Source organism: Erinaceus europaeus, chromosome 4 (genome assembly GCF_950295315.1).
Source record: "Erinaceus europaeus chromosome 4, mEriEur2.1, whole genome shotgun sequence".
NCBI classification, from domain to species: Eukaryota; Metazoa; Chordata; class Mammalia; order Eulipotyphla; family Erinaceidae; genus Erinaceus; species Erinaceus europaeus.
In genome coordinates this window covers 78967410-79111588 of record NC_080165.1, presented here as the reverse complement: position 1 = coordinate 79111588, position 144179 = coordinate 78967410, and positions in this window count along the sequence as shown.

Sequence of the window (144179 nt, the reverse complement as noted above, 5' to 3'; positions counted from 1 at the left end):
ATGAAAAATTGTTTCTCTATTCGCAAAAAAATAAAGAAAACAAAGACCATTGCTAAGTAATATTACTGAATTTGATGATGGAAGAATGGGTTCCACATTGTTATGGAATGTGGGTGGTTTCTCAAAGGGCACTGATTTCTCTCTTAGACATTCTGAAAGCACACAGTTATAAATCTGTAGTGATTTTCTGTGCCCAAAAACTCAAGAACCTGCAGACATGACAATGTGTATTTGTTTATTGCCTCTACTTTTTATCTATATCTTTGTTGTTAGCTAAAGCTACCAAGTCATTTAACATAGCTTTTTAACCATTATGAACCATTCATTTTTTTTCTGTACCTATTCTTTTTTTTCATATTTATTCCCTTTTGTTGTCCTTGTTGTTTTATTGTTGTAGTTATTGTTGACGTCATTGTTGGATAGGACAGAGAGAAATGGAGAGAGGAGGGGAAGACAGAGGGAGAGAAAGATAGACACCTGCAGACCTGCCTCACCGCCTGTGAAGCAACTCCCTTGTAGATGGGGAGTCGGGGGCTTGAACCTGGACCCTTACAACAGTCCTTGCGTTTTGCGCCACCTGTGCTTAACCCACTGCGCTACCGCCTGACTCCCTCTTTTTTTATTTTTATTTATTTTATTAATATTTATTTTCCATTTTTTTGCCCTTGTTGTTTTTCATTGTTGTAGTTATTATTGTTGTTGATGTCATCTTGTCAGATAGGACAGAGAGAAATGGAGCCAGAAGGGGAAGACAGAGAGGGGAAGAGAAAGACAGACACCTGCAGACCTGCTTCACCTTCTGTGAAATGATTCGTTTGCAGGAGGGGAGCCAGGGGCTGGAACCAGGATCCTTCCACAGGTCCTAGTGCTTTGTGCCACATGTGCTTAAATCGCTGGGCTACAGCTGGACTCTCTCTATTTATTTATTTATGAGAGGGATATGAGACAGAGAAAGAACTAGACATCACTTTGGTATATGTGCTGCCATGGATTGATTTCAGGACCTCATTGTTGAGAGACCAACGTTTTATCCACTGTGCTACCTCCAGGACCACTTCTGTACCTATTCACTTCACAATAAATCCAAATATTATTTTTAACTTTTAATAGTTCTTAGTAAATTTATATTGTATACAAAAATTATAAGATTTTCCAAGATGATAAAAGTTACAAGGTCCTGAGGAGAGCTGACTCTTCTGTTATTGCATATGCAGCTGCCTGTCAGGGTTAGTTAAGAATGGGCAGCCACCACTTGCAAATGGACACCCCTGCAGATGGGGAAGTGAGGGCTTGAGCCAGGATACTTACTCCTGCCAGGCCATTGTGCTTTGTGCCATGTGCACTTAATCCACTGTGTTACAGTCCAACCCACTTCCCTGCCTTCATTTTTAATATGGCACTTCCTGTACCTCTGTACAGCTTCCATCATTGTCTTTCACATACATACATGTATTGTATACATACACATGCTTATTTTACAGATGGTGACAATAAATACACCATTCCAGGTGACCTTTTTTAACAGAAGGTGACCTTTTTTAACAAGGTGACCTTTTTTGACAATCTATAAGATAGGGTGTCATTCTCATTTCATAGAAAGATTTCTGAGGGTTAGTTTTCTTTTGAAGATAAATCACCTTGACATTTGAAAAACTGAAAGTCTAGGAGCTTGCATTTCAAGTTTGTATTTAAATGTCCTGTTTTTAAATGCTACTATTGATCCCTTTGATCTTAAAGATGTTATGTAGTCTCTAGATATTTTGAAACAGACTTCATATTCACATTATTCATCATATCTCAGCTTGCTGTTTCCTTTATTATTCATTTACTTACTTAATGTCCAGATTTCTCACTTATCAAAATTGGAAGCTCCTCTATTCAGTTTACTTTGTAAACAAAAGAATTACAAATATGCATTAAGTGAAAAATTAATAATTCTTGCTAAGGACTACTGTTGTAGCGGTCAGGTGTCAGGCTATAATTCCTCAGCAACAGACTACTACTAAAATAAAACCAAGAGAAAAAAAAGCATATTAATTACTTTTAATAAAATACTTGAGCTAAGTGTTTAATTATGTTATGACCAATGAGTATTTATATTAAAGACTACTCAACAATATTTATACACCTTTCCCATATTTGGGAGCTACTCTCCTTTTTGATCCAGCTTTCTGGTCCTTTTTCCATCCATGACATCATCTCCCCAAACAATAACTTGGATCCACATACATAACCAGGTTTCAGGCTCAGGGGAAAAAAAAAACTCATATAGTCATGGGCCCTTTGGAATATGACTAAAATGGGCCTACTAGCTATCTAAAAAATGGAGGACCCCCCCCCCCCCGCACTACTCCAGCCTTTAGGTTCATGATTAGTCAACAATTTGTTTGGCTTTATATGTTGACCCTTTTTTCAGCCACCAGGTTTAACAAGATGCCAAACAGACTTCCCTGGACAGACAACCCCACCAATGTGTCCTGAAGTCCTGCTTCCCCAGAGCCCTTCCCCACTAGGGAAAGAGAGAGACAGGCTGGGAGTATGGCTTGATCTGTCAATGCCTGTGTTCAGTGGGGAAGCATTTACAGAAGCCACACTTTCCACCTTCTGCATCCTACAACCACCTTGGGTCCATACTCCTAGAGGGTTAAAGAATAGGAAAGCTATCAAGGGAGAGGATGGAATATGGAGTTCTGGTGGTGGGAATTGTGTGGAGTTGTACCCCTCTTATCCTATGGTTTTTTCAGTGTTTCCTTTTTATAAAAAATAAATAAATAAATAAATTAAATTAAAAATTTGAAGTCAGCATCATGATCTTGAAAGGTAATATCAGTGACTCAATTAGTTATGGTAATCAAAACCTCCATACTGTTGTTTACATTTACAAGACTTTATAAAGTAGGTATTCATCAATTGTTTCTGCATTCTATGTGGTAGTTGAAGTTATTCTTGAACATACTTATAGAAGCAATAACATAATTATTATTGTGTTTATATTTTCAAATTTCAGAAAATAAAGTATTATCACAGATGTTTAAAGAAAATAATATCTCTTTTAATCTTTGAGGAACTTTAGGAAATGAAATACATAACATGTCTGAATTTTCCAAATAGTGACACATATTGTTCATTTTGTATTGCTTAGAAGTGTTCGTTGGGTCCTGATGTGGTCTATTTCCCTCTTCTTTAAGTGAATTTTTTAAAAATCATTTTGTTTACTGTATTTTAATAGAGATACAGAGAGAAAGAGGTCCGAATACCGTTCATCTCTGGTTTATGGTGGCACTGCTTATTTAACCTGCAATTTCAGAGCCTCAGGAATAAAAGCCTTTATAAAACCATTATGCTATTTCTCCAGCCTCATAAACTTTTGGTAGTTGCTCTTTCTTTTTTATATTTTTACTAATAACAATAAGTGAGGTTACACTATTAAATTAAAAAAAAATCCTTAGTTTGTCTTTAAGGCTCAGTTTTCTTGAGCCATGGTGGTATTATACCTAGCAGACCACAACGGTTACCATGTAGTAGGGCTTGGTTTCAGGCCATTAGTTCCAAACTGCAAGGGGGAAGCTTCACAATGGTGAAGCTGTACTGAAGTTGTTTATTCTGCTCATTTTTTCCCTTTCCATTTCTCATTCTCTCTCTCTCAAAAAAGTCAAGTAAAAAGTTGATGAGACTATGACCCATACAAACTCTGAGTCCCACCAATAAAAGTCCCAAAAATAAAAGATATATTTAGTTTACAATGTCACTCATGAGTAGTATGTGAATTTTCATGTCTCTCAATAAAGAAAAGTGTACATCACTATCTTAAAATAATAAATAGGAAAATATAAATATATTAAAATAGCCATGATTACCGTTTATGAAAAACACAAGATGTTAAATTACCAAGTACCACTATTTTAATTATAGTAATACATACCAGATAGGTTTTTAAAAGTATCTACTCTGGTTTTAATTTATTTAAACTTTATAATGGGAAAGTTTTGACCCAGTAGAATATGCATATTACCTGTAATGAATATGGGAAACTTTACATATGTTCTATTTTATTCTCTTGAGTTTGCTTTTGAATATACTCTGTAAATTCTACTAGAATTGTTTAATGAATCTCATATGTACTGAATACTATCTGTGGTTTTAACCATTATGACAGACATGAAAATATTTATCGCTATGTTTATAAAAAACATAAGTGTGTTATATATGTGTGTTTGTTATTGAAAGTACAGACTAGATGAATGGTTTGAAAATTTGAAGTTCAAATAACTCCATAAAATGAATTTAATTATTTTAATTTTTTTAAAAAATATGTATTCATTTTTATGCCTTATTTGATAAGAGAGAAATTGAAAGAGAATAGGAAAATGGGGAGAGAGAAAGAGAAACACCTGTAGTATAGATTCATTGTTCATGAAACTTCTCCTCTGAAGGTGGGTTTGTTGGTGAAACAGACTGGAAGTGGTGCCTCAACCAGTAAACTTCAGACTGTTAGCATCTACTCCACAGTAGAAATGGGATTTAGTCCCTGGAATCTCTCCTTAGGCTCCTCTCTGTCCATGAGCCCCACATGTTTGCACTTACCAGTGATTTGGTAGGTTTCCAAAATCACACTAGTCCACTCTTGTTGCGGTCCCAGGCAATCTCTTTTGATATTCCTAACTGACTTGGGAGAGGAGAGGAGAGAAACACCCTCTGTAAGTGGACTTGAACCCAGGTAGTTGCATATGGTATATTTTTATATGGGTAACATAGTTTAAGTAAAAAAATACTGTGTGATATTGTATTTGGTAATATCATATTTAATATTGTAATTTTCTACTAGTGTATTCATAAACTGTCTCAATAATGCTAAAGATGTATTGGCTTTATGAATGAATTTCAATAGACTATGAACACTTTTCCATCTCTCTTTTTCTTTTTTTTTCTTTTAATTTCTTTATTGTAGAATTAATGTTTTACATTTGATAGTAAATACAATAGTTTGTACATGCAAAACATTTCCCAATTTTCCATATGACAATACAACCCGCACTAGGTCCTCTGTCATCTTTTTTTGGACCTGTATTTTTCCACCCACCCACCCAACCCAGTGTCTTTTACTTTGGTGCAATACACCAATTCCAGTTCATGTTATACCTGTGTTTTCTCTTTTGATTTTGTTTTTCAACTACTGCCTGAGAGTGAGATCATCCATATTCATCTTTCTGTTTCTGACTTATTTCACTTAACATGAATTTTTCAAGATCCATCCAAGATCTGCTGAAAATGGTAAAGTCATCATTTTTAATAGCTGAGTATTATTCCACTGTGTATATATACCACAACTTGCTCAGCCACTCATCTGTTATTAGACATCTGGGTTGCTTGAGGTTTTGGCTATTCCAAATTGTGTTGCTAAGAACATATGTGTACACAGATATTTTTGTATATGTAGAGCTATGTGAAAGCATGGTAGAGCTTAGGGAAGCTCTCCCATCCTCAGATGGAGGTCTGGAAAGACACCCCACTTGTTAGCCTCTCTCATCATAGAGATGAGCCAAGAGGGAAAAGTATCCCAGACTCAGTTTCTCCTTTTAAGTCTCTCAAGCTCACAGAAACACTACAGGCCTCTCACACTTAGTTTCTCCCTGCTAGCAGGCCACACGGCTGCCTGCTTTAAGGTTCACTCAAAGTTCATGGTAGTCACACAGAGTTCACACATCCACTTCACCTTTTGATCACAAAGGAGAACACACTCTATCATACACCCCTAACACCAGACAGAGAAAGCCCTAAAATCTTATTTCCTTGTGTTCTTTGATATCTGTGATTCACATCAAGCTTTGTTTCTCTTTTCTCTATCTCACCTTACTGGTTTAACCCCTAGGCTTCTCTCAAATGCCTTTGGATAATTAACTTGCCTGCAACATGAAGACTAATTATCTTGACCTTTATGTATTTGCATCAATTCTTGTCATACCAGCCCCCTATCACAGGGACAAGCTGACCTTTAAGAAACATGTAATGTCTGATGTATTTGAAAAATTTTCTTTGTTTAAATATTTATATAAACCCAAGCCCACCCCCAAATAAAATGAGTGTTTGTACCAAAGTGCTCCCCAAGTCTTCCTTTCTCAATCACTGAGCCCTTGAGCTAGTGAGGGAAGATCAGTGGCTTATGTCCTGGCTAGAGCCACCCCACTTGAGCCCTAGCAAAGATTGGTGTGTTGGATTCCTTAGGATATATCCCCAGAGAGGAATTGCAGGATAATAGGGTAGGTCCATTTCCACGCTTCTGAGAGATCTCCAGACTGTTCTCCACAGATGTTGGACCAATTTACATTCCCACCAGTAGTACAGGAGGGTTCCTTTGACCCTACAACCTCTCCAACATTTGCTGCTGTTAACTTTTCTGATGTATGACATTCTCATAGGAATGAGGAGGTATCTCATTGTTGTCTTTATTTGCATTTCTCTGACAATGACAGAGAATTTTTTCATGTGTTTCTCAGCCTTTTGTATATCTTCAGTGGTGAATATTCTGTCCATGTCCTGCCCCAATTTTTGGATGGGGTTATTTGTTTTCTTCTTGTTGAGTTTGGAAAGCTCTTTATTAATTTTGGTTATTAGCCTCTTGTCTGATGTATGGCATGTAAAGATCTTCTCCCATTCTGTGAGGGGTCTCTTGGTTTGGGTAGTGGTTTCTTTTGCTGTGAAGAAGCTTTTTAAATTGATGTAATCCCATAGGTTTATGCTTGCCTTAGTCTTCTTTGTAATTGGATTCATTTCATTGAAGATGTCTTTAAAATTTATGCAGAGAAGAGTTCCACCAATATTTTCCTCTAAGTATCTGATAATTTCTGGTCTAACATCCAAGTCCTTGATCCACTTGGAATTTACTTTTGTATTTGGTGAAATATAGTGGTTCAGTTTCATTCTTCTGCATGTTTCAACCCATTTTTTTCCAACACCATTTGTTGAAGAGACTCTGCTTTCCCCATTTAATAGTCTGGGCACCTTTGTCAAAGATTAGCTGTCCATAGGTGTAGGGGATTACTTCTGGGCTCTCATTTCTATTTCACTAGTCATTGTTTCTATCCATGTTCCAGTACCAACCAGTTTTGATGATAATGGAGCAATAACACAATTTGAGGTCTGGGATGCCTCCAGTTCTGTTCTTTCTTCTCAAGATTGTTTTAGCAATTCTTGGTCTTTTCTGGTTCCAGATAAAACATTTTTAGCATGTGTTATATTCTCATAAAAATGTGGTTAGGATCTTGATGGGGATAGCATTAAATTTGTATTTGGCTCTGGCTAGTATATTCATTTTGTTGATGTTAATTCTTTCAACCTATGAACATGGAATATCTTTCCCCTTCTTTGTGTCTTTTTTCAATTTCACTGAGTAATGACTCATAATTTTCAGTATACAAGTCATTCACTACTTTGGTTATGTCTGCTCCTAGATATTTTAGTGTTTTTGTTGCAATAGTAAAAGGAATTGATTTCTGAATTTCAACTTCTTCTAACTTAGTGTTTGCATAGAGGAATGCCACTGACTTTTGAATGTTAATTTTGTAGCATGACATCTACCTGTATTTCCAAATGATTTCCAAAAGCTTCTTGCTGGATTCCTTAGGTTTATCTATGTGTAGTTTTATATCTGCAAATAGGGATAGTTTGACTTCTTCTGTTCCAATATGTATCCCTTTCGTTCTTTGCTCCTACCTGATTACTATGGCAAGAAATCCCAACACTATGTTGAATAATAATGGTGATTGTAGGAAGCTCTGTCTAGGACATAATGTGATGGGAAATGTTTCCAGTTTTTCACCATTGAGTATGATGTTTGTTGTAGGTATTCTCAATGTAGACTCCACTATCTTGAGGAATCTTTCATCTATTCCCATTTTTTGTAGTGTTTTGATCATGAAGGGATGTCGTATTTTGTCAAAGGTTTTCTCTGCATCTATTGATAAGACCATGTGGTTTTTGGTTTTACTCTTATTGATGTGGTGGATCACATTGATTGATTTATATATATTAAACCAACCTTGAATAAACCCCACTTGGTCATGATGAACAATATTTTTAATAGACTGCTGTATCCAGTTGGCTAGAATTTTGTTCAATATGTTAGCATCTGAGTTCATCAGAAATATTGGTCTGTAGTTTTCTTTTTTGGTTCTATCCCTGTCTGCTTTTGGTATCAGAGTGATATTGGCTTCATAGAAGCTGGAAGGGAGTATTCAAGTATTCTTCAATCTTCTGGAAGACTTAAAAGTAGAGGTATTAGTTCTTCTTTGAAGGTTTTGTAGAATTCATTTGTAAAACTGTCTGGTCCATGACTTTTATTCTTGGGAAGATTTTTGATAACTGTTTCAATTTCATTAGCTGTGAAGGGCCTGTTAATGTTATCTAGTTCCTCTTTATTTACTTTGGGAGTTCTTATGTATCTAGGAAATTGTCCATTTCATCCAGGTTCTCTATCTTGGTGGCATAGAATTGTTCATAGAAGTCTCCCATGATATGCTGAATTTCTGTTGTGATATCTCCTCTTTCATTTATGATTCGATTTATTTGGGTCTTCTCCCTTTTTTGTTTTGTGAGTCTGGCTAAATGTTTGTCGATTTTGTTAACTCTTTCGAAGAACCAACATTGTTAACTTATGTCTTCATTTTCACTGAACTCTTGAAACATTTTGATTTCTTCCTTTGTTTCCTCTTTGCCTCAGAAGTTGTTAAGTAGTGTACTGTTGAGCTTCCACATTTTGGGACTATTACTAATCTTTTGTTCATTGTTAGTTGTTAGTTTAATTCCACTGTGGTCTGAGAAGATGCTTGGGATGATTTCAATGCTCTTGAATTTGCTGATGCTGTTTTTCTGGCCTAACAAATGGTCTATCCTTGACAATGACCCATGTGGACTTGAGCAAAAGGTTTATTCTAATTTCTCTGGGTTAATGGTAAATGTCCCATAGTTGTAGTTTATCTATCTCCTCAACTAGCTCCCTCATGTCTTTATTGATTTCCTGCCTGGAAGATCTATCAAGTTGAGAGAGTGGGGTGTTGAAGTCCCCTACTATGACTGTGTTGCTGTTAAAATATTGTTGTAGCTCTTTCAGTAGATGTTTTATGTATTTAGATGGCTTCTCATAGGGTACATAGATATTAATAATTATTAAGTCCTCTTGATTGGCTGATCCTCTGAACATTAAGTAGTGTCCATCCATATATTTTTAAATTTTATTTATTTTGAAGTCTGTCATGTCAGATATGAGAATAGCTCCTGCCCCTTTTTAGTGGGCCATTGGCTTCTATGATAGTTTTCCATTCTTTAACTTTCAGTCTCTGTTTGTCTTGGTGAGTTAGGTGTGTTTCTTGTAGACAGCATACTGTTGGGTTGTGTTTTCTGATCCATCTTCCTACTCTGTGTCTTTTAATAGGTGAATTCAGGCTATTGACATTTACTGATATTAAGGACTTAAGATATTTTAATGCCATTCTTGAAGATTTTTAGAGTGAAGCTTGGTGGAACTTTGATGGGTATTGTGTTAAATCTGTATAAGGCTCTGGGAAGAATATTCATTTTGATGATATTAATTCTTCCAATCTATGAGCATGGAATGTCTTTCCATTTCTTGGTATCAGTTTCAATTTCCTTTAATAGTGACTCATAGTTTTCAGTTTATAGATCTTTCACTTGCTTAGTCAGATTTATTCCTAGGTGTTTTATTGATTTTGCTGCAACAGTGAATGGGAGTGATTTCTGGATGTCTTCTTCTTCAGATTTAGTGTTTGCATAGAGAAATACCAATGATTTTTTACATTGATTTTGTAGCCTGACACCTTGCTATATTACCTAATGACTTCCAGTAGTTTTCTGCTGGGTCCTTTAGGTTTTTCTATGTATACTATCATATCATCCTCAAATAGTAAGAGCTTGACTTCTTCCCTTCCAATCTGTATTCCTTTGATTTCTTTCTCTTGCCTGATTGCTATGGCAAGAACTTCCAATACTATGTTGAAGAGTAATGGTGATAGTGGACAACCTTGTTTAGTCCCTGATGTATCTTGGTGTCTTCAGGTCTGGGTTGATTCTGTTTGGGACTCTCAGGGCCTCTTGGATCTTAATGTCCTTTCTGTTGTTCAGGTCTGGGAAGTTTTCTTCTATAATTTCCTCTAGAATGTTTATTTCCCCTTCCTCTCTTTCTTACTCTGGCATGTTAATTATACGAGTGTTACTTCTTTTCATATCATCTCATATGTCTTTGTTGTTGTTTTCAGTGTCCCTCAATCTCTTTTTGTGTTCCTTTACCTCTTCCTTAGTTTTCTCTAGATCATCCTCTGTCTGGCTAATTCTGTTTTCTGCTTTTGTTAATCTGCTTTCCCTTCCCTCAGCTTCTTTCTTCAGTTCAGTTATAGTATTATCTTGTTCTGATAATTGACCTTTTAGTTCAGCTATTTCAGCTTTCAGTTCTCTGATTACTTCAAGGTATCTAGCATTTTCCTTGAGAGTGTCATATATTGTTTTCCTAATTCTGATAGCCCTTTTCTCCATAGTTGTCTTCATTTCTGGGATTATTAAGTTTACTATTGGTTGCATACTCTTCTTATCTATAGTTACTTCTGACTGATTTAGAGTTTCTTCTGGGATCCTGTCTTGATTCATTGTGGTTGCAGTTTTATTTGCTTTTGATTTACCATTTTTTATTGATGTCTTTTTTATTCTTCTGTTCTGTCATTCTTCAGCTGTTGTGTTTTGACTACAAGCCATGCTATGCTAAAAACATTTATGACAATTGCAGTCACCAATCTCAGAAACTACAACAATGGTAACTGATGCAAGAGTTGATGCAGTTTAACCAATACCAGTTAGCCAAAAATCATCTCCAGTCCAAACAAGAATAACACCCAAATCCAAATGAATGAGAAAGAGAAAGGGAAAAAGGGAAGGCAAGAATAGACAATTATGAAATTCCACTGTTCACTGTAAATTCTAGGGATAACAAGAGGAGAAAGGAAAGTAGAGAAGAGAGACAGACACAGAGAGTCCACTCTGAGTCAGATTTCTTCCCCAAAATAATTCACAAGCAAGTATCAGTGAATTCAGAAAGCAGAAGAAGGAATAGGGAATAAAAGAAGACAAGAACAAGAAAAAAAAAAAAGAGGAGTGAAAGGAAAGAGTTTTTTTTTTTTTTAATTAGCTAGGAGGAGGAAAACGGGAGAGTGGATGGAAGAGGTAGAATTAAACAAGTCCTCTCACAATGGATAGGACAGCACCTAGCAATGGCAAAAACAATAATAGTTAATTTTGGTCAACCTGAAGAAGAATGGGAGAAAGGGACACACCCATATATAATAGTAATAATAAAATAGGGTAGACTAATAAGCCCTAACAGTCAGTCTGTAGTTTGGCGGGCTCAGGATTAGCTCAGGCAGCCTAAGCAAAGACAGTCAATTGTTAAAAACAAAAACAAAAAAAACTCCAAGTAGTCTTTCCTAGGCAGGGGTGAGGCTCTGATTAGAAATATATTTTGTCAGTCAACTACAGCTCCTTCAACTTAGAAAAAAAAAGACTGAGAGAAGGAAATCAAATAGGAAAAGAGTTGGAATGACACCCTGTTGAGCCAAGAATCTTGGTAAAGAAGAAAGCTCAGTGGGGAGCCTGCTGGTAGCAGCTCTCCAGCCTTTGGGGTCTTGTTTTGGGGTGGTGGGGAGGGGTGCACTTCAGAAATAATCAGAATATTTCTTTCTTTTTCTTCAGTTTTCTAACCCAAGATTGAGGTATAGTCACTTCCTTTTTTTCACACTTAGGACCCCTTATTCACTGTCCTGCTGACAGTCCAATATCCTACTCTATCTGGCCTCTGTTGTAGGAGCTCAAGCCAGCAGCTGCCTCCAAGTCCTCATCTTGACTCCGCCCTGTTGTTTTTGTTTTTTAACAGAGGACTGCTCAACTTTGGTTTAAAGTAGTGTAGGAGATTAAACCTGGGAACTTGGAGCCTCAGACCTAAAAGTTTGTTTACATATATGTCATGCTACTTCCCCCACTATTTAGTTTATATTTAAAGCTTAACCTCTTCTACTTTCATGTCAGTGAACCACAGAGGTTAGTTGGTAGGCCATATCTTTACAAGTAATTTTCTTTTTTTTATTTTTCTTTTTCTTTTTTTATTTATTTTTATTTTTTTAATATTTATTTAATTTATTTATTCCCTTTTGTTGCCCTTGTTGTTTTTTATTGTTGTAGTTATTATTGTTGTTGTCGTTGTTGGATAGGACAGAGAGAAATGGAGAGAGGAGGGGAAGACAGAGAGGAGGAGAGAAAGATAGACACCTGCAGACCTGCTTCACCGCCTGTGAAGCGACTCCCCTGCAGGTGGGGAGCCGGGGTTCGAACCGGTATCCTTATGCCGGTCCTTGTGCTTTGCGCCACCTGCGCTTAACCCGCTGCGCTACAGCCCGACTCCCTACAAGTAATTTTCTTTAGAAATTTTTATTAGGGGGCCAGGTGGTGGTGCACCTGGCTAAGTGCACACCTTAGAATGCACAAGGACCCAGGTTCAAGTCCCTGGTTCCTACCTGTAGGAGGGAAAGCTTCATGAGTGGTGGAGCAGGGCTGCAGGTATCTCTCTGACTCTCTCCCTCTCTACATCCCCTCCTCTCAATTTTTCTCTGTCTATATCAAATAATAAATAAATAAATAAATAACAAAAATACATTTTATTGTTACATAGATTCACATAATCAATCATATATTGTCTAAGACTATTTTTCACTGCATGTTCTACAAAACTTTTTTTTTTTTCTTTTTCATTTTTAATTACCACCAGGGTGATTACTGGGGCTCTCAGCCAGCACTGAATCCACAACCACTCTGGCTGGTGGATCCTGGTCCTTTAGTCTGTAATACATGTATGTGCCTTATAGGTATCCTAACTGCCTGGCCCAAATTTATGGGGTTTTTTTAGAAAAGGTTAGTATAACCTGTTACAGGAAGTTAGTAAACAAACTACTCATCAAACATAAATAAATTAAAAATATTTAATGTTTATTCTTAATGTTAGATGAATAAAGATAAGTTTTCTGTGACAAATTAATTAAATCCAGGCAATCGGCATTGATATTAACCACATTCTGACTTGCAGTTTATTTGATTTCAAATGGTTTCATTTCACTTTTACTTAAGATTCATGCTTGTTTGAAAAAAATTGACATATTTGTGTTTCTTTTGTTGCTATTGGCATCATTTTAACCTACAAGAAATTTTCAAGTATGAATATTGCTTTATCAGATTTATTATTAGTTAATAGATTTATTTTAAGTAATTTTTAATTACCAATGATTAATTCCCAAGTTATCAATGAAAATGCCTTGGTATCATTCCCCTACCTATTTAGTTAGTGAGCCTTTATGTTGGCTAACTATATATCTATCTATCTATCTATCTATCTATAGATAGATAGATATAGAGATAGATAGTATATAGATACATATATATATATATATATTATTTTTTTTTTGACATTTTTATTGTCACTGGGGCTTCACTGCTCCAGGCTGGCTTTTTCAGGTAGAGAGATGGAGACCCAGACAGAAGGAGATGAAGAGAGAGAAAGAGAACAATGAAACTTCTAGTGCTGTGGGGGTCAAGCTCCTGGATCCTGCATATAGCAAAGGCAGCCACCCTCCTGTGTGCTATCTTCCCAGTCCCAATGTATAAATTTTGACTGACATGAGTTTATTTCCTGTATGGAATTATTTTTACTCTACAGGTTTCTAATCTAGATTATCCAAAGGTTTTTGCCTATGCTGTAATTTCATAATGTGCATATTGGCAAAATTATTTTAGTCCCCCAATCATTAAACTTTGTAACTAAGTATTATCACTTGATATGATTTACCTTCTGATTTAGTGTATCATAAATGAAGGACTTTAATGAAGGTTCCTGATGTCATATATAAACTTAGTAAATCCAAAATACTGTTGGTGTGGAGACCGTCAAAAGTCAAGTTCAAAAAGAACACAAAAGTGACAAAAGAAAACTCTTCGTTGCAATTTTTATTATGTCATGTACAGTCAAGATTCAAACCCTCACCTAGTATACAACCTGGGAGCACTAAGGCACTGAAAGAAATTTCAGTGCTGTGGTTTCCTTACCTCTCTGTCTGTCTTTCTACCTTTTCATCTGAAAAAGTTATCCTAGAGCAGTGAAGCCCCAGAGATGACAAAAAATAATAAAAATAAAAACACTTTTGTTGACATCTCCACAATGCCTGAAATAGAGTTTGTGTAATTTACATCCTCAATGATCAAAACTCTCTCCATTTACACACACATATATAATATTGATACTATTTCATATTTACACTTGGAATTATTTATAAATAATTTCTGCCAACCTCAATTTGGGAGACTTTATTATGATTTCGAAGAAATTCTTATTTACCATTACATTGTTTTCTACCATGTTACCTATAATTTTTTTTCTATAAATTGTAATTTTGATGCTATGCATTTTATGAAGGAAAATGAGTACTGAGATGATTCTTTTGTTATTCAAATGTCCTAGTTATATCAGTTGTTCCCCAAAATTGTTAGAGTAACAAGTTTTTCAAGGAATTTTTATCCAGAAATCTGTAGTAAGCTTTCTTAGTAGAAGTCAAAGAATAGAGAAAAAAAAATTTTGTAACAGTGAACTTGAATTATCCAAAACTTTGCTATGAAGTCTAACTAATGAGTGCTCTTTTTAAAAAATTCTTTTTTTGCTACTTAATGTAAAATTTTTAATTTTCTTTTAGGTACATAAATTCACATTTACATTCATCTGTAATATATTGGTATTTGGTACTTTGGAAACTAATGAGTTTCTCACAGCAGGAAGCTGAGTTTTCCTGGAATGAATGATCTATTCTATAACATAGGCTTTGTAAAAACATCACTTCTTCTACAAGCTCAGTCTACTTAATGAATAAAACATAAAATCCATAAAGCGTGGTATACTGTTTTTTAGTAAGGAACTTGAAAATTGTTGTTTAGAAGACATTGCCTTTTTTATTTTTTCCTAATCTTTTTGAAAGACATAAATTCTGCAAACCTATTTCTAGTCATGTCATCTTAAACATGCCTTTATTAAATTGTATCTGATTGTCATTCACTAAATTACAGATGTAGTTACAGTTTTACTTTTTAAACTGTAGAAGAGGAAAGGATCTTATTTATATATAAAATCTTCATTTACTTTACTTGTTAGAGAAAAGCCTTCTTTCATAGAAGAGCATACCTGAGCATGGTTTTGTAACATAAACAGTAGATATAATACAAAAACTCCTCTTAGGGGGTCGGGACGGTTACACACTGGGTTAAGAACACATTGAACCAAGCACAGGGACCCGCTCAAGATTCCCAGTTGGAGGCCCTGCCTCCCCACCTGCAGGAGGTTTGCTTCACAAGTGGGTCTCCAGTTGTCTATCTTTCTCTTTTTCTCACCTCCCATACCATCCCTATCAGTTTCTCTCTGCCCCATCAAAAAACAAAACAAAACAAAACAAAAAAACTCTTATTAATTACTATTTATAGTTACATTTAAAAAGTCTAAGAATAAAAAATACATTTTCACATACCTTACATAATTTTATTATTCCCTATACTGACTAAATACTGAAAGAAGACAAAAGAACCTTGACTTTAATATGTGCACCTACACAGAATCTTCCTGGGCTCATCAACTCTGACAGTTTTACTAGTCTCCATTAACCATTAGTTAAATTAGCCATAACTTTTTAACATCATTGTCTAATTGCTTTGCGATTTTGAGGTAACTCCAGAGTATACTAAAAGTTCATACCGGTACAATAAGCTTTTACTCTACAGTATGATATCACTTTTAAATTCTGATCAATGACTCTCCTTCCAGATAGCATAGAACTTTTTTTTTTCAAAATCATACAGGAGGAACTTGAAAATTCAGTTTAAAAAGTGTAAATGTCTTTCATTTACATGTGAAAAAATTCTTACATTTATTAATGTCCTTAAAGCATTATTTTGAGGACAGTTTGTGAATACCTGAAATGAAGTATCTGTTGATAGGGGCCTTTTTTTTTTTCTGATACTGCTGTTAAATTTAATTAATTCTTTTGAAATTTGTAATTTTCACTCTATGGGCTAAATAACTGAAGTTAAAAATTTTACCTTTTGAATACAAGAATAGCAATAACAATTATTTTCATTCATCTGCGCATTTATTCATTTGCTCTATAGATAATTATTACTTTCTAACTGAAAAAAGAGTAAAAGTAGCTAAATTGTCTCTAAGAATTTGTGAGAACTATGGTGGATAGCTTTGGGAGGCTGGGGACTTCAGAGGTAGATGCAGTCTGCAGCTATTCCTTGTAATCTAATAATCTTGTATGTTTGGAAGGAAAGAAAGAAACGCAAGGCAAAACTTGGACTGAGTCTGGGATGGGACAGTGAAAAGTTCATTGGGAATCTGATGAACAACAGTGAAGAAGGGCCTAGATTGTGGCTTAGGATGGTATACAGACACTGATTACCAGGAAAAGACAAGATATATCCTGTGTTAACAACGGTACTGAAAACCATATTTTCTCAAAAAAAAAAAAATGCTTTCAGGACCAAGAGGACGCACACCAGTTCAAGCACACTGACCCATACAAGGATTCTGGTTCAAGACCCAGCTCCCCACCTGCGGGAGGGGGTCGCTTCACAAGCAGTGAAGCAGGTCTGCAGGTGTCTCTCAGTCTCTCCTCCACTCCCCTCTCAATTTCTCTCTGTTTTATCAAATTTAAAAAAAAAAGAAAGAGAGAGAAAGAAAGAAAGAAAGAAAGAAAGAAAAAAAGAAAGAAAAGTGCCCTTCAGGAGCCCTGGATTCCTAGTGTTGGCACCTAGTCTCTGTGATAACCCTAGAAGGAAAAAAAAACAAAAAAAAGCTTATTACTTCTATCTGATTTTCTTTTACAAGCATGTGTGTATAACTGTGATTTTACCTATTTGAGAAAATTTCCTGGCATACATCTGTTTGATAAATTAAAATGATGTCTAGTCTTACACCAAAGCAAAGGACTCTGGAGAAGGAATGGGAGAGAAGGGTGAAGGGAGCCTTTGGGTCCTATTGCATGACGATGGAAAAGGACCTAGGCTGTGGGTGAGAGTGTCCTGCAGAGAACTTTGAAGGGGAGATTAGAAACTATACCCATTCATCAATAACTGTACTGTAAACCACTAATATCTCCCATAAAAAACTATTAAAAATTAAATGGAAAAGAAATAACCTAATTACGATTCTAAAATTAAAGTCATCATTTCTTAATAACTTTTCACTCATATGAATTCATTTGTTGTTTCCTTTAGACAGATAACAACATTTATTTATTGTTATCACTTTATTGATATATATATACACATTTCAAAATTATCTTTATTTATTTATTGGATAGAGACAGGCAGAAATTGAGAGGGAAGAGGGAGATAAGAGAGGGAGAGAGACACCTGCAGGCCTGATTTACCAGTTGCAAAGCTTTCCTCCTGCAGGTGGGAATTGGAGGCTCAAACCCAGGCCCTTGGGCATTGAAATATGTGCACTGAACCAGATGTGCCACCACCTGGTCCCGCTTTATTGATATATTACTGATAAACCATTGTGTAAGTTTATGCCATATAAGGTGATGATATCATACATAATAATGTAGGAAAATAATTAACACAATAAGGTTCATACATTAATCTCTTTACTGTGTGTGTATGTGCATCTACTGTTATGGTTAGGAAAGTCCCTCAGCAAATGGAACACATAAATTTTATATGTGATAATGGGTAAGTGACAATGAGATTTAACCCCTAGCACTATGTATAACTGAGTTTTGTTCGGTCCAGTCTTTTCACATGAAATATATAAGTAAATCATTAAATTAAAAGATAGGTCAGTAAAATAGTTCACTTAGATAGCGTGCTACTTTGTCATGTGCACAACTGAAGTTTAAATTCAAGTCCCCTACCATACTAAAGGAAGCTTCCTTTCTTCTCCCTTTTCTTCCATTTTCTCCTCCCTTCCTTCCTCTCTTCTTTCTTTCCTCCCTTCCTTTCTTTCCTCTCTGTCTTCTTTATTTCCTTCTCTCCCTCCTACCCTCTTTTTCTATCTTTCTTTTGTACTTTCTGGGCTCACTTTTCTGGGCCAGCTTTTGAATATAGAGAAAGAAAGGCAAGGAAAAGGGGTGGGGATCATCACTGAAGCCTCCAGTAATGCTATAGTCCTCAACTGGAATCTAGGTCTCACATGGTCAATCTGAGTGCTAGCCAAGTAATCTGTTTTTCTAGCTCTGATGTCTAGTTCTTTCTATCTAAAAATAAATAAATAAATACACAAACAAATAAATAATGTCACCCCAGAAGATAAATTGTCAAAGATGATAAGTAAATAAAAACTATTTTCTTAGTGCCATTCAAATAGACAATTCAGTGGTATATATTTGACTATCACCATATTATTCAATAGATTACCTGAATTTATCCACACTATAACTGGAAGTATGTTCCTGTTATCAACATCTCTCCACTTTCTTGACCCCCAGAACTTGGTAACCACTAATCTACTCTGTTCTTCTGAGGTTCTTTCTTAATTTTGAACATATAGGTAAGATCAAACAGTAGCAACAAGTATTTATGATTGTGTATTACTTTACAGACAAAATTCAAATAAGTGGGAATATGACAGAGAATAAAACATGTTCTTGTTCTGGCAGAGTAATGGGGAAAAAAAACAAATATTCATATGTGATTTCCCATGTAGATATTGACTGATGAAGCTATTGATGTATATTTTAAAAGATTTTTTTTTAATAGCTCATGGGACTACTTAGGGAGATGGTTTGTAAAAGATTGTCAGGGAAAGCCTCACTCTTTTTTTTTATTTTTTTAATTTATTTATTTAAGAAAGGAGACATTAACAAAACTGTAATAGGAGGGGTACAACTCCACACAATTCCCGCCACCCCGTCCCCATATCCCATTCCCTCCCCTGATAGAGGACCCAGGGTCTTTGTGGGTTGCAGAAGGTGGAAGGTCTGGCTTGTGTGTTTGCTTCCCCGCTGAACATGGGCGTTGACTGGTCGATCCATACTCCCAGTCTGCCTTTCTATTTTCCTAGTAGGGTGGGGCTCTGGGGAAGCAGAGCTCCAGGACATATTGGTGGGGTCGTCATTCCAGGGAAGTCTGGTCAGCATCATGCTGGCATCTGGGACCTGGTGGCTGAAAAGAGAGTTAACATACAAAGCCAAACAAATTGTTCAACAATCATGGACCTAAAGGCTGAAATAGTGTGGATGAAGTGTTGGGGGGGGGGGGGTACTCGCTGCAGACTTTTGTATACTTCTGCTTTCAGGTATATATTTTTCCCTGGTTTATGGACACATGTGAACATATGCTATATCTCAGGGGACCTGGTCTATATCTAGGTTTGGGGACTTTATTGGGGAGTGGAACACCTGGAATTGAATTAGAGAATACCATGAAAGGAAAGGTCTCACCTGAGTGATGAAGCTGAAGCGTTCTCATTCCACACCTGAAGTCTCTGAACACAGTGTGAAGTGAAGCATGCTGGGGTGGCAAGCATTTCATTGATTAGATTGTGATAGGGGGATACAATATTATTTGATATGAATTGAGAGAAGCATGGAGGAAAGTGTGCCCCACTCTAAGGTTCCAGGACTGAGGGAATTATAGGCTCTATAGTGGAAATGTGGGGTTCCTGCTGTATAGGGTTCAAGAAGACAATATATAGTTACTGTTATCATCACATTATTTGGTAATTTGGTTAACTTTGTAAAGTCCCTTTGTTAGGGTTTGCTGTATAATACCCAACATATTGTATATAGCGGTGCCACCAATTGCTTCTGTTCTCCCTGGTCTAGGCTTCTGAGAGAGTCAACATATCAAAGACTCAGCCTATGTATTAAAAAGACTCAATCTGTGTTTTAAAAAGTTCGAGACATATGATCAATTTTTCCCCTCTCATATTAATTGAATAGTGGTTTATATGACTACACTTTAATAGGAGTGTACATAAACACCATTGCCACCACCAAAAGATTGTGTCCCATCCCCCACCCCACGCCCACCTCCCAGGAAGTGGAATGTCCAACCTCCCCCTCACCACAGTGTTTTCACTTTGTTGCCCTAATCTAGATTTTATCAGATCCTGTTTTAGTTTCCCTTTCTGTTCTTCTTTCTCAACTTCTGTTGATGAGTGGGATCATCCCATACTCATCTTTGTCTTTTTGACTTAGTTTACTTAACATAATTCCTTGTAGCTCAGTCCAAGATGGGTCAGATAAGGTGGGTTCATTGTTCTTAATATTGTTCTTAATATGTTCTGCATAGTATTCCATTGTGTATATATACCATAGCATTCTCAGCCACTCATCTGTTTTTGGGCACCTGGGTTGCTTCCAGGTTTTAGCTATTATGAATTGTGCTGCTATGAACATAGGTGTACACATATCTTTTTGACTGGGCATTATGGAATCCTTGAGGTATATACCCAGGAGAGGAATTACTGGGTCATATGGAAGGTCTATGTCTAGCCTTGTAAGAGTTCTCCAGACTGCTCTCCACAGAGGCTGGACCAATTTACATTCCCACCAGCAGTGCAGAAGGGTTCCTCTGTCTCCACAGCCTCTCCAACATTTGTTGTTGCTGTCCTTTTTGGCGTATGCCATTCTCACAGGAGTGAGGTGGTATCTCAATGTTGTCTTTATTTGCATCTCTCTGACAATCAGCGACCTGAAGCAATTTTTCATATGTTTGTTAGCCTTTTGGATCTCCTCTGAAGTGAATGTTTTGTTCATATCCTCTGCCCATTTTTGGATGGGGTCATTTCCTTTTTTGGTGAAAGCCTCACTCTTATGGTTGTACTTGACCATATATAAGACTGAAAAAGATGAGAAAAATAGTCATGGAGAGTAAAGAAAAACAAAAACAAACAAAAAAACATCTGACATCTGAAGCTGAAAATAATTTGAAGATTGATCTTTTTAGTGGTTTTTCAAAAATATCATAGTTACTGATTGAGCAGTGTGACAAGTTGAGTAAGAATAATTGGTTAAAAATATGCCAAGAAACACTGGAAAAATACATGTAGAGGGAAAATAAGCAGGTACACTAAAAGACATTTTTTAAATGGAATGCTCAAACTACTATTTTTTAAGGACTTTTGCTGCTGTGTGGCGCATAATGAATTCGGCTGTCGGGTGGCTGGGAGTGGGTTTAAACAAATCAGGTTTTTATTAGGTTGATACAAGGTATGGGGCATATATTTTAGGTGCAGCAAAATAAGCAGTTATCAGCCGGGCTTAAGAATATACTAGGCCCATAAAGTCCATGAAGTTCAGCCCCACGAGATACACAGTTATCAGCAGAGATATCAGTTACTCGTGGGTGTGGAGGAGTCTAGAGTTTACTGGCTAACTGAGTCACATAGGTTCATTTTCTGGGAGTAGCAGCCATGGCCAAGATGCGTATGAGCAGGAGGAGCAGGAGAAGAAGCAGGAGCCAGAGAGATGGGACTTCTGGCTGGCTGTGCTTTTGATTCTGTTTGATCCACCCACAATCCTTTGTGAGTTTATACAGATTGTCTCCACCCACAAACCCTATGCATTTGTGCAGATCACTCTATGATGTCACCAGGATGATGACATCAGTGGAGTGCAGTGTCCAACTTCCTATATACTGGTTGGCCGATATATTGCATAACAATAATTCCTCACATCTTAGTATAAAGATGGGCAAGATGTTACGAGTCTGTATAGGTATTGAAGAATCAGTTAATCTTCAGTGATTCCTAGGGTTTCCTCTGTAAGTCTTGCCTTCGCTCCCAAAACTGTGGGTATAATAACTGGGTATCAGATAAGGCCCTGTTAGCCTGAAGACTTGTGGTCTGGCACCTATATCTAACCCAGAGATGGTCCATCACTCAAGGAAGCTCAGAACAGAGATTTACAGAGGTGTCCCAAATTCAGACGATTCTTGGGTGGTGACCATGGCATATCTAGAGTGTTGAACTGTTACAATCTAGACTTCAGTTTCTCGAGATCTTGTGAGGAGATTGCAAACTTGAATGATTTAACTGCTCAGCATGGGTCCCAATAATACCTATGAATGATAAGCCACAAAAAAAACATACCCTACGCTTTAAATTAGTAATTTTAATGACTTAAATCACAAAAGCTAGACAAATAACAAGGCATCTGCTGGAGAAGGGATAGCAGCTCTATGGAGAAAAGTAACAATTAGCATCTGACTAGAACTATACAATATAAAAATTTTAAATTTACAAAGTTCTCTGTATTCTCCCATTCATGGCTGAGCATTAGCCTTTAGGTAGTAAGGTATGTCAATTACATATTAGAAGAAATAAGCCATAATCTAGAAATATATTCAGGGCCAATGTCAGTCAAATATACTATAAGAAATACCCTTAGCAGCAAAGGCAGAGGTGTGCATAAACATGGGTTGCTTTCTGTGGGACAGGTGGCATATATAAAGCCTATAACAGTATCCCTAGAAATAGGAACAAATTTCAACTTAGTAAACTGAGTGATGTGTGAAACATCCATTTGTCATTTGTCAGAATCAATGCTAAAAAATCTCCTGAATAAAACACTCATAAAAGTGGGGAGGAGTCACAACTCTGGGCATTAAAGAACAATGGCTCTGTGCTTATACCAGAGAAATATCATATCATTCAACTAGTGGTCATCACCTTGTTGAAAGAAGGAATGGGAATTAATTGCTAGTCTTTTTTTTTTATTTAAGAAAGGATTAATTAACAAACCAATAGGGTAGGAGGGATACAACTCCACACAATTCCCACCACCCAATCTCCATATCCCACCACCTCCCCTGATAGCTTTCCCATTCTCCATCCCTCTGGGAGCATGGACCCAGGGTCATTGTAGGTTTCAGAAGGTAGAAGGTCTGGCTTCTGTAATTGCTTCCCCGCTGGACATGGGCGTTGACTGGTCGGTCCATACTCCCAGTCTGCCTCTCTCATTCCCTAGTAGGGTGTGTCTCTGGGGAAGCTGAGCTCCAGGACACATACTCTCATCTTAGGAGGACCATTGATGGTTTCTGCAAATAGAGTATAGAGATTGTACTGTGCAGCTCAGATGCCATGGGGCAACTGACAAATCACTGAGATGATGAACAAAGGAAAAAGAGTCTAAGACTAAGACTCAAAGCAAATCATAAGCTTATTTCCATTTATCATATGTTATTAGCAAACAAAATGTGATATCACCATATTATTAGTAGTAACCAATTTATTTAGCAACCATTTTGTTTTTAGTGTGTGCTCAATAACGGATACTGCACAAGTCAGAAAAATTACCATTTCTCATTGCTCTTGCATTCTAGTGATAAAGGGCACAGAAGAGAGTCAATCAACTATAAATAACATATTAAAAGAATATATCACTCGTTGATAAATTTAATTATTAAAATTTATCAATGAGAAGAAAATTACTGTTACTCATGAAGTCCTGAGAAAATGTTAAGGATGATGTAAAGGAACCAACTGTGAGAATATTTAACTTGCAGTAGACATGAAACTTAACTTGGTTACTAGCAATTATTTTTATGGAAAATTATTTTATGGGTATGATTGTTGGGGAATTTTCTATGAAGTTTTTTTTAAATACTGGGTGTGACTAAATTAATAGCAAGTATAAGTAAGCTATTTTAAATGATTGAAGAGTGGAACATAACAGAAATGTTGCTAACTTCATTGATATGGTACAAATGTATCAAAGAGTATTATAATTCAAGATGTTAAAAAGCATGATTCAAAAGTGAAATGGATATGATTTTCTCTGAAAATTAACAATCAGGAATTCAGCATGATTATTTCCCATTTTTCAGGGAATCAATAATCTGTGAAGAGAAACATACCAGTGGGGGCAAATAGTCCCGATCAAACCATTCTGCTGCCAAGAATAAGCTAATAAAGTCGGATCTGAGTTTCTTAAATATGCTACTCAGGGGAGCTGGGAGGTGACGCAGAGAGTTAAGCGCATGTGTGGCACAAATTGCAAGGACTGGCATCAGAATCCTGGTTCGAGCCCCCAGCTCCCCACCTACAGGGGAGTCACTTCACTGCAGGTGTCTATTTTTCTCTCCCCCTCTGTCTTACCCTCCTCTCTCCATTTTTCTCTGTCCTATCCAACAATGACAACATCAACAATAAACAACAATGGCAACAAAAAGGGAAAATAAATAAATAAATAGATGCTACTCAGATTTAAGCACATTGTAACCCCACCAGCAATGTGTCTCAAAGGTTGGTAGTACACCATTACATGAAATAATTAAGTTCCTTGTATTAATTCTAGTAAAATGGACCTGAATCTTTAGAGATATGCTTTTATTTAATTATTTATTCACTGATGCTCAAATCTGAGGTATATGCTTTCATTTTTTTCATAGCTTGATTTTTGTAAAATCTGAAGAGTTTATGAAGACTATATATACAAACTGGAGATTTTATATTGCTATCTTTATATATTAATAATTTTTTTTAATTTAATAAAGTATTAATTAACAAAACCATAGGGTAGGAGAGGTACAATTCCACACAATTCCCACCACCCATTCTCCATATCCCACCCCCTCCCCTGACAGCTTTCCCATTCTCTATCCCTCTGGGAGCATGGACCCAGGGTCATTGTGGGTTGCAGAAGGTAGAAGTTCAGGCTTCTGTAATTGCTTCCCCGTTGAACATGGGTGTTTACTGGTCGGTCCATACTCCCAGTCTGCCTCTCTCTTTCCCTAGTAGGGTGGGTCTCTGGGTAAGCGGAGCTCCAGAACACACTGGTGGGGTCTTCAGTTCAGGGAAGCCTGGCGGGCATCCTGATGACATCTGGAACCTGGTGACTGAAAAGAGAGTTAACATACGAAGCCAAACAAGTTGTTGAGCAATCATGGACCCAAAGGTTGGAATAGTGGAGAGGAAGTGTTAGGATACTCACTGCAAACTCTAATGTATTTCTGCTTTCAGGTATATATTTTGCAGTAGTTTACAGATACGTGTGAACACATGCTTTCTCTCACAGAAAATGGTGTATATCTAGGTTTTGGGACTTTGTTAGAAAGTGAACCAACTGAGATGGAATTAGAGTATAATATGAAAGGAAAGGTCTCACCCGAGTAATGAAGCTGAAGGGTTGTCATCCACACGTGTAATCTCTGGACACAGTCTAAAGTGAAGCATGGTGAGGTGGCCATCGTTGTGTTGGTTAGGTTGTGATCGGCAGATGCAATATTATTTGATATGGATTGGGAGAGGCATACGGGAAAGTGGGCCCTATCCAATGGTTCCAGGACTGGGGGAAGTAGAGGCTCTGTAGTGGAGATGTGAGGTTCCTGCTGTCTTAGGGTTCAAAAAGACTATCGATAGTTAATGTTATCATCACATTATTTGGTAATTGGGTTAACTTTGAAAAGTCCTTTTGTTAGGGTTTGCTGTATAGTACCAAGTATCTTGTATATAGCTGTGCCATTTGTTGCTACTGATCTACTTGGTCTAGGATTTTGAGAGAGTCTGCTTATCAGTTACACTGCATATTTTGAGAAAAGATTCAGTTTGTGTTTTGAAAAACTTGGAGACATACAATTAATTTTCCCCCTCTCGTATTAATTAACTAGTGATGTATATGACTAAATTTTACTAGGAGTGTACATAAACACCATTCCCACCACCAAAAGACTGTGAACCATCCCTCCCACCCACGCCTATCCCCCACTGACCCAGGAAGCTGCATGTCTACCCCTCAAATCAAAGTTATTACTTTGGTGCCCTACTTACAATTCGGTCAGGTCCTGCTTTTAGTTTCCCTTTCAGATCTTCTTCCTCAACTTCTGTTGATGAGTGGGATCATCCCATACTCATCTTCATCTTTCTGACTTAGCTCACTTAACATAATACCTTCTAGCTACATCCAAGATGGGTCAGAGAAGGTGGGTTCATTGTTCTTGACAGCTGCATAGTATTCCATTGTATATATATATATACCACAGCTTTCTCAGTCACTCATCAGTTGTTGGGCACCTGGGTGGCTTCCAGGTTTTAGCTATTATGAATTGTGCTGCTATGAACATAGGAGTACACACCTCTTTTTGGTTGGATGTTATGGAGTCCTTGAGGTATAACCCCAGGAGAGGAATTACTGGATCATATGGAAGGTCCATGTCTAGCCTTCTGAGAGTTTTCCAGACTGCTCTCCACAGAGGCTGTACCAATTTACATTCCCACCAGCAATGTAAAAGGGTTACTTTTTCCCCACAACCTCTCCAGCATTTGTTGCTGCTGTCCTTTTTGATGTATGCCATTCTTACAGGAGTGAGGTGGTATCTTAGTGTTGTCTTAATTTTCATTTCTCTGACAATCAGTGACCTAGAGCAGTTTTTCATATGTTTGTTAGCCTTTTGGATCTCCTCTGTAGTGAATGTTTTGTTCATATCCTCTGCCCATTTTTGGATGTGGTCATTTGATTTTTTGGTGCTAAGACTGCTGAGCTCTTTGCATATTTTGGTGATTAGTCTCTTGTCTGATGTATGGCATGTTAAGATCTTCTCCCATTCTGTGAGGGGTCTCTTTGTTTGTTTGAGTTTCTTTGGATGTGCAGAAGGTTTCAATGATGTAGTCCCATTGGTCGGTTTCTGCTTTAGTCTTCCTTGCAATTGGGTTTGATTCATCAAAGATGTCCTTGAGGTGTAGGCGGGAAAGTGTTTTACCAATGTTTTCCTCTAAGTATTTGATTGTTTCTGGTCTGACATCTAGATCTTTGATCCATTTGGAGTTGATTTTTGTTTCTGCTGAGATAAAGTGGTTCAATTTCATTCTTCTGCATGTTTCAACCCAGTTTTCCCAGCACCATTTATTGAAGAGAGCCTCCTTTTTCCATTTAATCCTTTGGGCCCCTTTATCAAAGATTAGATGTCCATGGGTGTGGAGATTTATTTCTGGGCTTTCAATTCTGTTCCACTGGTCTGTGTGCCTATTTTTTGTTCCAGTACCATGCTGTTTTGATGATGATGGCTTTATTATATAGTTTAAGGTCTGGGAGTGTGATGCCTCCATTTCTGTTTCTTTTCCTTAAGATGGTTTTGGCAATTCTAGGTGCTTTCATGTTCCAGATAAATGATTGTAGTGTTTGTATTATTCTCTTAAAGAAGCTTGGTGGATCTTCGATGGGTATTGCATTAAATTTGTGTATGGCTCTGGGGAGAATATTCATTTTGATGATATTTATTCTTCCAATCCATGAGCATGGGATATTTTTGCATTTCTTGGTATCAGTTTCTATTTCCTTGAGTAGTGACTCATAGTTTTCAGTATATAAGTCTTTCACTTCTTTGGTCAACTTTATTCCTAGGTAGTTGATTGATTTTGCTGAACCAGTAAATGAGGCTGATTTCTGGATGTCTTCTTCTTCAGATTTAGTGTTTGCATAAAGAAATGCCACTGATTTTTGTACATTTATTTTGTAGCCTGATAACTTGCTATATTGCCTAATAATTTCCAGTAGTTTTCTGCTGGATTCTTTAGGTTTTTCTATGTATACTATCTTATCATCTGCAAATAGTGAGAGCTTGACTTCTTCCCTTCCAATCTGTATCCCTTTGATTTCTTTCTCTTGCCTGATTGCTATGGCAAGAACTTCCAATACTATGTTGAAGAGTAACGGTGACAGTGGACAGCCCTGTCTAGTCCCCAATCTGAGGGGGAATGCTTTCAGCTTCTGTCCATTGAGTATGATGTTGGCTGTAGGTTTGCTATATATAGACTCCACTATGTTCAGGAATTTCCCATCTATTCCCATTTTTTGTAGAGTTTTGAGCATGAATGGGTGTTGGATATTGTCAAAGGCTTTCTCTGCAATTATTGAACTAATCATTGGTTTTTGGCTTTGCTTTTATTGATGTGGTGAATGACATTGATTAACTTATGGATGTTGATCCAGCCTTGCATTCCTGGGATGAATCCCACTTGGTCTTGATGAGCAGTCTTTTTGATATGTTGCTGTATCAGTTGGCCAAGATTTTGTTTAAAATTTTGGCATCTATGTTCATCAGAGATATTAGTCTGTAGTTTTCCTTTTTTATTGTATCCCTATCAGCTTTTGGTATCAGGGTGATGTTGGCTTCATAGAAGGTGGAAGGGAGTATTCCTGTTTATTCAATATTATGGAAAAGCTTCAGAAGTATGGGTACTAACTTTTTCCTGAAAGTTTTGTAGAATTCATTTGTGAAGCCATCTGGTCCAGGACTTTTGTTGTTGGGGAGGTTCTTAATAACGGTTTCAATTTCTTTGTCTGTGATTGGTGCATTTAGATTTTGTAATTTTTCTTGGTTCAATTTTGGAAGGGTATTTGCTTCTAGGAATTGTTCCATTTCTTCCAGATTCTCTAGCTTGGTGGCATATAGATCTTGATAGAAGTTTCGCATGTTTCTCTGGATTTCTATGGTGTCAGTTGTGATATCTCCTCAGTCGTTTACAATTCTATTAATTTGAGTCTTCTCTCTTTTTTGTTTGGTGAGTCTGGATAGGGTTTTGTCAATTTTGTTTAATCTTTCAAAGAACCAACATTTGGCTTCATTGATCTTTTGTATGGTTCTTTTATTTTCGATTTTGTTTATTTCTGTTCTAACTGTAGTGATTTCTGTTCTTCTGGATGCTTTAGGGTTCCTTTGTTCCTCATCCTCTAAGTCCTTGAGGTGTGCAGTAAGGTCGTTCATTTGAGCTTCTTCTTGGTGTTTAATATGTGATTGTATGGCTATAAGTTTCCCTCTCAGTACTGCTTTAGCTGTGTCCCAAATATTTTGACAGGTTGTGTCTTCATTTTCATTTGTTTCCAGGAACATTTGAATTTCCTGCTTGAGTGACTCTCTGACCCAGTGGTTCTTAAGGAGTATGTTGTTTAGTTTCAAAATTCTGTGACTTTTAATAATTGTCTGTTGTTAAATGTTAGTTTTACTCCTCTGTGGTCTGAGAAGATACTAGGGATGATTTCATTGTTCTTGAGTTTATTGATGCTGTCTTTGTGGCCTAACATGTGGTTTATCCTTGAGTATGTGTTATGTGGATTTGAAAAGAAGGTGTATTCCAGTTTTTTGGAGTGAAGGACTCTGAAAATGTCCAAGAGGTCTAGGCTGTCTATCTCTTCATTCAATTCTCTTGTATCTTTGTTGGTTCTCTGCTTTGTTGATCTGTCTTAGTGTGAGAATGGGGTATTGAAGTCTCCCACTATTATTGTATTACTATTGATGTTTTTTTTTAAATTCAGTAAGTGCTTGACATATTTAGATGGTCCCTCATTGGGTACATAGATGTTAATGATTGTTAAGTCTTCTTGGCTGATTGATCCTCTAATCATTATGTAATGTCCTTGCCTATCTTTTATTACTTTAGTTATTTAAAATCTATCGTGTCTGAGATGAGAATGGCTGTTCCTGCCCTTTTTTGTGGTCCGTTAGCCTGTATGATAGTTTTCCATCCTTTCACTTTAAGTCTATGTTTATCTTGTTGTGACAGATGGGATTCTTGCAAGCAGCTTATGGTTGGATTATGTTTTCTGATCCATCCCCCAACTCTGTGCTTTTGATTGATGAGTTTAAGCCATTGACATTTATTGATATTGTGGATTTAATGTATTGTAGTGCCATTGTTCAAGAAAAAAAATTTTGTTGTTGTTTGCTCTGATATATTGCCAGTATTGTAGTGATGTTCTAGTTTATAAGAGGTCTTTTAGAACCTCTTTCAGGACTGGTTTTGTGATGGTTGCCTCCTTTAACTGTTGTTTGTCTAAGAAGGTTTTGATCCCTCCATCTAGTTTGAATGATCTAGCAGGATATATTATCCTGGTTGAAACCCTTTTTCATTCAGGGCTCGATAGATATCTTGCCATTCTCTTATGGCTTTTAGAGTTTGAGTGAAGTCTGCAGATAATCTTATGGGTTTTCCCCTGTATGTGACTTTTTGTTTCTCTCTTGCAGCCTTTAGGATCCTTTCTTTATCCTTACTTCTTCTCATTGTGACTACCATGTGTCTTGGTGTCTTCAGGTCTGGGTTGATTCTTTTTGGTATTCTCTGGGCCTCTTGAATCTTGATGTCCTTTCTGTTATTTAGGTCTGGGATGTTTTCTTCTATTATTTCCTCTAGAATGTTTGCTTCCCCTTCCTCTCTTTCTTCCTCTGGCAGGCCAATACGTGAATGTTACTTCTTTTGAGATCATCCCATATGTCTCTGTTGCTGTTTCCAGTGTCTCTCAATCTCTTTTTAAGCTCTTTCACCTCTTTCTTCGTTTTCTCTAACTCATCCTCTGTCTGACTAATTCTGTTTTCTGCTTCTGTTAGTCTGCTTTTCCTTGCCACAGCTTCTTTCTTCTTTCTTCATTACAGCTATTTCAGCTTTCAGTTCTCTAATTGCCTCAAGATAATCAGTATTTTCCTTGGGGGGTCTCAACTATTGTTTCCCTAATACTGTCATTCCTTTCCTCCAATGTTGTTTTCATTTCTGTGATTAATAAGTTTATTATTGCTTGCATAATTTTCTTATCTATTGTTACTTCTTGATGATTTGTAGTTTCTTCTGGACTCTTGTCTTCATTCATTGGGGTAGCAGTTTTATTTGTTTTTGATATACCCATTTTTTTGATTTATGTGTTTCTTTTTTTTATGCTCTGTTGTTCCTCAGTTCTTGTGTCTTGAGTATAAGCAACAGTGTACTAAATACCTTTATGAAAATTACACTCACCAACCTCAGGAATTATAGTAGCAAGTTAAGCAAGTATTGAAGCAGTTTAATCACTACCAGTTAGCCAAACAATTTCTCCCGTCCGTGAAAGAATAGTAACCAAATCCCAGTGAAGAAGAAAGAGAGAGAGAAAAAAAAAAGAAGGGGTAACAAGAGTATACAGTTATGCAAGTCTACTATCCACTGTATATTCTAGGGGTAACAAAAGGGGAAAGGGAACTAGAGCAAAGATACACACATAGAGAGTCCACTCTGAGTCAGAATTCTTCCCCAAAATAATGTGTATCAGTGAATTCAAAAAAGCACACTGTTTGGTGGTGTGGGGGCTGGCACCTGTGGCTTTGGGAGCTGTAGGATTAATGAAGAACGGATGACAAGAATGAGAAAAAAATAAAAGAAAGAGAGAGAGAGAAAAAAGAAAAAGATAAGAAAAAGAACAGTCATAAAAGTGCGGTGAAAGGAAAGAGTTTTTTTAATTTATTTATTTATTTTTAATTATTTAATTAGCTATGCGGGGTGAGTTGGGTGGGGGTTGGCTACTTAGAAAGAAAAAAGGCCAGAGGTTTCAGAAGGGTATAGACTTAGAATGAATGATACTCCCTGGTGGGACAGAAATTTGGTAAAAACAGAAGCTCAGCAGGTGATTCTGCTAGAAGCTGGTCCCCAGGGACTGGTTAGGGGTGGGGGTGGGGTGGGGGGGTAGGCGCTGTGCTTAATAATTAAAAGGAAAAAAAAATTTTGTTCTATTTTTTTATACTCTAATTCTTAACCCAAATTAAGTTATAATCACCTCCTTGGTGTCACCGCTAGGACCCCTTATTGACTTGCCTACTAAAGGCAGAAAATCCTACCGTTTCCAGAAGATGTGATCAGAGCTCAAGCCACTAGCAGCTTCTTAGTCCGCCATCTTCCGGGAACCCCTCATTAAATTAAGTTTTTGATAAAAATTTTATATTATTTTTATTGCTTTAATAATAATCAATGACCATAAGATAAGAGGGGTGCAATTACACACAATTCTCTACCGGTCTTCCATATCCCATCCCCTCTTCATTGGAAGCTTTTCTGTTCTTTATCCTTATGGGAGCATGGACCCAGAATCATTATGGGGTGCAGTAGGTGGAAGATCTGGCTTATGTATTTGCTTCTCCACTGAAAATTGGCATTGGCCCAGCCTGTTTCTATTTTCCTAATGGAGCAGGGGTCTGGAGAGGTGAGGGTCCAGGGTATATTGGTAAGGTCATCCATCCAGTGAAGTCAGGTTGGCATCATAGTATCTTCTCCAATTTGTTGTCTGAAAAAGCGTTAAGATATAAAGCATAAAAAATGTTTAATAATCAGGAATTTAGAGGTAAGACTATAGCTGATGAGATTTAGGGTCTCTAATTTGGGAAAAAAAAAAAAGCTAGTAGGTCTATTTTAAGTATATTCCAATGTGTCCATAAGTTAATTGCTTTCTGCTTGAGCCTGTCAGCTAACATACAGTTGGGCCCAAGGCACTGTCTGGGGAAATTGTGTCAGAGTTGGAAATAGGACTAGAATGCTGGATCAAGGAAGAGAGTAGCTGCCAATTATGGGAAAAGTACACAATTATTGTTAACTGTAAACCCTGTCAATTTGATGGGTCACATATTCAGCACAGGAGCCTGTGCAACTTCTGCATGACTGCAGGTCTAAGCTTGCATTCTGTGGTCATAGCTAGGAATATTCTAGGTTACACTCATTGCAAACTTCAGAAAATATAACAATAACAACAGAAGCAAAGATTAGTGCAGTTCAACAAAAACCAGTTAACGCCTCCACTCCCCCCCAAAAAAGAATAAAATCAAATACAAACCAAAAAAAAAAAAAAAGACAAAGCAAGAATAGATAATTACAAAAATCAACTATCAAGTATAAATTCTAGAGATAGTGTGAAAGAAAAGAAGAGAAAGGAGAAGAGAGAGAGATTAACTACTCTGTCAGACTTCTCCTACAAGTTAAATCACAAACAAGCACAAATGAATACAGAAAAAAAAAAACAGCAAAAGCAAAAAGATATTTCAAATAAAAGATATGAGGAAAAAAAAAAGCAAGCTCCTCCCACAACAGAGAGTACACCCAATCACCAATAAATGGAAGAACAATAGCTAATTTTGGTCATCCCAGAGAGAAGGGAAAACAGAGAACACCAGAAAAAAAAAAAAAAAGATAAAAAGCCTAACAATTAGTCTGCAGATTAAACTATTCCAAATTGGTTGCGCACAACCCCCCCCCCCTTTCTAAACATAGCAAAATCAATTACAAGAAGCAACTATCAAACAACTCAAGAAAGAAAGACAGGTAAATTGAAGCAAGGGAAACCTAAAGATATTATGCTTACAGCCCCATCAGAGGCAGTGATTGGTCCAGGAAGTCAACCACTCAGATAGACTTCCAGCCCTCTTCAAAAAGAAAAGGAAAAACAAACAAACAAACAAAAAACCTTGATTTGGAAAAAGTTCTTCTGCTGAGCCTGGAATCTTACTAATGAGATTAACTCCACAGGAGGGCCTCCTTGTCTCTCCTGGTTCCCTTACCTGTCTGTCTTGGGGGTTTGTCTTAGGAGGGAGTGTTGAAGAGGGAAAGAGTAAAACTCACAGGTCTATGTCCTTTTTAGCCTCCATTTGCCGGGTGGGTTTTATGTTACTCTGTCTTAGTTCCACCTTAACTTCTCCTGCATACTTCCTCCACCACTGGCCTAGAAATCCTGCCCTCATCTGAAAGTCCCAGGTTTAAAGAGGCCTCTTTGTAGAGCATATGCCAGGTGTTGTCTTGAAGCTGTCATCGTGGCTTTACCCAATTTAAATATATATTTTTTCTTTTTCTTTCTTTCTTTCTTTTTTTTTTTTTTTTTTTTTTGTCTCCAGGGTTATTGCTGGGGCTGTGTGCCTGCACAATGAATCCACTTCTCCTGGAGGCTTTTTTTTTCCTTTTGTTGCCTTTGTTGTTTATTGTTGTTGTGGTTATCATTATTGTTATTGCTATGGTTGTTGCGGGATAGGACATAGAGAAATGGAGAGAAGAGGGGAAGACAGAGAGGGAGGAAGATAAACACCTGCAGACCTACTTCACGGCTTGGAAAGTGACACCTGCAGGTGGGGAGCCAAGGCTCGAACCGGAATCCTTACACTGGTCCTTGCGCTTTGTGCCCACTGTGCCACCACCTGGCTCCTTTTTCAAATATTATTAATATTGTTTGTAGTTGATGATAATTTTCCCAAGTTGAATTTTTTTCTACCTGCATGTATGAATGGATAATAGTCAAATGAATCCTTGAAATGGCCATCTGTTTGATAATATTGAAAATGAAGAGGAGCTTCTTAAATTTGCCTTTGTGAGCTAAGAATTATTTAAAATTCAGCCACACAATAGTCTAGCATAGTGCAATATGGTCTAGTAATGTATATTATAATTTATATTAATGTTTATTATTCAGCAAGTGAAATTCTTGAAGTATGGATCATATGCCTATATCCAATTGCTTCTGGAAAAGAAAAATAACTAAAGTCTGCCACTAAGGCAAGGATATACTTTAAAAAAAAATGTCATAAGGAGTGATAAAAATAGTAGAAAATGTTACATTAAAACACATTGCTAAATTGGAAGTGATTAAGCTAAACATGCTAATTATTAACCTATAGTCATGGCAGACATCATATATGATTTAATTCTATGGCAACTTTGACATATATATATATATATATATATATATATATATATATATATATTCCATTAAAATACAGTTAGCCTTCATTTGAAAGAATAGAATTTCCCAGAGGAAAATTTTGTAGGGAACTCTAGGTCTCATCTTTGTAGCATATAATTTGTTAAGAAGAACATTATTTAAAGCATTTTGATTTATGGACTTATTTTTAATATACAAAGTAGAGTTTATGGAGTTCATTTGTTTATGACTCAAAATAGAATTTATGCAGTATTTTAAATGGAAGTAAAATGCTTCATTAATATTTTAATCCTTCTAACTTAAGAGTTTATAGAAAACTGTATCATCCACTAGAGCAGCCATGTATTTATATTGTACCATGAAAGTACTTTAACTGAAGAATAAAAAACTAAATAGCGTAGTCTTTCACTTTCTTACACTGTGGTCTCTGGTCATGTATTTTTCTGTATGTTTACTATTTAGCCAACTACACTGCAGTTGTCAAGTCTTTTTTCTAAAGTATCACATTTGATTTATTTTAGTACATATATAGTTACTGCATTTACAATATCTTATGTTTATTAAATATTGGAAGATAACTTTAAAATAGGAAAAGCTATGTAATCATTTATATTAAAAGAGTATATTGCAAAGTAAAAAAAAAAATCACCAAAATAAGATGAGAAGTATTTTTATATAATGGAACACTGTAAGAGACTGTAATTGCTAGAAACCAATACTATTTTTATTATCTAACACAAGTATGTTCATAGCTTAAATACTACTCATTAATAATGTTTTAGGTAACTATAACAGGGGGATGATTATTTTCTTTTTAAATTTTTCCCTTTTGTTGCCCTTGTTTATTGTTATTATTGTTGTTGTTATTGCTCTTGATGGATAGGACAGAGAGAAATTGAGTGAGGAGGGTAAGATAGAGAGGGGAGAAAAGATAGACACCTGCAGACCTGCTTCACTGCTTGTGGACCTCCCTGCAGGTGGGGAGCCAGGGGCTCCAGCTGGGATCCTTGAGCTGGTCCTATGCTTTCCACCATGTGAGCTTAAGCCACTGCCCAGATCCCTATTATTTTTAACAGATTAGTTACTTTAGCATCACTTACAAGTTAAGTGTTAATATAAATTCTAGACCCTGCTCCAGACCTACTAAATCTGAAACTGCAGGGTTGAGCATAGCAATTTGAGATACTGTAAAGTTTGACAACTATTACCAGAAGAAAAAAAAAAAAAAAAGGCCTGGGCAGATTCCTAAAGTGATTCCACTGACACAACTACAAGGATTCCTATCAATAAGAATTTTAAACAAACCAAATTCTTGCAGAACTGCTAGGTTTAAGTAGTTATTCCAATGATTTGGTTGTACAGAATCAAATCTGTCTCAGTGTTCCACTTATATATTCTCAACTCTCTAATCTAATTTTAAACTTTATGGATGTATGCACTTCTATTAGTCACTGTCTATGACTTCTGTGATGCTGCTATCTCTCAGAATAGAACTTCTGCCTCACCCTATTTGTGAACTGATGGGCGTTCAGACACCTGATCTTATGTTTGCATAGGTTTAATCAGTAACTGAACTGTGTAAGTGCTACAGCTATTTTGTCTTAGAGATATCCTGAAATAGTCCTGATAGTATTTCCAGATCTCTGCTGTGAGATCCAGTCAAAGTTTTGCATAAAAGTTTTCTTTGGATCCCATGCTCACTTCTTTATATTTCCACTTCTTTTTCCCAGTTGTACCTGTTCTCCTAGGAATTATACCTATTGTCTCCTTAGTACATTGAAATTTATCTAAAAATGTACTTTTGGGGGTTTCAGTCAAAAAACAGATCATACCCCATGCTCATAGGCAAAACGTAACAGATTTTATTAAAGTGACTATAGAAAATCTGGCTTTATTTTGTAATTTGTGTGGCTCTTCTTAGAATTACAATCAAGACCTAAGAATTTCTAATATATTTTAATTAATTTTATTTTATTTATTAGATAAGAGAGAGAGAAATTAAGAGGGTAAGGAAGATATTACGGGGGAGAGAAAGAAAGACACATAGAAATGTTTTAGTGGTATTGAAGCTTCCCCTGCAGATAGGACTGGGGGCTTGAACTTGGGTCCTTGCACATTATAATGCATGAGCTCAACTACTTGCAACACTACCTAGCTCTGGATATATAAAATCATAAGAACTGGATGACACTGGCTCTGATTTTATTGTCAGAGCAGAGCACAAATTAAATCTCTTTTCTATCCTCTATGTTTTCCAAATCTATTGTGAAATTAGATAATATATTTAATCCTTCAAATTCTTTTAGCATTTTCTACTTAGATTTGTTAAAGAGACAATAATGAGAGACATATACCCCAAGTATTGGAACTTGTATAAGAGACATGCAGACTGGCATATAAAAGAAGCCAAGGTTGCCTAAAAACCAGCCCAAACACCTGGGTCTAGAGACCACCTAATCCATGCGCCAGGTCATCCAATTATGGTGAGGAGTCAGGAAAAGGGGGCTTGATTAAATCTTAATAGCATGCCAAAATGGCCTTTCTCCAGGAAACTTCTTTTCAGGGCATATGTACTATTTCCTAAATTAATTTACCCTTCAATATATTTATTTCTTTACATTTCCCCATTTTTCCCCCTCTCATAGAAGTAACAAATCATTCCTTTTTCTTTTCACTGGCCATTCTCATGTTTTCTTAAATTGTTCTTAACATGAGAAAGAATCAGGAAATCATCAAATAGAATCATACATCATCCTGCAATGTTTTTTTTTTTTTGACAAATGTAGTAATGCAGGTGAGTTATTTGATGAAATCTCTAGTGATATATCTGATTATTCTTTTTAATATGTGGATCTCACTAGGAAATAAAAGCTAAAATTGTTTTACAGGGAATAAGGACAATGATTTTATGGAGCTCTATATTTATATTATACATTTATATTTTAAAATGTTGATTGTATTCTACTCTGTCAGTGTTGTTATAATTATCATCTTGAGTTTCTCAGCTTTATTCATACATATGTCCTCATTTAATTTATAGTTATGTTCTTAACTTTTCTCTGAAGTTAACCTTTAGAATATAGATTGTTACTGATATGAGTGCCTAGGTACTGAATTGCATACGTTTTAATTATATCATATAGTAGAATACTAATTAAAAAGTCCAGTTGTTTTTAAAGTTCTAAATTATTTTTTAAATTCTACATGTTCTCATATATTTTGTTTTAATTCTCATGGAAATTCATGTAGTTGACCTCAAATGTATTCAAAATAATGGAATATGTAGATTCAATAATCTACTAATTATCTTTATCCCTTCTGAGGTAGTATGCCTCCATTATTCATTAGCCATGGGACTGATATTTGCATAAAGTATGTACTACTATACAGAAGACAGTATAAGTAAGAAGATATCCATGCCTTAGTCCTTTTCCTGAAATGATCTTCCCAAAAGAGCATTTTATATTACTTGCTGAAAGATGGATTTGAGTATTAATGACTCTTTCAATTTTAAAAGTATTATTTAAAAATATATAAATTATACTCCCATGTTGAATATACATAGTCATTGTAATGAAATTGGACAGATAAGTCTGTTTACCTGACATCTTATAAATAATTTCCATCACTCGTACAAAGGAAAATGCTTAATTATACACTTTGTAAAGCATGGGAACAACTTAGCCTCTCAAATCATTTCAACCATCATTCTCTCATGACTGCTTATCCCTATATTGAGAGGTGGAGCTAGTAATCTCACCATCTGAGTCCTTCTGATGCATTCTCATTCTCTGCTTATCTTTGTGACAAAGAAAGATTGGCAGTAAAACAGTCCACCCTAGTCAACGCTAATGTCTCCTCAAGAATTTAACTCTTGTATACTTTGCTTTAATTATAGGCATATATACCCACAGATATTAGGAAAACAGAGCTGGTCTACTCTTTTTTAGTGATTTCTTCTAGAAGACAATTACAAATAAAAGCTGTTACTAAAATTTATTGTGAGAATGACCTTCCTAGAATGTTGTCTAAAAGAACATGAAACTTAATATTTTGTTAGTTTTATTTTTATTTCATTACATAACTGAATTAACAGAATTTGTTGATACACCTAATTATTTTAATATCCACTGATCCCTATGTTTTAGTAATTTGTTTCTGATATTTGTAGATTTATAAATAATTTTCTGATACACACTTCAATTATATTTTGTAAATAGATATTCCAGTGTAGTAAATCACCAAAATCATTAATGGTTTATAGCATTCAAATATATACAAATTTATTAACAGTTTAATTGCACTTAATAAAGTGCATTGAATAAAATGCTTTGGATATATTTTTTTAAACAGATGTTAAAAATTTTTGAGTGCTAAAAAGCTTTGTATATTTTGCTTAGGTTCAGAGTTCTTGTTACAAAACATCGTACACTTCGAAAAATAAAACCTGGATAGTAAATTAAAAAGTAAACTTCACACAACTTACTTCAAACCAGTTATATTTATGTATTCAAATGTCTAGATTTTAAAGAAAATCAGCACTGATTTATCAAATATTAAAAATAATGCTCAACTTATTGATCAGCTTTAACAAAAGTTTAATATTGTTCAATAAGTTTAACCTCAAGAATGTGTAAATATATATATATATTATATGTGTGTGTATATATGTGATTATGATATACTAATATAATGATATGTATATCTGAGAATTATATGAAATGAAGGGAAACAAAAATAAAAATCCATTTTCAGAATATTATTAAATAAGTTGTTTTATATATGTAGAATAGAAAACAGTTCAAATATTTCATATCATGCAATTGTTTGTATGTTGAAATAAAATAACTATTAGAAGATATAAAACATTACAAAATTTTATGTAGGGGTATACATTATGCAAGTGATTCAATTAGAATAGATTAGCAAGCTTGCAGTGCTTGTCATAAGTAATACAAAATTAATATCTATTAGTTTTATTTTTACAATGTATAATTACTTATCTTATGGTTATCATTTTTAACATTACTCTCTCAGTAACAAGCATCAATCAAATAAAAAGTTTAAAATTCATTTATTTATAAATATCCTCTTTAATTTCTGCTTTCCTTCTAGAGCAATAACATAGAAGTAAGTGGCAATGGTTTAACGGCAATAAATATGCTTTATACATTCATAATAGTACAATGACTGTATCTTTTGTTGGCCCATTGTCTTTATATGTGGGGCTATGTGTAAGCTTGGTAGTGCTTAGGGAAAATTCCCCCCATCCCTGGATGGAGGTCTGGGAAAGACACTCCCGTGTTAGCCTCTCTCACAGAGATGAGCAAAGGGGCAAGCAGTCTCTCAGACTCAGTTTCCCTTATCAGACTCTCAAGCCCACAGAGATCTTACTGTTTCCCCCCACTAAATGCAGGCCACATTGCTGCCTGCTTTAAGGTTCACTCAAAGTTCACATAGTCACCCAGAGTTCACACAATCACCTCACTTTTAGAACACACTCCATCATACACCTCAAACCCCAGACAAGAGAAACTCCAAACCCTATTTCCTTATGGCCTTTGATATCTATCAAGCCTTATTTATCTTCTTTCTGTCTCACCCTACTGGTTTAACCCCTATGTTTCTCTCAAATACCTTCGGATAACTAAATTGCTTGCATCATGGAGATAATTGCCTTAATCTTTATGTATCACATCAATTCCTGCCATACCAGCCCCATACCATAGGGGAAAGCTGACCTTTAAGAAACCTGTAATTTCTGACATATTTGAAAAATGTTCTTTGTTTGGTTCTCTATTTAAACCCATACCTACTGCCAATAAGTGAGAATGTTCCAATTCTCCCCAGTGTCTCTTGTCTATTTCGTTGAGTTCCTTGAACTAGCGAGAGACAACCGGTTAGCTTACCTTCCTTGCTGAGAGTCACCCTGCAGGAGTGCCAGCATTTATCTGCATAGTGATTTTGAAACTCCAACAATTTTCATCTGAATCTTCTTCTAGGCTCTCATCATTATCTTCATCCATCTAAATAAGAAAAGATATGCAATGACTTCTTAAAAATTAGTTCTACCACATTGTATTCACTCTTCTTAAAAGAAAGAAAGGGGGATTCTGGAAGATGGAGGAATGAGAAGCTGCTAGTGGCTTGAGCTCTGACCACATCTACTTGAAACAGTAGGATTTTTTGCCTTTAGTAGGCCAGTCAATAAGGGGCCCTAGCGGTGACACCAAGGAGTTGACTATAACTCAATTTGAGTTATAAAATAGTGTAAAAAGAAAGGGAAAAAATTGATTTTAAATTATTATTTCCAAAGCCCACCCCCCTTCCCCCTCCATAACCAGTCCCTGAGGACCAGAGATCTGCTCCTAGCAGGCTTCCCTGCTGAGATTCTTTCTTTACCAAGATTCCTGTCCCACCAGGGGGTGTCATTCATTCTAATTCTATTCCCTTCTGAAACTGTTGGCCTTTTTTCTTTCTAAGTAGGCTATCAGCTGCCTCTGCTCAGGGGGCCTGAAGCAATCTGGAGCCATCCAAGCTGAAGACAGGACAGATTTATTACTTTGTTCTATTTTATTATCAATATAAGATAAACATGTGCCCCTTTCCCCCTCTCCTTCAGGTTGACCAGAATTAACTCTTAGTGTACTTTCCAATGCTAAGGGACTGGGTGTCTTATTCACTGCCAAAATAACTTGTTTCACTTTTCCTACCACCGCTACCCATTCTCTCCCTACCCCCCACATAGCTAATTAAATAATAATAAATAAATAACTCCTTCCTTTCACTGCTCTTTTATTACTGTTCTTTTTCTTATCTTTTACTTTTTTCTCTCTTTTTTTCTTCTTTTTCTCATTCTTCATGCTTTCTTCCTCCTTCAGCTTTCTGAATTCACTGATAGACATTTGGGAATTATTTTGGGGAAGAAATCCGACTCAGAGTAGACTCTCTCTGTGTGTATCTCTGCTCTACTTCCCTTTCTCCTTTAGGTACCCCTAGAGTATACAGTGGACAGCAGATTTCCATAACTGTCTATTCCTGGTATTCTTGTCTAGTCCTGAGGTTTTTTTTTTCCTTTTTCTTTCTTAACAATCAGATGCCTATGCTCAGGAGGCTTGAGGAAATCTGGGACAAGCTTTTATTTTACCCTGCATTATTTTATGATTAATATTATAGAAAGGTGTATCTCTTTCCCCCCCTTTTTTAGATTGACCAGAATTAAATCTTTTTTTTTCCCTCTAGAGTTATTTCTGGGCTCAGTGCCTGCACCATGAATCCACCACTCCTGGAGGCCATTTTTTTCCACTATTTGTTGCCCTCGTTGTTGTAGCCTCATTGTGGTTATTATTATTGACATTGTTGATGTTGTTAGTTGTTGGATAGGACAGAGAGAAATGGAGAGAAGAGGGGAAGACAGAGAGGGGGAGAGAAAGACAGACACCTGCAGACCTGCTACACTGCCTGTGAAGACACTAACCTGCACGTGGGGAGTGGGGGCTTGAACCGGGATCCTTACAACGGTCCTTGCACTTTGTGCATCATGCGCTTAACCCACTGGGCCACCACCCGACCCCCCAGAATTAACTCTTAGTGTATCTTTCATTGCTAGGGGACTGGGCATCTTATCCATTGCAAGAGGAACTGGTTTTACTACTCCTACCTCTTCTACAGACTCTTCCCTTCTCCCCTCTCCTAGCTAATTAAAAAAATAAAATAAAATAAAAAATAAAATAATCAATTAAAAAACTTTCCTTTCACTGCTCTTTTATTACAGCTCTTTTTCTTATCATTTTAATTTTCTCTCTCTTGTTTCTCTTTTTTATCTTGTCTTCCATTTCTTCCTTCCTTCTTCTTTTTCTTTCTGAATTCACTGATATTCACTTGTGAATTATTTTGGGAAAGAAATCTGACTCAGAGTGGACTCTCTATGTGTGTATCTCTGCTCTACTTCCCTTTCTCCTCTTGATACCCCTAGAATATACAGTGGATAGTAGATTTGCATAATTGTCTATTCTTACTATCCCTTCTTTCCTTTCTCTTTATTCTTAACTTGGAATTGGTTACTATTTTTTCACGGACTGCAGACATTGTTTGACTAACTGGTAGTGATTAAACTGCTTCAAAAATTGCTTCAGTTGCTATTGTAATTTCTGGGGTTGGGGATTGCATTTGTCATAAAGGTATGTACTACAGTGTTGCTTGTACACAAATCACAACAACTGATTAACAACAGAACATAAAAATAAGAAACACATAAATCAAAAAATGGGTAGATCAAAAACAAATAAAACTGCTACTCCAATGAATGAAGACAAGAGCCCAGAAGAAACTACAAATCAGCCAGAAATAACCATAGATAAGAAAAGTATGCAAGCAATAATAAACTTATTAATCACAGAAATGAAAACAACATTGGAGGAAAGTAATGGCAGTATTAGGGAAACTACAGTTGAGACACTCAAGGGAAATACTGATTATCTTGAGGCAATTAGAGAACTGAAAGCTGAAAAACCTTAACTGAAGAAAGCAGCTGAGGGAAGGGACAGAAGGTTAACAGAAGCAGAAAACAGAATTAGCCAGAGGATGAGCTAGAGAAAACTAAGAAAGAGGTGAAAGACCTCAAAAAGAGATTGAGAGACACTGAAAACAACAACAGAGACATATGGGACGATCTCAAAAGAAGTAACATTTGTATAATTGGCCTTCCAGAGGAAGGGGAAGAAAACATTCTAGAGGAAATTATAGAAGAAAACATAAAGGAAATCAAGATTCATGAGGCAAAGAGAGTTCCAAACAGAATCAACCCAGACCTGAAGACACCAAGACACATCATAGTAACAATGAGAAGAAGTAAAGTATAAGAAAGGATCCTAAAGCCTGCAAGAGGGAAACAAAAAGTCACATACAGGGGAAAACCCATAAGACTATCAGCAGACTTATGCACTCAAACTCTAAAAACCAGAAGAGAATGGCAAGATATCTATTGAGCCCTGATGAAAAAGGGTTTCAACCAAGGAAAATATATCCTGCTAGACTTTCAATAAAACTAGATGGAGGGATCAAAACCTTCTTAGAAAAACAACAGTTAAGGGAGGCAACCATAACCAAACCGGCCCTGAAAGAGGTTCTAAAAGACCTCTTATAAACAAGAAAATCACTATACTACTTGCAATATATCAGAGGAAATAAAAATTTTGTTGAAAAATGGCACTACACTACATTAAATCCATAATATCAATAAATGTCAATGGCTTAAACTCATCAATCAAAAGGCACAGAGTGGGGGGATGGATCAGAAAACATAAACCAACCATATACTGCTTGCAAGAATCCCATCTGACACAACAAGATAAACACAGACTTAAAGTGAAAGGATGTAAAACTATCATACAGGCTAACGGACCACACACACACACACACACATACACACACAAAAGGCAGGAACAGCCATTCTCATCTCGGACACAATAGATTTTAAATTAAATAAAGTAATAAAAGATAGGCAAGGACATCACATAATGATTAGAGGGTCAATCAGCCAAGAAGACATAACAGTTATTAATATCTATGCACCCAATGAGGGATCATCTAAATACATCAAGCACATACTGAAAGAGTTTCAAAAATACATCAATAGTAATACAATAATAGTGGGAAACTTTAATACCCCAATCTCACACTTAGATCAACAAAGTAGAGAATCAACAAAGATACAAGATAATTAAATGAAGAGATTGACAGCCTAGACCTCTTGGACATTTTCAGAGTCCTTCACCCCAAAAAACTGGAATACATATTCTTTTCAAATCCACATAACACATACTCAAGGATAGACCACATGTTAGGCCACAAAGACAGCATCAATAAATTCAAGAGCATTGAAATCATCCCAAGTATCTTCTCAGACCACAGTGGAGTAAAACTAACATTTAACAAAAAACAGAAAATTATTAAAAGTCACAGAATTTGGCAACTAAACAACATACTCCTTAAGAACCACTTGGTCAGAGAGTCACTAAAGCAGGAAATTCAAATGTTCCTGGAAACAAATGAAAATGAAGACACAACCTATCAAAATATTTGGGACACACCTAAAGCAGTATTGAGAGTGAAACATAGCCATACAATCACATATTAAACAAGAAGAAAAAGCTCAAATGAACGACCTTACTGCACACCTCAAGGAATTAGAGGAAGAGGAAAAAAGGAACCTTAAAGCAACCAGAAGGATAGAAATCACTAAAATTAGAGCAGAAAAATACATCAAAAATAAGAGAACCATACAAAAGATCAATGAAGTCAAATGTTGGTTCTTTGATAGATTAAACAAAATTGAGAAACCCCTAGCCATACTCACCAAACAAAAAAGAGAGATGACTCAAATTAATAGAATTATAAACCATGGAGGAGATATCACAACTGACACCACAGAAATCCAGAGAATCATGCGAAACTTCTATGAAGAACTATAAACCACCAAGCTTGAGAATCTGGAAGAAATGGAATGCCCTTCCAAAACTGAACCAAGAAGGACTACAAAATCTAAATGCACCAATCACAGACAAAGAAATTGAAACCATTATTAAGGTTATCCACAACAACAAAAGTTCTGGACCAGACGGCTTCACAAATGAATTCTACAAAAATTTCAGGAAACAGTATACCCATACTTCTTAAGCTTTTCCATAAGATAGAAGAAAAAGGAATACTCCCTTCCACCTTCTATGAAGCCAACATCACCATGATACCAAAAGCTGATAGGGACAGAACAAAAAAGGAAAACTACAGACCAATATCTCTGATGAACAAGATGCCAAAATATTAAACAAGATCTTGGCCAACTGGATACAACAGCACATCGAAAAAATTGTTCATCATAACCAAGTGAGATTCATCACAGGAATGCAAGGCTGGTTCAACATCCATAAGTCAATCAATGTCATTTACCCCATGAATAAAATCAAAGCTAAAAACCACATGACTGTCTCAATAGATGCAGAGAAAGCCTTTGACAAAATCCAACACCCATTCATGCTCAAAACTCTACAAAATGGGAATAGATGGGAAATTCTTCAGGATAGTGGAATCTATATATAGCAAAACTACAGCCAACATCATACTCAATGGAGAGAAGCTGAAAGCATTCCCCCTCAGATCAGGGACTAGACAGGGCTATCCATTGTCACCATTACTCTTCAACATGGTGTTGGAAGTTCTTGGCATAGCAATCAGGCAAGAGAAAGAAATCAAAGGAATACAGATTGGAAGGGAAGAAGTCAAGTTCTCACTATTTGCAGATGATATGATAGTATACATAGAAAAACCTAAAGAATCCAGCAGAAAACTACTGGACGTTATTAGGCAATATAGCAAGGTGTCAGGATACAAACTCAATGTACAAAAATCAGTGGCATATCTTTATGCAAACACTAAATATGAAGAAGACATGCTAAAATCACTCTCGTTTACTTTTTCAGCAAAATCAATAAAATACCTAAGAATAAAGTTGACCAAAGAAGTGAAAGACTTGTATACTGAAAACTATGAGTAGCTACTCAAGGAGATAGAAACTGATACCAAGAAATGGAAAGATATCCCATGCTCATGGATTGGAAGAATAAATATCATCAAAATGAATAATCTCCCCAGAGCCATATACAAATTTAATGCAATACCCATCAAAGTTCCACCAAGATTCTTTAAGAGAATAGAACAAACACTACAATCATTTATCTGGAACCTGAAAACAACTAGAATTGCCAAAATCATCTTGAGTAAAAGAAACAGAAATGGAGGAATCACACTCCCAGATCTCCAACTATATTATAAAGGCATCATCATCAAAACAGCCTGGCACTGGAACAAAAATAGGCACACAGACCAGTGGAACAGAATTGAAAGCCCATGTCTAAACCCCCACACCTATGGACATCTAGTCTTTGATAAAGGGCCCAAAGCATTAAATGAAGAAGGAGGCTCTCTTCAGTAAATTGTGCTGGGAAAACTGGGTTGTAACATGCAGAAGAATGAAATTGAACCACTTTATCTCACCAGAAACAAAAATCAACTCCAAATGGACCAAAGACTTGGTTGATAGACCAGCAACAATCAAATAATTAGAGGAAAACATTGGTAAAACACTTTCCCACCTATACCTCAAGGTCATCTTTGATGAAATAAACCCAATTGCAAGAAACACTATAGCAGAAACAAACCAATGGGACTGCATCAAATTGAAAAGCTTCTGCAAAGAAACTATCACACAAACAAAGAGACCCCTCACAGAATGGGAGATCTTCACATGCCATACATCAGATAAGAAACTAATAAAAAATATATATAAAGAGCTCAGCAAACTTAGCACCAAAAAAGCAAATGACCCCATCAAAAAAATGGGCAGAGGATATGAACAAAACATTCACCTCAGAGGAGATCCAAAAGGCTAACAAATATATGAAAAAATTCTCTAGGTCACTGATTGTCAGAGAAATTAAAATTAAGACAACATTGAGATACTACCTCACTCTTGTCAGAATGACATAAATCAAAAAGGACAGCAGCCACAAATGCTGGAGAGGCTGTGGTGACAGAGGATCCCTTCTGCATTGCTGGTGGGAATGTAAATTGATCCAGCCTCTGTGGAGAGCAGTCTGGAAAACTCTCAGAAGGCTAGACATGGAACTTCCATATGATCCAGTAATTCCTCTCCTGGGGTTATACCACAAGGACTCCATAATACCCAACCAAAAAGAGGTGTGTACTCTCATGTTCATAGCATCATAATTCATAATAGCTAAAACCTGGAAGCAACCCAGGTGCCCAACAACAGATGAGTGGCTGTGAAAGCCATGGTATATATATATATATATATATATATATACATATACAATGGAATACTATACAACTATCAAGAACAATGAACCCACCTTCTCTAACCCATCTTGGATAGAGCTAGAAGGAATTATGTTAAGTGAGCTAAGTCAGAAAGATGAAGATGAGTATGGGATGATCCCACTCATCAACAGAAGTTGAGAAAGAAGATCTGAAAGGGAAACTCAAAGCAGGATTGACTAAATTGAAAGTAGGACACCAAAGTAAAAACCCTGTGGTAAGGGGGAGGGTGGACTTGTGGCTTCCTGGGCCAGTGGGGGATGGGATGGATGGGTGAGATGGGACACAGTCTTTTGGTGGTGGGAATGGTGTTTATGTATACTCCTAGTAAAAAGTAGTCATATAAATTACTAGTTAATTAATATGAGGGGGGAAAATTAATCGTATGTCTCGAAGTTTTTAAAACACAGACTGAGTCTTTTTAATATATAGGCTGTGTATTTGATATGTGGACTCTCTCAAAAGCCTAGACCAAGTAGATCAGAAGCAACCAATGGCACAGCTATATTCAAGACACTGGGTACTATACAACAAACCCTAACAAAAGGACTTTTCATAGTTAACCCAATTACCAAATAATGTTAATATAACATTAACTATCCATTGTCTTTTTGAACTCTAAGACAGCAGGAACCTCACATCTGCACTATAGAGCCTATATTTCCCCCATACCTGGAACCTTAGGATAATGCCCACTTTCCCACATGCCTCTCCCAATCCATATCAAATAATATTGCATCAGCGGATCGTAACCAATCAACGCAACGATTGCCACCTCAACATGCTTCAGCTCAGACTGTGTCCAGAGACTTCAGATGTGGAATGACAACCCTTCAGCTTCATTAAGTGGGTGAGACCTTTCCTTTTATAGTATTCTCTAATTCCATCCCAGGTGGTTTACTTTCTAACAAAGTCCCAAAACCTAGATATAGACCAGGTTCTGTGATAGAGAGCATATATTCACACGTATCCATAAACTAGTGCAAAATGTATTCCAGAAAGCAGAAGTACACTAGATTTTGCAGTGAGAACCCCCCCCCCAACACTTTCTCTCCACTATTCCAACCTTTAGGTCCATGATTGCTCAACAATTTGTTTGGCTTTTTATGTTAACTCTTTTCAGCTACCAGGTTCCAGATGCCATCAGGATGCTGGTCAGGCTTCCCAGGACTGAAGACCCCACCAATGTGTCCTGGAGCTCCGCTTCCCCAGAGACCCACCCTACCTAGGGAAAGAGAGAGGCAGACTGAGACTATGTACTGGCCAGTCAATGCCCGTGTTCAGCGGGAAGCAATTACAGAAGCCAGACCTTCTACCTTCTGCAACCCACAATGACACTGGGTCCATGCTCCCAGAGGGATAGAGAAAGGGAAAGCTATCAGTGGAGGGGATGGGATATGGAGATTGGGTGGTGGGAATTGTGTGGAGTTGTACCCCTCCTTCCCTAAGGTTTTGTTAATTTATCCTTTCTTAAATAAAAAATAAAGAAAAAAAAGAAAAATAGAGAAAAAAATGATAATAACAAAAAAAAATAAAGAAAGAGAGAAAGAAAGAAAACAAAAAAAAGAGAAAAATACTAACTGCTACTACTATTCTTAGCATTAGGGGGTTGGGGGATTTGGTCCTGAAACCAGTCAATGCTCGTTAGTGATGTGGTATAAATAAATAGTCTGTTGTTAATTGTAAACCCCATCTGGGGCCTATATTCAGTGCAGAAACCTGTGTAACCTCTGCATCCCTGTAGGTCACAGCTAGAAATGCTCTAGGCAGCACCCATTGCTGGACCCGTCTCCCTCGAGTGGTAGAATATTTTGGTCCAACCTCCCATCCGAAAATGGGCAGTCCATACCACTCTGATCTACATTGAGGACAAGATGACAAGTAATAATGAGAGAGAGATCTGTTGAAGATCTAGGCCCATCACGTCTGTGTGGGAATCCCAGGATTCCCTGACTAGGGACCAGGTAGATGAGGTGTTCTGGTAGTAGCAAAAAGAGCCATCATTAAAGTGTGCTGATCTCTTGCTCTTATCTAGCTTTTGTAGTCCTTACTTTGTCTGATAAGGTTAACCTTGGAGTAAATGAAGGAAGTGAAATGTGAACTAGATGAGGAGAGTAAGTCTAATTAGAAACTATTTGATTAAATACTTTATGGTGTCATTTTTAGGTCTTTCTACTTGCTTGCTGCACTTATTGCATCACTGCAAACTATTGTGCACTTTTGATTTTAACTTATGTATACATGTGCACAAGTGCTCTCTCGGGCCCTGGTTCATATCTAGGTTCTGTGGCTTTGTTAAGAACTGCACCTCCCAGAAAAATTAAGGGGGAGGGGGAAGATGGCGAACTGAGAAGCTGCTAACAGCGAGTGCTCTGATCACATCGTCGGCAACGGTAGGATTTTCTGCCTTTAGCAGGCCAGTCAATAAGGGGTGACAACAAAGAGGTGATTATAATTTAATTTGGGTTAAGAATTAGAGTAAAGGTGACACGGACTAGCGGGGCTCCAGACTTCCCAGGCGGCGCCGGGCAAGGCGAGTGCGCCGGGCATTGTCCTCCGCCTGGGAAGGCGGCTCCTCTGCCGGTTGCAGAGCGCGGCGGGCAGAGGACCCAGAGAGAACACTTGAGCTCGGGAGCTTTCTCTTGGGAGTCTCCAGGGTCCACCGCGACCCTGAGGGCGGATCCAAAGACTTCTTGAGTATAGCTCTCATTGGATCAAAGGACTTGGAGCTAGTTTTCATTTTCGCGAAATCCTTTAAAAAAGTCTGGAGGGGGGGGTTTCCCGGAAGATGGTGGACGGAGAAGCCGCTAGCCTCTGAGCTCCGAACACACTCCGCTGGAGACAATAGGATTTTCTGCCTTTAGCAGGCCAGCCAATAAGGTGTCCTTAGACACCAAGGAGGTAACTATAACTCAATTTGGGTTAATAATTAGAGTAGGGAAAAAAATCTTTTTTCTTCCTTTTAATTTTCAAGCATACATCCTTCCCGCCACCCCCCCCCCCCATAAGCAGTCACTGGGGCCAGCTCCTAGCAGGATACCCCATACCACCAAACAGGGTTTTTTTTTTTTTTTTTTTAATTCACTGATACACATTTGGGAAGTTCCTTGCACTGCTCTTTAATTACAACTCTTCTTCTTATCTTCTCACTTTTCTCTCTCTTATCTCTCTCTCTCTCTTTTTTTTTTAATCTTGTCATACACTTCTTTCTTCTTTGCCTTTCTGAATTTGTGAATTACTTAGGGGAAGAAATCTGACTCAGAGTGGACTCTCTATGTGTGTATCTCTGCTCTAGTTCCCTTTCCCCTCTTGTTACCCCTAGAATATACACTGGATAGTAGATTAGCATAACTGTCTATTCTTGCTATCCTCTCTTTCTTTTCTCTTTCTTCACTGGGATTTGGTTACTATTTTTTCACGGACTGGAGAAATTGTTTGGCTAACTGGTAACGATTAAACTACTTCAATACTTACTTCAGTTGCTACTGTAATTCCGGAGGTTGGTGAGTGCAATTGTCATAAAGGTATTTAGTACAGTGTTACTTGTACTCAAGACACAACAACTGAGGAACAACAGAGCATAAAAAAAAAGAGAGAAACACATAAATCAAAAAAATGGGTAGATTAAAAACAAATAAAACTGCTACCCCAATGAATGAAGACAAGAGCCCAGAAGAAACTACAAATCAGCCAGAAGTTACCATAGATAAGAAAAGTATGCAAGCAATAATAAACTTATTAATCACAGAAATGAAAACAACATTGGAGGAAAGGAATGGCAGTATTAGGGAAACAACAGTTGAGACTCCCAAGGAAAATACTGATTATCTTGAGGAAATTAGAGAACTGAAAGCTGAAATAGCTGTAATGAAGAAAGAAGCTGAGGCAAGGGAAAGCAGACTAACAGAAGAATAAAACAGAATTAGTCAGACAGAGGATGAGTTAGAGAAAACTAAGAAAGAGGTGAAAGAGCTTAAAAAGAGATTGAGAGACACTGAAAACAACAACAGAGACATATGGTATGATCTCAAAAGAGGTAACATTCGTATAATTGGCCTGCCAGAGGAAGAAAGAGAGGAAGGGGAAGCAAACATTCTAGAGGAAATAATAAAAGAAAACTTCCCAGACCTGAATAAAAGAAAGGATATCGAGGTTCAAGAGGCCCAGTAGTACGAAACAGAATCAACCCAGACCTGAAGACACCAAGACACATCATAGTCACAATGAGAAGAAGTAAGGATAAAGAAAGGATCCTAAAGGCTGCAAGAGAGAAACAAAAAGTCACATACAGGGGAAAACCCATAAGATTATCTGCAGATTTCTCCACTCAAACTCTAAAAGCCAGAAGGGAGTGGCAAGATATCTATCGAGCCCTGACTGAAAAAGGGTTTCAACCAAGGATAATATATCCTGCTAGACTTCCATTCAAGCTAGATGGAGGGATCAAAACCTTCTTAGACAAACAACAGTTATAGGAGGCAACCAGTACCAAGCCGGCCCTGAAAGACGTACTAAAAGACCTCTTATAAACAAGAACATCACTATAATACTTGCAATATATCAGAGTAAACAAATTGTTTTTTAGAACAATGGCACTACACTACATTAAATCCATAATATCAATAAATGTCAATGGCTTAAACTCACCCATCAAAAGGCACAGGGTGGGGGGATGGATCAGAAAACATAACCCAACCATATGCTGCTTGCAAGAATCCCATTGGTCACAACAGGATAAACACAGACTTAAAGTGAAAGGATGGAAAACTATCATACAGGCTAACGGTCCACAAAAAGGGCAGGAACAGCCATTCTCATCTCAGACACGATATATTTCAAATTAAATTAAGTAATAAAAGATAGGCAAGGACATTACATAATGATTGGAGGATCAATCAGCCAAGAAGACTTAACAATTTTAACATCGATGCACCCAACGAGGGACCATCTAAATACATTAAGCATCTACTGAAAGAATTTCAAAAATACATCAATAGTAATACAATAATAGTGGGAGACTTCAACTCTCACACTTACACAGATCAACTTCCACTCTAACACTTACACAGATCAACAAAGCAGAGAACCAATAAAGATACAAGAGAAAAGAATGAAGAGATTGACATACTAGACCTCTTGGACATTTTCAGACTCCTCCACCCCAAAAAACTGGAATACACCTTCTTTTCAAATCCACATAACACATACTCAAGGATAGACCACATGTTAGGCCACAAAGACAGCATCAATAAATTCAAGGGCATTGAAATCATCCCAAGTATCTTCTCAGACCACAGTGGAGTAAAACTAACATTTAACAACAAACGGAAAATTATTAAAAGACACAGAATTTGGAAACTAAACAACATACTCCTTAAGAACCACTGGGTCAGAGACTCACTCAAACAGGAAATTCAAATGTTCCTGGAAACTAAGGAAAATGAAGACACAACCTACCAAAATATTAGGGACACAGCTAAAGCAGTACTGAGAGGGAAATTTATAGCCATACAATCACATATTAAACACCAAGAAGAAGCCCAAATGAACGACCTTACTGCACACCTCAAGGACTTAGAGGAAGAGAAACAAAGGAACCCTAAAGTAACCAGAAGGACAGAAATCACTAAAGTTCGAGCAGAAATAAACATTATCAAAAATAAAAGAACCATACAAAAGATCAATGGAGCCAAATGTTGGTTCTTTGAAAGATTAAACAAAATTGACAACCCCCTAGCCAGACTCACGAAACAAAAAAGAGAGAAGACTCAAATTAATAGAATTGTAAACGATTCGGGAGATATCACAACTGATACCACAGAAATCCAGAGAATCCTGCAAAACTTCTATAAAGAACTATATGCCACCAAGCTAGAGAATCTGGAAGAAATGGAACAATTCCTAGAAACCTATGCACTTCCAAAACTGAACCAAGAAGAACTACATAATCTAAATGCACCAATCACAGACAAAGAAATTGAAACCGTTATTAAGAATCTCCCCAACAACAAAAGTCCTGAACCAGATGGCTTCACAAACGAATTCTACAAAACTTTCAGGAAACAGTTAATACCCATACTTCTTAAGCTATTCCATAAGATTGAGGAAACAGGAATACTCCCATCCACCTTGTATGAAGCCAACATCACCCTGATACCAAAAGCTGATAGGGACAGAACAAAAAAGGAAAACTACAGACCAATATCTCTGATGAACATAGATGCCAAAATATTAAACAAGATCTTGGCCAACCGGATACAGCAACACATCAAAAAGATTATTCATCATGACCAAGTGGGATTCATCCCAGGAATGCAAGGCTGGTTCAACATCCGTAAGTCAATCAATGTCATTCACCACATCAATAAAAGCAAAGCCAAAAACCACATGATTATCTCAATAGATGCAGAGCAAACCTTTGAAAAAATCCAACACCCATTCATGCTCAAAACTCTACAAAAATGGGAATAGATGGGAAATTCCTGAAGATAGTGGAGTTTATATATAGCAAACCTACAGCCAACATCATACTCAATGGACAGAAGCTGAAAGTATTCCCCCTCATATCGGGGACTAGACAGGGCTGTCCACTGTCACTGTTACTCTTCAACATAGTATTGGAAGTTCTTGCCATAGCAATCAGGCAAGAGAAAGAAATCAAAGGGATACAGATTGGAAGGGAAGAAGTCAAGCTCTCACTATTTGCAGATGATATGATAGTATACATAGAAAGACCTGAAGAATCCAGTAGAAAATTACTGGAAGTTATTAGGCAATATAGCAAGGTATCAAGCTACAAAATAAATGTACAAAAATCAGTAGCATTTCTTTATGCAAACAGTAAATCTGAAGAAGAAGACATCCAGAAATCACTCCCATTTACTGGTTCAGCAAAATCAATCAAATACCTAGGAATAAAGTTGACCAAAGTAGTGAAAGACTTGTATACTGAAAACTATGAGTAGCTACTCAAGGAGATAGAAACTGATACCAAGAAATGGAAAAATATCCCATGCTCATGGATTGGAAGAATAAATATCATCAAAATGAATATTCTCCCCAGAGCCATATACAAATATAATGCAATACCCATCAAAGTTCCACCAAGATTCTTTAAGAGAATAGAACAAACACTACAATCATTTATCTGGAACCTGAAAACACCTAGAGTTGCCAAAACCATCTTAAGGAAAAGAAACAGAAATGGAGGCATCACACTCCCAGACCTTAAACAATATTATAAAGCCATCATCATCAAAACAGCATGGTACTGGAACAAAAATAGGCACACAGACCAGTGGAACAGAATTGAAAGCCCAGAAGTAAATCCCAACACCTATGGGCATCTAATCTTTGATAAGGGGGCCCAAAGTATTAAATGGAAAAAGGAGGCTCTCTTCAATAAATGGTGCTGGGAAAACTGGGTTGAAACATGCAGAAGAATGAAATTGAACCACTTTATCTCACCAGAAACAAAAATCAACTCCAAATGGATCAAAGACCTAGATGTCAGACCAGAAACAATCAAATACTTAGAGGAAAACACTGGTAAAACACTTTCCCACCTACACCTCAAGGACATCTTTGATCAATCAAACCCAATTGCAAGGAAGACTAAAGCAGAAACCAAACAATGGGACTACATCCAATTGAAAAGCTTCTGCACATCCAAAGAAACTATTAAACAAACAGAGAGACCCCTCACAGAATGGGAGAAGATCTTCACATGCCAGACATCAGACAAGAAACTAATAACCAAAATATATAAAGAGCTCAGCAAACTTAGCCGCAAAAAAGCAAATGACCCCATCCAAAAATGGGCAGAGGAAATGAACAAAACATTCACCACAGAGGAGATCCAAAAGGCTAACAAACATATGAAAAACTGCTCTAGGTCACTGATTGTCAGAGAAATGCAAATTAAGACAACACTAAGATACCACCTCACTCCTGTAAGAATGGCATACATCAAAAAGGACAGCAGCAACAAATGCTGGAGAGGATGTGGGGACAGAGGAACCCTTTTACATTGCTGGTGGGAATGTAAATCGGTATAGCCTCTGTGGAGAGCAGTCTGGAAACTCTCAGAAGGCTAGACATGGACCTTCCATATGACCCAGTAATTCCTCTCCTGGGGTTATACCCCAAGGATTCCATAACACCCAACCAAAAAGAGGTGTGTACTCCTATGTTCACAGCAGCACAATTCATAATAGCTAAAACCTGGAAGCAACCCAGGTGCCCAACAACAGATGAGTGGCTGAGAAAGCTGTGGTATATATACACAATGGAATACTATGCAGCTATCAAGAACAATGAAACCACCTTCTCTGACCCATCTTGGACAGAGCTATAAGGAATTATGTTAAGTGAACTAAGTCAGAAATATAAAGATGAGTATGGGATGATCCCACTCATCAACAGAAGCTGACTAAGAAGATCTGAAAGGGAAACTAAAAGCAGGACCTGATCAAATTGTAAGTAGGGCACCAAAGTAAAAACCCAGTGGTGAGGGGTAGACATGTAGCTTCCTGGGCCAGTGGGGGGAGGGAGTGGGCAGGAGGGATGGGTCACTGTCCTTTGGTGGTGGGAATGGTGTTTATATACACTCCTATCAAAATGTAGACATATAAATCAGTAGTTAATTAATATGAGAGGGGGAAATCAATTGTATGTCTCAAAGTTTCTCAAAAGACAAACTGAATTTTTTAATATATAGGCTGTGTAATTGATATGCAGACTCTCTCAAAAGCCTAGACCAAGTAGATTAGAAGCATCCAATAACACAGCTATATACGAGATACTGGGTACTGTACAGTAAACCATAACAAAGGGACTTTTCAAAGTTAACCCAATTAACAAATATTGTGATGATAACATTAACTATCGATTGTCTTTTTGAACCCTAAGACAGCAGGAACCTCACATCTTCACTATAGAGCCCCTACTTCCCCCAGTCCTGGAACCCTTGGATAGGGCCCACTTTCCCATATGCATCTCCCAATCGAAACCAAATAATATTGCATCCGCCGATCACAACCTAATCAAAGCAACGATTGCCACCTCAACATGCTTCACCTCAGACTGTGTCCAGAGACTTCACGTGTGGAATGACAACCCTTCAACTTCATTACTCGGGTGAGACCTTTCCTTTTATAGTACATTCTAATTTCATCTCAGGTAGTTCACTTTCTAACAAAGTCCCATAACCTAGATATACACCAGTTTCTGTGAGAGAGAGCTTATGTGCACACGTATCTATAAACTACTGCAAAATATATACCTGAAAGCAGAAGTACACTAGAGTTTGCAGTGAGTACCTCCCTAACACTTCCTCTCCACTATTCCAAGCTTGAGATCCATGATTGCTCAACAAATTGTTTGGCTTCATATGTTAACTCTCTTTTTAATCACCAGGTTCCAGATGCCACCAGGATGCTGGCTAGGCTTCCCTGGATTGAAGACCCCACCAATATGTCCTGGAGCTCAGCTTCCCCAGAGACACACGTTACTAGGGAAAGAGAGAGGGAGACTGGGAGTATGGAGCAACCAGTCAATGCCCATGTTCAGCGGGGAAGCAATTACAGAAGCCAGACCTTCTGCCTTCTGCAACCCTCAACGACCCTGGGTCCATGCTCCCAGAGGGCTAGAGAATGGGAAAGCTATCATGGGAGTGGGTGGGTTATGGAGATTGGGTGGTGGGAATTGTGTGGAGTTGTACCCCTCCTACCTTATGTTTTTGTTCATTAATCCTTTCTTAAATAAAAAATCAAAAAAAAAAAAAAAAGAAGTGCACCTCCCGAAGGGGAATTAAGGAGTCCTATGAACTAAGAAAGGTCTCAGCAGAGTACAGGAGCTGAACTGTTGACATCACAGGCCTATGTCTATGGACACAGTCTGAAGTGAAACATGTCAGGGTGGTATTGGTTGTATTAATTAGGTTGAGATCAGCAGATGCAGAATCAATTGTTATAACAATAAATAAATAGTTTATAATATATGGCACTGATACTACATAGAAACTTACGCCACCAAACATCATCAAAGTCCTCTTATTTTATTGCATTTGGGCAAACACATCACTATTTGACCAAATAAATATATTTTGGTTAATGCCCTGGTTTTTGTTTGTTTTGTTTTCTAGATTTTCATTTCCCCTGCTATATCTTTCTTTTTTTCTTCTTTGCAATTATTTTATTTTTTCCCATTAGAGAACTATAGTGATCATACTCGCACATAGCAATTCACATATATTTGCAAATATAACTACAAAGAAAATTTGTACTAGTATAGCAATGGAAGAAACTTAAATTTTATAGGAGATTGTATGTGCAAAAAATATTTATTTATTCATTCAATCCATCATTAACATGTTGTCCTGTAGAACAAATTCATTGCCACATACTTGCAAAATCTCTGAGCAGTATTTTGGGTCCAATTTATCCCTTGTTTAATGTTTTATATAGGAAGGAAAAGAGAGAAGAGAGACACTGTAAAATCACTATAACCATACACGATGTTTCCCTTAGTGTCATGGCTACCCATGTAGTGCTGTGACTTGAACCCAGAGCCTGACACAATGTAAGCTACAATACTCTAAAAGGCAAGCAGAGTCTTTATTGAAAGAGAAATTATATTGTTTAAGTATTAATTTTATTTTGCTCAAAAACTCATTTTATTTTTAAAAATATTGAGGGCCAGAAAAATTAAGAAGCTTTCCAAGGTTACAGATAAAGTTAGCTACAAACCCATAATTAGGACCTAATTTGTTTCTTACTATCTCAGCACCTAATTCTGATAATTTTAGCAAAGCATTAAGATTTAATTCTTTCTGTCTACGGCCATACCACCCTAAACACGCCTGATATCGTCTGATCTCGGAAGATTTAATTCTTTGGTTTTAACATAGTTAACAAAAGATTCAATTGTGTTAAAATAATAATAATAATAAATTGGTCCTGTGGATAACATGCATATATTTCACTTCATCGAACAAGATGTTTGTTGCTTTTATCATCCCTGGGGCTTATAATTGCAAGGTACTACAGAGCTCTGATTATAAAGGACCAGCTCATTTCAAAATATAAGCATCTAATTATCTATATAAATAGTTCCAGTTAGTGATATATTAAAAAGAATGTTTTCTTAGTTGAGTTGCAGGGAATCAGCCTATGAGACTGAAGTTGTCATGCTGGCAGTTCATTAGGAACTGTCCTTGGAATGAAAGAGGTTTGGGAATAGGTAGATGTATGACTATAACATAGACATACAAAAATTTCATCTATCCTGCTGGGAGTTTTAATGTTGAGATGGTGCTTCAGAGATGTCTCAAGTTGGGTAAGGGAAAATGAGATATTAAATTGCAACATAATCTATTATTTGAATTACACCATCCTAAGAGTGGACATGAGTTCTGACAAATTGATTTTCTGCAGCAGTAGAATTAAAGGAAAAAGGACAGTCCTTGAAGCATGTACCATTTCTGAATTGTGATTTGGTTGATTAATGCATTGCATTGTCTGCTGTAAGAGTCTGTGAAAAAGACTCCTAAGCAAAGGGAGAAGCAGGGAGAACTCATTTGACTTTACCTAAATCTCAAAACTTTTGGTCCACTTATTCCACAGAACAAACTAAAAGAAAGTTGGATTTGGATATATATTATAAATTTATTCTATTGAATAAACTTTTTCCTATAATTGTTCATTTTTATGTACTTGTATGCAATTTTATTCTATAAAAAGTAAAATAGGTCAAGTAAATTTGTTAATAAAGTATATTTTTACTTAATTTATTTTTCACTTATTGCACTGATCAAAATGTTAATAAGTACATAGTTTACTTATCTTTAGCAGAAAGATGTTAGAGTTGTCTATAGTTAACTTAGAAACTCTCTGGGAAGTTTTATTTGTTATCCTTAGGTCTTCATGGTGCTGATTCAACATTGTTTTTTAGATAGGAAAGAAGTGGAGAGAGAGAGGAAATGATACAAAAGCACCAAAATATTATAAAGCAGGGACCACTATCCAGGTGAGCTAACCTTTTATAAAGTTTTTTCTGTGTTGACAAATTAATATTTAATATAAATTTAAGTTTCTGTCTCTCCAAAATCATTTTTGTATTCATGAAAATTAATCAGTTTGAGTTAACTTCAAATTTGTGACAGGTACGTTAAAGCTTTCTGAAAAATTAATTCCTATTAAAGAATAAAAATGTTGTTGCAGGAAGCAAAGACAATGTATTATTACCACTCAATCTGTTGTAAATTGTATATGCATAAAAATAAATAATTGTATGTGCATAACTTCTAGGTTTTCAGGAATTTATTTTTTAAAAATATTTTTATTATCTTTATTTGGAGACAGCCAGAAATTGAGAGGAAAGGGGGGTGATAGGGAGAGAGACAGAGGGACACTTGCAGTCCTGCTTCACTACTCACAAAGCTTTCCCCCTATAGATGGGGACCAGGGGTTTGAACCTGGGACCTTGTGCATTATAATGTGTGTACTCAACCTGGTGCACCACACCCAGCCCTCGTTTTCAGGAATTTAAAGAATGGCTATATTTTATCATAATAGCAAAAAATAACTTAGTTGGACTGACATGTGAACAGAAATTGTAATAAAACGTAGGAAATAGTTTAAAGAGAAAGCAGGCACAGGTGGCTCAGCAGTGTGTGGATGACATGCAAGGCTTATGTACGTATGTTGGGGGGGGGGGGCGGCTATTCCTAGGCACTACGTATTTTTCCATGAACAAAGAACTGATTCTGAGCCCCCACCCCCACCCCACACTGGCTTCCAGCACATGGGAGCACTATGCAAATACGGAAGCTTCACCGTCAGTGAAGTACTGTGGCGTCTCTCCTTTGCTCTCTGCCTCTCTTACACTCTATCAAGCAAAATGGACAAAAGAAAAAGTATCTACCCTGAGAAGTTTCATTATACAAGCCAGAAAACTCCAAAAAAATCCCTAGTAGAAAAAAACAAAAAGCAATAAAGTGTTGAATGGAACCCAAAACAAAGCTATATTCAAATAAGAAGAACATCAAAGTAATTTAAGGGTGGGTGACAGAACAAGATGAGCTGAATGCGCAGATTCAACAGTCATTTGGGAGATCATATTAAAAGTGCTTTACTTAGACTTATGGCTTGGCACAAAGAAAGGGATTTTTAAGGCTAAATTTCAAATTTCAATGCACATCCTTAAAAATACTCTAAGTTCTTTCTGAGCTTTACGCCCTACAGCACTGTGGCGAGATCTAATGAAGTATCTGCTAACAATATTAATATAAATTAATGTACAATAAAAAGTACATTATATATGATTGTCTTACTGAGACTAGTAAAAATATTCATTTTTTATTATCCTTACTTATTGGATAGAGACAAGCAGAAATCAAGAGGTAAGAGGTGACAGAGAGGGAGAAAGAGAGACAGACACCTGCAACACTGCTTCACCACTTGTTTTCCCCCTGCAGGTGAGGACCAGGGGCTCAAATCCAGGTCATTGCACATTGTAACATGTGTAAAAACGTTTATTTAAATAAATAAATGAGAAATTATATACTATGATTCCAAGGTATAAAATTCTACAAGCTCTTAAAATATCCCATTCTATTCTTTCTTGTAAATAGAATATTCATTGAAAAACAATATCCTCATTAAAATTTTTACTTTATTTTAATGAAACCTTACATTTATTTGGAGTGTGCACTAATAATTTCCAGAGCAGTGATATCATAAGAGTAAAATTTATTGGGGGTCGGGCGGTGGCGCAGTGGGTTAAGCGCATGTGGCGCAAAGCGCAGGGCCCCGTGTAAGGATCCCGGTTGGAGCCCCCGGCTCCCCACCTTCAGGGGAGTCGCTTCACAGGCGGTGAAGCAGGTCTGCAGGTGTCTATCTTTCTCTCCCCTTCTCTGTCTTCCCCTCCTCTCTCCATTTCTCTGTCCTATCCAACAACAAATTGCGTCAACAAGGGCAATAATAATAACCACAATGAAGCTACAATAAGGACAACAAAAGGGGGGAAAAAAAAGGCCTCCAGGAGCGGTGGATTCATGGTGCAGGCACCGAGCCCAGAAATAACCCTGGAGGAGGAAAGAAAAAAAAACAAGAGTAAAAATTATTAAGGTTTGAATCAATAAGTAGGAAAATATAGATCATAAAAGGAAATTTTCAAGTATATCTAAAAATGATTGAATGGATACAAATTTAATCCAATATGGTAATCTAACTATAAAAAGCACATAATATCAAAATAAAAATTAAGTAAAGGTATTTTTGTTGTGTATGATTTTCTTTTCTTTTTTTTACTCCAGAGCACTGCTCAACTCTGGCTTATGGTGGCTCAGGGGACTGAACTTAGGACTTTGGAGCCTCAGGGTTGAGAATTGCTTTGTATAACAATTATGTTGTCTACCCATACCCTGTGTATTATTTTTCTATAAAATATTAAAGATGATATTCTTTGACACCTAAGTTAGAATGATTAATCTGATATATCTGAGGATAGTTTTCTTTATATCTATATATTATCTATCCTTTGCCATCTATCAGTTACATATCTATCAGTTATCATTCTTTTATAGTTTATTAATTTGTGCAAATATGCATTTAAGAAACAAGATAAAATATTGTAAGCAGGGGGCTGGACGGTAGTGCAGCAGGTTCAGCACACCTGATGGGTAGCACCAGGACCAGCACAAGGATCCCGGTTCGAGCCCCACCCCCCCCACACAAAAAAAGAGTATCATTTTTCCATAGTTTGGTAAAAGTATCTTATAACAAATTATATATTTTCCTTCATAATATAATTGTGACATCTGTTAAGATATTGTGAGTGGCAGGTGTAGTGAATATATATTAAATCTGTTGTTTCCCAACTCCCTTATTCTGACTTTCTGAATCCTGGAACTCCAACTTGGCTCCTACTAACCTTGAATACAGAGTTTAAGATATTTTCATCTTAAATCATGAGCTGGCACAATATTGATGTATTTTAGGAAAATACTTTAGTATATATTGATGTATTTTAGGAATATTTCTTTAATTTTAATTAAAGTTTTAATCTTGAGGAATACAGATATATCCCACTAGATGGGGACTGTGCCTACTCATATGAATTACCCTTCTTTGAACCTTGGAATTACGTTACATAAGAATATTATATATGGGCTGGGAAGATAGTGTGGTGACCCCAGCAGGAATTTGGCACACTTAGCAAAAGAATGAGTCAGCCTGACTGTGGAGCATACTCACAAGGGAATGTTGGTGAAGGGGACTATATAAGCAAGGACCTGGAGCAGCTCACTCTCTTAATCGGATTACCTTCTTCATGGCTCTCTCTTGTTGGTCAGGACTGATCCTGACCTCTTAAGGTGGTGGTCTTGAGTAGCTTAGATGTGGACTTTGGACTCTCCCTATTTTCTTAGCTAGACTTTCCCCATTACCTTCAAGTTCACAGTTTCTTCTTCTAGCGTTTGCCCTTCTTCCGTAGCCAATCAACAGAGTCAGGTTGAGCCTGATGTAAAGTTTCGAGACATCCTTTGAATCTGGAGAGGTGGCAGTTGTTGACTATGTGGGTCATAGTCTGTCTGTAGCCGCAGGGGCAGTTTGGGTCATCTCTGGCTCCCCAGCGATGGAACATAGCGGCGCACCAGCCATGGCCTGTTCGATAGCAATTGAGGAGGGCCCAAATCAAAACGTGCTAGGTCAAAGCCTGGTTGACGCTTGTAGGGGTCTGTGATGAGGTGTTTGTTCTTTACCTCAGCTGACTGCCAACTCTGTTTCCAAGAGTCTGGAACAGAGAAGTTCAGTATAGGTGTAGGAGACCAGATTGGACGATGAGACGTCAAGCATTGAACAGGGTGGGCGAAGATAACCACGTATATTGGCAGGTCCGGTCGAGCGTAGACACAGTGATTTTTATGAATAAACCTCTCACTTGTCTAACCTTAAATGGAGCCATGTGGGATTTTTTTCAATAAGATAGCATAGTGATTATGCAAAATTCTTTTATGTTTGAGGCTCTGAGATCTCATTTTCCATTCCCAGAACTCCCATAAACCATATTTGAACAATATTCTGGCCTCTTTTTATACATACTTCCTTCTGTATCTCTCTCCCTCTCTTCTATCTAAAAGAAAAAATAACTTAAAAAAGAGTATCATATACAAGGAAATCTCTGGTGCTCTGGTATCTCTCTTTCTTAGTCTTCATATGTATGAAAATGCAGTCTGGGAGTGATGAAAGCAGACATGTGATTTCATAAAGTTCTGATTTTTTTTTTTAAAAGCTAACCACTACTTTTATCCTATAATCTCTTGAATTCTGAGATGCTGACTTTTCTTCATTACATGTGTAAAGGCACACACACACACACACACACCACTGCCCATACCAAGATAAACATGAAGGAGAAAGGAAAAATTAAAAAAAAGTTGAAAAAGCACTTGAAAGGATTTTTGTCAGTTTTGCCACTTGATAGAAGGACTCCAACAAGATGTTAGCTATTTCTGCCTCATATTTTTATGTTTTACTTTTGTCAATATGATGCACACTTAGTCTTTTTAGGTATTTGTATTTATGAATCATGAGCTCAATAAAATCTCAGAAAATCTTGCTCTTTATGCTTGTTTATAAAACACAAAGGCATATGTAAATTCCTTTTTGTGCCTTTACTTCAACATTCCTTTACTCTTGGGTTTTTGCTCATACTTCAGCAAAAAGATAAATCATACTTGCTTGATTTTCCCTGACTTACTTTTTAATATTTAGAAAATTTAGACTCAACCACTATTACTCTTACAATATTCAGTTAAAAAGAGTGAAAATCTATAGTAGCAAGATAAAAAATGTAGTCCCAGTTCAAAATTAAATTTTGGCTGAGAAAATGCAGTATAAAAACTTTACTAACTCTTCTAAACTAGAAGCAAGTTGGCAAGTTGTTTTTGTTGTGTCCTTTTCATATGTAAATATATTTTATCTTTGAAAACTATAAATTTAACTTGATGAAAGAATCATTATATTAAATATATATTTTTAAATTTTAGCCCAAAATGTGATATGATTTAAGCAGATCAATTAAATTTCATCAGTTACGTATTTTAATAGATTTGGTGTACATATAGAAAACAAACATTTCACCAACTTTCTACCACATTAATCAGAATATATCAAAGCAGATTTATGACAGATAATAATATAATTGTGTTACAAACAAGCATAAATCATTAATTTTTATGAAAACTAAAAATAATATCTCACATCAGCAACATTTATAAATAATTGACTCTGTACTGGAAAGACAGCATAATGCTTAGGCAAAAAGATTTTCATGCCTGAGGCTCTAAACTCCCGGTTCAATCCTCAGCATTACCATAAACCAGAGAGAATAGTGCTCTAGGTTCTTCTCCTTTTTCCCTGCCCCAGCTACTCTAATGAAAATAAATAAAAATTTAAAAAATATACTGACCTATGTGTCATTAAGAAATGATGCTAGTGGGAATGTAAATTGGTCCAACCTCTGTGGAGAACAGTCTGGAGAACTCTCAGAAGGCTAGAAATGGACCTACCCTATGACCCTGCAATTCCTCTCCTGGAGATATATCCTAAGGAACCCAACACATCCATCCAAAAAGATCTGTGTATACATATGTTCTTGGCAGAACAATTTGTAATAGCCAAAACCTGGAAGCAACCCAGGTGACCAATAACAGATGGGTGGCTGAGCAAGTTGTGGTATATATACACAATGGAATACTACTCAGCTGTAAAAAGTGGTGACTTCACCGTTTTCAGCCAATCTTGGATGGACCTTGAAAAAATCATGTTGAGTAAAATAAGTCAGAAACAGAAGGATGAATATGGGATGATCTCACTCTCAGGCAGAAGTTGAAAAACAATAGCAGAAAAGAAAACAGAAGTAGAACCCGAAATGGAACTGGCATATCACAACAAAGTAAAAGACTCTGGGGTGGATGGCTGGGGAGAATACAGGTCCATGAAGGATGATAAATGACATAGTGGGGGTTGTATTGTTAAATGGGAAACTGGGAATATTATGCATGTACAAACTATTATATTTACTGTTGAATGTAAAACATTAATTCCCCAATAAAGAAATTAAAAAAAAAAAGAAATGATGTAAATAAAAGTGGTAGGAGAAAAAGACCTAATACAGCTTGGAAAATCACTATTTTTTACTTATTGTTTTGTAATAAAGTGACGTTCATCCAACTACAGATGATGTCAATTAGTAATCCTTTCTAAATTTAAATATATATGAATATGTATATGCTGACTATTGGTAAAAAGCATATATTTTATTTACATTTAGCTATGAAAATATTAATTTTGCACAACTGTCTAGATTTCCTAAATCAAGCTTATTTTTTTTTCATTGAATAAGTATAAAAGGAAGTCGGGCATTAATGCAGCCGGTTAAGCGCACGTGGCTCAAAGACCAGCTTAAGGATCCCTGTTTGAGCCCTCTGCTCCCCAGCTGCAGGGCCATCGCATCACAGGCGGTGAAGCAGGTCTGCAGGTGTCTATCTCTCCTGCTCTCTGTCTTCCCCTCCCTTCTCCATTTCTCTCTGTCCTAACTAACGACAATATTAATAACAACAATAAAAAACAAGGGCAACACAAGGGAAAAAATATAAAAAAATAAGTAGGAGAACTTATATTTCACACTCAGTGTTAACTTACTTTGAAACAAAATATGTTTCAATATTTTATATAATAAACATAATTCCATGCTTACTATGTTAAAGTTGTACAGACATGGTGGGTGATTATAGACTTACCCTAAGAACTTTGATAGCTACAATATCTTCTTTTCTGAGAAATGTATTGACCCAACCCTTCTAAATATGGAAGCATTAGGTATAAAATTTCGCTATACAGCCCTGTCTACAGCTGACTATTTCAGTTGAAGATAACTGATCTAATTAAGATACTTTCTCCTACTAATATAGAATTGAGTGTCAGAGATGCTACTTTCTGTCTTCTGATTACACATGTAATAGACTGTTGCCCTCACAGTAATAACATCAGCAATGGTATACTGAGACAGGTAAGAAACATGAAAATCAGTAACTTTGAGTACTTTCTCATGAGTATGTGTTTGCCTTTTATATTCCTTCCTAGGTATAGTATCTGTTCATGTTATTGTCCCATTTACTTTTTTTTTTTTTAATTTTGGTGCTAAATCTGTTTTTTTTTTTTTTTTTGTAGCTTGCTTATTAGTACTTTATCTGAAATATGTTGTATAAAGATCTTCTCCTATACTGTAGGGTGACTTTCTGTTTGGACAATAATAGCCTTTTCTGTACAGAGCTTTCCAGCTTGATATAGTACCACTGGTTTATTTTTGTTCTTGCTTTCCTTTCTGGATGTCTTTGAAGACAGTTTGGAGGCATAGATCATGAGGTGTTCTTCTAATGTTTACTTTGATGTATTTGGTAGTTTCTGATCTATTGTTTGTGTCTTCAATACAATTGGAACTGACTTTTCTGCACCATAATATATGGTGATCCAATTTCATTCATTTGAATGCTTCACTCCAATTATCCCAACACCACTTGTTGAAGAGACCCTCCTTTCTACATTTAAAGTTTTAGACCCCTTATCAGAAGTTAGTTGTCTATAGGTGTGGGAGCTTACATCTGGCTTTCAATTCTGTTTTAATATTTTATTTGTTATAATTTTAATGAGAGAGATAGAGATACATAGATACCAGAACACTGAGCAGCTCAGGCTGATGGTGGAGCTGGGGGTTGAACCTGGGACCTCAGAGCCTTAGCCATAAAATGCTTTTGCATAACCATTATGCCCCAGTCCTAGGCTTTCCGTTCTAGTTCACTGGTTTGTGTGTCTAATTTGGTTCCTGTACTAGGCAGTTCTGATTATAGTAGCTCTGTAGTATAGTTAGAGGTCAGGTAGTGTAATGCCTCGAGTCTTGTTTGATTTTTCTCAACATTGCTTTGGCAATTCAAGGGAAATTTTGCTTCCAGATAAATTTTTGCAGCCTTTGTTCTATTAATTTAAAGAAATTTGATGATATCTTAATGTGAATGGAATCAAATCTGTATTTGGCTTGTGTAAGCTTCAATTCAGACAACCCTCAGTACTCTAGGCACTATAGTGATATTTATCAGAAGAAAGGTTATTATTAACATGATATTCAGATCCTACAGAAAATGTATGCAGCAAGAAAAGTTAATCACTTCTTCGCTGCTATATTGAAAATTGAAAAACAGAAGTTACAAGGCATGTTCACAATTCCCCTTCTACACAAAATACTGTATGCATAAAGAGTTCCAGCACATAGGTATGCTGTACTTGACAAGCTAATGTAGGTATGCCATTTCTAGAACATAACTCATTAGGTTTGGCATGGTGAATCACTTTCTACATTACTAACCATGAAAATTATGCAATGAAGGCCCTGTGGGGTGAAATACATCTGAGAAAACTTGTCTTCTAGGCTTCACAGGGCTAGGATAAAAATCTGTCGTACATCAGCATAGGAGACTGGTGTTTGCTTTAGTAAAAGCTTTGTGTTGATCAGATGTTTGGGACCCTTGAATATGCAATTATTTTACAAGCTATTGATTAGTATTGATTTTTTTAAAGAACAGCAGTTTTCAATTTAACTATTTCCCAATTTTAAGATAAGCGACCCATATACTTTATTTATTTTACTAACCAACCCTCTCCCTACAAAAATTATTTTGGGAATACGTGGCTTCGTTCTCTTAAACCAGTATAAGTAAATATTATTATTTTATTTACTATAATTTTTTAACCAGAGCACTGCTTAGCTTTGGCTTATGGTGGAAAATTGTATCTGGGACCTGTGGTCCCTCAGGTATGAAGATCTTTTTGCTACCTCCCTAGCCTTCATAAACATTGACCTTTAAAAAGTAAAACACTTCTAAGTATATTGTAAATGATGCATGGAGCATGAATCATTTCAGGTCAATTATTTATTTTTTAATTAATATTTGTAAGTAGTCAAAGAAATTAAAAACTATTTTTGTTGATGTTTATTGTTCAATATTCATAATTTTATTAAAATAAACTTTATAAAGCAAGGTTTGTGTTATATAAGTATATTCACTAAAGGCAAGGGTAAATCATATCTTTCTAAAGTTTTCTGTATTTTAAAATTAGAAATAAAAAGAAAACCTGATCATTGTAAACAAGAAGTCTTAAATTTTGACATAAGTTTTTTCGTTAAAGTAGCTCCATGACTTCAGAAAAGCTATTTCTCTTGATTTCAGATAGCTATAAATAAAAGGAGGAAGAGATATTTGTTATCTCAAGCATACATTCCAAACTTCTTAGTTTATAATTAACAAGATAAATCACATTCATATGAATGGATACCAATAGGAAACAAACAGTAAAATGTTCAAACCTTTATTATTATTTTTTAATTACTGACTTAAGCTTTACAAAAATATCAGGATTCCTGGTGCATGTGTCTTTCCCAGAAAAGTGAGGTAATTCTCCATATATGCCTCACATGGCTATTTCTAATAAGATCTAGGGTTTCATCTTTTTGCAGAATTTCTTATTTTACGAAGCAAAACATCTTTAGTAGAACATTTTCTCATTTGACAAAGTGACTAGATGCCTCATTTTGTACAGTATTCTTATGTGGTCTACCATTTTTCTTTCAGAGTTGTCTATATGCCAAGTTCTTTTGAAAGTTAAACATATTTATCCCAGTTTAAAACTATAATTCTTTATATTACATTCAGCCACAAAGTTCTTCGGTTCTTATTTCTACATTATTTTCTAAGACATTTAAGTTGTGCTCATTTATAATGAATATTCTGCCCTATATTTCACTTCCATATGTTAAAAATCTTGCAGTAAGTTTTGTTGTTGTTGTTGTTGTTGTTGTTGTTTCCTCTTTCTGGCTTCATTTCAAATATTCACAGTAAGCATCTTCACATGTTGGTTACAGTCTTCACTAGTTTGTTAATCACTGATACTTTTACCCTAGGCATTCTCACCTGAAAAAGTAGCTGTTGTCTCAGTTTTCATTTCATTTCTCACCCCTCCCCCCACTGCAAAAAAAAAGTCTGAAGGAATCACAAACATAACATAGTGCAAGCTAAAGTCTATTTTCTCCTGAACTTAACTACTCTCTATGTCTTCATATCTCACTAAGCAGTACCATCACCCTGTTAAATATTCAAAACAAAAATTTAGAAGCTCTTTTTTTTTCATTTTTCATATCATTCATATTTAAAGTTACCATTTCAGCTCCATTTACCTTTTTTTTTGATCCTCCAGAGTTATCACTGGGGCTCAGTGTCTGCACTATGAATTCATTGCTCCTGTTTTTCCATAATTATATATATATATATATATATATATATATATATGGCATATATCTTTTTATTTATCTATTTATTTAAAAAAGGAGACATTAACAAAACCATAGGATAGGAGGGGTACCACTCCACACAATTCCCACCACCAGATCTCTAAATCCCATCCCCTCCCCTGTTAGCTTTCCTATTCTTTATCCCTCTGGGAGTATGGACCCAAGGTCATATATGGCATATATCTTTATCTAAAAACATCACAATTACTCTTAGAGATTTATTTACTTACTAATGAGGAGAAGGAACAAGAGCCAGAGCATAAGTGGTATATGTGGTGCTAACCTTCTATTCAGAATTTTATGCATGCTAGTCCATCCCCTAGCCACATATCACAATATGTAAATGTGCACTTCAGTTGTGATAATTACATTGTGCAAACAATATATATAAAATTTTTGTTGTTGTTAAACTGAAACTCTTAACTTCATCTGCACTCCTGTTGTTCTGAAGGTCAACTGTAATTCTACTTTCTATCTCCATGAACTTTGATTACTCTGGATAGTTTACAGGTATTACAATGATACAACAGTTGTCTTTTGTGATAGATTTACTTCGTTGAGTATAAATTCTTCCAAATTAATGTATTTTACATTATATGCTATAATCTTATTCCTAAGGAATATAACAATGTATGTAAACATTATATTTTTCAGTTTCTTTTTTTAATAACTTCTATTTTTGGTATTAATAATTTGTTACAATATTTTATTATTACAATGTATATTGCCACCCCACACCTACTGTAAATATTGCATTTGTTTATACATTTATCTGTCATTGAACTCCAACACTGCCACCACCTCTTAGCTATTGTGAGCAACATTGCTATGAACTAATTCATTTCCTTATGTACAGCCTCTTAGGGAGTATATATCTGCCTGTAATGAGAATACTGAGACATTGAGTATTTCTGTTTTGAATTCTTTGAGAATATCTTACAATGTTTTCCATAATCACTGCACTATATTAATTTTCAAGGATAATGCATAAAAAGTCTGACTTCTCAACTTGCCAAAACTATTTTCTATCTTATGGATAGTAGTTATTTGAATTGTTGTGAGATAGTATTTACTTAAATAATTTTTAAAAATATAAAACTAAATGCAAAAGTCTTAAAAAACTAATAAAAAAGATACATTTAAAAAATAAACACTATGGAATTAATGTTGTAGTTTATTTGAAAAAGTACCTGTTTTCCACACAAGTTATTCAAGTTTGTGGTCACCATGGCACTAGCATTCTGTATTGTGGTCTCTTGTCTCAATCTCTCTTAATATGAAAAAATCAGTCTGGACCAGTAAAGGCCCAATGAGGACAGAAAAGTTAAATATACACCATAGTCAAGTGAGATTTGTTTAGTTGCTTTTTCCATGTAGACTGGTTCAATATTCAAATACCAATGTAGTCCAACACAAAAGACTAATGAAAAATCATAAGATCATAATCATAAATGAATAAATGTATTGGAATATTGCAAGATCCAACATATATTCAGAATAAAAACTATCAACAAACTAGGAGCAGAAAAAATGTCCTAAACTTATCAAATGTAATCAAGAAGAAATATAGTTAATATCTTACAAAATATTAGAAAGTGGATAATTTCCTCTTATATCAGTAATAAGGTAACATGTTCCACCCTGCTTGTACTATTTGACATTGCACTGGAAGTCTGGTACAGCATAACAAAAGGATAAAAGTAAACTGATGGGGAGGAATATTTAGCTATGATCACAGGTAATATGATTGTTGTATTAAAAATTTAATAGAAGTGTCAAAACATTCCCTAAGAATAATATTTTAGTATGTTAGTTAGTATTCAAATGTTATTGCATTCTTAGATGCCAGGAATGAATTGGAAATTAAAACAAAAAAAGAGAAGAATGAATTTTCAATGACAAAAATAAAATGAAATAGGTTTAAATCTTATAAAAATATAAAACATATATAGAAACATACAGTTCTATGAAAAATAAAAAAAAAAGTGGATACATATGTCCATGGAGAAGAAGACCTAACAATGTCAACATTTCTGTTCTTTTTTTTTTTTCTGTTCCTTTACTTGAAATTATTTAGAAAAGGGGTCATTAATAAAACTGTAGGATAAGAGGGGTGCAACTCCACACAATTCCCACCACCAGATAACTATCTCCCATCCCCTCCCCTGATAGCTTTCCCATTCTTTATTCCTTTGGCAGTATGGACCCAAGGTCATTGTGGGTTGCAGAAGGTGGAAGGTCTGGCTTCTGTAATTGCTTCTGCACTGAACATAGGCATTGACTGGTTAATTCATACTCCCAGCCTGCCTCTCTCTTTCCCTAGTAGGTTGGGGCTTTGGGGAAGCAGAGCTCCAGGACACATTGGTGGCGTCATCTGTTCAGGGAAGTCTGGTTGGCATCATGTTAGCATGGAACCTGGTGGCTGAAAAGAGAATTAACATACAAAGTCAAACAAATTTTAACATACAAAGTCAAACAAATTCAGTCTGAAGTGAGTCATGCTGAGGTGGTACTAGTTGCATTGATTAGGTTGGGATTAGCTGATGCAATATTATTTGGTAAGAAATCAGAGAAGCATGCAGGAAAGTGGGCCCCACCCTAAGGTTCCAGGACTGGAGGAAATATAGGATCTATAGTGGAAATGTGAGGTTTCTGCTGTCTTAGAGTTCAAGAACACAATAGACAGTTATTGTTATAATCACATTATTTGGTAATAATTTGAAAAATCCCTTTGTTAAGATTTGCTATATAATACCCAATGTGACCATAATTTATGTACTTTGACATTATTTGTAAATAGCTGTGCCACTTGTTGCTTCTGTTCTCCCTGGTCTAGGCTTTTGAGAGAGTCAATATATCAAAGACTCAGTCTATGTATTAAGAAGACTCAGTCTGTGCTTTAAAAAGTTTGAGACATTCAATTTTTCCCCTCTTATATTAATTAAATAGTGATTTATATGACTACAAATTAATAGGAATGTACATTGACACCATTCTCACCACCAGAAAACTGTGTCCCATCCCACTGACCCAAGCCACCCCCCCACACCCCTGCCACCCTGGGAAGCCAAATATCCACCTTCACCCTCACCACAGGGTTTTTGCTTTGGTGCCCTACTCCAGATTTAGTCAAACCTGCTTTTAGTTTCCCTTTCTGTTCTTTCTCAACTGGTCTGAAGGGGGATGCTTTCACTTTCAGCTTCTGTCTATTGAGTATGATGTTGGCTATTGGTTTGCTATATATGGCCTCCAGTATCTTGAGGAATTTCTCATCTATTTCCATTTTTGTAGTGTTTTGAGCATGAATGGGTATTGGATTTTGTCAAAGGCTTTCTCTGCATCCACTGAGATAATCATGTGGTTTTTGGCTTTGCTTTTATTGATGTGGTGAATGACACTGATTGACTTACATGTGGTGAACCAGCCTTGCATTCCTGAGATAAATCCCACTTGGTTGTGATGAACAATCTTTTTGATATACTGCTGCATCTTGTTGGCCAGGATCTTGTTTAATATTTTGGTATCCATGTTCATCAGAGATATTGGTCTGCAGTTTTCCTTTTTTGCTGTGTTCCTATCTGCTTTTGGTATCAGGATGATGTTGGCTTCATAGAAGGTGGAAGTGAGTGTACCTGTTTCTTTGAGCTTGTGGAAGAGCTTTAGAAATATAGGAATTAGCTGTTTCCTGTAAGTTTTGTGGAATTTGTCTAGGACTTTTGTTGTTGGGGAGATTCTTAATTTCAGTTTGGATTTCTTTGTCTGTGATTGATGAATTTAGGTTTTGTAGTTATTTTTGGTTCAGTTTTGGAAGGGTATATGGTCCCAGGAATTCTTCCATTTCTTCCAGATTCTCTAGCTTGGTGGCATATAGTTCTTCCTAGAAGTCTTGCATGATTTTCTGGATTTCTGTGGTGTCAGTTGTGATATATCCTCTATCAAATATAATTCTATTTATTTGGGTCTTCTCCCTTTTTTTAGTGAGTCTGGCTAACAGTTTGTCAATTTTGTTTAATTTTTTAAATGAACCAACATTTGGCTTCACTGGTCTTTTGTATGGTTCTCTTATTTTCAATGTTGTTTATTTCTGCTCTAATTTTAGTGATTTCCGTACTTCTGTTTGCTTTAGGATCCCTTTGTTCTCCTTTCTTTAAGTCTATAAGGCATGTAGTAAGGTCGTTTATTTGAGCTTTTTCTTGTTCTCTAATATGTGATTGTATGGTTATGAGTTTTCCTCTCAATACTGATTTAGCTGTGTCCCAAATATTTTGATAACTTGTGTCTTCCTTTTTTTGTTTCCAGGAACATTTGACTTTCTTGCTTGAGTGCCTCTCTGAGCCAGCGCTTCTTAAGTAGTATGTTGTTTAGTTTCCAAATTCTGTGACTTTAGTAATTTCTGTTTGTTGTTGAATGTTAGCTTTACTCCACTGTGGTCTGAGAAGATACTTGGGATTATTTCAATGCTCTTGAATTTGTTGATATTATCTTTGTGGCCTAACATGTGATGTCTATCCTTGAGGATGTGCTGTGTGTATTTGAAAAGAATGTGTATCCCATTTTTTGGGGGGTGAAGGACTCTGAAAATGCCCAGGAGGTCTAGTCTGTCTATCTCTTCATTTAATTCTCTCTCTCTCTCTCTTTTTTTATTTTTTTGATTCTCTGCTTCTTTGATCTGTCTGAGTGTGAGAGCCTCCTACTATTATTATATTACTATTGATATTTTTGTAGTTCTTTCAGTAGGTATTTGATGTATTTAGAAGGTCCCTCTTTGGGTGCATAATTGTTAAATCTTCTTGGTTGAGGGATCCTCTAATAATTATGTAATAGCCTTGCCTATCTTTTTTTAGTTTATTTAATTAAAGGTTTATTGTGTCAGAGATGAGAATGGCTGTACCTGTCTTTTTTTTTTTTGTGTGGTCCATTAGCCTGTATGACAGTTATCCATCCTTTCACTTTAAGTCTGTGTTTGTCTTGTTGGGTCAGGTGGGATTCTTGCAAGCAGCATATGGTTGGATTGTGTTTTCTGATCCATCTATCACTCTGTGCCTTTTAATAGGTGAATTTAATCTGTTGACATTTATTGATATTATGACTTAGTATATTGTAGTGCCATTATTCAACAATTCTTTATTTGCTCTGATATATGGCAAGTATTATAGTGATATTCTTATTTATAAGAGGTCATTTAGAATCTCTTTCAGGGTAGGTTTGATGATGGTTCCCTCCTTTAACTGTTTTCCGTTTTTGATTACTCCATCTAGTTTGAATGAAAGTCTAGCAGGATATATTATCCTTGGTTGAAACCCTGTTTCATTCAGATATCTTGCCATTTTCTTCTGGCTTTTAGAGTTTGAGTGGAGAAGTCTGCTGATAGTCTTATGGGTTTTCCCCTGTATGTGACTTTTTGTTCTTCTCTTGTAGCCTTTAGGATCCTTTCTTTATCCTTGTTTCTTTTCTTTGTAACTATGATGTGTCTTGTCTTCAGGTCTGGGTTGATTCTGTTTGGGAGTCTGAACCTCTTGAATCTTAATGTCATTTCTGTTGTTTAGATTTAAGAAGTTTTCTTCCATTATTTCCTTTATAATATTTACTTCACTTTCCTTTCTTTCTTCTTCTGGTAGGCCAATTATTGGAATGTTACTTCTTTTGAGATCATTACATATGTCTTCGTTGTCTCAATCACTTTTTTGAGCTCTTTTACCTCTTTCTTAGTTTTCTCTAGATCATGCTCTGGCTAATTCTGTTTTCTGCTTCTGTTAATCTGCTTTCCCTCCAGTCAGCTTCTTTCTTCAGTTCAGTTATAGTATTAGCTTGTTCTGCTAATTGACCTTTTAGTTCAGCTATTTCAGCTTCCAGTTCTCTAATTACCTTGAGGTAGCTTGTATGTTCTTTGAGATTCTCCTCTGTTGATTCCCTAATTCTGTTAGCCCTTTCCTCCATAGTTGTCTTAATTTCTGTGATTATTAGGTTTATTGCTGCTTGCATACTTTTCTTATCTATGGTTACTTCTGACTCATTTGGAGTTTCTTCTGGGCTTCTGTTTTTTTTTTTCATTGTGGTAGCAGTTTAAGTTACTCTTGATTTAGCCATTTTTTTTATTGATGTGGTTTTTATTTTTTTGTTCTGTTGTTCTTCAGTTGTTGTGTTTTGAGTATAAGCCACACTATACTAAAGTTCTTTATGACAAGTGCAGTCACCAACCTCAGAAATTACAATAGTAACTAAAGTAGGGTGTTGTATGCTTTACACTGGGTTCTAGTTCTCCCCCGCCAAGAGAATTAGATCAGTCCTGTTAATTTCGTGGGCCCGCTTGGCCCCGCCCCTAGGGACCCCGCCAGAGTTCCGGAGTGCCAGAGTTGGAGAGTTCCTGAGTTCCTGAGTTCCAGAGTAAGAGAAAGTGCTTGTGCCGCCGCAAAGAGACAGCAGAGTTCTGTTTGGTGATTAGTTTGGTTTAGTTTATGAATCGTTGTTCCTGAATAAAGAAATACAGCTTCCCTGCCCAGCCGTTGTCTCCGCGTCTCTGTTACCCGCCGTGAAGCTAGCCCCGCAGGCTGGAGCCGTCCAAATTTTTAACAACAGTAGGGATTGATGCAGTTCAACCAATACCATTTAGCCAAATGACACCTCCAGTTCAAGAAAAAATAGCAACCAAACAAAAGAAAAAGAAAGAGACAGGAAAAAAGGGAAGGCAAGAATAGACAATTATGCAAATCTACTGTCCATTATAAGTTCTAGGGATAGAAAGGGGAGAAAAGGAAGTACAGAAGAGCCACACACATAGAGTCCACTCCAAGTCTGCTTTCTTCCCCAAAATAATTCACAAGCAAGTATCAATGAATTCAGAAAACAAAAGGAGGAAGGGAGAAAAGAAGAAAAAAGAAAGGAAGAAATAAAGAAAGAAAGGAAAGAAAGAAGAATAAAGGAAGAGCAATGAAAGGAAAGAGTTTTTTTTTTTTTTAATTAGATAGGAGGACTGTAATTTGGTGTCACTCTCTGACCATCCCATGTTCAACCACCTATAAACAGCCCAATATCCTACCAGATCCAGCGGATTCTGAGTTGTAAGCTGCTGCCTCTTAGAGCTCAGGGCAGCTGTGGCTCCAAAGTCGCCATCTTGGCTCTGCCCCCTTCTATTCTTCTTCTATATAATTAATGAATATTTCCCATTTTTGAATCACCAACAATGCTTGAGTTCAGTGCCTATAGAATGCTTCCACCACTGCAGGATCTTGTGCTTATATTTACTTAATTTTTTATTTGATTTTTTAAATTTTTATTTATTTATTGCCTCCAGGGTTATTGCTGGGTCTCTTTGCCTGCAATATGAATCCACTGCTCCTGAAAGCCATTTTTTCCAATTTTTCTTCCCTTGTTGTTTCCATTACTGTTATTATTACCCTTGATGTTGTTATTGTTGGATAGAACAAAGAGAAATTGAGAGAGGAGGGTAGACAGAGAGGGGGAAAGCAAGATAGACACCTGAAGAGCTGCTCCACTGCCTGTGAAACGACCCCCCTGAAGTTGGGGAGTGGGGGCTCCAACCAACATCCTTACTCCAGTCCTTGCACTTCCCACTGTGTGCGCTTACCCAGCTGTGCTACTGTTGACCCCCTATTTAATTTTTTTGACATTAAATGAGAGATGAAGAAGGGAGAGCAGGACAAAGAGCCAGAAATAAAGAGAAACATGTATCACTTATCTACTGCTCCTGAAACTCCCACCCTGCAGGTAGAATGGATATCCTTGTGTATAGTAATATGTATACTCTACCAGTGTCTTCAATAAAATTTCAATTCAAATTTGGACAAGATAACTTATGATTTTTCTTTTTTTAAAAAAATTTTAATGTTTATTTTCCCTTTTGTTGTTTTATTGTTGTTGTTATTGATGTCGTCATTGTTAGATAGCACAGAGAGAAATAGAGAGAGGAGGGGAAGACAGAGAGGGGAAGAGAAAGATAGACACCTGCAGACCTGCTTCACCACCTGTGAAGCGACTCCCCTACAGGTGGGGAGTCGGGGGCTTGAACTGGGATCCTTACGCTGGTCTTTGTGCTTTGTGCCACCTGCGCTTAACCTGCTGCGCTACCACCCCACTCCCTACTTATGATTTTTCAATGAATAGATTTCAGTGTTCAAATGAAAAGACAGGAGAAGTTGAAAAGAAGAGAAATAAAACAGAAAGCTTCATAAGATGATTTCGAGGAGAGTCTTGCGATAGCACAGCAGGTTAAGCACACATGGCACAAAGCACAAGGACCAGCATGAGGATCCCTATTCAAACCCCTGGCTCCCCACCTGCAAGGGGATCACTTTACAAGATGTGAAGCAGGTCTGCAGGTGTCTGTCTTTCTCTCGCCATCTCTGTCTTCCCCTCCTCTCTCCATTTCTTTCTGTGCTATCCAACAATGACAATATCAATAACAACAACATTAATAACTACAACAACAATAAAAAATAATAAGGGCAATAAAAATAAAATAAATAAATATGTTTAAAACAATGGTTTTGAGGCCTTTTATTTTAACTTTTATTAATAATTTAATAGTGGTTTGTAATATTACACAATTACAATGTATAGTTCACAAAGCACTCACACCCAAAGTCCTGTGCCCCTATATTTCTAACCACAACTACTAAAGCTTTCAAAAAAAAAACTTATAAATATTTTACTTACCTATGCTGTTTTTATTTTTCTAATTGTAGTGTCTCAAGACTTTTTCTATCATTTATTTGATAGGATACAAATAAATGAAGAAAAAAGGGGAGATAACATAAGGATAGAAAAAGGGACATCTGCAGCACTGTTTGCTCATAAAGCTTCTCCCATGTAGGGGGGAACAGATGACTTGAATTCAGGTTCTTACATATGGTGGTAACAACATCTGCACTCTACTGGACAAGCCACTACACAGTCCTTCCTAATATTTAAAAAAAAAAATCTATAGTATTAAATTTGGTGTTGTATTGCTGAAACAGCAAACACATATCAAGGAGAATGTTACAGTACACAAGTCTTTCCGTGCTTCTCCATTATCTTTATCATTATATGTTTTAATGTAGTGCTGAGTATAAACCCAGAGTTTCACATATACACTAACTGATGCCAATTATTTCTGGAATTGTCAACTTAAAATATCTTTCATTTGCTTAAATTTCCCTCCAATGTGTTACAAATTATACCGTAATCATACTGTTATGAAAATTAAAAATAACCTGTCTGAATTTCCTTAAAAAACAATTGTCATTGTTTCATAAGTTATAATGGCATCTTCTTATATTGTATCCTTCTATACACTTCAGTATATAATGGTGATATTCTTTTCTTATATTTCTCCTTATATGGATTTATGCATAGGCTTTACAGTTGTGTTTTGAATGCCATCAATAGTATGAAGTCATTAGATAAAAGAGACTCAAATCAAACCACTAGCTTCAGATTCATATAATCAAAAAAAAATCACATTGTAAAGTACATGCTATATTTTGTATGGAGAGTTAAATAACAAGAATTTAGTTTTCTGGCCTTATCTCTTTTGTTTCCAGAAGGAAAGTCTTTACAACATCCAAGAAGGAGGAGTATTTTCTGGAAGTCCCAAGACAGCTACATTAAACAATGCCTGCTGCTACAAAATTCAGTTTTTTCTTGCATAGTGTGTTTCTTGCCACCAAATACAATCTTTCAATCATAGTAAATCTCTGCAAGCCTAAAAGTCCTTGGTAGTTAGTGAACTAAAAGATAGAATAATTTTTAGTAAAAACGTCAGAAACTGAACCTTACATAAGCCAAGAAGGAAGTGTGATCTGAATCTTAATTATGACTGTCCGTGGTTTTACTTTTCTTACACAATGATCAGACACCTTAGCATAGTTTTGAGTTGAAAAAGACTCATTTTAATAGTAAAAATAAAGCAAAACAAAACAAAAACTAATGAAGCTACTTGGTCTCTCTACCAATCAACAGAAAGATTAAACTACAAATAGAAGTTTCTTTTCTCGAAGAGTAACTTGAATGAATTAGAAAAGTAAAATCTGTAAAAATAATTATTTATTCAAAACCTTTAACATAGAGGATTTTTTGACAAGTATTATAAAAATAACTCAAAAAGAAAAGGTGTATTAGCAAAGAGAATTATTGATTTCATGTAGTTTAGTACTTAATCCGTAGTATTTGGCCTTGCCACTTAAAACAGTCTTTTTAGTTAAACATAAAAAAAAACCCTTTTCTTTCCTGCAGCCTTGATTATTAGATAAGATCTTCATTAACAACAAGTTTTAATTATTATTATTAAAATATCAGAAAAGATCAAATGAATGCAGTTGAGCTTGTCTATCATGCCAATGGCCTCTCAATAACCCAGAAAGTTGTGTTTGCATTTCTTAACAGGACCAAGGCCCAGTAATATTATAGTCACATGAGAGACAATTTCATCTAACATTCAGAGGTTCTTTTCTACACCATCAAGTCTGTTAAGATTCAGAATATTTGTAGGGAAAATAACTGAAATATATTGAAATGCTCTATTTCCATAGATGAGTTAGTAAAAGTGTTATATCTATCAAAGGATTGATTTACATTAGTTCAAATGTTTATTTATCTTATAAACTCCACTTTTCTTATATTTTATAGGACATATTGAGATGGAAGGAGGAAATAAAGAAAAAGAAAAAGGCTTGGTGGTGGTACATCTAGTTGAGTGCACAATGTGCAAGAACCTGGGTTCAAGTTCTCAATCCCCATAACCAAGAGAAAAGCTTCACAGAGGTGAAGCAGTGTTGCTGGTGTCTTTCTGTCTCCCTCTCCATCTTCCTCTTCCCCTCAATTTCTGTCTATTTCTAATAAATAAAGATAATAAAATTTTCCTTTTAATAAGAGAAGGGGAGAGTCAGACAGACACCGGCAACACTGTTCACCACTCATGAAACTTTCTCCCTGTAGGTGAAAACAGGATCTTTAACCTGGGTCCTTGCTCAAGATAATGGGTGTATTCAACTAAATGAGCCACTATTTGATTTGCATTAGTTTATATTCTGTGAAGCTGGTCATTTTTAATGTATTGTAGAGAAAAAGAAATATGTTAGTATATTTTGCTTCCATGATTATGTAGCATTTCTATGTCTAGAGAAGTCCAAAATAAAATATAGAGATACTCGATAGATCATTTAGAAAATGAGGTTTTATAACTTGAGTTTCTCAATTGCCAGTCTAGTTTTTAAGGCACATCTATAAATATTTTAGCCTTACATATACAGAAAATTTTTCAAAGAAAAACAGCATAGAAAAAAATTCAAATTTGCATTTCTCAGATGTTATCTTTGTGTTGTGTTTATCTGAGATTTTTTGATTGATGTCAATTTATTTAATTATATTGGAGAGTTTAATTTAGGTTTTATGATTATATAAATGAAATGACACTCAAATTTATCATAAATTCAGTTATAATATACCTATTTTACTATATTGCAGGGGCTCACGTGGAGTGACTTCAGCCAAGAAGGTAAGCTTACAGAAGCCCTGCCACTAGTTCAAGAGACTACATGATAAAGAAAGAGACTCGGGGAGAATTCTGATATGAACACTCGATTTATTTGGTTGTGGAATTGGGTTTATATAGAGATTTAAACAAAGAACATTCTTCAAATACATCAGAAATTACAGGTTTCTTAAAGGTCAGCTTGCCCCTATGGTAGGGGGCTGGTATGACAAGAATTAAAGCAGATACATAAAGGTCAAGATAATTAGTCTCCTGATGTAAGCATTTAATTACCCAAAGGCATTTGAGAGAAGAATAGGGGTTAAACCAGTTAAGGTGAGATAGAGAGAAGATAAACAAGGCTTGATATAAATTAAGGACATCAAAGATCACTGTTTGAAGTGTGTGATAAGGTGTGTTCTCCTTTGTGATCAGAAAGTGAGGTGAACTTTGAGTAAATGAACCTTAAAGTATGCAGCCATGTGGCCTGCAGCTAGAAGGGAGAAACTGAGATTTCTGTGAGCATGAGAGTGTAACAAGGGCAAGCTGAGTCTAGGAGACTTTTCCCTCTTGGCTCATCTCTATGGAGAGAGGCTAACAAGCAGGGTGTCTTTCCAGACCTCCATCCAAGGATGGGAGAGCTCCCCTAAGCTCTACCAAGCTTTCACATAGTCCCACACTATATGTACTGATAAATTTATTATATGTGCTATAACCAGGGAGTTGACATATTTGTAGAGGACAGTACCTGCATAGATAATATCCTGAGTTTATTCCCTTGCATTACATATGCAAACATGTTGCAACAACGTTCTGTCTCTTATTTTCTCTCTTACTAGTATGTGTCAATAAATAATTTTATATATACTTATGTCCATATAAATATTTTATTTTTGTTATTGGCTCAGGAAAATAGAGCACAGAACTTGAATATCTCACATTTCATCCTGATATCAAACATTCTGGAATAGGCAAGAGTTTGGGTTTCTCTATATACATATAGTTATATAAATAAATAAATCATTTTAAAAAGAATATATATTTTAATTCAATTATACTTCGATGTGTAGTGATGTTTGCTTTCAAAAGGAAGTGTCATAATACAGAATTTCTATGGATTCTTTTCTTTCCTTTTCTTTTCTCTTCCCTTAACAATATTTTTATTTACTTATTATTGGATAGAGACAGAGCAAAATTAAGAGTGAAGGGGAGATAAGGAGGAAACGAGTCAGAGAATTACCACTTGTGGAGCTTTTCTCCCTTTAGATGAGGACCAGGGGCTTTAACCTGGATTCTTACACACTGTGATGTGTGCTGTTATCCAGATATGCTACTTCCTGAGTTTTCAGATGTCCTGTTTTCTGATGGCATGACTCTGTTATTAAACTTAAACCTAATAAACTTAGTGTTCTAGTAAAATGTCCAAAAGAAGTTATTATAAATTCCCTAATCATATATTTACTATTTAGACCTAAATACCTTTCTCTTCTATCCCTTACTCCATTTCCTCAATCACTCTATCTATTCCATTAACTATACAAAAAGATGTAAGAAATTTTCTTCCATTATTTTTTTTAGTCTTTTCTGATAGAGCATCAGCATTATTGTTATCCCTTCATAAACTTCAGAAGAAACATTATGCAGCTAGCCAAAAGTTATACTGGAAAAAACTACATATCAAGTAAAGGAAAATTATTATTAATTTATGAATTTGTCTCCATGGCAATCTGTACTAGAATCATCAAACAAGTAAATGCAGAAAAACTTGAGGTTAACTGAGATCCCACTAAAATCATACATCTACTTCCTCCTTAACTTGAGGCCATCCTATAAGTCTATCAGTCTGGATGCAACAAATGTCATTCAATGCTTTAACAACTGAGAGCCATGTTAAATGAGATCAACCAAAAGGTCATCATCAGAATACCAGAGGATCTTGCCTACTGGTGTAACTTAAGAAACAAGTGTATAAATGGAAAATTCAGGATGAAACCTGAACTGGATGTGATTTATTGCAGTTAGGTCAAAGACGGGGTTTTCTGATATGTCAGAGTAGACAAACACTAATAGATCACTTCACCATAGAACTGAATTAACTTGTGATGCGTATTGTTGGGTTTGAGGATTGTGACAACATAAAAATACTATAGCAACAGGGTAATCTCTGATGCTGTTATCTCTATCTTTCTGCTCTCACAATATGTATGAAATAAACCATATAAAATATGTGTATGTCCTCTCTCTCTCTATATATATATATATATAACAGGAAAATAAAATAAGGGTCAGGTGGTGCTGACCTGGGTAGTAAACATAAGTTATAATGCAGGACCTGGTTCAAGTCCTCAGATCCCATGTGCAGGGAGAGAAGCTTCACAAGTAGCGAAGCAATACTGCAGATGTTTCAATTTATCTGTACATTTCTACCCAAATTTCTCTATTTTCTACATTTCTATCTTTTGCAGCTCAGGAAATAGTACAGTTGATGAAGTATTGGACCCTCAAGCATCAAATCTTTAGTTCAGTCCTAGGCATCTCATATCCCAGAATGATTCATTCTTTTCTCTCTCTCTCTCTCTCTCTCTCTCTCTCTCTCTCTCTCTCTCTCCATCTCCCTTCCTCTCTGACTGTTTCATTAATAAATAAATCTTAAAAATTAAAAAAATTAAAGGTTTATAACCTGGCAGGTGACACCATAGATGTGGTGTTAGGATGTCAAGAACAAGGTCCTGAGTTCAGCTTTAAGCTTGCATATACTAGAGTGATACTCTGGATGTCTTTCTCTCTGTTTCTTCTTCCTTCTCTCTCTACCACTAATAAATAAAAATGAAATTTTATAATAATTAAACATTGATTTTTGTGAACTTTAAGGAAAAATGTATTTACTAATGATTGCATAAAGAGAATAGTTAGTATATTGCTCCCTCTGAATGCCAAAACGTAAGTCATTCTTCAAGGTGGCCAAGTCACTTATCCTTTTCTCCTTATTCCTTCTACAAAGTTATATCTCTTTTGCAATAATTTAGGGCAAGGAATTACACATTCACAGTCTTAAAATATGTGTTTAGCTGTAGGATACACAAAAGAATCTAACATTACTATTGATCTATTCTGTATAATTATTTCCATATTTTAATTATAAAACATAAACTGCAGACTATTTCACACTATCTACTGAAATATTATTTCCATTTTCTCATAGATTATCAGTAAAGCAGAGTTGAAAAGTCCTACTGAGCAGGAAAGAGTTAGCAGCAAGCCTTTAGAGTTTATATTTTATTCCCTGGACAGACAACCTAACCAATTTGTCCTGGAGCTCCACTTTCCCAGAGCCCTTCCTCACTAGGGAAAGAGAAAGACAGGCTGGGAGTAGGGATCAACCTGTCAACCTCCATGTTCAGTGGGGAAGCAATTAGGGAAGCCAGATCTTCAACCTTCTGCATTTCACAATGACTTTGGATCCATATTCCCAGACAGTTAAAGAATAGGAAAACTATCAGAGGAGGGGATAGGATACAGAGTTCTGGTGGTGGGAATTGTGTGAAGTTGTACCCCTCCTATCCTATGGTTTAGTCAATGTTTAATTTTTATAAATAAAAAATAATAATAATAAAAATACAAAATAATTTAGATTTTATATTAAATAGGAGAAGGGAACTTAAAGCATGACATATCAACAGTTTTCCTTTTCTTCATCCAGTCACAATTACAATTAACTTCTGTGAATGATAGAAGGGAGAATGGTATAGCATTTATGAAAACTGATTAAGGTTTAGAATATTGATTATTTAGCAGATCAAGGAAAAGTAAATTGGTCAGTGATTGACATTGAAGATTCTGGTAATTTCTACATCATATAAAAACAAATGAGACAAAGAGCCATCTTTAACATGGGTTCAGACAAAAATTGTGGGGATCTGCTGAGGTGGACAATGGAAAAAAGTGACTCTAAGATGCTGATGAATTTTGTCAAAGACAGAGTGCAGGCCTATTAGAAAGAAAAAAAGTTAATTAAACAGATGACATGAGGAAAAATAAGAACTGCTTTTCTGTGATTTTAAAAATAGGTCTAGAGTGTTTCGAGCCCCCGGCTCCCCACCTGCAGGGGGGGTATCACTCCACAGGCAGTGAAGCAGGTCTGCAGGTGTCTATCTTTCTCTCCCTCTCTCTGTCTTCCCCTCCTCTCTCCGTTTATTTTTGTCCTATCTAATAATGATGGTATCAATAACTACAACAATAAAAAACAAACAACAGAGGGGTTCCCGGAAGATGGCGGATTGAGAAGCTGCTAGTGGCTTGAGCTCTGACCACATCTTCTGGAAACGGTAGGATTTTCTGCCTTTAGTAGGCCAGTCAATAAGGGGTCCTAGCGGTGACACCAAAGAGGTGACTATAACTTAATTTAGGTTAAGAAATAGAGTAGAAAATAAAGGAAAATAATTTTTTTCCTTTTAATTATTAAGCATACCTCCTCCCCTCCCCCATAACCAGTCCCTGGGAACCAGCTCCTAACAGGTTCCTCTTCTGAGCTACTGTGTTTACCAAATTCCTATCCCACCAGGAAGTATCATTCATTTTAAGTCTATACCCTAATTAAACCTCTGGCCTTTTTTCTTTCTAGTAGCCAACCCACCCCACCTCAACCCGCATAGCTAACAAAATAATTAAATATAAATAAATTAATAAAAACTCTTTTCTTTCACCGCTCTTTTACGACTGTTCTTTTTCTCTTTCATTTTTCTCTCTCTCTTTCTTTTTTTTCTTTTTCTCATTCTTGTCATCCTTTATTCCTTAATCCTACAGCTTCTAAAGCCACAGGCCCCAGCCCCCAAACCAGCAAACAGTGTGCTTTTTTGAATTCACTGATATACATTTGGGAATTATTTTGGGGAAGAATTCTGACTCAGTGTGGACTCTCACTGCGAGTGTCTCTGCTCAACTTCCCTTCCTCCTTTAGCCACCACTAGAATATACAGTGGATAGTAGATTTGCATAACTGTCTATTTCAGCTAACCTTGTCTAGTCCTTAGGTTTATTTATTTATTTTTTTCTCATTCTTAACAATCAGCTGCCTCTGATCACGAGGTTTAAGGTAATCTGGGACAGGTTTTTTTTTTTTTACCCTGTACTATTTTATTATTAATATTATATAAAGGCATATATCTTCCCCACACCCTTCAGGTTGATCAGAATTAACTCTTAGGGTATCTTTCATTGCTAGGGTAGTGGGAATCTTATCTATTGTGGGAGGAACTTATCTCCTTACTCCTGCCTCCTCTACAGACTCTCCTTCCCTCCTCTGCCTAGCTAATTAAAAAAAATTAAATTAAATTAAAAATAAAGTAAAAAAAACTTTTCCTTTCACTGCTCTTTAATTACAGCTATTTTTCTTACCTTTTCCCTTTTCTCTCTCTTGTCTCTTTTTTCTTTCTTTTTTTTTAATCTTGTCATACACTTTTTCCTTCCTTCTTCTTTGCCTTTCTCAATTTGTGAATTATTTGGGGGAAGAAATCTGACTCAGAGTGCACTCTCTATGTGTGTATCCCTGCTCAAGTTCCCTTTCCCCTCTTGTTACCCTTAGAATATACAGTGGATGGATGATTAGCATAACTGTCTATTCTTGCTATCCCTTTTTTTTTTCTGTTTCTTCTTCACTGGGATTTGGTTACTATTTTTACACGAACTGGAGAAATTGTTTGGCTAACTAGTAGTGATTAAACTGCTCAATATTTGCTTCAGTTGCTACTGTAATTCCTGAGGTTGGTGAGTGCAATTGTCATAAAGGTTTAGTACAGTGTTGCTTGTACTCAAGACACAACAACTGAGGAACAACAGAGCATAAAAAAAGAAACATAAATAAAAAAATGGGTAGATCAAAAACAAATAAAACTGCTACTCCAATGAATGAAGACAAGAGCCCAGAAGAAACTACAAATCAACCAGAAGTAACCATAGATAAGAAAAGTATGCAAACAATAATAAACTTATTGATCACAGAAATGAAAACAAGATTGGAGGAAAGGAATGGCAGTATTAGGGAGACAACAGTTGAGAACCCCAAGGAAAATACTGATTATCTTGAGGCAATTAGAGAACTGAAAGCTGAAATAGCTGTAATGAAGAAAGAAGCTGAGGCAAGGGAAAGCAGACTAACAGAAGCAGAAAACAGAATTAGTCAGACAGAGGATGAGTTATAGAAAACGAATAAAGAGGTGAAAGAGCTTAAAAAGAGATTGAGAGACACTGAAAACAACAACAGAGAAATATGGGATGATCTCAAAAGAAGTAACATTTGCATAATTGGCCTGACAGAGGAAGAAAGAGAGGAAGGGGAAGCAAACATTCTAGAGGAAATTATAGAAGAAAACTTCCCAGACCTGAATAACAGAAAGGATATCAAGATTCAAGAGGCCTAGAGAGTACCAAACAGAATCAACCCAGACCTGAAGACACCAAGACACATCATAGTCACAATGAGAAGAAGTAAGGATAAAGAAAGGATCCTAAAGGCTGCAAGAGAGAAACAAAAAGTCACATACAGGGGAAAACCCATAAGATTATCTGCATACTTCTCCACTCAAACTCTAAAAGCCAGAAGAGAATGGCAAGATATCTATCGAGCCCTGACTGAAAAAGGGTTTCAACCAAGGATAATATATCCTGCTAGAATTTCATTCAAACTAGATGGAGGGATCAATACCTTCTTAGAAAAACAAGAGTTAAAGGAGGCAACCATCACCAAACTGGCCCTGAAAGAGGTTCTAAAAGACCTCTTATAAACAAGAACATCACTATAATACTGGCAATATATCAGAGCAAAAAAAAAATTTTTTTTGAACAATGGCACTACAATACATTAAATCCATAATATCAATAAATGTCAATGGCTTAAACTCACACATCAAAAGGTACAGAGCTGGGGGATGGATCAGAAAACATAATCCAACCATATGCTGCTTTCAAGAATCACATCTGTCACAACCAGATAAACACAGACTTAAAGTGAAGGATGGAAAACTATCATACAGTCTAACAGACCACAAAAAAGGGCAGGAACAGCCATTCTCATCTCAGACACGATAGATTTTAAATTAAATAAAGTAATAAAAGAGAGGCAAGGACATTACATAATGATTAGAGGATCAATCAGCCAAGAAGACTTAACAACTATTAACATCTATGCACCCAATGAGGGACCATCTAAATATGTCAAGCACTTACTAAAAGAATTTCAAAAATACATCAACAATAATACAATAATAGTGGGAGACTCAATACCCCACTTTCACACTTAGACAGATCAACAAAGCAGAGAACCAACAAGGATACAAGAGAATTGAATGAAGAGATCGACAGACTAGACCTCTTGGACATTTTCAGAGTCCTTCACCCCAAATAACTGGAATACACCTTCTTTTCAAATCCACATAACACATACTCAAGGATAGACCACATGTTAGACCACAAAGACAACATCAATAAATTCAAGAGCATTGAAATCATCCCAAGTATCTTCTCAGACCACAGTGGAGTAAAACTAACATTTAACAACAAACAGAAAATTATTAAAAGTCACAGAATTTGGAAACTAAACAACATACTCCGCAAGAACCACTGGGTCAGAGAGTCACTCAAGCAGGAAATTCAAATGTTCCTGGAAACAAATGAAAATGAAGACACAACCTATCAAAATATTTGGGACACAGCTAACGCAGTATTGAGAGGGAAACTTATAGCCATACAATCCTATATTAAACCAAGAAGAAGCTCAAATGAACGAGCTCACTGAACACCTCAAGGAATTAGAGGAAGAGGAACAAAGGTACCCTAAAGCAACCAGAAGGACAGAAATCACTAAAGTTAGAGCAGAAATAAACAACATCTAAAATAAAAGAGCCATACAAAAGATCAATGAAGCCAAATGTTGGTTCTATGAAAGATTAAACAAAATTGACAAACCGATAACCAGACTCACCACAAAAAAAAGAGAGAATACTCAAATTAATAGAATTGTAAACGATGGAGGAGATATCACAACTGACACCACAGAAATCCAGAGAATCCTGCGAAACTTCTATAAAGAACTATACGCCACCAAGCTATAGAATCTGGAAGAAATGGAACAATTCCTAGAAGCATATGCCCTTCCAAAACTGAACCAAGAAGAACTACAAAATCTAAATGCACCAATCACAGACAAAGAAATTGAAACTGTTATTATGAACCTCCCCAACAACAAGAGTCTTGGGCCTGATGGCTTCACAAATGAATTCTCCAACACTTTCAGGAAACAGTTAATACCCATACTTCTTAAGCTTTTCCATAAGATTGAAGAAACAGGAATACTCCCTTCCACCTTCTATGAAGCCAACATCACCCTGATACCAAAAGCTGATAGGGACAGAACAAAAAAGTAAAACTAGACACCAATATCTCTGATGAACATTGATGCCAAAATATTAAACAAGATCTTGGCCAACCGGATACATCAACGTATCAAAAAGATTGTTCATCATGACCAAGTGGGATTCATCCCAGGAATGCAAGGCTGGTTCAACATCCGTAAGTCAATCAATGTCAGTCACCACATCAATAAAAGGAAAGCCAAAAGCCACATGATTATCTCAATAGATGCAGAGACAGTGTTTGACAAAATTCAACACCCATTCATGCTCAAAACTCTACAAAAAATGGGAATAGATGGGAAATTCCTCAAGATAGTGGAGTCTATATATAGCTAACCTACAGCCAACATCATACTCAATGGACAGAAGCTGAAAGCATTCCCCCTCATATCAAGGACTAGACAGGGTTGTCCACTGTCGCCGTTAATCTCTAACATAGTATTGGAAGTTCTTGCCATAGCAATCAGGCAAGAGAAAGGAATCAAAGGAATACAGATTGGAAGGGAAGAAGTCAAGCTCTCACTATTTGCAGATGATAAGATAGTATACATAGAAAAACCTAAAGAATCCAGTAGAAAACTACTGGAAGTTATTAGGCAATATAGCAAGGTATCAGGCTACAAAATCATTGTACAAAAATCAGTGACATTTCTTTATGCAAACACTAAATCTGAAGAAGAAGACATCCAGAAATCACTCCCATTCACTGTTTCAGCAAAATCAATCAAATACCTAGGAATAAAGTTGACCAAAGAAGTGAAAGACTATACACTGAAAACTATGAGTCGCTACTCAAGGAAATAGAAACTGATACCAAGAAATGGAAAGATATCCCATGCTCATGGATTGGAAGAATAAATACCATCAAAATGAATATTCTCCTCAGAGCCATATACAAATTTAATGCAATGTCCATCAAAGTTCCACCAAGATTCTTTAAGAGAATAGAACAAACATAACAGTCATTTATCTGGAACATGAAAACACCTAGTATTGCTAAAACCATCTTGAGGACAAGAAACAGAAATGGAGGCATCGCACTCCCAGACCATAAACAATATTATAAAGCCATCATCATCAAAACAGCATGGTACTGGAACAAAAATAGGCACACAGACCAGTGGAACAGAATTGAAAGCCCAGAAGTAAATCCCAACACCTATGGGCATCTAATCTTTGATAAGGGGGCCCAAAGGATTAAATGGAAAAATCAGGCTCTCTTCAATACATGGTGCTAGAAAAACTGGGTTGTAACATGCAGAAGAATGAAATTGAACCACTTTATCTCACCAGAACAAAAATCAACTCCAAATGGATCAAAGACCTAGATGTCAGACCAGAAACAATCAAATACTTAGAGGAAAACATTGGTAAAACACTTTCCCACCTACACCTCAAGGACATCTTTGATGAATCAAACCCAATTGCAAGGAAGACTAAAGAGAAACCAACCAATGGGACTACATCAAATTGAAAAGCTTCTGCACATCCAAAGAAACTATTAAACAAACAGAGAGACCCCTCACAGAATGGGAGAAGATCTTCATATGCCATACATCAGAAAGAAACTAATCACCAAAACATATAAAGAGCTCAGCAAACTTAGCACCAAAAAAGCAAATGACCCCATCCAAAAATGCGCAGAGGATATGAACAAAACATTCACTACAGAGGAGACCCAAAAGACTAACAAACATATGAAAAACTGCTCTAGATCACTGATTGTCAGAGAAATGCAAATTAAGACAACACTAAGATACTATCTCACTCCTGTAAAAATGGCATACATCAAAAAGGACAGCAGCAACAAACGCTGGAGATGTTGTAGGGACAGAGGAACCCTTTTACATTGCTGGTAGCAATGTACATTTGTACAGCCTCTGTGGAGAGCAGTCTGGAAAACTCTCAGAAGGCTAGACATGGACCTTCCATATGACCCAGTAATTCCTCTCCCGGGATTATACCCCAAGGACTCCATAACACCCAACCAAAAAGAGGTGTGTACTCCTATGTTCATAGCAGAACAATTCATAATAGCTAAAACCTGGAAGCAACCTAGGTGCCCAACACCAGATGAGTGGCTGAGAAAGCTGTGGTATATATACACAATGGAATACTATGCATCTATCAAGAACAATGAACCCTTTTCTCTGACCCATCTTGGACAGAGCTAGAAGGAATTATGTTAAGTGAAATAAGTCAGAAAGATAAAGATGAGTATGGGATCATCCCACTCATCAACAGAAGTTGAGAAAGGTGATCTGAGAGGGAAACTAAAAGCAGGACCTGATCAAACTGTAAGTAGGGCACCAAAGTAAAAACCCTGTGGTTAGGGGTAGACATGCAGCTTCCTGGGATAGTGGGGGGTGGGAGTGGGTGGGAGGGATTGGTCACAGTCTTTTGGTGTTGGGAATGGTGTTTATGTGCACTCCTAGTAAAATGTAGTCATATAAATCACTAATTAATACAAGAGTAATACTAGTTAATTAATACTAGTTAATTAGTACGAGACATAATTAATTGTATGTCTCAAAGTTTTTCAAAACAGAAACTGAATCTTTTCAATATATAGGCTGTGTAATTGATATGCAGACTCTCTCAAAAGCCTAGACCAAGTAGATCAGAAGCAACCAACAGCACAGCTATATATAAGATACTGGGTACTGCACAGCAAACCCTAACAAAAGGACTTTTCAAAGTTAACTCAATTACCAAATAATGTGATGATAACATTAACTATCCATTGTCTTTTTGAACCCTAAGACAGCAGGAACCTCACATCTCCACTATAGAGCCTCTACTTCCCCTAGTCCTGGAAATTTTGGATAGGGCCCACTTTCCTGTATGCCTCTCCCAATCCATATCCAATAATATTGCATCCGCCGATCACAACCTAACCAACACATCGATTGCCACCTCAACATGCTTCACCTCAGACTGTGTCCAGAGACTTCACGTGTGGAATAACAACCCTTCAGCTTCATTACTCGGGTGAGTCCTTTCCTTTTATAGTACACTCTAATTTCATCTCAGGTGGTTCACTTTCTAACAAAGTCCCATAACCTAGATATACACCAGTTTCTGTGAGAGAGAGCTTATGTTCACACGTATCCATAAACTACTGAAAAGCAGAAGTACACTAGAGTTTGCAGTGAGTACCTCCCTAACACTTCCTCTCCACTATTCCAAGCTTTGGGCCCATGATTGTTCAACAATTTGTTTGGCCTCATATGTTAACTCTCTTTTCAATCACCAGGTTCCAGATGCCACCAGGATGCTGGCCAGGCTTCCCTGGATTGAATACCCCACCAATGTGTCCTGGAGCTCAGCTTCCCCAGAGACACAGCCTACTAGGGAAAGAGAGAGGCAGACTGGGAGTATGGACCGACTAGTCAATGCCCATGTTCAGCGGGGAAGCAATTACAGAAGCCAGACCTTCTACCTTCTGCTACCCTCAATGACCCTGGGTATCTCCCAGAGGGATAGAGAATGGGAAAGCTATCATGGGAGCGGGTGGGTTATGGAGATTGGGTGGTGAGAATTGTGTGGAGTTGTACCCCTCCTACCTTATGGTTTTGTTAATTAATCCTTTCTTAATATAAATAAATAAATAAATAAATAAATAAAAATTTTAAAAAAATCCATCGCCCATGGGAAAAAAAAATAAAATAGGAATAACAGAGACAGTGTAACAAAGAAGAGAAATGCTACATTATTATCTTTTTCAACATGTCTGTGAAATTTAATAAAGCTAAATGTAATATAAGGGGAAAATATATTGGATATAAAACTATTAATGAAAAAATTTTAACTAGATTCATAAGCAATTATGTGTTTGAATTGACAATTGTATTATATTTACAACTCAGAGGATATATATATATATATATATCTATATATATATATATATATATATTTAGAAAAGGTTTGCCCTAATCTTTTTCATGTGATTTAGTTTGTAACCAACATTCAAACCTTTGTTTTTACTAATAGCATTTTCAAGGAATAAAAGAAAACGAAATACACATATTTACTTGTATGGCATGATTTCACACAACAAGATTTAACTTTTTGACTTACTATCATAGGAGTGTAGAGTATGTGTGAAAAGGAAAAAGCAATGACCAAGAATGGGACATTAAAATCCTGATATTCTCACTGTCTTACCTAGAGCATCTCAGTGTCTCTGGATCTGAATTCTCACATCTGTAAAATGAAACCGTTGTTAATTTCTTTCTTTTCTTCTTCTTTCTTTTCTTCTTCTTTCTTCTTCTTCTTCTTTCTTCTTCTTCTTCTTCTCCTTCTCCTTCTCCTTCTCCTTCTCCTTCTCCTTCTCCTTCTCCTTCTCCTTCTCCTTCTCCTTCTTCTTCTTCTCCTTTTCTCCTTTCCTCCTCCTCCTCCTCCTCCTCCTCCTCCTCCTCCTCCTCCTCCTCCTCCTCCTCCTCTTCTTTTCCTACAGGGTTACAGCTGGGGCTCGATGCCTGCACTATGAATCCACTGTTCCTGAAGGCTGTTTTTTCCCTTTTGTTGCCCTTGCTGTTTATCACTGTTGTTACTGATGTTGTTGATGTCATTGTTGTTGGATAGGAAAGAGAGAAATCGAGAGAGGAGGGGAAGACAGATGGGGGAGAGAAAGATAGACAACTGTAGATCTGTTTCATCACCTGTGAAGAGATCCCCTGCAGGTGGGGAGCCGGGGGCTTCAACCTGGAACCTTACGCAGGTCCTTGTGATTTAGGCAGGTCCTTGCACTTTATGCCACTTGCGCTTAACCCCTTGTTAATTTCCAGTCCTAAAAAATCTGTATACATTGGTTTCTTTCTCTAGGACTGTAGAGTAGATACATATGCACTGGCCGGTCCTACTACACTTTTGTATTCTTTTGAGTAATACTATGTTCCAATAACCTCCACTGGGAATATTTTCATGTATATTCTGTGACAGAGAAACTCAAAATAGTTCATTCAGGAATCAAATTTTCCACCACTTTCAATTAGCAAACACCCAATCAATGAAGTATCCTGAAAATACTTTGATGTCAGTTCTGCCTTGGGGGTGTGTTTCCATGCTCTCTACTTATGCACAGTGAAATTACCAGGTAAAATTTTGACAACTGGGAAAAGGTATTTTTTTAAGGCAAAGTTACAAATTAATTTAGTTATTCACCTATTGCTTTATGAATTATTGAAAAGATAGGAAAAAGTTGTGAATAAAGTATACTAAATCATCACTCATGAATTTAAGAGCAGTTCTGTGGGGCTGGGCAGTGGTGTGTCTGGTTCAGCACACACTGTAGTGTTAGCTAGGACTATTAAATGAATATTTTTATAAACTCAAGTTGATGTCATCAGTCTTCACATGCTAGGGGAAGCTTCACATGTGGGAAATGGTGTTGGAGATGTCTCTCTTTTACTTTCCTCCTCTATCTTTCTCTCTCATCAGAATTTCTCTCCATCCTATGAAATAAAAGACAAAAGGAAATAATGGCCATTTGGGAAGGGTGAATTTGTCATGCAGGCACTGAGCTTCAGTGATAACCCCTGGTGGCAAAAAAAAAAAAAAGTAATTCTGTAAACCAGTGTTTATATTTATATTTCAATATTTCTACTTAATGAACAAACAAATACCCAGGGAGAGAATAAAAATGTATGTGTGTTTGTGTTTGCATGTATTTGAATATACATGTGAATAACAAAAATACTGCCTAATCATTCTAGCTAATAACATGTTTATATATGTAAACATGTTTATATAAGTATATAAGTTTATATAAGTATATTAATTACATATAAATATCACATATATAAAAATTAAGTTCATGAAGTAATATTTATATTAATGTGTATAGACAGTGTATCATTATGACAGATTGATCCCTGTCATTGGCATTATACTAGTCCTGTGATTGCAAGTTTTAGCTCTTATTTAAGAATCACTCTGAAAAAATAAATAAATAAAAATAGCTCTGTGGGATGACATTTTCTGGGACTTTTTGCATTTTGTAGCTACATTTTAATATTTTGGAGGGAGGGAGTGATAGCTTACCAGGTAGGTAATATGTATTTGTATACACACAGCCCAAGTTGGAGCTCCAGTACCACATGGGAAGTGTAATGGTGCTGAGGGATGCTCTGGTGCTATGACATTTCTCCCCTTCATTTTTTCTCTGTCTGTCATTCTCTCTTTATCTGAGTGAAAAAGTGACTCAAGAAAGGTGAGATCACACATGAGAGAAGCCCCAGGTTCAAAACAAATGAGTCAAATTGTTTGAACTGCAGTTATTATTCTAAACACAAAATAGTGTCAAGTTGACTTTTCAATAATAACCTCTGTATTGCAACACAACTGTTGGGTTTCTATTTTGAATTAACTTGCTTAGGACAAATTGTTTAGGAGAACAAGTTTATGAATTTTGCAACCAATATGAACATTGTTAATAGTGTCATAAAAACATCTTAAAAGTCATTCTTTTCTTAAAAACACTCTGTAAATATGTAGATAAATTGATAATAGTAAAATTGATGTCATTTTTAATAATAATATGCTAATATTATAATTCAAATGTATGCATATGAAATATAAAATAGACCATAATGTTCATATATGCACAACCCTATTGCCTTTGGATTAACCAGAGTATATTATCCTTTCCTTTCTCTTCACATCTTTTCTGTTTTCTGTTTCTCTTTAATATAATGAAACATTGCCACTTTGAAATATAATTGATTTGAAGAGTCTATTACAGATTAATTCACTGAGTTCCAGAAAGTTAAAATGACTTTCTACAAACAATTCATTCATTAGTAGCATAGTTGCAAACTAGACCTTACGGTGTCAAATAATTATCTTTTAGCCTTAAGACAATTTTCTCATAAGCTTTGCAAAAGCTAGAATGAAGACCAATTATTTTTAATATTTTTTAATTTTTTCTTTGTTTTTTTTTCAAGAACTTGAGTTTGTTTATTTGGGAAGTTATAACTTGCATAGTTTTGTGGATACTAGGTTGTTGTTCTGAAGATGAAATTATCAGATGAGAATAAAGAAACCAGAATTTTCAGCAGTCAGAAACAGATTCAGTAACTTAGAAATAATTACTAGACAGAAGTGTGTGAAGTACTGAATGACAAATTCAGGTGTGATCCAGTCAAAGCCAGATATATAATGTGGTATCTTGATCTAAAATCACAGAAAAGTTTCCATAATAATTCCTGTTTCAAACAGAATACTCACCACTAGGGAAAGATAAAAACAGGCTGGGGATATGTATTGACTTGCAAATGCTCATGTCCAGTGGAGAAGCAATTACAGAAGCCAGACCTTCCATCTGTTGCATTCCATAAAGAATTTTGGTTAGTAGCCTCCTATTCCTCCCCCCATAAAAAGGGGAAGGACACTTAAAGGTAGAGAAGGCATGACCATAGGGGGGGGGGGGAAGAGAGAGAGAGAAATAATAGTCAACCCTTATCTGTGATATTAGGAAAACTAATGAAGTTTCCAATGGAGAGAATGAAGACACAAACTTTGGTGGTGAGAAAGGTGTAGTATTATATCCCTATCATCTTATAATTTTGTAAATGAATATTAAAATAAATAATAAAATTTAAAAAGGATGCTCTTAATATTAGTCAAATTGTAGCAACAAATGTTATACACTCAAATAAAAATTATTATCCAACTCTCTCCTTTCATAGAGCCAATATATATGACTACATAATGGAGACATATAAGAACTGACTTTGGAAATAGGAAAGTAGGCAATGGGACTTATAAATTCTCAAAAGGTAGATATTTTTAAAGTCCATACTTTGAAGAGAAAAAACCTGAATCAGAGGTTTAGAACAAAATAGATAAGTTAACAAAAAACAGTGTATTATATTTAATAAAGACTGGTCATCTCCCAGGAAATCTTTCATATTAGCCTTTAGTCAACTTAGCATAATCTAGAATATGCTTCTCAAAATTTGTACTCCAAGTTTTTGCAGATAATAAGTGAATCTATATAACTATTTTCTGAGACTAAAATGTCTGCCTTATGCAATAGAGCATTTTGAAGCCAAATATAATTAAAAACTTCTGTTATGAGTATATACTCATTACATGATGACATATGTTTAAGCATCTAATGATTTTTTTGAAATAAGCTTACCCCAAAATCAAAAAAGATAAAGTAAGCTTTCTATTTTTGTTTTTTATTAGTCATGTAATACTGATTTACAAAGTTTGGGGGCTGGGCAGTAGCACAGTGGGTTAAGCACAGTGGGGTAAATGCAGTGTGTTAAGCTCATGTGGCACAAAGCAAAGACGGGCTGCTCAATGATCTGGGATCCAACCCCCCAGCTGGAGCCACAACAACCCCCCAGTCTCCCCACCTGCAAGGGGGTCGCTTCATAAACTGTGAAGCTGGTATGCAGGTATCTGTCTCTCCCTCTCTGTCTTCCCCTCCTCTCTTGATTCTTGATTTGTCTGTCCTATCCAACAACAATAGTGATGAAGTGATGGCAATAACAACCAAAAAAAAAAAAAAAAGGAAAAAATGGCTCCCAGAAGCAGTGGATTCATAGTGCAGACAATGAGCTTCAACGATAACCCTGGAGGTGAAAAAGTAAAATAAAAAGTTATGGGACAACAAGTGTATTATCCCACCAACAGATTTATGTATCATTCTCTCTACTGGAAACTGCAGTAGCCTTCCCAAGATGTGGGTCAACTATTATTTCTTTAACTATCTGTCTATATTTATATATACTTTTCCCATATCTACCATGGTACTGCCCTCTCCTCCCCTCCAAGTCAAACCTACTTCCACTGCCAATTCCAAATGGCCTTCTTCTTTTTCTCTTCTCTCTTCAGGTCCTGATGTAACTGAAGTTCAGAGCCCTCTGGTCATTGTCCCCTAACAGCTCTTCTCCTATGGAAGTATGGATCAAAATTCATTATTAGGTGCAAAGGTAGGAGTTTTGGCTTCTGTAGTGGTTTCTCCACTGAACAAGGGAATTGACAGGTTCCCTCTATCCACTATCATTGGTTACTCCCATCAGGATCATCATCTTAAGGTAGAAATGGTAGGGAATGTCCCACTCTCTACAGGGAGGACCATTCTGCTCTACCACTCCAGAAAGATTGGTCCTAAAATGAGTGTAGTATGGAATGGTCCTAGCTGTGACCATGGACAGTGAGCTCAAACTGACAGGAACTGATAGCTTACACTGCGCTAAATGTGAATATATAAGGGCCTTGGGTCAGATTAATGGGTAAACAGTTAACTGTATTTATATACTTCCTTCAAGGGAACTACTTTTTGCCTTAGCCAAGCTTTCCAGTTCTATTCTCAATTCTGACACCATATTCCCAGACAATATTTTTAGTTCACCTTCATATTAACTATCAAAATTATGCAAACAATAGTAAAGACATGGGCCCCTTGGAACATACCTAAAATAGACTTACTAGCCTCTTTCTACCTCTAAGATCTCATCTGCTTTATTCCTACTTTTTGATTCCTGCTTATTAAATATTTTGTCCTGCTTTGTACCTTAGTGTCTTTCAGCCACCAAGTTACAGATACTGTTAGGATTCTATCTTGACTTCCCAGGGCAGACCTCAAGAATGAGTTCCAAAACTTCACCTGTAGATCCTCACATAAGATCTAGAGTAACAGTTTGAATTATAATGCCTGGTAACTCCTGGCTTTAAATCTGGGAGAAAAAACCCTTAGAGTCTTCATTCTACTAGTGATAAACATGCCTTCTACAACTATTCACTAGAGAATATGTTTTTCTACTCATAATCAATTATTGGGGAAAACTAGGAACTCCAAATTCTTAAATGAAGGAAAACATTTTCTGAACACCATTTCTGGATGTTCTGATAATGGAAAATATTTACTAAGTTAAGTAACTGTGAAACATTTAAAATTATTCTAAGGGGGAATGATAATTATATTAAGTGTTGAAGACAGGAAGAAAATAACTACTTATAATAATAATGAAGTATTTTTGTTTGAGCATCATACTAAATCAATCATTAACATTCACATAATTACTGCCAAAATCATTATACTTTCAAAACATCCTTTTGTAAAACATAGTGACAACTCAAATAGAATATTGTATACTTGTAGCGTTTTTACCCTAATAGTTATATATGGCTTAATGATCTAAATTTAAGAATACTCAGTTCAATTTTATTTACACCTGAAACTATTTAGGCCTAAAATCTACATGTAGGAAGGATAGAGGTTTTTATTTTTTAATTTTTTATTGCCTTTATTTATTTATTGGATAGAGACAGCCATAAAATGAGAGGGGTGGGGAAGATAGGGAGAGAGATGGAGAGACACCTGCTTCACCACTTGTAAAGTTTTCCCCCTGCAGGTGGGGACTGGGGACTCGAACCTGGGTCCTTGTGCACTGTAACATGTGCACTCAATCCGGTGCACCACCACCAGGCACCAGATTGAGCTTTTTTATATGACAAGATTTCGGATGTCATAAAAGTGAGCTGCTAAAAAAACAAAACAAAACAAAACAAAAAGAAAACCTAATAAAATAACTGTAAAAGTGAAAAGTAATTAAGGAAATTTACATTAAATCTTTGTTTTTAAGTTAAATTTATTTTTAGGCATTATAACTAAAGTCATAGATATCATTTATATAATTAATGCATGTAGTTCATATATATATATATATATATATATATATATATATATTTGTAAGTAAGGTTATAATAAAAATCCTTCCCAAATAAAATATAAAGTAAATCCATAGCTTCATGTAATTTTGGTCAATGAACATTGATTTTCATATACTAAATGTAAAGTAAAGAGGCAGCATTCTTGGGTGGCAAGGTAAGTCTACCTGGAGGATAACTTCATGCCATAAGTTGCAGCCCAGCTTTGAGCCCTCAGCACACTACATGGAAGTGTTACAGCCATTTAATGCTGTGGTATCTCTCATTCTCTATCTCAGACTCTCTGTAAAAGGTCAGCCTAGATCAGTAAAGTCATGTATGTGCAAAGGTTCTGGCAACACAGCGCGTGCACACACGCGCACACACACACACACACACACACATCAAGTATCCTTATATTATTTGCATTCTTTTAAAATATATTTATTTGATTCACTTATTTTATTGGAGGGCAATGCTTTACAGTGAAATAATTGACATATGCATACAATTTCATTATATAATAATGCTCCAAGGTTTTCTTCCTATCCATCCTCCTACTCTCTCTCCAGAGTCCTTTACTTCTGTGAAATACATCATGTTCAGTCCATATTTCATTTTACGTTCTCCCTCCCCATCCCTGCATGTCGCCCCAGGTTCCCTGCCTCCTTGGCCACTGGCGACGGAGGGTGAAGCAGCCCTCTGGGAGATCTAGGGTGGCTCTGCATGACAAGGGTGTAGTGTGTGGAGAGGAAGAAGCCACACCAGGCTTATCCAGCTTCGAGAGAGCCTCAGAGGGTCATCTCGTTTATTAGGGAGGTAATCATTAACCCCAATACAGTGTTTAGTTACATCTTGACCTACAAAGTCACAACTGGAAAGTTATTGTACAAGACCTGGTCATGAGCTCAACAATGGAATTTTCTCTGAGGGTAAATCACAGGAACTTCAGGGCAGGAGAGGAGGGAGCAATTGAGCAAGATCAGGACATTTGTAATCCATAGCCTTTGTTTTAAGGGGACAGAGTGGCATGTACAGAAAAGTAGACCCCATCCGGAGAAGCCATCCATCATCAGTTCATGAGGACAAGGGGTACCTGCCATTGTCTCTACCCAGGAAGGGGGAGAACTTGGTGATGACAAACTCAGACTCTCATGGAAACAATGGCCTGGACTTCCCAGACAGTGGGCCCACTTCCCACACATCTCTACATTATTAAGTCCTGCTAATAAGTGAGGTCATTTGGTATTCATCCTCCTTTTGTATTGTCTCATTCAACATGATGCCCTTGAGTTTCATCCAAGATAATGCAAAGGAGACAACTTCATTAATTTTTAATAGGTTAGTAGTAGTATTCCACTGTATTTACATACCACAGTTTTTTTTTTGTTTTGTTTTTTTTTTAGCCAGTCATCTTTTGTTGGACATATGGATTGTTTCCAGTTTCTGGCAATTACAAACTGTGCTTCTATGAACAGAAGCATACGTAGGTCTCTTCTGATAGGTGTTTATATCTCCTTTGCGTAAATCTACAGGAGAGGAATTGCTGGGTCATAGGGTAGGTCCTCTCTTAATCTCCCAATAAGTCTTCAATTTGCTTTCCAGAATGGTTGGACCATTGTGAACTCCCACCAGTAGTGAAGAAGTGTCCCTTTTCCTCCACATTCTCTCCAACATTTGTCAGTTCTATCTTTTCTTTTCCTTTTTACTTTTTAAAATATCTTTTTACTTATTAGATAGAGACATCCAGAATTCTAGAGGGAGGAGGGTAATAGAGAGGGAGAGATGCAGAAAGACACCTGCAGCATTTTTTCACAACTTGCAGAGTTTTCCCCTGCAGGTGGGGACCAGGGCCTTGAACCCAGATTTTTGTGCATTGTAGTATGTGCATTCAACCAGGTGTGCCACCACCTGGCCCATTTCTGTCCTTTCTTATGTATGACATTCTCACAGGTATAAAATGTTATCTCAATGTTGTCTTTATTTGAATTTCTTTAATGATCAATGACTTTGAGCATCTTCACATATTATTGTTGGACCTTTGGATTTCTTCCTCAGTGAAATGTTTCTTCCTCAGTGAAACGTGTCCTAGCCCCATTTTCCAGTGGGGTCGCTTGTTTCCTGGTGCTGAGCTCCTTATATAATCTGGTTATTAGTCTTCTGTCTGAGGTGTGTTGTGTAAAGATCTTTTCCCATACCACTGAGTGTCTCTCCATTTGGGAAATGGTACCTTTTGCTATGAAGAAGCTTTTCTGGGGGTGGGGTTTGGGGAAAGTCAGGCAGTGGTGCACTAGGCTATCACAAGGTACAAGGATCTGGGTTCAGAGCCCCCCTTCCCACTTGCAGGGGGAATGCTTCATGTGTCTGTCTTTCTCTATCTCTATCTTCCCTCCTCTCTAAATTTCTCTTTGTCCTGTCAAATAAAAATTAAAAAAAAAAGTAAAAAATGGCCTCTGTGAGTCTGGTGGCAAAAAAAAAAGAAGAAACTTTTCAGTTTGACATAGTCTGTCCAACTGTTTATTTTCTCTTTTGTTTTCTTTGATGTTGAATTTGAATCTTTGAAAAAAATTGAAGCATAGGTCATAAAGTGTCCTGCCAATATTTTATTTAATGTATTTCTAGTTTCCTTCCTAATTGTCCATGTCCTTGATCCACTGGGAGTTGACTTTTGTGCATGGTAATAAGTGTTGGTTCAATTTCATCCACTTACATTTTTCGTTCCAATTCTCAGTACTATTTGCCGAAGACACACTCTTTTCTCCATTTAATAGTTTGAGTCCCTTTGTCAGCAATTAGCTGGCTATAGATGCAGGGCCTTATATTTTTGCTCTTTGATTTTATTCCACTGTTCTATGTGTCTATTTTGGTTCCAGTACCAGACTGTTTTTTGATTACAATAGCTCCGTAGTATAGCTTGATGTCAGGCAGTGTAATGTCTCCTCTCTTGTTGTTCTTCTTCTTCCTTTTTAAATATTGCTTTAGCAATCCTGGGGATTTTTTGGTTCCAAATTTTTTTTTCAGTTTCTTTTTCTATTCCTTTAAAGAAATTTGTTGGTGCCACAATGGGTTTGGCATTAAATATGTATATGTCTTTGGACAGAATAGTCATCTTGATGATGTTAATACTTCTAATCCATGGACATGGAATGTATTTCCAGTTCTTTGTATCTCTTTCTATTTCCTGGAAGAGTGTTTTATAGTTTTGAGTGTATAAATGCTTAATTTGTTTTGTTAGCTTATCCCCAAATATTATATTGTTTTTGCTGTTATGATGAAAGGGATTGATTTCTGAATCTCTTCTTCTGTTTTGATGTTTACATAGTGTAATGCCATTGGTTTTTGTATACTGATTTTGTAAGCTGCCATTTTACCATATTGTTAAGTGATATCTAGGAGTTTTTCCACTGTTCTTCCAATCTCTTTGATCCCTTATCTTAATAAGGAAGACAGATAAATGATAGATGATTAGACAGATGATAGAGAGATCCTTATATAGATAGATGGTAGATAGTTAAAAACACTGATTTGCTCTGTCTTATGGTGGAGCTTGGGAATGATCCTGGGACCTTGAAGCCTCAAGTTTATAAGTCTTTTGCATAACCATTACACATTACACTGTCTCCATCTATATTATTTTCATGCTTCTTGCTTAGTAGCACTTTTTTTTTCTTCCAGTGTTATTGCTGGGGCTCGGTGTCAGTACTAAGAATCCACTGTTCCTGCAGGCTATTTTTGTTGTCCTTGTTGCTGTTATTATAGCTGTTGTTGTTGTTGGATAACGCAGAGAGAAATTGAGAGAGGAGGGGAAGACAGAAAGGGGGAGAGAATGATAGATTCCTGCAGACCTGCTTCATCACTGTGAAGCGACCGCCCTACAGGTGGGGAGCTGAGGGCTCTAACCTGGATCCTTATTCCAGTCCTTGAGCTTTGCACCATGTTTGCTTAACCCGCTGCACTATGCCCAGCATCTGCTTAGTAGCACTTTCATGTTTACTAACAAATTAGCTACTTTAACCAAACATTAAATAAAGACAAACCAGAAAACTATGTAGTAGATTTTTACCTTAGGTTATTTTTCAGTTTTTATTGTGTTTGCTTTTCTGTATTTAAAAAAAAAATTATTACATTTATTTATTAATTGACTAAAGACAGTCAGAAATTGGGAGGGAATGGGGAGATAGAGAGGAAGAGAGATGGAGAGACACCAGCAGCACTACTTCACCACTCACAAAGCTCTACCCCTGTAGGTGGGAACCAGGGGCTCAAACCTGGGTCTTTGTGCATTATAACATGTGTACTTAACCAACATCTGGTGCACCACCACCCAGTCCCTGTGTTTGTTTTTCATCTGTTACTATAAATATGCACTAGGAAGATAGCGAAGATAGCCAGTATATATTAGTAAAGTTTATATTCAAAACATTTATTTTTCTTATGTCTTAATTAGACATATTAAAAATAAATTTACTAATAGCATTGGCATATTTACACTAATTCAAATTATGGTAACTATTAAATAATCAGGTGATGAAGTGTGATATTATGTATATATATATATATATTTCAGTATTTAAGTGATGAATTTGAAAGAAAACAATAGATGGGTGTATCATTATGTAGATTCAAGCATAGATAAATGATGTTCATTGAAAAGCTTAAGTCAGTGGTGTAGTGAGTAAAAAAACAAACCAAGGAGCAGAACAAATACCAGTTTTAAGATTCAGTTGTCTGCAATTTAAGAATAGGGAAATAGCTGTTATAATGATTAATTAGAAACACTCTATAACTTTATATAATGTAGTTGAAACCAAGTCTAGATATTCGGAGGTAGGTTAAATAGTTGCTCTCAAAAAAGATACTACCAGTGACATCCTCTCCCATATTGCTTTGTTATAAATAAACAAACAAAGACCATACATATATATTCCAAAACTTGATAGAAAAAGTTATCTGTAAACTCTGTATTCTGGGGTGAATGCTTTATAAATTACAACTGTATGGATTGTGAAATAAAAAGAGCTTGAGACTGTTGAACAGATGTTGAAGCACAAATTCCTTTCAACATTTTAGTTATGGGCTTTTAACTCCCTGAAACATTTGGTTTGGGGTTGATAGCACAAAACATTGCAGAACATCTTATCTTTTTGTCTAATACCATTGTGGCCACATTGTCACATTTTGGTTGACTGATTCTCAAGTTGTAATTGAGTTTAAGCATGACTTTTTGAGGAAACTTGAGTCAAAGAAGATGGTGACGATAGGGCTCTTAGAAAGGTGAGGGACTAGCATACCACTGAGGATGAAGTCTTTGCAGTCTTTGCAAATAACTTCTCAAGAAAAACCTTCACACATGAAGCAAAACAGTAGTCTCCACAAACATAACATATTACATTTCCTTTTCACAGGAAGATAATTTCTGTTAATCAAATATGTTAAAAGGATACCTTTTCCCAAAATATTACACATATATCAGACAATTGGGGACATTCAAATATTTCATTGCATCAACTTAATGTTTGTTTTCCCCCCTCTATTTTGTCAGAAATTTTTGCCAAACAATATAAGTATTAGGCTCCTTCACAGAGTTTACCTTTACAACATTAAAAATATATATAATAATATGTATTCATTTTTGTCTTTGCTTCAAGTTCTTGACATTTTGTTGTTTTCTTTGTGGTAATACTGGTTTGGATGGAATTTTTCAGACAGAAAGAGAGAGGCAGAAACAAAATGAAGTGAAAAGATACTGTAGCAGTCAAGCTTTCTTAATGCAGTGGTGACCAGGTTGAAATTTGCTATGTGCACAAGCAGTCACGCAATCCAGGTGGGCTATCTTGTTGACTAAATACCTTTTTTTGTTTTTCTTTTTCTGTTTTCCTTATTGGGGGGAATTAATGGTTTACACTTGTCAGTAGAATACAATAGTTTTTTACATGTGTGATATTTTTTCAGTTTTCCATAGAACACTCTAACTCCCCATCTAGGTCCTCTTCCACCATCATGTTCCAGGACATTAACACCCCACCCTCACCCCCAGTCCTTTAGCTTAATCCAGTCCAAATCCGGTCTAAATTCTGCTTTGTGTTTTCCCTGCTGTCCATATTTTCAACTTCTGTAAATATCTTTTTTTTTAAGTGTATTTTCCTCAGTATTAGAATAGACTAACACTAAACTCTTAAATCTTTTGGAATTTCTGAGAGAATAGGAATGTTGTTTGAACCAAATGATTTTTAAGGAACTCCTGAATGGAGATTGATCACCAAATAGATTAAATTGTGATTAGGAGTTTGGGACTTTCAGCCTCGGCTTTTATGGTGTAAAGGTAGTAGTAGACTGAGAAATATAATTAATACTTCATATTAATACTTCATATTATATAAATGAAAATTGAAAAGAAACAAAAAAAGAAACAAAAGAAGATATAGACAAAATCTTCACCAAGAGAATGTTCAAAGTCACTGATTATCAGAGAAATCAAATAAAGCCATCACTGATATCACTTTCCACTTGATAGGATGTCATATATAAGAACAGTAGCATTGGTGTATTGCACCAAAGTAATAGACTCTAGAGTGGGTAGGAGGAAGAGTATAGGTGCTGGAAAAAGATGACACAGGACCTAGTAGGGGTTGTATTGTTATGTGGAAAACTGAGAATTGCTATGCACTTACAAACTATTGTATTTATAGTCAAATGTAAAACATTAATCCCCCAATAAAGGGGAAAAAAGTAGCAATAGTAAAAAAAGTCCTATGTTTCTATGCAAACAAAATAAAGAAGTAATGTTTGTAGAAAATTATACCTTTCAAATTTTTCTTAATGTCTAAAATGCTCTCAGGTATTCACATTTTATTATTAATTTTCATCCCAATATTGAAGTATTTTTCCTTCAGATACAAATTCTTTCACCAATGGATTTTAGCAGTTTTCAAGGTATATTTTATCTGGAGGCCCTTTTCACTATGCCATAATTGCAGTTTAGGAAGGTAATGACACAATTCTGGAAGGATTATAGTAATCTTGACTGTGTCAACAACTTTTCTTGGGGTTTGGGGTGAGATTTCCAAGGAGTGCACAAATAACACCAGGAAGAAAAATAATAAGCAGGTTTGTTCATTACTTATTTACCAAGAATATAGTTTCCAAAAATAACAGACAAAAATAATTATAATACTATTATTGAGATAGCAAGTAACTTTTTCCAGTTTATCGAGGAGGGACATGTTGAGAAACAGAGTTAATTTTCTGAGGAATGATCTAACACTGAGTTCTTTTGTATGTTTTCAACTGTTTTTTTAGAATTTATTCTTTATTATTATTTAAATTTTTCTTATTTCTAAAATGGAAATATTGACAAAACATATGATAAGAGGTGTACAATTTCACCAGAACCCCAAATAAAATCCCCTCTATTGATATCTTTCCTAGTCTTTATCCCTCTGGGAGTATGGACCCAGGGTCATTATGGAATGCAGAAGGTAGAAGGACTGGCTTCAAAGTCTTCTTAAAATAGGAGACTAGATTCACACTTCAATCCTTAAAATTTGGGACAACCTTGTAGGACTGAGCTCTTAACTCTGGAAATTGGACCCTAACTTTGTGTCCAATTTGACCCAGCTGGTATCTGTTGAGGCAAAATAGACTATACACCCCACACTCCTGATACTATGGCCATTAGTTAAAAAGAAAGGGAGAATTGTTGATATGCTTCTAAATTCTGCTTCTAAGATCCCTTCTGTTTCATTGGTCTACTACCCCCTTCTTAACACCGTATTCTATTTACATAACCACTGTTAACTAAGCACCGCCCTGCCTCCAGGGCATTGGTTTAATCCTCATTGTTTTGCACGTTTTTTCCTTCTCCCCACCCCCTATCCTATGTACATCCTCTTCAGACCTGACTCTTCTGCCTCAGGATATATAAGGACAAGATTGTGATTAGAGATAGCTTAGATTGTGCTGCGTTCCACATGAATAAAGACTGAACTGCGTACCACTCAGCCATGAGTCCCTGGTCGTCTCTTTCTCCCGCCTGCATAGCTAGCCCGACAGATATGAGCTAAAACTGGTGCCTGAATGTGTATGGTAGAGAAAAATAAAAATGTGACAACTGATCCTTATTGATAACTAGCAGACTTAAAAGACACTGTTGTGGTCACAAGTAAAAAGGTTGCATTCTGTACCATTCCATGTCAACCTTAAATTTCTGGAGAATTTTATCTATATTCAGAGTTATATGCAACTTAGATGGTATCAGAAATGCATTGCACACACAAGGTGATATTCTAAGAAATGATAAGCTCCCAGTTTTTCCAAGGATAAACCAAAATACTTTCCCAGAAAAGGAGAAATGAGCTTTCTCCAGTAACTTCAGGTACAACAGAATGGTCACACTTATCCTTCCTTCCTTTCTCCCTCTCTCTCTCTCTCTTGTTTCTTTCTTTCTTTTTTTCCTCCCCAACCCTCTTACTCCCCCCCCCATGCAGGTGGGGAGCCCTGGGGGCTTGAATGGGGATCCCTAAGCCAGTCCTTGCGCTTTGTGCCATGTGCGCTTAACCCACTGTGCTACCACCCAGCCACCTCACATTTTTCTATTTCCCCATCCACAGAATTTCTCAGTGTAACAAAAAAAACCTTCATATATTTGGTTACTATTTGCTTGGCCAAATTTTATTCAGCTTTCTTAATCTTCTCCTGAGCCTACCTTTTCACTTGCTTGAAAAATGCAATTTTAGCAGGAACTCTTTCTAAATCAATTTGAGATCCATTTCCCTTGATCATTCTTAATATCTGACAAAGTTCCTCAGCTGCCATAATCCCTCATTTTATCATTCTGTTCTTTCATCAATAATAATCCTGTTAGGTTGGTTTTGTCAGGATAACCTTTACTCCTGATAATGACTCTTAGCAATTTTCCATTTACTATTTCCATGGTCCTAATTAAAATCTACCTTACTACCTTTAAAGATTGTCATTATTTTCTTTAACACTCGAGGTTTCAGCATGAATATTTTTGTGACTAGAGAAGGGAAAATGCAGGATTGTTGATTTCCTTTACACACCTTCAAAGATGATTCAATTTTGAACAGCTAAAATTAGCCAAAATGAATTATTATTACTTTTATTTTGTAAGTTCAAGACTGTAAAAAAATGCTAAATAGTACATGAAAAGATCTATTAAAATAGCTGGTGTATCACTTTAGTCAGTTTCAACTACTCACAATAGAATTTATAAAGTCATCATTAAAGAAAAGTTAATATAGTTTGCATATAAGTCTACACACAGTGAACATAAAGGAGTTAAGTACAAAATGTTTCTTCTTCAAAAAGTAGGATGAATAATGAATAATTTCACTTATCAGTGAGATCTAAGGAAACAAATAAGTGATAAAACAAATGAAACCTCATTGAACTGTGGTTTATCAAGAGTAGATCTTGGGACTCAGAGGGGAGGGGTGCTAATTAGGACTATGAATCTAGTCTTTTGTGGTGGAAAGGAATGAAGGTTTGATGGAGGATGAGGTTTACTGACATCTGTTCTGGGGAAATGAGTACCTGTACTCTTGTACCAACAACAATCCTGTGAATTAACATTTTCTCAATTCAGTGGTATTAAAGTTAGAAAACAAATTTCCAGACTGCTACAACTGGGTCATCGGTAAGGCTTATGCCTTACAGTTTAACAACTGACAATTGACAGAGACTCACTTAATACTTATTGTAGGAAAAGTTTTTATTCCAGGTAATCTTTAAGTAAATTTCTTCCCAACAGTCTTAATTAAGATTCCTCCTACTTCTACCATAAAGCTTAAAAGAAAAGAAATGGAAATTAAAGAAAAGAAAGGAGATCAGAAATTAAGCACCCAAAAAGAAATCCATTCTTGGTAGATGTTGGTAAATCTTGATAACAGTAACCTGAAAGAGAACAGGACTATTTTTTTTTATACTGTGTGAGTCTCTCCAGAATGACGTTATGAAAAATGGTAAAGATTTATACAAAAAAAAAAATCACCTTGAATGTGCTTTAAGAATGGACATATTTAAAGTTATTTTATTGTAAGAAAAATGGAATATGAGCTAAATGGTTAAAAAGAAAAGCTAATTAGTGCTCACAGGTGTAAACTATTTTTGACTATACATAATTGGTTACTAATTCACTAGAAAGCATGAAAAGGATATTGATTAAAGCTATCCTCCAGTTAAATCCATGATTACCACTTCTCAAACAATTATTTGCTTGTTAAAAGCAATTGCTTTTCATTTAGTCCAAAGGTCTTTTCCCCATTTCAAACAAAACAGGTTTCTCTCTAATGGCTCTCTGACTTCATATTAAGACACTTTCACGAACATCAGCTATTTTTTTTCATACTTAGTTGTTTAACAAGAGAGAGGTGAGTACTGTATTCTGGCATGTGCAGTGCCAGGAATAGAACTCAAGACCTCATTTATGCAAACCCTATACTCTACCATTTGAGCTACCTCTCAAACTACATAATGACTTTTCACATTTTATCTATCTATCTATCTATCTATCTATCTATCTATCTATCTATCTATCTATCTAGCCATCATGTATCTATCATCTATTTATTTATTTTTGTTTATTTTGCCACCAGGGGTATTGTTGTGGTATTGTTGTGGTTCCTACATTAAAAAATCCACCACTCCTGTCAGCCTCACTTCCCCCTCTTTTTTTTTTTTTTTTCTACTTTACTTAGTAAGACAGAGATAAATTGAGAGGGAAGGGAAAGGGAGAAAGAGAGAAAGACAGCTATAGACCTGCTTCACTGCTTTTGAAGGACCTCACCCCCAAGGTGGGGAATGGGGGCTAGTGCATGTAATGTGTGCAATTCAATCAGGTAAACACCACCCAGCCCTTTATTAATTTATTTTATTTATTTTTATTTTATTTCAGAAAAGAGACTTTAACAAAATCATGGATGAGGGGTACAACTCCACACAATTCCCGCCACCCAATCTCCATATCCTAACCCTCCCCAATAGCTTTCCCATTCTCTATCCCTCTGGGAGCATGGACCCAGGGTTGCTGTGGGTTGCAGAAGGTGGGAGGTCTGGCTTTTTTAATTGCTTACCCCCGAACATGGACGTTGACTGGTCGATCCATACTCCCAGTCTGCCTCTTTCTTTCCCTAGAAGGGTGAGTTTCTTGGGAAGTGGAGCTCTAGGACTTTTGGTGGGGTCTTCAGTCCAGGGAAGCCTGACCAGAATTCTGATGACATCTGGAACCTGGTGGCTGAAAAGAGTTAACATACAAAGCCAAACAAATTGTTGAACAATCATGGACCCAAAGGTTGGAATAGCGGAGAGGAAGTGCTGGGGAGTACTCACTGTAAACTCTAGTGTACTACTGCTTTCAGGTATATATTTGCCCTAGTTTATGGATACGTGTGAACATATGCTCTATCTCCTGGAACCTGGTCTATAGCTAGGTTTTGGGACTTTGTTAGAAAGTGAACCACCTGGGATGGAATTAGAGAATACTATGAAAGGAAAGGTCTCACCTGAGTAGTGAAGCTGAAGGGTTGTCATTCCACAACTGAAGTCTCTGGACACAGTCTGAAGTGAAGCATGCTGGGGTGGCACTCCTTATGTTGATTAGGTTGCAATCAGTGGATGAAATATTATTTGATAAGAATTGGGAGAAGCATATGGGAAAGTGGGCCCTACCCTAGGGTCCCAGGACTGGAGGAAGTTTAGGCTCTATAGTGGAAATGTGAGTTTCCTGCTGTCTTAGGGTTCAAGAAGACAATGGATAGTTACTGTTATCATCACATTATTTGGTAATTGGGTTAACTTTGAAAAGTCCCTTTGTTAGACATACAATCATTTTTCCCCCCTCTCATAATAATTAAATAGTGATTTATATGACTACAATTTAATAGGTGTGTACATAAACACCATTCCCTTCACCAAAATATTGTGTCCCATCCCACCCACTGACCACCCCCTCGCTGGCCCAGGAAGCCACATGTCCACCCTCCCCCTCACCACAGGGTTTTTACTTTTGTGCCCTACTTTCAATTTATTTTTAATAGTACAAGAAGGATTTTATTCTATATATTTAAATTAAGTTAAGGATATCCTGATAGAAGAAGATATTGAACTCATTTCCCTGAAGCAAAATGTAGGAGGAGTTTTAAGCACTGGAATTAAATAGCTGTTAACTATTGAAGAATATAAGTGGGAGATTGAATAGTGATTAGTTCATCAATGCTGGATAATTGATTCAAATTATGGTTGGACTCAGACCTTCTTACAGAGATTAGAGAGATGAAAGTATTTTCTTCTGGGTGATGTCATTTTTGTTTCATTTTTTACACATTTACTTTCATTAGTATAGTATATTTATTAGTTTATTATTTGGCTTTTAAAGTTAATGTCTTTTTATAAAGTGTATTTTAATGAGCAATATAATTTCTGTTTCTTATGTCTAATCCAATAACATTTGTCTTTGAATAAGGTTGTTAATATCCTATGTGTTTAATATGGTTAGAGATATAATTATGTTTAATTCTATAATCTTATTTGTTTTTCAGAGTCCTGTGCTCCCTTTTTCTTTGAATTGATATATCATTTTGATGTTCTGATCTTACCTATTTATTTCATTTGCTACATACTGTTATTTATTGCCATTATTTTGGTGGTTGTTTTGTCTTTATATCTGTAGTATAATCACCACAGTCTATTTTAAAATCATACTATACACATATAAGAAGTTTACAAAAATATATCTCATATTTCTCCACATTATAACTTACTATTGATATATATATATACTTGAACATGTATTTAAAACAATATAACAATTATTTTTATTGCTGAATTTGATTTACTTATTAAATTTTGATAAATATAGGTAACATAAAGGTTATACTGTAAATTTCTAGTTTACAACTTAGTGATATTATATATAATCACACTTTTATAACCACTACTAATACTGGTCTCCAAACTTGTACATCACCCTAAACAAAATTTCTATATTTGTTATAAACAAGTATTGACTCTTCTATTTTTAACACATAGATTTTTATATTTATCTTTTTTTGAAGTTAAGAATATTTATTTGATTTAACAAAATGTTATGTACTATTCTTTTTTATTTATTTTTTATTTTACTAATTTTTTTTTATTTAAGAAAGGATTAATTAACAAAACCATAGGGTAGGAGGGGTACAACTCCACACAATTCCCACCACCCAATCTCCATATCCCATCCCCTCCCCTGATAGCGTTCCCACTCTCTATCCTTCTGGGAGCATGGACCCAGGGTCATTGTGGGTTGTAGAAGGTGGAAGGTCTGGCTTCTGTAATTGCTTCCCCACTGAACATGGGCATTGACTGGTCGATCCATAATCCCAGTCTGCCTCTCTCTTTCCCTAGTAGGGAAGCTGAGCTCCAGGACATATTGGTGGGGTCTTCAGTCCAGGGAAGCCTGGCCAGCATCCTGATGACATCTGGAACCTGGTGACTGAAAAGAGAGTTAACATACAAAGCCAAACAAATTGTTGAGCAATCATGGACCCAAATCTTGGAATAGTGGAGAGGAAGTGTTAGGGGGATACTCACTGCAAACTCTAGTGTACTTCTGCTTTCAGGTATATATTTTGCAGTAGTTGATGGATACGTGTGAACATATGCTCTCTCTCACAGAAACTGGTGTATATCTAGGTTTTGGGACTTTGTTAGAAAGTGAACCACCTGGGATGGAATTAGAGTATACTATGAAAGGAAAGGTCTCACCCGAGTAATGAAGCTGAAGGGTTGTCATTCCACATGTGAAGTCTCTGGACACAGTCTGAGCTAAAGCATGTTGAGGTGGCAATCGTTGCGTTGATTAGGTTGTGATCAGCAGATACAATATTATTTGATATGGATTGGGAGAGGCATATGGGAAAGTGGGCCCTATCTAAGGGTTCCAGGATTGGGGGAAGTAGACGCTCTATAATGGAGATGTGAGGTTCCTGCTGTCTTAGGGTTCAAAAAGACAATCGATAGTTAATGTTATCATCACATTATTTGGTAATTGGGTTAACTTTGAAAAGTCCTTTTGTTAGGGTTTGCTGTACAGTACCCAGTATCTTGTATATAGCTGTGCTATTGGTTGCTTCTGTATATTTATCTTTGTATCTTATGAACAAGACAATTCTATGTACTTAACAGAATTAAAACCATGTAATACTTGTCAATTTTGCCTGTGTCATCTTAACATATTTTCAAATCCACCCATTATCTATGGCTACAGAATATATCAGAATTCTATTCCTTTTTAAGACTGACTATTATTCAACTGTATAGACACAAATATATTCATATTTTTGATGGATATTTGTCTTTCTACCTTTTACTACTATTAACAATGTCACTACATTGTTAGAATCATTGGTTTCAATGATATTGAGTATATAGCTACAAATAGGATATTATTTTCCACATTGACCATACCATTTTACATTCATAAAAACTAGACAAAGATTCCAATTTATCCACATCCTCACCAACACTTATTATTTTTTAATTTCTTTGGTCTTATTAATAGTTATAATGGTTGTGAAGGGCTATAACATCATAATTTTTATTTGAATTTCCCTAAAGATTAGTGATTACTAAGCATCTTTAATGTCTTACCTATTTCTTTATCTATTTAATATTTAAAACATTGTGTTGTATTCTGGATAGATTATATATTAAAAATATGCTTCACAAATATCTTCTCTAATTCTTTGTGTTAACTTTCACTCAGAAATTGTGTCTTTTGATGTGCACATCATTAAGTTTAATAAAGTGACAAAGTCTTACTTTTTTGCCTGTGTTTTTATATATATATTTTTTTCAGGTAGAGACAGAAATTGAGAGAGGGAAGAGAGACAGAGAGACACCTGCAGCACTGCTTCACCTCTCATGAAGTTTTCCCCTGCGAATGGGGATCTGGGGCTTGAACCCAGATCCTTGTGTACTGTCATGTAAGCAATTAAACAGGTATACCACTGCTTGGCCCCCAAGAATTATTCTTAGAAGTAAGAGTGAACATATTACATTAGAATAAATAGAATTTTGTTTTTCTTGTATGCTAAAATTTACAATAAAATACTGTGAATTTTAAACTCATTTTGGATTCACTTGAAAGTATATTGGGGAAAAATTGAAAAAGAAAATGTTTATTGAGGCACAATTGGTGAGGTGATAAGATGATGTAACCTGCTTGGTGTTATAGAAAGTTACAGAACTGTGCAGACTTGGTTCACTGTAAATTCATGCTACTTAACCTCAGTTGGACTCTTAATGTGACTTCTCAATAAAGCATGCATCTATAGTTATTCTTTGCTTGTTAAATTTCTTGTGAATATCAGCTGTTTTAAGTTTTCTACACTTTTGACCTCTCAATTCTATGACATCTCACTCACCCTAAGTGGTGACCTTTGGTCTTTCTGTACCTATCATCTGGCATGAGCTCTGACAAGTTTTCCTTCTTTATCCTAGGATATCTCTGTCATCACTCTTTCCTTCCCAAACCTTATATTACTCTGTGACTCTAATTGCCTGTGTTTTTAAGGTCATATTCAAGGGAGTCCATTATCATTAGACATTTCCCCTATTTTGTTTGAAGAACTATATAAACTAAGCTCTAACATTTTAGTTCTTAATTCATTCCAAATTAATTTTTGTCTATAAAAATAGTTATTCTTGGGAGTCGGGCTGTAGTGCAGCAGGTTAAGTGCAGGTGGCGCAAAGCACAAGGACCGGCATAAGGATCCCGGTTCGAACGCTGGCTCCCCACCTGCAGGGGAGTCACTTCAAAGGCGGTGAAACAGATCTGCAGGTGTCTATCTTTCTCTCCTCCTCTCTGTCTTCCCCTCCTCTCTCCATTTCTCTCTGTCCTATCCAACAACGACAACAACAATAATAACTACAACAATAAAACAACAAGGGCAACAAAGGGAATAAATAAATAAAATAAATATAAAAAATTTTAAAAAATAGTTATTCTTTTTTATTTCACTTTCATTTTGTTGGAGGGGGAATAAATGGTTTACGACTGTTGTGATATGGGCAAATCAATATCCCATGACTCTTCACTCCCTCCAAAGCTTTTGTGCTTTGGTGCAATATGCCCTCCCCAGACCAAGGTTCACTTTGTGTTTTCCTTTTCATATTTGTTTTCAAGTTCCATGTATAAGTGAGATCATCTAGTATTCATCCTTCTGTTTTTTATTTATCTAACTTAACCTCATAGCTTCAAGTTCCACCCAGGATAAAGCAAAGAATATTATTTCATGTGTTTTGATATCTGAGTAGTATTCCATTGTGTACATATACCATACCTTTCATAGTCTCTCATCTATAGTTAGACATCTGGGTTATTTCTAGGATTAGACCATTAAAAATTGGGTTATACATAAATTATACTTTTATTTTTAATATAGTTATTCTTTTTATTAGTGATTTAATTCTGATTTACAAAATTATGAGGTAACAGGAATATAATTCCTCACAATCCCCAGCACCAGGATCACATGTCCCTATTATTTACATTGGAAACTGCAGTAGTTCATCTAAGGTCACAGATATAGGTGGACTATTGTTTCTTTATCTATCTATCTATTTATCATCTATCTATCTATCTATCTATCTATCACCTATATATTGCCTATCTATTATCTATCAATATTTATATATACTTACCCATTTTTCTATAGTACTGCCTCTCTTTACTTTTAAGTCACACCTACACCTATTACTACTTCTGAATATCTTTCCTTTTCCCCTATTCTCTCTATGAGTCCTGATATAATTGGAATTTGAAGCTTTCTGGTCATCTTCTCCTAAAATTTACACCTCTAAGAGTATTGACCAAAATCTTTTTGGGGTACACAAGGTAGGAGCTCTGGCTTCTGTAGTTGTTTCTTCTCTGGACATAGGCACTGGCAAGTCAATTGATACCTCCATCCTGTTTTTGTTCTTCCTTAGTCAGGTAAGGCTCTGGAGAAGTAAAGTTCTAGGGCACATTGGTGAGGTCATCTGCCGAGGGAAGTAAGGATGGAATCATAGTAGCATCTGTGATTTTATGTCTGAAAGGCAGTTAGGATATGAAGCAGGAGTATTTAATAAATAGGAACAAAAAAGTAGTAGACTAAGTGAAAATAGTGATCTGAGGGTGGAAAGAAGCTAGGAAGTCTATCTTAGGTCTGCTCCAAGGGGCCCATGACATCAGTAACTTTTGTTTGAGCTTGAGAGCTAACATGTAGGTGGGCTAAAAATACTGTCTGGGAAGATGGTGTCAGAGTTTAGAATAAACTTCCTTGAGTAACAGGGTAGGATTATCCAGCCTCCCTTCAGAGAATAAGGCAGTGCCTACAATTGCTACTCTATAGTGAGGACAAGGTGCTGGAGAAGCCCACAGAGGGCTTAACATGACTTTCAAGATGTAAGTGATCAGTGATGGTGGAGATAGAGAGATATCTAGAGATTCAGGTCCATTTTTTATATGGGGGAATACAAGGAGTTCCTAAATTAGGGTCCCAGATGAGATGGCCCTGTATTGACCAAAAAGGTCATCATTAAATAAGTCAGTCTTTTACCATTATCCAGTTTTTGTAGTTATTTCTTTATCTGAGGTATTTATACTTTCTCTCAGTTCTTATCTTATTGAGTGTCATTTGTTGCATTCACACATAGTATTAGCTTTATGGAACCTGACCTCGTTAGGGAGGAAATATACCTTCAATTATAGTGGGGTCTTAGTTAATGTTAAATTTTACTACTGCATTTACTTGTTTGATGATTTTAATAAAAATTGTCATAGAGACATTTGCCCTTTAGTTGATGTATCTGTTGGGCTAGCATGAGGGTGTTTCTTCCCAGGCATGTGCTCTCTGGGTTGGAGAGAACTCGACCAGAGCCTACCTGGGCTGCTGCTTACTCAGCTACATGAGAGAGAGACCAGGAACTCGAGGTGGAGTGGGAACACAATTCTTTATTGATGCTGAAACACCACAGAGTCAGGAGTAAACACAGCAGGTTAAGCCATGTGGCACCAAACCGCAATGGCCGCCTCCCATTCTGCACGACAGGCCTTCTCCAGGTTGGCATGCAGGAGAGAAAAGAGAGCTAAACCAGGAACAGAAATGGGTTTTATGGGATAAAAACCAGAAGTGGCAAGTCAGAAATGGAAATGGCTAGGAAAGGGGATGGAGAAAGGCAAAAGGCATGGTGGGAAGGTGGAAGTGTCACTGTTGCCATGATTTTAACTGGCAGGAATTAGCAATACCCTGAGGGGATAACATGGTGGGGATCTTTCAGGCAAAACAATGATTATGTAAATAGACCATAGTGTCAGCAGTGGAGCATGGAGTAGAGGGGGGGTGCTGACTTTAAGCCCTGACATATATCTATATCAACTAAAGGGCAAAATCATATATATATATATATATATATATATATATATATATATATATATATATATATAACATTATAACACTTGGCCAATCTTAAACAGTGTTTCTTCTAAAGATTATCAAGTGGTGACAATAATACTGATGCTGTCAGAAGGGATTAGAAGATACATCTTATTTTCTTTTGTGTAGTTAGTTGAGTAGATAGAGTGATTGAAGAAAGTTATGTAGGGGTTATGAAAGGAGGGTGTTTAGCCCTTAGTAGTTCATATTTATTTAGAAAAATCTATGGTGTCTTCTTTTTTTTTTCTTTTCCATAAGAAAGGATTAATGAACAAAAACATAAGATAGGAGGGGTACAACTCGACACAATTCCCACCACCCAATATCTATAACCCACCCCCTCCCATGATAGCTTTCCCATTCTCTAGCCCTCTGGGAGCATGGACCCAGGGTCATTGAGGGCTGCAGAAGGTAGAAGGTCTGGCTTCTGTAATTGCTTCCACGCTGAACATGGGCGTTGACTGGTCGGTCCATACTCCCAGTCTGCCTCTCTCTTTCCCTAGTAAGGTGTGTCTCTGGGGAAGCTGAGCTCCAGGACACATTGGTGGGGTCTTCAGTCTAGGGAAGCCTGGCCAGCATCTTGGTGGCATCTGGTACCTGGTGATTGAAAAGAGAGTTAACATACGAAGCCAAACAATTTGTTGAGCAATCATGGATCCCAAGCTTGGAATAGTGAAGAGGAAGTGTTAGGGAGTTACTCACTGCAAACTCTAGTGTACTTCTGCTTTCAGGTATATATTTTGCAGTAGTTTATGGATACGCGTGAAGATAAGCTCTCTCTCTCACAGAAACTGGTGTATATCTAGGTTATGGGACTTTGTTAGAAAGTGAACTACCTGAGATGAAATTAGAGTGTACTATAAAAGGAAAGGTCTCACCCGAGTAATGAAGCTGAAGGGTTGTCATTCCACATGTGAAGTCTCTGGACACAGTCTGAGGTGAAGCATGTTGAGGTGGCAATCGTTGCGTTGGTTAGGTTGTGATCAGCGGATGCAATATTATTTGGTTTGGATTGGGAGAGGCATACGGGAAAGTGGGCCCTATCCAAGGGTTCCAGGACTGGGGGAAGAAGGGGCTCTATAGTGGAGATGTGAGGTTCCTGCTGTCTCAGGGTTCAAAAAGACAATGGAGAGTTAATGTTATCATCACATTATTTGGTAATTGGGTTAACTTTGAAAAGTCCTTTTTTAGGGTTTGCTGTACAGTATCCAGTATCTTCTATATAGCTGTGCTATTGGATGCTTCTAATCTACTTGGTCTAGGCTTTTGAGAGAGTCCGCATATCAAATACACAGCCTATATATTTAAAAAATTCAGTTTGTGTTTTGAGAAACTTTGAGACATACAATTGATGTCCCCCTATCATATTAATTAACTACTGATTTATATGTCTACATTTTGCTAGGAGTGTACATAAACAACATTCCCACCACCAAAGGACTGTGACCCATCCCTCCCGCCCACTCCCACCCCCCACTGTCCCAGAAAGCTGCATGTCCACCACTCACAACAGGGTTTTTACTTTGGTGCCCTACTTACAGTTTGATCAGGTCCTGCTTTTAGTTTCCCTTTAAGATCTTCTTAGTCAACTTCTGTTGATGAGTGGGATCATCCCATACTCATCTTCATCTTTCTGACTTAGCTCACTTAACATAATTCCTTCTAGCTCTGTCCAAGATGGGTCAGAGAAGGTGGGTTCATTGTTCTTGATAGCTGCATAGTATTCCATTGTGTATATATACCACAGCTTTCTCAGCCACTCATCTGTCGTTGGGCACCTGGGTTTCTTCCAGGTTTTAGCTATTATGAATTGTGTTGCTATGAACATAGGAGTACACACCTCTTTTTGGTTGGGTGTTATGGAGTCCTTTGGGTATAACCCCAGGAGAGGAATTACTGGATCATATGGAAGGTCCATGTCTAGCCTTCTGAGAGTTTTCCAGACTGCTCTCCACAGAGGCTGTACCAATTTACATTCCCACCAGCAATGTAAAAGGGTTCCTCTGTCCCCACATCCTCTCCAGCATTTGTTGCTGCTGTCCTTTTTGATGTATGCCATTCTTACAGGAGTGAGGTAGTATCATAGTGTTGTCTTAATTTGCATTTCTCTGACAATCAGTGACCTAGAGCAGTTTTTCATATGTTTGTTAGCTTTTGGATCTCCTCTGAGGTGAATGTTTTGTTCATATGTTCTGCCCATTTTTGGATGGGGTCATTTGCTTTTTTGGTGCTAAGTTTGCTGAGCTCTTTATATATTGTGGTGATTAGTTTCTTGTCTGATGTCTGGCATATGAAGATCTCCCATTCTGTGAGAGGTCTCTCTGTTTGTTTAATAGTTTCTTTGGATGTGCAGAAGCTTTTCATTTTGATGCAGTCCCATTGGTTTGTTTCTGCTTTAGTCTTCCTTGCAATTGGGTTTGATTCATCAAAGATGTCCTTGAGGTGTACGTGGGAAAGTGTTTTACCAATGTTTTCCTCTACGTATTTGATTGTTTCTGGTCTGACATCTAGGTCTTCCTTCCATTTGGAGTTGATTTTTGTTTCTGGTGAGATAAAGTGGTTCAATTTCATTCTTCTGCATGTTTCAACCCAGTTTTCCCAGCACCATTTATTGAAGAGAGCCTCCTTCTTCCATTTAATGCTTTGGGCCCCCTTATCAAAGATTAGATGCCCATAGGTGTTGGGATTTACTTCTGGGCTTTCAATTCTGTTCCACTGGTCTGTGTCCCTATTTTTGTTCCAGTACCATGCTGTTTTGATGATGATGGCTTTATAATATAGTTTAAGGTCTGGGAGTGTAATGCCTCCATTTCTGTTTCTTTTCCTTAAGATGGTTTTGGCAATTCTAGGTGTTTTCATGTTCCAGATAAATGATTGTAGTGTTTTTTCTATTCTATTAAAGCAGTTTGGTGGAACTTTGATGGGTATTGCATTAAATTTGTATATGGCTCTGGGGAGAATATTCATTTTGATTATATTTATTCTTCCAATCCATGAGCATGGGATATCTTTCCATTTCTTGGTATCAGTTTCTATTTCCTTGAGTAGCAACTCATAGTTTTCAGCATACAAGTCTTTCACTTCTTTGGTCAACTTTATTCCTAGGTATTTGATTGATTTTGCTGAAACAGTAAATGGGAGTGATTTCTTGATGTCTTCTTCTTCAGATTTAGTGTTTGCATAAAGAAATGCCACTGATTTTTGTACATTGATTTTGTAGCCTGATACCTTGCTATATTGCCTAATAACTTCCAGTAATTTTCTACTGGATTCTTCAGGTCTTTCTATGTATCATCTGCAAATAGTGAGAGCTTTACTTCTTCCATTCCAATCTGTATTCCTTTGATCTTTCTCTTGCCTGATTGCTATGACAAGAACTTCCAATACTATGCTGAAGAGTAACGGTGACAGTGGACAGCCCTGTCTAGTCCCCGTTCTGATGGGGAATGCTTTCAGCTTCTGTCCATTGAGTAAGATGTTGGCTGTAGGTTTGCTATATATAGACTCCACTATCTCGAGGAATTTCCCATCTATTCCCATTTTTTGTGAGTTTTGAGCATGAACGGGTGTTGGATTTTGTCAAAGGCTTTCTCTGCATCTATTGAGATAATCATGTGGTTTTTGGCTTTGCTTTTATTGATGTGGTGAATGACATTGATTGACTTACGGATGTTGAACCAGCCTTGCATTCCTGGGATGAATCCCACTTGGTCATGATGAACAATCTTTTTGATGTGTTGCTGTATCCGGTTGGCCAAGATCTTGTTTAATATTTTGGCATCTTTGTTCATCAGAGATATTGGTCTGTAGTTTTCCTTTTTTGTTCTGTCCCTATCAGCTTTTGGTATCAGGGTGATGTTGGCTTCATAAAAGGTGGAAGGGAGTATTCCTGTTTCTTCAATCTTATGGAATAACTTAAGAAGTATGGGTATTAACTGTTTCCTGAAAGTTTGGTAGAATTCGTTTGTGAAGCCATCTGGTCCAGGACTTTTGTTGTTAGGGAGATTCTTAATAACGGTTTCGATTTCTTTGTCTGTGATTGGTGCATTTAGATTTTGTAGTTCTTCTTGGTTCAGTTTTGAAAGTGCATAGGTTTCTAGGAATTGTTCAATTTCTTCCAGATTCTCTAGCTTGGTGGCATATAGTTCTTTATAGAAGTTTCTCAGGATTCTCTGGATTTCTTTGGTGTCAGTTTTGATATCTCCTGCATTGTTTACAATTCTATTAATTTGAGTCTTCTCTCTTTTTGTTTGGTGAGTCTGGCGAGGGGTTGTCAATTTTGTATAATCTTTCAAAGAACCAACATTTGGCTCCATTGATGTTTTGTATGGTTCTTTTATTTTCGATGTTGTTTATTTCTGCTCGAACTTTAGTGATTTCTGTCCTTCTGGTTGCTTTAGGGTTCCTTTGTTCCTCTTCCTCTAAGTCCTTGAGATTTGCAGTGAGATCATTCATTTGAGCTTCTTCTTGATGTTTACTATGTGATTGTATGGCTATAAGTTTACCTCTCAGTATTGCTCTAGCTGTGTCCCAAATATTTTGATAGGTTGTGTCTTCGTTTTCATTAGTTTCCAGGAACATTTGAATTTCCTGTTTGATTGAGTCTCTGACCCAGTGGTTCTTAAGGATCATGTTGTTTAGTTTCCAAATTCTGTGTCTTTTAATAATTTTCTGTTTGTTGTTAAATGTTAGTTTTACTCCACTGTGGTATGAGAAGATACTTGGGATGATTTCAATGCTCTTGAATTTATTGATGCTGTCTTTGTGGCCTAACATGTGGTCTATCCTTGAGTATGTGTTATGTGGATTTGAAAAGAAGGTGTATTCCAGTTTTTTGGGGTTGAGGAGTCTGAAAATGTCCAAGAGGTCTAGTCTGTCGATCTCTTCATTCAATTCTCTTGTATCTTTATTGGTTCTCTGCTTTGTTGATCTGTCTAAGTGTGAGAGTGGGGTATTGAAGTCTCCCACTATTATTGTATTACTATTGATGTATTTTTGAAATTCTTTCAGTAGATGCTTAATGTATTTAGATGGTCCCTCGTTGGGTTCATAGATGTTAATAATTGTTAATTCTTCTTGGCTGATTGATCCTCTAATCATTATGTAATGTCCTTGCCTCTCTTTTATTACTTTATTTAATTTAAAATCTATCGTGTCTGAGATGAGAATGGCTGTTCCTTCCCTTTTTTGTGGTCTGTTAGCCTGTATGATAGTTTTCCATCCTTTCACTTTAAGTTTGTGTTTATTTTGTGACAGATGGGATTCTTGCAAGCAGCATATGGTTGGGTTATGTTTTCTGATCCATCCCCCCACCCTGTGCCTTTTGATGGGTGAGTATAAGCCATTGACATTTATTGATATTATGGATTTAATGTATTGTAGTGCCATTGTTCTAAAAAAATTTGTTTGCTCTGATATATTGCAAGTATTATAATAATGTTCTTGTTTATAAGAGGTCTTTTAGTACCTCTTTCAGGGCCGGCTTGTTGATTGTTGCCTCTTTTAACTGTTATTTATCTAAGAAGGTTTTGATCCCTCCATCTAGTTTGAATGAAAGTCTAGCAGGATATATTATGCTTGGTTGAAACCCTTTTTCATTCAGGGCTTGATAGATATCTTGCCACTCACTTCTGGCTTTTAGCGTTTGAGTGGAGAAGTCTGCAGAAAATCTTGTGGGTTTTCCCTTGTGTGTGACTTTTTGTTTCTCTCTTGCAGCCTTTAGGATCCTTTCTTTATCCTTACTTCTTCTCATTGTGACTATGATGTGTCTTGGTGTCTTCAGGTCTGGGTTGATTTTGTTTGGTACTCTCTGGGCCTCTTGAACCTTGATGTCCTTTCTGTTATTCAGGTCAGGGAAGTTTTCTTGTATTATTTCCTCTAGAATGTTTGCTTCCCCTTCCTCTCTTTCTTCCTCTGGCATGCCAATTATACAAATGTTACTTCTTTTGAGATCATCCCATATTTCTCTGTTGTTGTTTTCAGTGTCTCTCAATCTCTTTTTAAGCTCTTTCAACTCTTTCCTAGTTTTCTCTAACTCATCCTGTCTGACTAATTCTGTTTTCTGCTTCTGTTAGTCTGCTTTCCCTTGCCTCAGCTTCTTTCTTCATTACAGCTTTTTCAGCTTTCAGTTCTCTAATTGCCTCAAGATAATCAGTATTTTCCTTGGGGGTCTCAACTGTTGTTTCCCTAATACTGCCATTCCTTTCCTCCAATGTTGTTTTCATTTCTGTGATTAATAATTTTATTATTGCTTGCATACTTTTCTTATATATGGTTACTTCTGGCTGATTTGTAGTTTCTTCTGGGCTCTTGTCTTCATTCATTGGAGTAGCAGATTTATTTGTTTTTGATCTACCCATTTTTTTTATTTATGTGTTTCTTTTTTATTTTATGCTCTGTTGTTCCTCAGTTGTTGTGTCTTGAGTACAAGAAACACTGTACTAAATACCTTTATGACAATTGCACTCACCAACCTCAGGAATTACAGTAGCAACTGAAGTAAGTATTGAAGTAATTTAATCATTACCAGTTAGCCAAACAATTTCTCCATTCCGAGAAAAAATAGTAACCAAATCCCAGTGAAGAAAGAGAAAAGAAAGAGAGGATAGCAAGAATAGACAGTTATGCAAATCTACTATCCACTGTATATTCTAGGGTTAACAAGAGGGGAAAGGGAACTAGAGCAGAGATATACACATAGAGAGTCCATTCTGAGTCAGATTTCTTCCCCAAAATAATTCACAAATTCAGAAAGGCAAAGAAGAAGGAAGAAGTGTATGACAAGATTAAAAAAAGAGAGAGAGAGAGAGAGGGACAAGAGAGATAAAAGGGAGAAGATAAGAAAAAGAGTTGTAATTAAAGAGCAGTGCAATGAAATTCCCAAATGTGTATCAGTGAATTCAAAAAAACACCCTGTTTGGTGGTGTGGGGTATCCTGCTAGGAGCTGGTCCCCAGGGACTGCTTATGGGGGGGGTAAGGAGGTATGCTTGAAAATTAAAAGGAAGAAAAAAGAATTTTTTTCCCCTACTCTAATTCTTAACCCAAATTAAGTTATAGTCACCTCCTTGGTGTCACCGCTAGGACCCCTTATTGGCTGGCCTGCTAAAGGCAGAAAATCCTATTGTTTCCAGGAGATGTGTTCAGAGCTCAGCGGCTAGCAGCTTCTCAGTCCGCCATCTTCCGGGAAACCCTCCCCTCCAGACTTTTTTAAAGGATTTCTCGAAAATGAAAACTAGCTCCAAGTCCTTTGATCCAATGAGAGCTATACTTAAGAAGTCTTTGGATACGCCCTCAGGGTCACGGTGGTCCCTGGAGACTTCCAAGAGAAAGCCCCCGAACTATAGTGCTCCCTCCGGGTCCTCTGCCTGCCGCCCAGCAGCACTCTGAAACTGGCGGAGGATCCGCCTCCCGGGCGGAGGACAATGCCTGGCGCATCCGCCTTTCTGGCCGCCGCCTGGGAAGTCTAGAACAGCCCGCCTGGTAATCTGTGCCACCTTTACTCTAATTCTTAACCCAAATTAAATTGTAGTCACCTCTTTGGTGTCACCACTAGGACCTCTTATTGATTGGCCTGCTAAAGGCAGAAAATCCTTCCGTTTCCAGAAGATGTGATCAGAGCACACGCTGCTAGAAGCTTCTCAGTCCGCCATCTTCCTGGAACCCCCCTATGGTGTCTTCTTTAGTTCTTTCTACTTGCTTGCCAAGCTTAATAGGGCTAGGTCTCATCAAAGGTTACTATTATGTACCTTTACTTTGATGTACATAACTTATGTATTCATGTATATAAGTACCCTGTAACCTAGGTCCTAACCTTTATCTAGAGCCTGTAACTTTAATAGAGAGTATGGCATTTGAAATGGAAGTAGGCTGTCCCATGTGTTAGGATAGGTCTCATCAGATTATTGTGAATGGAAGACTGCCATCACAAGCTTGGTGTCTTTGGGTGCAGTCAAAGTAAAAGAGGCAGTGGCAGCATAATGTATCTAGTGACACTGTTTGCACTGATTTAGTTGAGGTTGGAAAAGGTGTTATAACAGAGTTATGGATCAAGAGGAGAGGCATCAAGAAATATAAGGAAAGTCTCAAAGGTTCCCAGACTGAGAAATATAAATTTCAAAAAGAATTGGGAAAGTTCTTTGCTGTGTTAGAGTTTATGAAAGCAATAGTGTTAGAGTTTATGAAAGCAGTTATTATAGCCAAGTAACTTGGGAGCTTGTTTTTTTTTTTACCATACTATAATTGACCTCTCCATGATTTATGTCATTTAATGCTATCACTGGGCTTGAACTGTTAAAAGCATTTCTAAAAATAACTTTTTTTCAAGTTCTAATTTACCTACAAGTTTATACAAGATCAATCAGAATCACCTGACCCAGTCAGTATCAAAGATATAGTAATAATACAGTTATTCTTTGAACTGCAGCCATCAAACATCCCAGCACCATTTATTGGGGAAAAAAAAACAAACTTCCTTACTGAATACTCTTGTCAATATTGTCAAAATTAGTTTGTCCATGTATAAGACAGTAATTTATAGACCCCTTATTCTACTTTCTTAGTTTATATATTTGTGCTATTAACTGTCTCACACTGTTTTGATTCCTTTAGCTTTGTAACTATTTCATTTTGTATATACATATACATATACATATACATATACATATACATATACATATACATATACATATACATATACATATACATATACATATACATATACATATACATATACATATACATATACATATACATATACATATACATTGAATTTAGGGCCTTGGATAAAAAATTCTGCACTTCACCACTGAGATTTCTCTTCTATCACTTTCTAATGTTCTTGAAGTCACACATAGTCCTACTGTCCAATACCATCAAAAGTTGAACACTGGCACACCAGCTTTTGCATTAAAGAAACTCCACTTTATTGCTATTCAAAGTTGTAATGGAATAAAGAATATTGCTCAAATCAGCTGCTATGTTTAAGCAAGCCTTCTTTTTATTTTTTAAGAATTGTACATTTCCAGCTATATTTTACTTTCTTTTTGTTAATATTTATTTATTTATTCCCTTTTGTTGCCCTTGTTGTTTTATTGTTGTAGTTATTATTGTTGTTTCTGTTGTTGGATAGGACAGAGAGAAATAGAAAGAGGAGAGGAAGACAGAGAGGGGGAGAGAAAGATAGACACCTGCAGACCTGCTTCACCACCCATGAAGCGACTCCATGGCAGGTGGGGAGCCAGGGGCTCAAACCGGGATCCTCATGCTGGTCCTCGTGCTTTGCAGGCATCTATGTTTTACTTTCTATAGGTTATTTTTGTTATTTTGAGTTCCTCAAGATACCGTAGAATTTTTATGATCTTTAAGATATGTTCTTATTATGAATTACAAATAATTTCTTTAATGAGTTTTCTTGGATGTTGATCCTAGTCATTAAAAAAATTCACAAAATAAAGAAAAATATACATCCTCATGTTATATTTATAGTACAAAAGATGAGAGATTATATAATAAAATTTAGTTAACAAATTTTAAGAAAATAGGCTTTTCTCATTGTGCTTTATATATATGTCAATATGAAGCTCTGTCACAATGGATAAAAAAAATGAGTGAGTTAAATTTATAAAATGTACTGTGTTGACCAGAAGCACTTTAATATGTGAACACTTACTTTTCATAGCTGTATCATATTTGTAGCATTTGAGCAAATAAATATATAGAAGTCAGCATATCCTAGCATTACCAATCCCCTTGGTGTCCTTCATTTCACTGTTATACATTCCTCTGCCATTGATATAAATACTATGCCAAATTTTCTTTTTTTATGTAAAGTTATTCTTCATCTCCTATTTTATGAAGTAGTTGGAAATATGTTGATACATTGAAAATGCTCATTGTAAGGTAGCTTGACTTCAAGTAACTTTTTTTTAGTTGCATGTGAGGAGTGATGTTCTGGTTATCTCCTTAACTATTAATAAATAAATAGATCATAAAAAAGAAATGATTTGGCTACAAGAGTCTTACTGTAAACCCAATTTTATGCTTATCTCTTTTTTGTGTGTTAGCATCATTACTATATAGATAAATTTATAGTACCAAATTTGATCAAATATATCCTAGTGGTTTGCTTAGAAATATAAAGTCAATTCATGTTTAATATCGCACTGAGATTAACTAAAAGTTGTTTGTTAATCATTTTATGAAGGAACTAAGAAAAATTAACACTTTGAAGAAGTTTTAGGAGCCAAGTGGCATACCTGGTTAAGTGCACATAGTAATATGCACAAGTACCCACACAAGGATGGGGTTTGAGCCCCCCAGCTCCCCACCTGCTTGGTGAAACAGGTCTACAGATGTCTATCTTTCTCTCTCCTTCTCTACCACCTATCCTTTCTCAAATTCTTTCTGTTCTATCAAATAAAATATTGGGAAAAAATGGCTGCTGAGAACAGTAGATTTGTAGTGCTGGCATAAGCTCAGCCAGAACACTGGAGGCAAAAAAAAAAAGTTGTGTATGTTGATTTTAAATGTAATTTTGAGCCACTTGGGCTTAACCCGCTGTGAGCCCGACTCCATAAATGTAATTTTGAACAAGAATATGAATCTAATAATAAAACATTACATCTTCTAAGATTTTTAATTTTTATTAACCAAAGAAAATAGGATCCATTTATTACTGTGAGATGATGAATAAAATGCTTTTTAATTTCAAACCTTATTATTATTATATAGACTTTAAATTGAGAGATTTATTAAAATTCATTTTAGTATTTTAGTTGATTATTTTATTACCTTTTCAATAATATTATAACTATAGAATTGAAATATCTAAATCCATGGCTATCCTGGTTATTAATAGAATGTGTTTCTAAGCTAGTTTTTTTTTCAAAGCTAGGTTTTAATATTGGTTTGTGCATTATCAGCACTGATGTTTAAAATATTCCACAGCCAGTGAATATGTCATGTTAAAATATGATTAAAAGTATATTTTTTCAGGTGAATAAACTTTTTACTATTGATAATATGTATTCTGTCATAAGTAAATCATTCTTAAAATGATAACTGTAGTTAAGAAACATACATAAAAAACAAAGAATGATTCCTTTATTCCTGGAATAACTACCCTAGTCAGAGGACTGGGAGAAATATAAGCTCTATAGTGGAGATGTGAGGTTCCTGCTGTCTTAGGGTTCAAAAAGACAATGGATAGTTAATGTTATTATCACATTATTTGGTAATTGGGTTAACTTTGAAAAGTCCACTATAGAGCCTATATTTCTCCCAGTCCTGGAACCTTAGGATAGGGCCCACTTTCCCGCATGCCTCTCCCAATCCATATCAAATAATATTGCATCTGACGATCACAACCTAATCAAGGCAACGACTGCCACCTCAACATGCTTCAGCTCAGACTGTGTCTAGAGACTTCACGTGTAGAATGACAACCCTTCAGCTTCATTACTCCAGTGAGACCTTTCCTATCATAGCATTCTCTAATTCCATCACAGGTGGATCACTTTCTAACAAAGTCCCAAAACCTAGATATTCACCAGGTTCTATGAGAGAGAGCATATGTTCACACATATCCATAAACAAGTGCAAAATATATACCTGAAAGCAGAAGTACACTAGAGTTTGCAGTGAGTACCCCCCCCAATACTTTCTCTCTACTGTTCCAAGCTTTGGGTCCATGATTGTTCAACAATTTGTTTGGCTTTGTATGTTAACTCTCTTTTCAGCCACCAGGTTCCAGATGCCATCAGGATGCTGGCCAGGCTTCCCTGGACTGAAGACCCCACCAATGCGTCCTGGAGCTCCACTTCTCCAGAAACCTACCCTACTAGGGAAAGAGAGAGGCAGACTGGGAGTATGGACCGACCAGTCAATGTCCATGTTCAACGGGGAAGCAATTACAGAAGCCAGACCTTCCTCCTTCTGCAACCTACAGCAACCCTGGATCCATGCTCCCAGAGGGATAGAGAATGGGAAAGCTATCAGGGGAGGGGGTGGGATATGGAGATTGGGTGGTGGGAATTGTGTGGAGTTGTATCCCTTCTACCCTATGGTTTTGTTAATTTATCCTTTCTTAAATAAAAAAAAAACAATAATAAATGAAATTTAAAAAAGATTAGCTTTGGAGTGAGTGAGAGAATTGTATTAGGAAGTAGGTGAGGAGGGTATCTAAGTCTAAGTGAACACTATTTCATTATGAACTTGATACTCACTTCAGACTTTTGTGTACTTTTGCTTTCAGGTATATATTTTGCCCTAATTTATGGATACATGTGAACATATGCTCTATCTAATGGGACCTGGCCTATATATAGGTTTTGGGACTTTGTTAGGAAGTGAACCTCCTGGAATGGATTAGAGAATACCATGAAAGGAAAGGTCTCACCGGAGTGATGAGGGTGAAGGGTTGGCATTCCATGCCTGACGTCTCTGTATATAGTCTGAGGAGAAGCATGCTGAGATGGTACTCCTTGCATTGATTAGGTTGGAATCAGCGGATGTAATATCATTTGGTATGAATTGAAAGAAGCATGTAGAGAATGCTAGTATAGCTACAGGACCTTTGAAATATAACAAAATATGCCTACTAGCTATCTACAAAATGGTGGATCCTCCCCCCAACACTTCATCTGCACTATTCAAGCTTTTAGGTCCATGATTGTTCAACAATTTGTTTGGCTTTGTATGTTAACTCTCTTTTCAGCCACCAGGTTCCAGATGCTAGCATTATGTCACCAGACTTCCCTGGACAGACAACCCCACTAGTGTGCCTTAGAGCTCTGCTTCCCCAGAGCCCTTCCCCACTAGGGAAAGAGAGAGACAGGCTGGGAGTATAGATTGATCTGTCAACGCCCATGTTCAGCAGGGAAGCAATAACAGAAGCCAGACCTTCCACCTTCTGCATACCACAAGGATCTTTGGTCCATACTCCCAGAGGGTTAAAGAGTAGGAAAGCTATCAGGGGAGGGGATGGTATACGGAGGTCTGGTGGTGGGAATTGTGCGAAGTTGGACCCCTCCTATCCTATGGTTTTGTCAATATTTCCTTTTTATAAATAAAAATTTTAAACAAATCAAATTAGCTTAGTTAAATAATTCTTGAATAAAGTAACATCCTATCCAACAAATAAGGAGCTCCTAAGGGATGTACATGTATCAATGTACCATTTTTACCATCTTTATTTTAGAAGGAGAGAGAATATTTTGTGGTAGGGGGGGATGCTAGCAGTAATGCACCTGGTTAACTGCACACATTACAGTTCTCAAGGACCCAGGCTCAAGCCTCTGGTCCCCACTTGCAAGGGGAAAGCTTCATGAGTGGTGAAGCAGGGCTGCAGGTATCTCTTTGTGTCTCTTTCTCTATCTCCCCTTCTCAATTTGTCTCTGTATTTATCCAACAGTAAATAAAAATATTTTAAAAACCTGTAAAAAATAAAATCAATAGATAATGAAATTTAGTGAAAATTTACCTATGTTATTTCTACCTTGACTAACTCAAATGACAAACATTTAAATATTTTAACAATCCAATTTTATATATATATATATATATATATATATATATATAAAGTTTTATTAAACTATGTGAAAAAGTAGAGTTGTATATATTTTAATTAGACATTGCAAGTCTGGCGAGATAGTACCATCTATATATAATGTAACAGACTTTCATGCTCAGGCATCTGAAATTCCAGGTTTAATTCCTGCTACCATAAGTCACAGTTGAGCAATACTCTGGCTTAAAAAAACAAACAAACTCGGGGCTGGGTGGTGGCACCCCTGGTTGAGTGCACATATTACAGTACTCAAGGACCCTGGCTTGAATCCCCAGTCCCCACCTGCAGAGGGAAAGCTTTGCGAGTGATGAAGCAGTGCTGCAGGTGTCTCTCTGTCTCTCTCCCTCTCTATCACCTTCTTCCCTCTCAATTTCTTGCTGTATCTATCCAATAAATAAATAAAGATTATAAAAAACATTAAAACAACAACAACAAAGACCCTCCACAATGAATTACTCATGGCAAAGCTAGAATTAGTGGAATTGTGCAGTAAAACAACTGTTAAACTGAATCTGCAACACATGCTGGGCTAAAGACATTCTAAGCAATGTACATGCTTCCTATGCTAAATAATATGTAACATAATTTAATGTTAGAATGTACCAATTGTAGGGAGTTGGGCAGTAGCGCAGAGGATTAAGTGCAGGTGGCACAAAGCGCAAGAACCCGCGTAAAGGATCCAGGTTCGAGTCCCTGGCTCCACACCTGCAGCGGAGTCGCTTCATAGGCAGTGAAGCAGTTCTGCAGGTGTCTATCTTTCTCTTCCCCTCTCTGTCTTCCCTGCTTCTCTCCATTTCTCTCTGTCCTATCCAACAACAACGACATCAATAATAACTACAACAATCAAACAACAAGGACAACAAAAGGGAATACATAAATAAAAAATTTTTAAAAATGTACCAGTTGTAAGTACCTTGCTGATGATACAAACTTGAGGAAGCACTGGACTAAGAAACAAGCAACTTCTGCTATGTAACTACTAGCAAAAAACATCATAAATGTTGTGGGACTGTGATTACAAATCATGATTATCATACCTGTAAGCTTTTGAGTGCTCTAAATTATGTAAACAAATGACTTTAAGATAGGTCATTTTTCTGAGATAAGCATAAAATCAGAGACATATTTTCTTTACATCAGTTATAAAAGTCAAATTTCTCTTTTAACTAACTAGTCACAGATAATATTGCGCTTACTGAAAAAATACAATAGACTTAAATACAGAGTCTGGGAAGTGGACCAATAGATAAAATGCTGAACTCTCAAGCATGAAGTCTATGACATAGCATATGCATGAATTATGTTCTGGTTGTCTCTCTCTCTTTCTCTTGGTTCTCTCTCTCTCTTTCTCTCTCTTCTACTCTCTTCATCTCTCTCTTATTCTCTCTTTAACAAGTAGATAAATAAAAAATAATGAAATTATTGACATAAGAAGACCTTACCTTGTATCTAGAATTGAAACAACAATAATAAAAAACAAGCAAAAATAGAGCCCAAAAAATAGCTTACCTGGGGGGTTGCTTGCTTAGCATTGCATATGACCCAGGTCTGATAGTGTAAGCATCCTTCTGGTGGTGTGGTATCTTTTCCTTTCTCCTTCTGTATTTCTGACTCTGGTTCTTTTCTATCTGAAAAAAAAGTCAGCTCAAGCTGATGAAGTCAAGGCAATGACAAAAACAAAAACAGCAGTACAAACCTAATCCCAAGTAATGTAACTTGTTAGATTCTACTACACATTCATATCAGCATTAAAATTAATAGTCATATTGTGATTCTCTAAGAATGCTATACATTCAGCCCCACCTGTAACAATTAATCCCAGTACATCAGTATAAAGCACGAAACTTGACTAATATTAATACATTACTATGCCCTGTAATCCAATAGAGTAATAAAGAATGCTATTGGATTACAGGGCATAGTAATGTATTAATATTAGTCATGTTTCGTGCTTTATACTGATGTACTGGGATTAATTGTTACAGGTGGGGCTGAATGCAAAGGATTCTTTTAAAAGACAGTTTAGAGGTTGGGTAGTGGTTTGTGTGGCAGAGCACATGTTAACCAGGAACTAGGGTTAAACCCCTTTAGTTCTCACCAGCAGGGAAAAAAATGTCAAAAGTGATAGTAAAATGTTCCTTCTTTTTATCACTTCTCTTTTTTTTCACTCTTTCCCTCTATCTCTTTCATACACTCTATCAAAAAAAAAAAAAATGACCACTAAGAACGGTGGTACTGAATCCCAGAAAAAGCTATTATAGCAATAAAATTATTTTTTAAAATTAGGTTTCTTATACCAATGCAAATGTCCTTTGAATGGAAGAGACATTCTTCAGAAAGATCAGCTCCAAGTATGAACCAAGCACAATACCACAGTTAGTTCTTCCACAGCATCAGTGTTTTTTAGTAAAATGTCATGGTTTCTGGTGGAGAATTGACCTAACGAATCAGGCAGAAAGATGGTATTATTTTTTAAGAAATATAGGATTTGGGAGATAGTATATGGTTATGCAAAATACTCTAATGCCTCATGTCCTGAGACCCAAGTTTCATTTCCTAGAACAACCATAAATCAGAAATGAGCAGTACTCTGGCTTCTCTCTCTCTCATTCTCTCTCTGTAGCTCTCTTATTAAATAAAATACTTCAAACATGCTCAACAATTTGTTTGGCTTTGTATGTTAACTCTCTTTTCAGCTACCAGGTTCCAGGTGCCATCAGGATGCTGGCCAGGGTTCCCTGGACTGAAGACACCACCAATGTGTCCTGGAGCTCCACTTCCCCAGAGACCCACCCTACTAGGGAAAGAGAGAGGCAGACTGGGAGTATGGACTGACCAGTCAACACCCATGTTCAGCGGGGAAGCAATTACAGAAGCCAGACCTTCTACCTTCTGCAACCCACAGTGACCCTGGGTCCATGGTCCCAGAGGGATAGACAATGGGAAAGCTATCAGGGGAGGGGATGGGATATGGAGATTGGGTGGCGGGAATTGTGTGGAGTTGTACCCCTCCTACTCTATGGTTTTGTTAATTTATCCTTTCTTAAATAAAAAATAAATTAAAAAAAAGAAAAAATACTTCAAACATATATTCATTTAAATATTATATTAATATATAGATATTAATGTGCATTGATGTACATATTTCAAAGGTGGACATAATTCCCTGAAAAAACCCAAACACTTAAAGTAGCAGCTTCTTGTTATAACAATGTTAATAGAGTTTGGTAATTTTAATCTCCTACTTTTCTGGGTTCTTTTAAATTGGATAGGAAATTATAGTACATTAGACAGCCTAGCAAAGGAAAAAATAGAAATTCTTTAAAAAAGTATATAGGTGCCCAACAGCAGATGAGTGGTTGAGAAAGCTGTGGTACATATACACAATGGAATACTATGCAGCTATTAAGAAAATGAGCCCACCTTATCTGACCCATCTTGGACAGAGCTAGAAGGAATTATGTTAAGTCAGCTAAGTCAGAAAGATAAAGATGAGTATGGGATGTCCCCACTAATCAACGGAAGTTGAGAAAGAAGAACAGAAAGGGAAAATAAAAGCAGGATCTGATTAAATCGAGAGCAGGGCACCAATGTAAAAACACTGTGGTGAAGGGGAGGGTGGCCATTGGGCTTCCTGGCACAGTGGAGTGTGGGGGGGTGGGGGTGGGGGGTGGGAATGGAACACAGTCTTTTGTTGGGGGGAGTGGTGTTTATGTACAATCCTATTAAAGTATAAACATTATATAAACCACTATTTAATTAATATGAGAAGTGAAAAACTGAAGATATGTCTAGAACTTCTTAAAACACAGACTGAGTCTTTTTAATACATAGGCTGTCTTTGATATGTTCTATCCCAAAAGCCTAGACCAGTGAGAACAGAAGCAACTGGTGGCACCGCTATATACAAGATGCCTGGTACTATACCCCAAACCCTATCAAAGGGACTTTCCAAAGTTAACCCTATCACCAAATAATGTGATGATAACAATAACTATCCATTGTCTTCTTGAACCCTAAGACAACAGGAACCTCACATTTCCACTATAGAGCCTATATTTCCCCCAGTCCTGAAACCTTAGGGTGGGGCCCACTTTTCTGCATGCTGCTCTCAATTCAAATCAAATAATATTCCATCTGCGGATCACAACCTAATCAACACAACCAGTGCCACCCCAGCATGCTTCACTTCAGACTGTGACCAGAGAATTCAGGTGTGGAATGGCAACCCTTCAGCTTCATTACTCGGGTGAGACCTTTCCTTTCATAGTATTCTCTAATTCCATTCCAGGTATTTCACTCCCCAATAAAGTCCCCTAACCTAGACATCGTCCAGGTACCCTGAGACAGAGCATAGGTTCACGCGTGCCCATAAAGTAGGGGAAAAATATATACCTGAAAGCAGAAGTACACAAGAGCATGCAGGGAATACCCCAACACTTCATCTGCACTATTACAGTCTTTAGGTCCAATATTGTTCAACAATTTGTTTGGCTTTGTATGTTAACTCTTTTCAGCCACCAGGTTCCGGATGCCAGCGAGATGCTGACCAGACTTCCCTGGACAGACAACCCCATCAATGTGTACTGGAGCTCCACTTCCTCAGAGCCCCACCCTACTAGGAAAGAGAGAGAGAGACTGGGAGTATAGATTGACCAGTCAACACCCATGTTAAGGGGGAAGCAATTACAGAAGCCAGACCTTCCACCCTCTGCAACCCACAAGGACCCTGGATCTATAATCCCAGAGAGATAGAGAATGGGAAGGCTATCAGGGGTGGGGGTGGGATGCGGAGATCGGGTTATGGGAATTGTGTGGAATTGTACCCCTCTTATTCTATGGTTTTGTTAATGTCTCCTTTCTTAAATAAATTTAAAAAAGTATATAGGGATGGTATTATGTATTGTAGGTCTCTACTTCTACAAGGAAAATAATATTATTCTATACTCAATTATTCCTTCCAGAAGGAGTGGGAGAGGATTTGGAGTGGGAGAAGATCTGGAGTGACAGAGAAGCTTTAAAAATAATCTAATTTAGAAAAGGAGTATGATAAATTATTCTGCAGAGTTCAGGGTCTGCATTTTTAGTTTAAAACAATCTTCATACCAAAGAGGGTATTTCTTGCATATTGGTTCTCTGGTGTCCTTTTGTAGCATCTTTAATAGGTACAATTCATATAATCAGAGATTTTTTATACATAGTAATTTCAAAAGAAAAATAATTCCCTGAACCTATCAACTCCAAGTCTTGGTTGACTCTAGATCAAGAAGAAAACTTACCCTAAAAATTCCAAGGACTTTGAGAAATCAGCAAGCCAAATCCAGTCCATCAATTACTGATAGCTATTTCTCCAAACCTCTTGTAGGGATTGATCTAAGAATTTCTATACAGCCTCCCAAATATGTTTACTTCAAACAAAGATAATTATTCCAATAACAAAGTGGTCTTATCTTGGGGGAGAAGACAGACAATGGAAAACAAAGCAAACTGGAGAGCACATTTACGATAAAACCCATTCCTTGCATTCAAGGTTAACAACTCCCTAAACATTTTCTGGAGAATACTCCCTTCATTCTCTTGTAGGAAGAGGCATCATCTCCTGTGAGAGCTGCAAGATACTCTGATCTGTGGTCCAGGTGTTGGTGCAGTAGATAAGGCACTGGGCTCTCAAGCATGAGGTCCTGAGTTCAATCCTCAGCAGTACATATACCAGAGTGATGTCTGGTTCTTTCTTTCTCTCCTATCATTTCTCATGAACCAATAGATAAAATCTTAAAAAAAGAAAAGATATTTTGGATCTTGTAATTTTTCTGACTTACACATGCATGGGTATACTATAGCCTCCTTATATTATTTAGATAAATCTTCTATATATTGATATTCACAGTAAATATGAATGAAAACAGTGAATCTAATATTCAAATACATTTTGAACCACAGTATACTATTTGAAAAAAAAAGAATTGCCATTAAAACTAAACTGTATAAATTATTTCCCTCAGGTATATTGTGTGTTCAAAGAAACCCTAGTTATAAAATCCAGTATTAATTATTGTTTCTGATCAAGACTCTGTACATGTACCATTCAATACAGAGAGACAAATAACCTAAATTATCACTAGAATTCTTGATATTCAGACAAATTTACATGCATGTCACTTCTCCTTTATTAAAGAATACAAGTGAGACTGACTATAGTGGTGAGAGGTTTCAGAAAATGTCCACAAACCATCACTTTGGCATGAAGATTATTTTGAGTTAGTAACATTCAAAACCTAGCAGATTCAGGAAAAGTTCATAATGCTTCTATCAATTGCTTAAATTTACTTTCAATGCATATTGTGCATAAAAAAATTAACTGTTATTACCAGAAACATTTCTTCAAGGTATTTATATTTTAGAGAGAGAGAGATTGAAACACTAGAGTACCACAGAACTCTGGCATTTATAATAGCTGGGAGTAAATCCAGGGACCCAGACCTGCAGATCGTGCATTCTACACACCATAATGGGACTTTTCACTGGCGATATGTCTTTTCTAGGTGAGACCTTTCCTAGCATATAGGACTAATTAATTCCATTTCAGCTGGAGCACTTCCTGACAAAGCCACAGAACATATATATAGATCAGGGCCCATGAGATACAGCACATGTGCAGATGTATCCATAAGTTGGGGAAAAATATATACCTTAAAGTAAAATGCACAATAGTTTGCATTGACTCATTAAGTGAAGAAAGCTAGTAGGAAGACCTAAAAGTGACACCATAAAGTACTTAATTAAATAGTTTCTACTTAGACCTAGATACTCTCCTCGCCTACTTCCTATTTCACTTCCCTCAATTACTCTTAGGCTAACTGTCAGATAAAGAAAGGACAACAAAAGATGGAAAATTGCAAGAGAATAGGATATTTTAATGATGGATCGTTTATTCACTAACAGGTCACCACAACATCTGGGGCCTTAGTCAGGGAATCCTGGGATTCCCACATAAATATGATGGCCCTAGATCCCTAACAGATTCCTGTCTCCACCATCGCTGGCCAGCTCTATCAGGAATAGCATCATGGGCCCTTTTGGGATCTTACCCTCAGTGTGGATCAACAGTGAATCAAAGGGACTGCTCCATTCTCCAAAGGGAGGTTGGATCAATATAACCTGACACTTGAGAAACTTGGTCCTGAGATGAGTACAGCCTAGAATTTTCCTAGCTATGACCATGGAATGTGAGCTCAGACCTACAGGTATACAGAGGTTACACAGACTTATGTGCTAAATATGAATAGACATGGTACCCAGGTCAGATCGATGGAACTTACAGTTAATAGTATTTATATACTTTTCCCATATTTAGGAGTGACTCTCTTTTTCTGATCCAGTTTTCTAGTCCTATTTCCAACTATGAGACCACCTCCCCAGACAATACTTTTAGTCCACCTGCATGTTAGTTGTCAGGCTCAGGCAAAAATTAGTAAAGTTAGGGGGCCCTTTGGAAATAACTAAAATAGACCTACTAGCTTTTACCAAAATGAAGACCCCAAATCTCATCTACTCTATTCTTACCTTTAAATTCTTGGTTATTAAATAATTTGTTCTGTTTTATATCTTAATGCTTTTCAGTCACCAAATTGCAGATGCTACCAAGCCAACCTGACTTCCCTGGGCAGAGGACCTTACCTGTGTGTGCTGGAACCCCATCTCTCCAGAGCCCTTTCCAACTAGGGAAAAATAGAATCAGAATGAAGGTTCAGATTCACCAGCCATAGCCCATGTCCATCAAAGAAGCAATAACAGAAGCCAGACCTGCTACCTTCTGCACCCCAAAATGGTCCTGGTTCCATACTCCCAGAGGGAGGAAGAACAGGAAAATTTCAGTGGAGACGTGGGATGCAGAACTCTGGTGGTGGGAATAGTGTGGAATTGTACCTCTCTTATCCCATGGTCTTGTTGATTATTAGTAAATCAGTCAATCAAAAAAAGAATGTATAAATCAAAGGAAGTTATCTGCATGAAAGGGTGACTTTTCTTTTCCAATAATTTCATCATCTCACTTTCTTATGTATTACTTTCTCCATCTTTAATGTGATCCCTTTGCCTTTTTTAGCTTAGAGTATTATATAAAAATAAATTTCCTGGCTACATTTTTTGTTTTAATATCTTTATGGGATTTCTATAATGTGTTGTTTAATTTGTTTTTCTGTTGTTAATCTATTTGATGTAATTTTGTTTCATCATATAATATCCATGAAAAAAAGCTTTCTATTCAATGGAAGTAATAATTTTAATACAATTTAAAAATATAATTATTAAGATGCCAGTATTTTAGAAACATTTTCACTAAAATTATAACTATGTAGGCTTACCTAAAAAAAAAAAAAGGAAAAATACAAGAAAAACACGATGGTAAATAAACTTATCATACTAAAAGCTGTGTTTTACCTAACTTATAAAAACTTCAAACATATTTAGAGGCAGAGTATGTTATATAAAGAGTACTGGTTTTCAATATAAACCATTATAGGAACACCTCAGGAATGAAAGGTCTTTTCATAACCATTATGCTATCTCCCCAGCTCATAAGCTTCTTTTTAAATAACATTTATTTATATAGTTTATAATGTATTTATTTAAAAACTTACAGTATACTTTCACTAACATGTTAAATGTAGTAACATATTTTATATATTTTGAAAATTCGCTTAACAAGACCATTTCTAGTTCCATTTATTTTGTAGCAAAGGACATGAATTCATAGTTTCTTAGAACCAAGAAGCATTCTACTATGTATATAATACATATTCTTAAATTCTTTTAAAAATTTGAGCTTTCATCAAGAACAGTTTTCAAAGGCTTTCAGACTAGTTATAGTGAATATGAAATATCTATGCTCAATAATTCCCCCAAAGGATTTTTTGAAAAATAATATATAAAGGAACTTGTTATGTGTATTCTTAGGTTATTTCAATTAAACCTCTTAACTACTGTTTAAAGTGCATACTATTATTTCTCTTAAACTAAAAATGAATTTTAGAGTTCAGAAAAAATGTCCAAGACGTAAGTTTTCTGATGACAAAGAAGTTGAATCAAACCTATTCAAGTTTTGTTGTTGTTTGTTTTCTACTCCCTTTCTCTCTCTTGTTCTTTTTTCACCTGCAAAAATCTTGCCCCAAGAAATAATTTTGAATGAAGAACAGAACATCACATTAACCTTTTTTGAGTGCACATTTTCCTTGAGGATGAATTTAATTTTTTACTGTTGTGAAGACTTCCATAAATCATTTATATTTAAAATACTGCTTTAACATCATAATCACTTTCTTGTCCTAGATAAATCCCCTCACAAAAAGTTAATTCATCTTTGTTTAGTTATATTTTTATAGGTTAAATGACTTCTTTTATTTGACAAATTAAGCACTTCAGCATTTATTATTGGGTCTTGGGTTTAATGGTGTGATTTCATTGCTGTTCTCTCAGTACTCACATAAATAATAAATCATTTCAAGGTTTGGAATAAGACTGAAAAGTTAAAGGTCTAGGAAGACATAAGAAATAAAAAGATTATTAAAATAAGCAAACACTTTATCTAAACTTATTTCTTCACAAAATAATTTCCAGGGTATATTAGTTATGATTAAAATTAATGTTATAATATTCTTAATGTTAATCATCTGATTTTTGTTATTAATAAATGTAAATTGACTATAGAACTAAATTTATCAATAATAAGGATTTCTATTTTCAGATAAATTATTCACAATGACCAAAAGTATTTCAGATAAAATCAACTTAATGGGAATTAAATGCATGCAATTAATTGAATGAGTATGAACTGAGGTATCATGAATTCAAGTCCAAATTTTATTAAACCAGTACTTGTAAATATGCCTAGACTCAAAAACTGAGGACAATCCAAGGTATAAAAGTAAACTATTCTGTGTCCCTCTAGATCCTAAAGAGATTAAAACTAAGTAGGAGATCAATATGATAAAAATTATATATATATATATATATCCAAGAAAAAGATCAGTAACTTAAACATGACTTTCAAGGCCAACTTTAGTAAACTTAGCCAAAACACAGAGGCTATTGTCATCCAAAAGTTGACCTATGCGAAAAGTTTACATAGAAACAAAAATCTTTCCAGGTAGTCTGCAGTGGCACAATCTGTTAGTTAAGTACACATAGTATGCAATACAAGGACCCAGGACCCATGCAAGGAAGAGTTTGAGCCCTCTGCTCCTCACCTGCAGGGGGTCACTTCACAAGTAGTGAAGCAGGTCTGCAACTGTCTTTATCCCTCTCTATCTTCCCCTCCCTTCTCTTTTTCTCTCTGTCCTATCAAAAAAAAAAAAAAAAAAAAAAAGCCATAGAAGCAGTGGATTCATAGTGCAGGCATCAAGTCCCACTGATACCTCTGCAAGAAAATTAATAATAATAATACACACACACACACCCCAAAAAACTGTTTCGACTGGCTTCTGGGAAGGTGGTGATCATCCACCAGTGCTATGACTAAGCTCTTTGATGCCCCTCCCCACCCTACAGAGACACTAGAAAACAACTAGACCTTGTCTGCCTTGTCCTGGGAACTAAGAGTTCTGTTTCAGACCAACTTAGAGTCCCCGCAACCCCACCCACTATGTTGCAGACTTTCCTGACATACCACTAGACCCAATATGCTCCCCCAGGAGATAGTATGTGTTTTCTCTAGATAGAAACACCCAGCATTTGTTGAGCCCTCCTGTGTACTTGCCAGGCCTGAGACAACCTTCCCAGGCCTGCAATCAAACACATCACCTACCAAATAGTCTAGAGCATCCAATTTAATCCCCTTCACTATAGCAACAAAAACAATCAAATATATGGAATAAAATTATCAAAGGAAGTGAAGGGGGCCGGGTGGTGATGCACCTGATTGAATGCACATATTACAATGCCTAAGGACCCAGGTTTGGGCCCTCGCTCCCCACCTACAGAGGGAAAGCTTTGCTAGTGGTGAAGTAGGAGTGCAGGTGTCTTTCTAGGTCTTCCTCTCTATCTCCCCCTTCTCTCTCAATTTCTGGATGTCGCTATCCAATAAATGAAGATAATAAAAAAACTTTAAAAATTTAAAAAGGAAGTGATGAGTATGACATTAAATCTGTATATGGCTCAGGGCAGAATAGTCATTTTGACGATGTTAGTCCTTCCAACCCATGAGCATAGGATGTTTTTCCATTTGTTGTATCTCTATTTTCTTGAAGAGTGATTCATAGTTTTCAGCATATAAATCCTCTACTTCCTTTGTTAACTTCATTCCCAAATATTTTATTTTTTTGTTGTTGCTATGGTGAGGGGGATTTATTTCTGAATGTTTTCTCCTTTTGATTTGGTGTTTTCACAGAGGAATGCCATTGATTTTTCTATACTGATTTGTAACCTGTCACTTTACCATACTGTTCAATGATATCTAGGAGTTTTTCTACTGTATTCATATGGTTTTGTGTATATACAATTTTGTCATCTGCAGATAGGGATAGCTTCATTCCTTCTCTTCCAGTTTGTATTCCTTTGGTTCCATTTTCTTGCCTAGTTAGTTTGGGAAGGGTTTTCAAGTCAATGTTGAATAGTAGTGGTGATAATGGACAGCCCTGTCTTGTACCTGACTGGAGAGGAATGCTTTCAATTTTTCACATTGAGTATGATGCTGTTTTACTATAGACAGATTCAATTAGTTTGAGGAAATTCCCACCTATCCATTTTTTTTTTTAATATTTTAGTCATGAAAGTATGTTGAGTCTTTTTGA